This window comes from Antechinus flavipes, chromosome 5 (genome assembly GCF_016432865.1).
Source record: "Antechinus flavipes isolate AdamAnt ecotype Samford, QLD, Australia chromosome 5, AdamAnt_v2, whole genome shotgun sequence".
NCBI classification, from domain to species: Eukaryota; Metazoa; Chordata; class Mammalia; order Dasyuromorphia; family Dasyuridae; genus Antechinus; species Antechinus flavipes.
In genome coordinates this window covers 66,469,559-66,613,737 of record NC_067402.1, presented here as the reverse complement: position 1 = coordinate 66,613,737, position 144,179 = coordinate 66,469,559, and the positions used below count along the sequence as shown (strand labels likewise).

Here is a 144,179-nt window from a genome sequence, read left to right as displayed (position 1 = left end):
GGACCACAGCCCAGTAGGCTATGTAGCAAGCCACCTGTGACCAACACATTGGACAAATTTTGACTGAGAAACCTGTTAAGCCATTAGAGGAAATCTTTGTGGTGATGACTGAGATTTTCTTCAGTAGGCAGCTGTAACTGATACAACTTTGTGGCCCAAGACCATTGAGCTATTGACAGAATCTGCAAACGTGAACCTTTCAACCTCATTCTGAAAGTCTTTTCAACCCTTACTTTATGAGAGGGAATGCCTCTGTCACATACCTCAAAAGCACTGAAGAACTGAACCCCTTTTATGTCAACACCATGATCCTATCATTGCAGGAGGTAGCAAATTTTGTGGTTTATATGCAAGGAAAGATCTATCACTTTTAGGACCCAGCTTTGATCTATATCTTTCAATGGTCAGGGCTGGTTTGGCCTTGTATGAAAAACCCTATTCCCTCCTTTGTTAGAACTGCTGTAAGACTGGCACCTAATGGTACTGGTGGTTGATTTGTTCTGGTTGACAATCCTTATTTGTCTTGGAGACTCACAGACACATATTTTATGAAACATTCTATCTTCCCTTCTGGGTCCTTTCCATCTTGAGGTGCAATCTGCCATAGGAGCCCATTATAAGTAATGGTGGCCTTTGATACTATTAGAGGGCCTTTGATGATGCTATTAGAGCTAGAAGCTAGAACAATTTATTGTGGTTGAGAATTCCTATTCCTCTGGACTTGGAGATGAAACATTCGTATCACCCTTCTCTCCAGATAAAAACCAAGCAAAACAAAACGAAAATAAAAGCAAAAAACCCAGACTACCAGAGGAGCAAAATAGGTTAGAGTTACTTTCTCCCCATCTCTCTACTGCTATTAAAGAATCTTACGTGATCCTATTGAAGATTTGGTCTTCCATGGTAAGATGAGCTCCATACAAGGAAGACTATGGCTTTGAATAAATGACCACCTATTCCTTTTTTTTTTTTTTTTTTGGCAAAAATTCAGTAAAACCATTTAAGAGAAATTAATTCATTATATAATTATCACTTCTAGGAAAAGATATGGACATTACTATTTGAAAAATAGCATTATGACTCAAATATTTTAAGTTATTATTGTGTTCTTAAGATAACTTGAGAATGTAACCACATTTCCAACCTAAAAATGATGCTAATGAAGTTTCTTTAAATGTTTTTAAGTTTTAAAAATCCTATTCCTCACACACCAAGATCCAATCATTTACCATCAATCTCCTTTGCAAGGAAAAAATCCTAAATTGCAATTGGGCTTGTTCTTAACTTTAGATTCTGAATATGTAAATAGAAAATTGGAGTTGCCATAATAAATTCTGAAAATACCAATGAAGTCAGAAAAAGTACATAGTAAGGAGCTTTGGAACTCCTAATAAATGATCTTTCCTGCACAATCTTTCCCCTATTTATTCCCCATTTTATTTTTATTTTATGTAATAAAATAAGCATTTCCATAACATAGTGTAACAAAAGGTAATTACATATAAAACTGCAAATCTATGTACAACTTGTTATTCCTTTTATTTAAGATTTTTACTTCTATTTATTCCCCCCAATTACATATCAAATATTCCTTTTAAATATACAACAAAGCTATCTTGTAATTTTCTTTTCTTCTCTTTTTTTCTTCCCTGCCCTATTTATTTTTTGATCAAGTCCTAAAACCTTTGTCATTTTACTTTCAAAAAATATCAGTCTTTTCTAGGTCCAGGGAGAAAAGAAAGCAATTTTTACTGTTTCATGTAAGACTACAAGAGAATGACAGAATCTCACACCTGGTGGTGTCATGTACTGAGGCCCCAAAGGCTACAAACCAAGGATTTTTTCCTCTTTAAAAATTCTACGCAAGTAGAATTTTCCCTTAATTTCCCTTTATACTAACAACTACCGTCTTTCCCCAAGCCTTACCCAGGACCGCATTGCTCCCCAATGATACCTCAGCAGAGCTGAGCAAAAAAAAAAGGAGGGGGGAATGTTCCTTATGAATAACGTTTTCAAAAGGTTGAAAAGCAGAAGGACCTTGGTCCTTTGAAGTCGTGCTTTCCCACCAGGAGGTCGTTTGCTAAAATTTAAGGCTGCGCGGAAAGATGGGGTGGGGGAAGGGGAAGGCAATCTGTGGCACCCCCTCGAGCCGGAGTTTCCCCCTTTTTGGAGTCATTTACTTTGGGGATCTGGTAAAGCCTGTGGACTTGCCGTGCTTTTAAATGCATAAAATAAAAACTACAGAGGAGAGCAAAAGAGGTCCGTTATGTTGACATCTAATTATTAAAATATTTTTTAAAAAGTTCATGGTCAAGGTGAAGAACCCCTGCAGTGGAGGAAGGAGGACGTGAGAGAGGCGGGTGGGGCAGGGTCAGCTCCGGAGCGGGAGGAGGCCGCGTGACCAGGAGGCCAGGCCGGGGCAGAGCGGGCTAAGCGAGGCGGGGCTGGAGGCTAGGGAAGGTAGGCGGGGTCGAGCCAGGCGCGACCACGAAGCACGCTGAGACCGGATGGGCGTGGCCGAGAGGGGGCCGGGAGGAGCCACCTACGTCATGGCACGTGGAGAACTTTTACGAGCACGTGAGCCGAGGAGCAAAAGTCCCTGGCTACCCGTTTGGGGCACCGATCCATGCTCTAGTCCGCATGGCCCCGAGCGGCTCACCATTGTGACTATCCTCTGCCGTTCCTCCTTGTGCCAGCAACTACACACACACACACACACTCTCCACCTCACGGGTCAGTCTTAGGGTTCCACCAACTTAACTTTCCACACCCGGGAGGGCATTAGATCATCCCCTCTGATTCGGCCCCTTTTCTCCGCCCAACGCGGAAAACGGAAAACGCCAGCTGGGGTGTGTGTAGTGGGGAAAAAGCAGGGCGCCACGAACACATTGCGTCTGCGCACCAAAGTTCTCTGATAGGCGGGGCGGGTCTATCAGTCTTGGCCTTCTTTGGGCGGGGCGCTGGGTGGGGGAGGGGAAGAGGAAAAGTGTGTGTGTGTGCGTGTGTGTGCGCGTGCGCGTGCGCGCGCGCGCCGTGTGAGATGTATGTGTATGCACCCGCGCGATCGCGCAGAGAGGAGGTACACAAGGGGGCGGTGTCGGGTCGCCTGCTCCGCCCCCCCGCAGTCTGACGTCCTAGAACGCGAGGCCTGCGTGACGTCACCCCGCTGGGCTGCGCACGCAGTAGGAAGGCTGTAAGTTTCCTTGTGCCCCGGCAGCTATGTCTGCAGGGGCGCGCGCGCCGAGGGTGGTTGTCTCGGTGGTTGTCCTAGTTGTCCTGGGGGGCACCGGGGAGGCGGGGCGGGGGAGCGACTCCTGGGGTCGCAGCCGGAGGTGGGAGCGGGGTGACGCGCGGGGTCACCGGGCCGGTGCCCCCGACGACTCCCAACTGCGCGGCGTCCGGGAGCTGCTAACTTTCAAGTTCCTGCTGTTCTCCCATAGAAAGGCGGGTTCCTGCCCTTGCCCCCTGGGTCACAGGCCCCGGGGACGGAGGACTGACGTTCTCCTCCTAGGTGCGCAGCCAGAGAGCTGCGGGAGCTGGTGCCTCAGTATCCGTTCATGTAAAATGGGCCAGTAGTCACTACTCTTTCAAACCCCTTCGCATACGGAGGCGCAGGAAGGACGTTTACAGAGAACTGAAAACTTTGGGGCACGAAGGGTCAAGTTGAAAGCTGGGAACTTGAGAAGACAGGGAGAGATTCTGAGGTTTCCGTGCAAGGACCACTCTGTCCTTCCCTCCCTCCCCCAATATTTACCCAAGGACTTAACTTGAATATCAGATCTAAAAGATGGAGTTGAGCTGCTTCCTTTTTCCAGTAGAGGAATCTGGCTCACGGGGATTAGTTAGCAAAGGCATGAGCGTCGCCCAACTATGAGCTCGGTATTCCCGGCCATTTGCCACACCTGTGTAAATCTGGGTGCTTTGAGGTTGGCATTGAACCTAATAGAAAAAGAAGGAAGACGTAATTGGTATCAACAGATGTTCTGGCTGTTGTGAAGTCAACAAAATGACTTTGACACCAACATAATCTTGCCTGTGGAAAAAGCCTCCACATGTCTACTGAAATAGAACTGATATTTCAACGAGCAAAATAAAGCTTGTCCAATACAGAGATGCCCAGTGAAAGTCAGAATAAGTTGTCTGAGTTGGCTTCTGGTTAACAGCATTATATTTGAATACTTGACTCTGGTCACCTCTTTAACAAAGATTAAATATGTCACTAATGTAGTGACAGATCTTGTCAAACTGTCAGAGAAAGAGTTTTAAAGAATTAACATACGATGTCTAATTTGCTTTTTCTTTGAAGTAGCTTTTCTAGTTCTTTATGCTTAAGTGGCTTAAGCTCCTGAGATAGGATAGGAGCTACTACAAAAAAGTTCCCTCTCCCTCCCTTCCTCTGCATGAAAATTTCATTAAGAGGGAGACAAATTATAAATACAAAGCAAGCTATAGGATAAGTACAAAATACTTAACTGAGGGAAGGCACTAGAATTAATAGAGTTTGGGGAAGGATTCCTATAGAAGGGAGACTTTTAGTTTGGACTAGTGCCATGAAGGAAGATGAGGAAAATACTACCATGGTTATACAATATATTATGAAAGGAGGCTCACTCCCACAAAATAAAAAAGTAGTGCTGAAATCATTTCCACAAATTATGTTTGTTTCAGTACTCTGGGTGAAGTGGAGAAATAGCTTGCTACTTGGCTTTTTTTTTTTTTTTTTTTTTTTTAAACACCTGAACATATACATGAAGCCATCAGCACATGCTAACACCTATACTTTTCCAAATACAGCTGCAATGTGCCAGGAAAAAGCCCTGTAAGATGGTAACTCCTTGCTTTTATTTGTATAAACTTGGAATAGATGGGGTTAATATTATCCTCATTTTATACAACTAAGTGAGAACCTGAGTACTTGTCCAAGGCTGTACATTCAGTGATTGAGCTAATAATAGAGTCTGGGAATTTTAGTTAATAGTCCAGTCCATTTTTCTGCTACATATATGATGCTCCTGTGGAGTAGAATTTGTTTCATTATGTTCACTGGAATTGTGTCTCCAGGACATAATTACTCTTTAAACATTTATTAGACACTTATTGTTTATCTGTTTATTGGCTCTACAGCATGGTCTGGGGATGCCCATTTAAAAAAGGAGCTTACAATTTAATGGAGGAAGACTGAAAAGCAGGGCTGGCTAGACCAGGTTCACAAAATCAAACCAAGCAGAGCAACTGATACAAAATTAACACAGTTGGCTGGAAACTTCTGAGTCTTCTCTGGAGGGAAGATTCAGGCTGGAACATACATAGTAGGCACTTTGGTGGGTGCTTGCTCCTTGTGCTACCCTCAAGGTGAGAGAGACCACCGTTTCCTGGGGCGTGTTTTAGGAATTTGACCTCCTAGCCCTCTTTGTATTATGTTGATATGTAACAGAACTGCTTTTTGCTTTTATTATCTTTTGTCAGTCAGTGCTTGACTTTTTGAATAAGAGCGTGCTTATATGTGTTTTGAGGGCATATCCATTTGTATGTTTATTTGTTTTATTAGATTTTGTGTCCCTGTACATGTTTGTCCTCTGTGTGTGTTCAGGAAAGTGAGGAACAGGCTGATTTTCTGTCCTTAATTGCCCTCAGTGTCTGTCTCAAGCAGATGTGCAGCTGGGCCTGAGGCTGTTACTCTGAAGAGAACTTTTTTCCTTTACTTTTTTTTTTCCTTTGTTGCCTTGGTGGATTTTGAATCTAGGCTTGACATTCCTGGGCCGAAGCCCAGGTAGGGGGTGGGAAGAGAAGATGCAGGCCCTGGACTGGAGCGCTTCGTCCTTCTTTGAACAGCAAGAAAGCCCAAGAGAATAAAAACTAAAGCAGGCCAAATTTTTGTTTTGAGCTGGCTTTCCAAGGAAAAGCTCTTAGCATTTCTATTCTGCTCTTTAACTTTGCTCTTGAAGTTATTTTGAAGGATTAACTCTCATAGCCTAGAAAGGGGAGAGGGTCATAGTAGCATAGGTGACTATTAAAGGGAATTGAATGAAAAAGATTTAATGAGACATTTTCCCCCAGGGCTTTTAACACAGAAAGTTTGGGGAAAATATCTTTTAGTTGAGGTTTTTATAAAAGAATCTTTATTAATTTTGACTATTATATCTGAAGTATTATTTCTTTTTGGTGTCAACAGTTTGCCAAATGATTCTACTTCCAATAATTAAATGTAGTGTCTCAGAATTTTAGTGTTGAAAGGTACCTCAATAGCTCTTTGTTGCCAAGACCTGTTAATTTTACTTTGTAACATCTCTTGATTACATCCTCTTTTTAAATCTGTCACTGTCATCATCAGCGTAGGCCTTCATTACTTCATGTTTGGACTGTTGCAGTAGCTGCTGGTAGGTCGGCTTGCCTCAATTCTTTCTCCAATCCAATCCATCTTCATTCAGCCACTAAAGTGATTATTCTAAAACATAGGAACAGTCATGTCCTTACTCAATAAACTTCTCAATAAGCTTCCTCTTGCTTCCAGAAGCAAATATAAAAAAGCTCTGTTAGTATTCATATCCCTTCCTAATCTATTTTCCCCCCCAAAATTCCAATCTTTTCAGTCTTCTTATTATTTTGCTTACTCTTTGGATCCAATGACTCTGGCCTCTTGACTGTTCCAGGAACAAGACATTCTAATCTTTTTGGTTACAGGCATTTTCTCTGGCTGCCCTCTGTGGCTGGTATATTGTCCTTCCTCTGTTCCAACTACTGACCTCCTTGGTTTCCTATAAGTCCCACTAAAATCTCCTTTTTTACTGGAATCCTCTAACCCCTCTTAATTCTGATGCTTTCCCTATGCTAATTATTTCCTATATATCCTGTATATAACTTCTTTGTACAGAATTGTTTTCATGTTGCATCCCTCCATTAGATTATAAGCTCCTTGAGGACAGGAAACAATGAATGTTTTTTGATTGATTGACAGTTCCCCCTATTAGATTGAATGAATTCCTTTCTACAGTTTCACTACTTCTTTTCTGCTTTGGATATTAGCTTGTAAAACATACACATTCATGCTTTTGTCTTTTAAATACATCACAACTAAGTTTGATGCATCATATTTGAAGTACTTCTTTCAGGTGATCATCTATATGTTGAACATTGAGTAGAAATGTTTTATTAAAAGGGTACCCAAATAATAAATAAGTATTTTTTTAGGTAGAGTAATATATTATGGACTGATATTTCTTTTGTCTGGAGATGTGTTAGGACCTAGGGAGTTAAGCTGCAAGCAAAAAAGAAATTTCCTACTTGCAAAGGATTTTTATATTTTACAACCTTGATACAGCTATTCCCAAATTTACTATCTTCTAGCATAACCATATCAAATTTGGAAACTTGGTAGATGTTATTGTATTTTTGGATTTTTATTTTTATTTTAAAAATAGGTTGGGTAGAGATGAGGGTTATTTTTTTCAAGGCCAAAGATTTGGCTGTATTTTTTTGATTTAACGTTTAGGCATCAAATGACAGTATATAATATGAATAAATAGTGGCTAGAATAAGCTTAATTTTGTGATTTTTTTTTTTCCTCTCCAGTAAGAACAAAAGTAGATAGGATACTTTGAGTTGCTTAATGATGAACATTGGGAATAGTGACAAGACAATGGGGTAAGGGATTTTAGTAAATAGTGAAACATTAAAATAGCAAACTTTGGAATCAAGATGGAGTATGGAGGCCAGTGAAGTCATATTGTAAGATGTAGCCTGAGAGAATTGAAAGGAGAAAGGTGACTTCAAGGCTAGGAAGACCTGGATTCAAATTCTTTCCCCAATTTATACTGCCAATGTAACTGGACAAATTATTTAATTCTCAATGTTAAGGCTATTAGTCAAAAGTCCAGTGGAACGTAACACCATATACCAAGATAAGATCAAAATGGATCCATGACCTAGGCATAAAGAACGAGATTATAAATAAATTTGAGGAACATAAGATAGTTTATCTCTCAGACTTGTGGAGGAGAAAGAAATTTGTGACCAAAGATGAACTAGAGACTATTACTGATCACAAAATAGAAAATTTTGATTATATCAAATTAAAAAGCCTTTGTACAAACAAAACTAATGCAAACAAGATTAGAAGGGAAGCAACAAACTGGGAAAACATCTTCACAGTTAAAGGTTCTGATAAAGGCCTCATTTCCAAAATATATAGAGAACTGATTCTAATTTATAAGAAATCAAGCCATTCTCCAATTGATAAATGGTCAAAGGATATGAACAGACAATTTTCAGATAATGAAATTGAAACTATTACCACTCATATGAAAGAGTGTTCCAAATCATTATTGATCAGAGAAATGCAAATTAAGACAACTCTGAGATACCACTACACACCTGTGAGATTGGCTAAGATAACAGGAAAAAATAATGATGAATGTTGGAGGGGATGCGGGAAAACTGGGACACTGATGCATTGTTGGTGGAACTGTGAACGAATCCAACCATTTTGGAGAGCAATCTGGAATTATGCCCAAAAAGTTATCAAACTGTGCATACCCTTTGATCCAGCAGTGTTTCTATTGGGCTTATATCCCAAAGAAATACTAAAGAAGGGAAAGGGACCTGTATGTGCCAAAATGTTTGTGGCAGCCCTGTTTGTAGTGGCTAGAAACTGGACATTGAATGGATGCCCATCAATTGGAGAATGGTTGGGTAAATTGTGGTATCTGAATGTTATGGAATATTATTGTTCTGTAAGAAATGACCAGCAGGATGAATACAGAGAGGCTTGGAGAGACTTACATGAACTGATGCTAAGTGAAATGAGCAGAACCAGGAGATTATTATACACTTCGACAATGATATTGTATGAGGATGTATTCTGATGAAAGTGGATTTCTTTGACAAAGAGACCTAATTGAGTTTCAGTTGATAAATGATGGACAGAAGCAGCTACACCCAAAGAAAGTACACTGGGAAACAAATGTGAACTATTTGCATTTTTGTTTTTCTTCCTGGGTTATTTTTACCTTCTGAATCCAATTCTCCCTGTGCAACAAGAGAACTGTTCGGTTCTGCAAACATATATTGTATCTAGGATATACTGCAACATATCTAACATATATAGGACTACTTGCCATCTAGAGGAGGGGGTGGAGGGAGGGAGGGGAAAAATCGGAACAGAAGCGAGTGCAAGAGATAATGTTGTAAAAAAAAAATTACCCTTGCATGGATTCTGTCAATATAAAGTTATTATTAAATAAAATAAAATAAAAATTAAAAAAAAAGTCTAGTGGAAATAAGGGCCCCCTAAATTGTACATAATCTCTGTAGATTTAGAAAGTTGCATGTTAATATTATCTGTGTCTTTAGTATTTTTATTTATTTTGTTAAAAATCTTTCTCTTATTTTGTAATCTGGTTTGGGCAGCACTAAGGAGCGTTGCCTCAACTTTGAGGGCAATTGTGTGTTTGACATCTTTGTTCTGGACAACTTTCTAAGACTAAATTGCAAAGTAGATGCTAATTTGCATTGGCAGAGGGAGTTTGCTCACTTGGGATTTCCCTACTCCAGTAAAATTACAAGACCAGTTCCCATCCCTAACCCTATTGTATTTTATTTTTAACATATTTTAGTGCCCAAGGAAATTCTGTTTTTTTAGGGATATTATATTCAACAAAGGGAAGGCAGACAGCTTCCCAACAAATAGTTTCATTTAAAATACATTAAAATCCTAAAAATTAGAATCCAGTTATATTTCAGTTGGCTATAGCTTTTGTTTTTTAAAAAACATCTTTTATTCCATTTGGTGCAATTCAAAAATGATTGAAAAGAATTAAATATTCATATAATTTTACCAAATTAGTAAATCTTGGTGGAGACTAAAACTTTAATGAGCAAAACTAACATAACTTTCACCCCAAATCAGTGCTCAAAAGAAAAAAAATTGGGGGAGAATGAAGGATTGTTTTGTAACTTAATTCTACCATGATATTATAATTTTCTTTAAAGAATTTTTTTTCCTATAGTAATATTTGTCTTGTTCTGATGATTTTTAGACCTTTATTTGGGGTCTTTGAATACTGAGACTTATAGAATGTTAAAGTGGCTTGTAGAGGTTGGCCTACTGTATAAAGAATTAATAATTTGGACACTTTTCTAACAAGGGTTTGTTTCTCTGGTATCTCATGTTGTGGTAAATTCCTAAAGCCTTTAGTTTTGATGGAAAATGGTTTATTTAGCTCAGTCCTTATATGGAGAATAATTGTCAATCAAAGTTCTGTTTGGATGCTGCTGCTTGGCATAGAATTCACCCTGGATTCACAAGGGTATGCTGGCACAAGCTCTGAAAGGACATTTTGAGCTAGAAAGGCTTCTATGACCTTGAACAAGCTCTCTTAAGCCTTGCTCTCTTCCCCACCTGGCACTCATATACCAGCTTACTTCTGAAGGCACCACAGCTCTTGCCATGTCCTCTGCTGCTGACTCTTCCTTCTCCCGGGGACTCCTCGGTCCAGTGGGAGGAATTGGTGTACTTCCTGGCTTCTGAAGCAACTTTCAGATCTCTTTCCTTTGCCCTCAGCACTCGACAGCCTCTCCTAATAGTTTGTACCATCTGCTATTGCCTTATTACCAACTACTGGCCATCCCATCAGGACATTCTCCTACCTGGCTGACCATTGTCTTTTTCGCTTCTATTTATGTCGTCATCCTTGGTGATGTCAATATTGAATTGATGATCCCTAATATCCCCCTTGCCTACCCCCTCCCTGCCTTTTAATTTTCTGTGAATGTTTTGAATGTTTTCTTGTGGGTCCGCTGTGTGCTAGGCCCTCTGTGAAATGGACACTAGGGAGACCCAGTGCTTGGGCAGGAAAGAAAATATTAATGCTTTTCTTCTGAGATTAGGGACCATCCACTGCGTAAATCTTGAATGCACTCTTCCTTCCTGCAATAGAATGTGTGCTTCTTGAGAGGCTTTTTTTTGAGTACCCAGCACTGAGCACAGTGCTAGCACATAGGAAGCGCTTTCTGATTGACAGAGGAAGTTCTTGCCCAGATTTTGGGTAGTGAGGCTTTGACTGCTTCGCTGCCACCTCTGCAATCTTGGGCATGCCGATTCCCTTTTCTGAGCATCGGGTTCCCCAGTTGTAAAATGAGGGGCTTGGAGCACATGCTTGCCAAAGTCTCTTTCAGCTCTAAAGTTCTAAGAATCTTTATTCAACCAGGGTAGTGGACCATATGATCGCCAAAATCCTTTCCAGTTCCAAGAGCATAAAAACTTTTTGGGGGGTTTATTGGGGTTAAGTGACTTGCCCAGAGTCGCACAGCTAGTGTTGTATCTCTACAATTCTGGCTCAGGGCTCTATTCACTGTGCCAATGAGCTGCCCTCCTAAAGTGTAAAAACTTTTAATGCCACAGTTTTGTAGTCATTTGGCTATCTTTACTATTAAATATTATCTGAGGCCTAAAAATTATAATTTTTCATACATCCATTTTTACCTTGAGAAACTACACACGCGAGTGGATAGTGCCTTTGATTCCCTTCCTCTCCATATCCTCTCCTGCTTCCTTCTCATCTGTTAATAGTTCCCCCCCTCTTGTCTGGCTCCTGGCATCTGAGTCAAGACCACTTTCATCCTCTTCTTCCTCAGCATAGTTGCTAGTCTTTAAAACATCATGATTTTTCAGTTTGTCCTTCTCTGTACTTGCTCCTCCTATTCCATAATACCTCAGCCATCCATGTGGCTTTGCCTTCTAGATTCTGATTCAGGAAAAAGCGCTCTCAGACTTATCACTACTATTTCCTTTTCCCTCCTTGTTTTTTGTGAATCCATCCTTTGACCTCAGCATGACTTCTGACTCTCGAGTTCTTTCTTTTCCTAATTTTTCACCCTTGTTCTGATTTCTGATTTTCCTTCCCTCCCTTCACAATTTTGACCCCAGAGTTTGTCATTTCACTAAATATACTGCCCTTCACTTGGAATCCCTTTGTCTTTTGTCTGTTCTTGTTACTTTGCTAAAACTGGACCACGAGGTCGCCCACCTTTTTCTTCCATCTTCCTCTCTGGTCTACTTTAGCTTTTAAGTGCTGCTGGGGGAACTGACAGCTGCGCTGACCCGTCTGCTACAAATTCATGGCATTTAATTTCAGCTGGGCTCTAACTGCTGCGCAACGATGGCTGTGTTCCTTTCTTGTTGACTTTTTGTCACACTCTGCACAGCAGCTGTTTTAAACTTTGTTTAAGGTCCAACTACAATTCTCTCCCCCCCCCATTCTACTTTACTGAGAAGATTGAGGGAATTCATCATTTTTCTTCTTCTATACACCAATGTATCTTCCCCCTACCTTATAGTGCTAAAGTTATGGAACAGGAGCAGACCATCTGTATTTATTCAGTCCTCAAGTCTACAGTGACAGAAACCCTCAATAAACTCAATGATGCTCTTAATTGCTAAATCCAGAGTGTTTTCTTAATTCTTATCCTGCCTTTTTTGTTGTTGCAGCATTTGATACTGCTGAAATTGCTTGCTTGTTTGTGTGTTTTGTACTCTGGGTTTCCCCTCATTAGAGGCCTTCAAGCAAACTCTGGTTGATCATTTGTTGGGTATGTTGTAGAAGGGATTTTTATTTGGATATAGATTGGCGCAGATGGCTCCTGAAGACCCTTACATGACCTTGATTGTCACTTCTGTGATTCCCTTGGCTTTTTGGACACCGATCTCTTCAGATTCTCCTTGTTTTAGTGCTCCCTTGCTAATCTGGCTTCTTTCAGATTCTGCCTCCCAAATACAGGTACCTTTCGAGGGTTTATCTTTGACCTTTTCTCTCTTCCCTTGAAATTTCATTGAAACTGTGATTTTATTTATTGCTTCAGTGGGGATGGCTCCAGAATCTCTCTGTTCATCCTTACTATTTCCATTGAGCCTACATTTCCTATTTCCTGCTAGATAAAATGTATATCATACTAGAACTTCTAAATCATCATGTCTAAAATTGAACTCATCATTTCCCTCAAAACTTCCTCTACTCCTAACTTCTATTTCCACTGACAACTTCTTTCTAGTTTGTCTACACTTGAAAATTTGGAGGTGACTTTGACTCTACCCACTTATTTGCTTCCCAGTCTGTTGATTGTACTTCATTTGTTTTGCATGTCACTCCTGCATCTCCATTAACATTGCTGTAACTCCATTTATGTCTTTATTATCCTTTACTTAGCTAATTGACTCTCCCTTCTGTAATAACATTTTTTTTTTTTTTACCTTTCTCCTGAAATAATCACATTATTCCTCAGTTCAGAGATAATTAGTGACTTTCTGTTGGCTATTGTATAAAACATAGGTTCCAAAAACTTCCTAGTATTTGGAGTCTTCCATAATCCTGCCTTTATAGGTTTGTTTCATTCTGATCTGCTGCAGTTTTCAAGAATCTTAATTAAATTGCCCTGCAATCTCCTGTGTCTCCTACCACCACCTCTTCCTACTTTCTGTTGTTGTTCATTTGCTTTAGTGACGTCCAGCTTTCGGGTCCCTCTTGGAGTTTTCTTGACAGAGATATTAACGTAATCTGCCATTTCCTTCTTTGTCTTGTTTTATAGGTGGGGAAACCGAGGCAAACAGGGTGAAGTGACTTACCCAGGGTCACACAACTAACAAGTGTCAGGAAGATGACACTTTTTTTCTTACTTTCCAACCCAGAACTCTGCACAGGGCCATGTGGGTGCCCTATTCTGCTACTGCTGTCATATAATCTGGTCTGGAGGGCATTTGCTCTTCCATTTCTGCTTATTGACAGCCTTCATTTCTTTCAGGGACCAACTCAAGTGCTGCCTTATTCTTGATGTCTCCTTTAACTTCCCTTTCTTTTTTCTTCTTGCCTCCCCCACTAAGCCTTCCACAAAAAAGATTTTAAAATAACATGGACTTTTTGGGGGCTATAATCTATTTTGTGTCATTCTAATTTATTAATGTGTCTAAGTCTCTTGGGGACAGAATGTACTGTTGTTGTTGTTGTTTTTTAATCTACATCCCCATTATCTTTTGCATGTCATGCATGCAGTAGGAGTAGGTACTTAATAAACGTTAATATTTGTTAAATTGAATATAAGCCCAATAATAGGCAATGTGACCAGATGACTAGTTTAGTTCAGATTGTTACCAGGAGGGTGGCCTCCAGGCGATGCATTATTTTGACCATAGCACCTAATGAAGATCATATCAAGTATAAAGGAGAGCGTGTTTAAACATAAAACAATGTTGTTGTTGTTTTTTTCATATAGACCACTGGATGGAATAATTTATCACCAGCATTTTTACTCTATTCTTTTAGTTCTTAGGCATGAAATTCATGCTCAAACTAAATGGGCATCAGTATGGAATACAAAGCATGATCAAACATATTAATAAAGAATTTAGCCATCTTTGGAGTATTGAATAATAAGATCTTATTTGAAGAATCACATTTTTAAAAGATTTTCACATCTGTTTATGTATGATAAGTATAATAACCATTACAGATGAAAAAACTAAGATTTAGATTAACTGATTTGCTGGAAGTTGTATAGGAAGTTATTGGCCTGTTGCAAATTTGATAACAAAGAAAAAGAAAATTCAGAATATAAGACCAAGAACTGTAAGTCACCTTTTAAGTAATCTAGTTCAACCCTCTGAGTCAGCAATGGAAGAAAAAAAGGCCCAAAGTGATTTGTCCATGGTCACATCGAGAATAAATAGTTTGTGTTTTGCCATTCCTCTTTCTCTAGTAGTTCAATCTGATTTTATTCAGGCCAGTTACTTTAGGTTTCTTAATTTATATTGATGGTTCTGGGGTCTCATTGGTGTGGGTGTTTCATTCACTGATGCTGATTGTAATGCCTTCTTATCTTGTGTCATTCCTGTGAAGTATCAGTTCTTTTTTCCAATTTAAATCTGAGTTTATTCTCCAATTTTGATTTATTTATTTAATGGGGTGTTTTGAAGTTTTTCCAGGGAAATATGAACACAACCTGTGTACCTGTCCCCCTTGGCTTTTAATGAGTACATTTTGCAAATTGAAAATGAGAAACTTTTCTCCTAGATAGATCTAGATTTTAGATCTAGTTTACTTCCATTACTTTGTATTTAGAAAGACTCCTCTTTTCCACCTCCTAAATGATTCACAGTAATTTTACAACATTGTGATAATGTTCTTATGGTCATTTAAGATAGTTCTTTATAGGTGTTTTTAACTCAGTTTTAGAGATTAGGAAACTGAAGAATTAAGATATTTAATCTCTTGAGTGTCAGAGTCAAAACAAATTAGATTTTCTGATTCTTAGTAGTACTCTGGGCTCCAGGTAGTATTTTAAGAGTGATTTTTTTTTTTTTTTAAATGTCTGACCACGTAGCATTAACATTTAAAGATAAAAACTTTTTTTTTTTTTTTTTTTTGGCATTTGGAGAAAATGAATTATTTGAAAATGGAAGTATTGGTAGAGAACTTATTAATTTAGATTTATAATTACTTCATTAATTACTCCCTTGAATAATTTGGAACACCAACACATTTTTTTTACCCTTTTCCTTTTCATTTTCTGGTCTTTTGGTTGTTAGGTATAAAATTCATGCTCAATTAAATAAATCCATTTTGCCATTATTAAGACCAGGAACTGCCTTACTTTTGTACTTGTTTACAGGTTCTTTACCTGTTACCTGTCCCTCCCTTTCTTTACTCTCTTTTCTTTCTTCTTTTTCTTATCTCCTTAGTTTGCAACTATGATTTAATTGCTCTACAGTTTCCTGGCGAGAAAATGCCAGTGTAGGTTAGTTGCTAATCTTTATTTTTGTCACACAGAGTTACCTGGAGAACTCTGGTGAAGTAATTTGACTAACTTCATATAATCAGTACATATTGTAGTCTGGATTTGACTCTGGAGGTTGTGTTCTACCCACAGTACCATGCTGCTTGGCTTATGATAGACATGTAATAAATTCTTATTGATTAATGAAGGAACCCCTAAACTCAGAACCTTGGAGCATGCTAATTTTTCCCTAACTTTTTCTTATTTGACTTGTTGCTAAGTCCTTGTGATTCCATCTCCATAATATCTCTGTATCTTTTTCTTCTTCTTTTCTCTTATTGCCCTTACTTTATCACTTCCTACCTTGCCTGTGGTAAAAAGCCTTCTGTTTCATTTGCCTGTTTGTGATTTCCCTCTTCTCTCCTCCGACATCCTACAACTTACCATTTGCACTGCTGCCAACTCAAAGGAATCTTTCTAATGTATAGGTTTGACCGTGTTCTCTCTCTACTCAAAAACCCTCAATAATTTATTGTTGATGATTGGCTACATTAAAAACTTCTCAAAATGGTACTCAAGGATCATCATAATTTGGGCGTAAGCTTCCTAAGGAATTCCGGCCTCATTGTAGTATATATTCTGTTTCATGAATTCAGCCTCCTCCTGACTTTGTTTATGGAATTTCTCATGTTTGAATCAGGTTCTTCCTTCCTTCATTCCCCATCATCCATTGACATCCTTCCTTTCCTTCAATGCTGAGGTGTCATCTTTCTTCCCTGAAGCTTTTTCTGATGTCACTACCTTACTCCTTAAGCCTCTAATGTCTTTCTGTTTGATTTTTCTTATAGGATTTATTGTGTTCTTAATTGTAAGAGTATTGTTGTTCAACTCACTCTTCTTTTTTTCTAGAGCCTAGCATTTTGCAGGGCACTTTGCTTGTTGGTTGATTGATTGTCATTTTAACCAACTAGATGATGAATTTTTTGGAGGCAATGTTTGTATCTTCTTTATCTCTCTGTATCTTCAGCACCAAACTGCGTCTTAACATTTAGTAGGCTTATTAAACTATTTATTTGATTGGATTGTCTGTTATGGGATGGCTTTTTTAGTGACTCCCAAGGTTTAGCTACCTGTGTGAGCCTGAGCAATCATCTAAATCTGTTTGCCTTAATCTGCTGAGAAAAGAAATGGCAAAGTTTCTTTGCCAAGAAAATCCCATGGATGCTACGGGATCACAAAGAGTGGGACATGACTGAATGACAACAACAGTGCTCAAGGGATGGAGCAAAATGACACTAGTTCCTGCTATCAAGCAGGAAGGGATTGTGATTAGATTTAAAAGAAGAGAATTTCAAGCTTCCATAAAGCTGAATTATCATTTCCAACTGGCATTATGTACAGTAAGACAGTAATTTAGTTCCAGAAAAATGATAGGGACCGTGCAACATCCTAACATCCTCTTAAAAAGGACATCTTCTCTCTTTTAATATAGTACTTTAAACAAAGTTACTATCTTTAAAAAAAATGTACTTTTATGCCATTTTGCTAAATTGTGTATTTTTGCTTTGTGGGGGAGAAATTCCATTTAATCACTAAAATCCTGATTTGGGAAAAGAGTATTATGAGATGTTATTTGAGATTGGAAAGAAATGCTAATATAGTTATGCCAGAGATTTAAATGCTGTTAGCATTTTTCAATGCTTGTCAGAATAATGGAATTTGAAGCAATTAATTCAACTGTAGTGTAATGTAAAAATATTTTTCCTTACCTCCATGAAGAAAAATGCCAGTTTCCAGAGCAACCTTTATTTTTATTGTATTTGTGTCAAGCACATTAACATTAGAGATTATGCTAATACAGTGTACTTTTGACTTTGTTTTTCATATGAGGCTTCAAAAATATGACTAGTGACTGTCATGTGTTTTTTATCTATAGGTCTGATGGTCTGATGATTATACAGTATATTATACTTACCGAGCATTCTTTATATGTGACCTAGGCAGCGTCAAGGATTTTTATATGTAGTTAAAAAGATAATGTGTCATTTATAGAAATACTTTAATGCTTTAAACATTCAGGTGAAGGCAGTGTTACTTTTATATTCCTATTTTTCTTTTTTCTGGGAGGATTTTATGTCATGTCATGGATATGTCAGAATTAGTCTATTAGTCTCTTGGTCTGGTGTTAGATTATTGAACTAAAAATTTGGGTTTTGTTTTTGTTGGGCATGCTCCTTGAAATTATACATATGACCAATCCATATACTATATATATTTTAGTGTAACTTGAAAAAAATGTAATGATTATAACATGTATGGAATCAGTTCTATAAATAACAATGTAAAAATAAGTTTTAATATAAGTAATTTATGTGAGACTGTAACTTTCTTTCTGTAGTTAAATTACCAGCCTCAGGATGTTTTTTAGAATGAAATAAAGAAATACTTGTTTATGAACTGCTTACTGAAGAAATGTAAAAGAAAGATATTTTCCAGTTGTATCTTAGAAATAATTGTTGGGTTGTTTTTTTGATTTTCTGAATTTGCTTTTGAAATAAATTTAGAGAAGTCTCCTTATTTATAATAATCAAGTCTGACCTTAGAGAAGAACTGGGAATATTTTTTTTCTTTGAAGAATTGGGGGACTATAACTATGAAACATTGTAAGCCATCAGATTTGATTGTTTTGTTGTATAATTTCATTGACCTGATTTTTCCCCATTCTTATAGGCTTTGAAAGTGGATTCTAGAGGAAGGAATGATAGGTTCAGAAGCAAAAGTGTTATGAAAAGAAAATATATAAAAATTTCAAAACAAATTCAGAAGGCAGTTTTTAGCAGCTTTGTAGGCCATAATAGATAAATTGGGATTTGTATAGTTTTCCACGTAAATGAAAATTTAAATTTAATAGCACAATTTATATTTGTGTATGAAATCACCTTATGACAATTTTTACAAGTGTAAGAAGTTGGTATGTTTTGTATCCTCGACCCATGTTTCCATTTTCAATAAGTATCTTTTGTTTAACACATTTTGTCTTTTATGTGGGTGTCACCCAGTGGTGAAGCTATATTTATGTATCCTCTAAAGCACTTTTAGGTGATAAGTGCCCTTTACAGGAAATATTTTTACTCTATTTTGTTATAGGCCCAAATGTCTCTCTTATTGTCATGATGTATGTCACAAAACTCAATGTATCAAATGTGAGTAATGTTTTATTCTCAAAATATGTATGTATTTATATTGATGGTTTTAAATAGAGACAGGATTTTTTTTTATGAGTAATAATGCTCTGGTGCTAGAGTCATTGGCATATGGATTATATTCTAGATAGGATCATTGATTAGAGCTGGAAGGTATTTCAGAGGTCATCCAGACCATCCTCCTCATTTTATAGTTGAGGACAGGTTGAGTAATTTGCCCAGTCACAAAAGGCAGTCCCATGCCCTCATTCCAGATGGAATCCTCCCACCATAGGAGCCACACTGATCTCCATTGCTGTCTACCTTCTTACTTATCTGTGTTTCGCTGACTGTAGCCCATTTTTAAAGCAAAACTTTATCCTTTGATGGACACAAAACCCACCTTTTCTTTCAGAATTAATGGATTTTAATGTCCTTGTCATATTATGAAAATCAAAATCCAAGAAATTAAAGATGGCCTCTGTGAAGCTACTTACTCCATAATTACAGATTGAACCTCTTCTTACCCTTTCACTGCATGCAACTCCTATTTGACTTTCCTTAATCATGCTGTTGTGATCAAAGAGCAAAGTACAAATTCAATTTTGAACGGACAGATACCTAAGTGCATTTTGCTAGGACAAAATGAAATTGTCTCTTTCTGGTTTCAAATAGCTTATGATACATTGTACACATCAAGAAGGGAATATAAACAAGGTCATTTCAGGAAGGAAAGAATACTCATGTTTAGGAGTGTTGTATTAGGAAAGGCTGCTCAGAGTCTTTTTTTTTTTTTTTTAATAACTTTTTATTGACAGAACCCATGCCAGGGTAATTTTTTACAGCATTATCCCTTGCACTCACTTCTGTTCCGATTTTTCCCCTCTCTCCCTCTACCCCCTCCCCCAGATGGCAAGCAGTCCTTTACATGTTAAATATGTCACAGTATATCCTAGATACAATATATGTGTGCAGAAACGAACAGTTCTCTTGTTTCACAGGGAGAATTGGATTCAGAAGGTATAAATAACCCAGGAAGAAAAACATAAATACAAGCAGTTTATATTCATTTCCCAGTGTCCTTTATTTGGGTGTAGCTGCTTCTGTCCATCTTTGATCAATTGAAACTGAGTTAAATTTTTTCTTTGTCGAAGAAATCCACTTCCATCAGAATACATCCTCATACAGTATCGTTGTTGAAGTGTGCAATGATCTCCTGGTTCTGCTCGTTTCATTTAGCATCAGTTCATGTAAGTCTCTCCAGTCCTCTCTGTATTCATCCTGCTGGTCATTTCTTACAGAACAATAATATTCCATAACGTTCATATACCACAATTTACCCAACCATTCTCCAATTGATGGGCATCCTTTCATTTTCCAGCTTCTAGCCTACAAACAGGGTTGCCACAAACATTTTGGCACATACAGGTCCCTTTCCCTTCTTTAGTATCTCTTTGGGGTATAAGCCCAGAAGTAACACTGCTGGATCAAAGGGTATGAACAGTTTGATAACTTTTTGAGCATAGTTCCAAATTGCTCTCCAAAATGGCTGGATGTGTTCACAATTCCACCAACAATGTATCAGTGTCCCTGTTTTCCCACATTCCCTCCAACATTCCACATTATCTTTCCCTGTCACTCTAGCCAATCTGACAGGTGTGTAGTGGTATCTCAGAGTTGTCTTAATTTGCATTTCTCTGATTAATAATGATTTGGAGCATATTTTCATATGGCTATGAATAGTTTTAATTTCTTTATCTGAGAATTATCTGTTCATATCCTTTGACCATTTATCAATTGGAGAATGGCTTGATTTCTTATAAATTAGAGTCAATTCTCTATATATTTAGGAAATGAGGCCTTTATCAGAACCTTTGACTGTAAAAATGTTTTCCCAGTTTATTGTTTCCCTTCTAATCTTGTCTGCATTTGTTTTGTTTGTACAAAAACTTTTCAATTTGATATAATCAAAATTTTCTATTTTATGATCAGTAATGATCTCTAGTTATTCTTTGGTCATAAATTCCTTCTTCTTCCACAGGTCTGAGAGGTAAAGTATCCTATGCTCTTCCAATCTATTTATAATCTCATTCTTTATGCCACGGTCATGAACCCATTTTGACCTTATCTTGGTGTACGGTGTTAAGTGTGGGTCAATGCCTAGTTTCTGCCATACTAATTTCCAATTTTCCCAGCAATTTTTGTCAAACAGTGAGTTCTTATCCCAAAAACTGGGGTCTTTGGTTTGTCAAACACTAGATTATTAAAGTTATTGGATGTTTTGTCCTTTGAACCTAACCTATTCCATTGATTCTATTTCTTAGCCAATACCAGATGGTTTTAGTAACCGCTGCTCTATAAAAATGATTTTAGATCTGGTACAGCTAGGCCACCTTCATTTGATTTTTTTTTTTCATTAATTCCCTTGAAATTCTTGACCTTTTGCTTTTCCATATGAACTTTGCTATTATTTTTTCTAGGTCATCAAAATAGTTTTTTGGGAGTCTGATTGGTATAGTGCTAAATAAATAGATTAGTTTAGGTAGTATTGTCATTTTTATTATATTTGCTCGCCCTATCCAAGAGCATTTAATAGTTTTCCAGTTGGTTAGATCTGACTTAATTTGTGTGGAAAGTGTTTTGTAGTTTTGCTCATAAAGTTTCTGATTTTCCCTTGGCAGATAGATTCCTAAATATTTTATATAATAAGTAGTTATTTTAAATGGAATTTCTCTTTGTAACTAACTGTTGGGTTTTATTAGTGATATATAAGAGGGCTGATGACTTATGTGGGTTTATTTTGTATCCTGCAACTTTGCTAAAGGTGTGGATTGTTTCTAATAACTTTTTAGTAGAGTCTCTGGGGTTCTCTAAGTATACCATCATATCATCAGCAAAGAGTGATAATTTGGTTTCCTCATTGCCTATTCTTATTCCTTTAATCTCTTTCTCCACTCTTATTGCCAAAGCTAGCATTTCTAATATAATATTAAATATTATTTAATATTATATTAGTGACAGTAACAGTGATAGTGGGCAACCTTGTTTCACTCCTGACCTTATTGGGAATGGTTGCGGTTTGTCCCCGTTACATATGATGCTTACTGCTGGTTTTAAATAGATGCTACTGATTATTTTAAGGAAAAGTCCATTTATTCCTATACTCTCAAGAGTTTTTAATAGGAATGGATGTTGGATTTTATCAAATGCTTTTTTTTACATCTATTGAGATGATCATATGGTTTTTGTTAATTTGGTTATTAATATGGCCAGTTATACTGATAGTTTTCCTAATATTGAACCAGCCCTGCATTCCTGGTATAAATCCTACTTGATCGTGGTGTATTATCCTGGGAATGATTTTCTGTAGTCTTTTTGCTAATATCTTATTTAAGATTTTAGCATCAATATTTATTAGGGAGATTGGTCTATAATTTTCTTTCTCTGTTTTCAACCTCCCTGGTTTAGGTATCAGTATCATGTCTGTGTCATAAAAGAATTTGGTAGGACTCCTTCATTCCTTATTTTTTCAAATAGTTTATAAAGCATTGGGGCTAATTGTTCTTTGAATGTCTGGTAGAACTCACATGTAAATCCATCTGGTCCTGGGGATTTTTATTTTAGGGAGTTGATTAATAGCTTGTTCTATTTCTTTTTCTGAAATGGGACTATTTAAACAATTTACTTCCTCTTCTGATAATCTGGGAAGCCTATATTTTTGGAGGTAGTCATCCATTTTGCTTAGGTTATCAAATTTATTGGCATAAAGTTGGGCAAAGTAACCCCTTATTATTTCTTTAATTTCCTCTTCATTGGTGGAAAGTTCTCCCCTTTCATTTTTAAGACTACTAATTTGATTTTCCTCTCTCCTTTTTCTAATCAGATTTACCAAAGGTTTGTCAATTTTATTGGTTTTTTCATAAAACCAACTTTTAGTTTTATTTATTAATTCAATAGTTTTTTACTTTCCATGTTATTATTTTCTCCTTTTAATTTTAGAGTTTCAAGTTTAGTAATTGATTGGGGGTTTTTAATTTGGTCTTTTTCTAGCTTTTTAAGTGGCTGCTCAGAGTCTTAAAAGACCCTGTGAACATTAAATGTCCCAGAATAATTAGCCAAACCATAGTATTGGAAGACTGTCACTTCCTTTAGTCATAGGGCTGAGCTTCTGTTAGGACCAAGTATATTTTACTGATTTGGATGATGGACTCCATCTTCCTCCTTCCTGGGTTTTTGACACTGCCTGCTCTCATTCTAGAGCCCATCAGGGAGGAGCCCCAGTTGGGGTCCTTCTTGGTTCTCTGACAAGCCGACTATGAGATGTTCACATAGAGGATGACGCTGACATGTGCATTAGTGGAGCTAGCTCAACATTTGGGAATGCTGACCCCACCAAACTGGGGGGTCTACAGAACTGGGTGGGGATCCTGGGCAGTCTGTCAGTGTCATTCCAGAAAATGGAACCACTTCCATTTGAATTATCTTTGGAAGATTCTGAAGATCACCTGGCAGAGTAAGATACTGAACAGCTGCAGAGAGCACAAGGACACTCCAGGTCTCCCTGAAGAACTTTAGGGAGGGACTGGCACAGGACCATCCAACAGGGCCCTCATCAAGGAAGGCACTGTGTCTGAGAGGAGAGCAGGATCCCAGCAGTCTGAAGGAAAAGTAGGATGCTCCAGTCTAGAGACATCTCCATTCTACATTTTCAAGTGGACTGTGTGCCCAACTTGTGGCAGAGATTTCTGTGCTTGTATGTTATTGGTCAGCTATAGGTGGGCATACAGCCTGGTTTTGTCTTCCTAGAAAAGAGTCTTGTTTAGATATTGGCTAAAGCAGATAGCCTCTTGGGTCATTTCCAATTTTGATTCTGTATTCACCTCCTTTGGATACCCAAATACATAGAAAAAACCCCCACCTACGCAATGCCTCTACTTCCTTAGGTACTGTTCATTTTCTCCACCTCTTGAGCCTAGTTCTTAATCCTACAGCTAGGATTAAACTATTTCCTCCAAAGTTTCCAGCAATCTCTTAATGACTACATTTTTTTGCTTTTTGTCAGTCCTCATTCTGTTTTTGTTGTTTTTAATTTTAAACCTCTCTGCAACTTTTGACATCAACAACTCTCACACTGCCTTGTGTATTCCTTCTTCCATTGGCTTCAGTAACACTGGTCTCTCCTTCTGCTTTGGTGCCTTTTGCTAAATCAACATCAATTTTCTCTGTCCCAGTCCTGAAAATTAATCAGTGTTTTGTGTTGATAAAAGATGGTCTTCTCACTTTCTTCCCTTTGATTTCATTTATGTCTAGCTCTAATTTTTTCTCCTTGTTCCAGGTTCCAAATCACTATCTCCCTTCTTCACATACCAATTTGGATACTTTCTCAGCATCTCATTTTAAACCTGTCCAAAACACAGAATTTGTCATTTCTCCTAATCTGACCTCTCTTAAAATTGGATACTTCTGTTGAAAGCATCACTAGCTTTCCAACTTTATAAGCTTAGACTTATCCTCAACAATTTCCTTTCCTTTATTCTCATATCCAGTTAGTTTCTAAGTGCTATTGATTCTTTCACCACAATATTTCTGTGTCCCCTTCTTTTTTTGACAATGATTTCAAATATTACACACACACACACACAAACATATATACATATAATATGGATACGGATATGTATTTTATACATATGTACATAGAGCATTTGATGGTATAGTAGATAGAGCACTGGGCCTGGCGTCAGGAAATGGAGTTCATATCTGGCCTAAGACACTTAATAGCTATGTGACTGCTCAAATCACTTACCCTTTGTTTCTTAATTTCCTCAGCTATAAAATGAGAATAACATAATAGCACCTACCTTTTAGGATTGTTGTGAGGATCAAATGAGATAATAATTGTAAAAGCACTTAGCGCAATGCCAAACACATTAGTTGGTGCTATATAAATGCTTACTTTTCCTTCTCAGCTCCATCCATTTTCAGACACTGTGCTCTTCCACATAAATGTTTATTGACTTTAATTGTTGAATTTATAGATAATATTTCAGTTCAAAACTAGCATTACTTGCTAGTTTTATGTAACTTGCAAGATCCTGGCTGATGTAGAACTATTCTTATTAGGATATGAGATCCAAGACCATCTCCAAAGGTTTTGGAAACCAAAGTAAATTATATTCTGGTTCTTCTTCTCTATCTTTTTATATAGGTGCATCAAGTTAAAGTGAATATCATAGGCATTTGATTACACAGCTATTACTGAAAATTGGTATGATGAGAGACTCATGACTAGAGTATTATTTCAAAAGACTATAGTTGACTCAAAAGAAATAGGATTGGTGGTGCAATGTGAAGTTTCCTTACTTTGTAGCTGAGAAAACACACAGGCCTAGAGAAGAAACATCACAGGCTTAAATAAGATTACACTTGAAGAGCAGATGATCAAGTGATCCTTTTTGTAATGTTACTCCATTACCAAGGACCTGGACCTTTAAAGACCTGGAAATCTGAACAGTAGTTGTCCTAATTTAGAAACACCTGTGGGCTGACTAACTTTGCTTCACCTTCTCTTTAGGTAAATATTAGAGATGCTTTTCTTTATGCAAATATAGAATTGTCAGGTAGGTTACTGAGTCCTCCAAGTATCTCTCCTGCCTCCTTTTCTTGAGCCCAGGCTAAGGGAATTAGCATGCATAAAAACATCATAAATGATGTTTAAGTGTGGAGACAGTGTGGGACACTAGAAAAAAATACTGACTTGGAGGAATCAGAGGACCACATTCAACTTCTTAAATGCTTACTTGCCTCTGTAGCTTTGGGCAAGACATTTAATTTTTGTAACCCCTATCCTTCTCAGCTTTAAATTAAGGCAGTTTGGACTTGATGGTTTTTCCAAGCTCTAAATCTTATCCCCTGATTTGAACAGCATTAATACTGCAGTTTGAGTTTGTGGGTTGATACGGGAACTTGTTTTTTGTAATATTGTTTCTATAGAAAAATATTTTAAGTTTCCTATGTGGACTTAAAAGTGAGCTTTTGAAACAGCCTCTTTGTAAATTAGGGAATAAGCATAGTATTAATGTTTATTCTTATCTATGCTAAATCATTCTTTTATAACTGCTTTCAAGATCCTCAATACTGAATTTTCTTCAGTCTTTTAAAATAATTTAATGGTCATTAAATAATTTATGATAATTATCATTTCAGATGAATTATTTTTCTTTTCAAAGTACATTCATTTTAAATGTAACTATTCCTTCTGTAAAGTTATGCTCAAAATCTGATAAATTATATCACTATGAAAAATGAAACCCAACTTCAAAATGATTGTAAATAGAAAGTGAGATATTGTATTAATATCACTGCTTAAATTTAAACAGAATGCAAAAAAGTAAATACCAAAAGGAATTAGAAGCCTAGCTTTAAATAGTTTTGATAAATGTGGTCTTTAGTAATTATTACAATCGTAAAGTTGTATAATTTTTAGAATTGCAAGGAACCTTGGAGATATAATCTAACCTACTCATTTTATACTTTAAAAACCTGTCTTTAGGTAAGCATGATAAAATTACTCATGTCTACCTTTATAATTATTTTGTACTTTTATTATCTATAATCCCCTAAACCTTAGTAAATCTGACTAGATCAAGTGATATATGTAAAATATTTTTCAAATTTTAAAGCACCAAATAAATGTTAGTGATTATCTTTTTTCATGATTTAATAGATTATTTTATTAAGGAAAGAAATAGAGAGACATTTATAGTAGCTTAAATGTGACATACATCTGACTATAAAGTAGGAGAAAAAGAAGGGGAATAAGGGACTCTTGAGTCCAACTTTTGCTTTACCTGTTCCCAAATTGGTATGCCAAAGTTTTTAATAGAATTAGAATTTTGAGAATGAATTTAAAGATGGATTTTAAGAACCAGTGATGTAGAGGAGAGTAGAAGTTCCTTTAATGGGAACTAAATTAAGTTAATATCCAGTTTTCTGGCACTGTTTAGAAAATGTGGAAATATCATCTACATAGTTGGACTTTTAATAAGAGATTTCTTTGTTTTCCAAAGAAGAGATTTTGGATTTCAGATTTTTCTGATAAATCAGTAGATAAATATTATTAAGTAGATAGATAAATAAAAATAAATAAATCAGTTGTTCATAAGGAAACCTCAGATTTATATATAATCCTTTCTCCTGCTTTTAAGCCCTTAAATTTTGATAGATAGGTTAGTGTTATAAAATTGCATTTTCTATGATGGTTAATGGTAGTTTCAGTATTCTAGGCATTAATTTGCTTTGTTGAATAATTGCCCCTCCAAAATAGACACTTATGGTTCTGTTATTCAAGCTGTAAGGCATATGAGCATGGTAATCAGCATTTAGCCTTTTTTTGTGTGTATATTAATTTAGTAGGTTATTTTGTATTTGAACTTCTAATTTTAAAGGCTACATTAATTTTGTTAATCCCCCCTTCTTCCTCTATCCCCCATTTTGTTAATGTATACCCTCAAAAGTATAATTTTTTTCCTTTATCTGAGTCCCATAAATTTTGGTATGCTATCTTATCATTATCATTCTCTTTTCATGTAATTTCTATATGTTTCTTTGATTTATCCTTTGTTTCACTCATTATTCATTAATAAATCTCCATTTAGATTTCTCCTTTGTTTTTGCTGCCTTATTAATTGCTATTTTTATTGCATTATGATCTGTAAAGGATATGGTTAGTATTTCCACTTTAGCACCTTTTTTTGAAGGTGGAAGGGAAAGGAAAATACTATATGGTGCTAAGATGTATGTATGGTTTTTAATATTCCATTTAGTGCCATAATTTTTTCAGCTCTAAATTTTTTAACAGTGCATTTCAGTATTTTCCTCTTTGTTTAGTTTATTGTTGGTCTTGTTTTGTTCTGAAAGAAAAAGGACTATGCTTTTAAATTTTTTTTCCATTACCTACCTATCTGTGCTTCTACCTTCCATGTGTTTTTATAAAAATTCTAAGTTAATAAATCCCAGAATTCAAACAGTTGCTCAGATGCTGCCTCCTATATGAGCCCTTTCATGCTCCATTTAGCTATTAACACTGTATTTTTCTTGAAATTACTTTGAATTTGCTTATGTACATGTTATGTTTATTACAATATCACAATAGAAATCTGTGATGAATAGAAACTGAAGCAAAAAAAGTTCTGAGCACGTTCAATTTATAAGCAAAGCTAGGAGTTGTCAATAAATTGGGTCAGTGCTTCCTCAATAGCTAAAGACATTCATGGAAGAATACAGAATGTTCTTAGAGTCTAAAAACCAATATTCATGAGATTAATACACATTCATCATATTGATGCATATTCATTATTTGCTCTCTTCATCACAAGACCATTGGAACTGGCCTGAATCACCTTGGTATTGAAGAGAGCCATGGCCATGTATAATGATCTCCTAGTTCTACTCACTTGACTTAGCATCAGTTCATGTAAATCTCCCCAGGCCTCTCTGAAGTCATCCTGCTGGTCATTTTTTTACAGAACAATAATATTCCATACGTTCATAAACCATAACTTACTCAACCATCCCCCAGCTGATGGGCATCTGCTTAGTTTCCAATTCCTTCTACAAAACAGGCTGTCACAAACATTTTTGCACATGTGGATCCTTTTCCTTTTTTATGATCTCTTTGGGATACAAGCTCAGTACACTGCTGGATCAAAGGGAATGCACAGTTTGATAGCCCTTTGGGCATATTCCAAACTGCTCTCCAGAATGGTTGGAGCAGTTCACAACTCCACCAACAATGTATCATTGTCCCAATTTTCCCACATCCCCTCCAACATTCATCATTATCTTTTCCTCTCATCTTAGCCAATCTGAGAGGTGTGTGGTGGTACTTCAGAATTGTCTTAATTTGTATTTCTCTGATCAGTAGTGATTTAGAGTATTTTTCATATGACTGGAAATGATTTTAATTTGTTCATTTGAAAATTGTCTGTTCATATCCTTTGATCATTTATCATTTGGAGAATGGCTTTGTATTCTTATAAATTTGAGTCAGTTCTCTATATGTTTTAGAAATGAGGCCCTTATCAGAACAGTTCGATATAAATTTTTTTTTCCCAGTTTACTATTTCCCTTTTTAACTTAATGCAATTAAAATTATCCGTTCTGCATTCTATAATTCTAGTTCTTCTTTAGCCATAAATTCCTTCCTTCTCCACAGATCTGAGACTATCCTTTATTTTTCTAGTTTGCTTATAATATCACTCTTTTATATCTGAATCATGAACCCATTTCAACCTTTTCTTGGTATAGGGTCTTAAGTGTGGGTCAGTGCCTAGTTTCTGCCATACTAATTTCCAATTTTCCCAGCAATTTTTGTCAAATGGTGAGTTCTTATCCCAGAAGCTGGGGTCTTTGGGTTTGTCAAACACTAGATTACTATAATCATTGACTATTGTGTTTTGTGAACCTAACTTATTCCACGGATTATCAATGATTCCACTCCATGTCTTAGCCAGTACCAAATGTTTTTGATGATTACTACTTTAGAGGATAGTTTTATGTTTGGTACAGCTAGGCCATCTTCATTGGCATTTTTTTCCCATTCCTTTTAAATTCTTAACCTTTTGTTCTTCCAGATGATCTTTGTTATTATTTTTTTAGTTGTATAAAATAATTTCTTGGGAATTTGGTTGGTATGGCACTGAATAAGTAGATTAATTTGTGTAGAATTGTCACTTATTTTTTATTATTTTTAATTTTATTATTATTTGTTAATTTTTTTAAAAAATTATTTTATTTTTATATTAGTTTGGCCTTGATATTCTTCCACTTGATTAGATCTGATTTTATTTGTGTGCGAAATGTTTTGTAATTATGTTCATATAGTTTCTGACTTTGTCTTGGCAGGTAGACTCCCAAATATTTTATATTATCTAGAGTAATTTTAAATGGAATTTCTCTTTGTGTCTCTTGCTGTTGGACTTTGTTAGAACAAACAGCAATATTGATGATTTCTGTGGATTTGTTTTGTATCCTGCAACTTTGCTAAAGTTGTGAATTGTTTCTAGTAGTTTTTTAATTGATTCACTAGGATTCTCTAAGTATACCCATTATATCATCTATAAATAGTGATAGTCATTACCTACTTTAATTCCTTTAATCTCTTTTTCTTCTCTTATCGCTAAAGCTAACATTTTAAATACAGTGTTGAATTGTAATGGCGATAGTGGACAACTTTGTTTTACCCCTGATCTTATTGGGAATGGTTTTGGTTTGCCCCCATTACATATGATGCTTGTTGATGGTTTTAAATAGATGTTCCTGATCATTTTAAGGAAAACGCCATTTATTCTTACACTCTCTAGTGTTTTTAATAGGAATGGGTGTTGGATTTTGTCAGATGCTTTTTCTGCAACTATTAAGATAATTACATGATTTTTGTTAGTTTGGTTATTGATATAGTGAATTTTGCTAATAGTTTTCCTAATATTGAACCAGTTCTGCATTTTTGATATAAATCCTGCTTGGTCATGGTGTTTTATCCTGATGATAACTTTCTGTAATCTCTCTCATAATATTTTATTTAAGATTTTTGCATCAATTTTCATTAGGGAAATTGGTCTATAATTTTCTTTCTCTGTTTTGATCTTAGCTGGTTTAAGTATCAGCACTATATCTGTATCATAAAAGGAATTTGGAAGGACTCTTTCTTCCCCTATTTTTCCAGATAGTCTGCATAGTTTTGCAATTAATTGTTCTTTATATGTTTGGTAAAATTCACATGTAAATCCATTTGGCCCTGGGCATTTTTCCTTAGGGAGTTGATTAATAGTTTTTTAATTTTTTTCTAAAATGGAAGTATTTAAATAGTCTATTTCCTCCTCAGCTAATCTGTGCATTTTACATTTTTGTAGATCTTCATCCATTTCATTTAGATTATCAGATTTGCTGGCATACAGTTGCACAAAATAACTCCTAATTATTTTTGATACAAACAATTTGATTTTCTTTTTTATTTTTTCTAATCAAATTAACTAAAGGTTTATGTATTTTTTTTTCCATAAAAGCAACTTTTAGTTTTATTAGTGCAGTAGTTTTCTTTTTTTTTTTTTTTTATTATTATAGCTTTTTATTTACAAGATATATGCATGGGTAATTTTTCAGCATTGACAATTGCACAATCTTTTGTTCCATTTTTCCCCCCTTCCCCTCCCCCCTCCCCTAGATGGCAGGTTGACCAATACATGTTAAATGTGTTAAAGTATATGTTAAATAAAAATATATGTATACATGTCCATACAGTTATTTTTCTGTACAAAAAGAATCGAACTTTGAAATAGTGTACAATTAACCTGTGAAGGAAATCAAAAATGCAGGTGGACAAAAATAGAGGGATTGGGAATTCTATATAGTGGTTCACAGTCATCTCCCAGAGTTCTTTCACTGGGTGTAGCTGGTTCAATTCATTACTGCTCTATTGGAACTGATTTGGTTCATCACATTGTTGAAGAGGGCCATGTCCATCAGTATTGATCATCAAATAGTATTGTTGTTGAAGTATATAATGATCTCCTGGTCCTGCTCATTTCACTCAGCATCAGTTCATGTAAGTCTCTCCAGGCCTTTCTGAAATCATCGTATTGGTCATTTCTTACAGAACAATAATATTCCATAACATTCATATACCACACTTTATTCAGCCATCCTCCAATTGATGGGCATCCACTCAGTTTCCAGGTTCTGGACACTACAAAGAAGGCTTCCACAAACATTCTGGCACATACAGGTCCCTTTCCCTTCTTTAAGATCTCTTTGGGATATAAGCCCAGTAGTAATGCTGCTGGGTCAAAGAGTATGCACAGTTTGATAAGCATAGTTCCAAATCACTCTCCAGAATGACTGAATGTATTCACAATTCCACCAACAAAATGTATCAGTGTCTCAGTTTTCCCACATCCTCTCTAACATTCCGCATTATCTTTTCCTGTCATTCTAGCCAATCTGACAGGTGTGTAGTGGTATCTCAGAGTTGTCTTAATTTGTATTTCTCTGATTAATAATGACTTGGAGCATCTTTTCATATGTGTAGAAATAGTTTCAATTTCTTCATCTGAAAATTGTTCATATCCTTTGACCATTTATCAATTGGAGAATGGCTTGATTTCTTATAAATTAGAGTCAATTCTCTCTATATTTTGGAAATGAGGCCTTTATCAGAACTTTTGACTATAAGAATGATTTCCCAGTTTATTGCTTCCATTCTAATCTTGTCTGCATTAGTTTTGTTTGTACAAAAACTTTTCAATTTGATATAATCAAAATTTTCTATTTTATGATCAATAATGATCTCTAGTTCTTCTTTGGTCATTAATTCCTTCTTCTTCCACAGGTCTGAGAGGTAAACTATTTTATGTTCTTCTAATTTATTTATAATCTCATTCTTTATGCCAAGGTCATGAACCCATTTTGACCTTATCTTGGTCAAATGTTAAGTGTTCTCTTTATTGATGGAAAGTTCCCCCCTTTCCATCAATGTCTTAAGTCAATGTTAAGTGTGTTAAGTGTGTTAAGTGTGAGTCAATGCCTAGTTTCTGCCATACTAATTTCCAATTTTCCCAGCAGTTTTTGTCAGACAACGAGTTCTTATCCCAAAAGCTGGGATCATTGGGTTTATCAAACACTAGATTATTAAAGTTATTGACTATTTTGTCCTTTGAATCTAACCTATTCCACTGATCAACTAGTCTATTTCTTACCAATATCAAATGGTTTTGGTAACCATTGCTTTATAATATAATTTAGATCTGGTACAGCTAGGCCACCTTCATTTAATTTTTTTTTTTTTCATTAGTTCCTTTGAAATTCTTGACCTTTTGTTTTTCCATATAAACTTTGTTGTTATTTTTTCTAGGTCATTAAAATAGTTTTTTGGGAGTCTGATTGGTATAGTGCTAAATAAATAGATTAGTTTAGGTAGTATTGTCATCTTTATTATATTTGCTCACCCTATCCAAGAGCATTTAATATTTTTCCAGTTGGTTAGATCTGACTTTATTTGTGTGGAAAGTATTTTGTAGTTTTGCTCATAAAGTTCCTGATTTTCCCTTGGCAGATAGGTTCCTAAATATTTTATAAGTTCAGTAATTTTCTTTCAATTTTATTAATCTCCACTTTTATTTGCAGAATTTCAAATTTGGCATTTAATTGGTAATTAATATAACTAATTTTAATTTATCCTTTTTCTAGCTTTTTTAGTTGCATGCCCAATTCATTGATCTTCTCTTTCTCCTTTTTATGTAAGTAAGAGTCTAGAGATATAAAACTTCTAAGAACTGCTTTGGCTGCATCGCATAAATTTTAGTATGTTGTCTCATTATTGTCATTCTCTTGGATGAAATTACCGATTATGTCTATGATTTACTGTTTCATCCATTCATTCTTTAAAATTAGATTATTTAATTTCCAATTAATATTTGGTCTATTTTTCCCTGGTCCTTTATTATAGGTAATTTTTATTGTATTGTGATCTGAAAAAAAATGTATTTGCTATTTCTGCCTTTCTGTATTTGATTTTGAGGTTTTTATGCCCTAATACATAGTCAGTTTTTGTGTAGGTTCCATGTACCACTGAGAAAAAAGTATATTTCTTTCTGTCAACATTCAATTTGTTCCAAAGATCTATCATACCTAACTATTCTAAGTGTCTGTTTACCTCCTTAACTTCTTGCTTATTTATTTTCTGACTCGAATTATCTAATTCTGAGAGAGCAAAGCTGAAATTCCACAATAGTATAGTTTTGCTACTATTTCTTCTTGCAATTCTCTTAACTTCTCTAGGACTTTGGATGCTATATCTCTTGGTGCATATATATTTAGTATTGATATTACTCCATTATCTATGATATCTTTTAGCAAAATATATTTTCCTTCCTTATCTCTTTTAATTAGCTCTGTCTGTGCTTTTGCTTGATGTGAGATCAGGATCTCTTCCCTTGCTTTTTTTACTCCAGTTGAAACATAATAGATTCTGCTCTAACCTTTTACCTTTACTCTCTATATATCACTATGCTTTAAGTGGGTTTTTTTAATAAACAACATATTGTAGGATTCTGGCTTTTAATCCAATCTGCTATCCATTTCTGTTTTATGGGAGAGTTTATCCCTTTCACCTTCACAAATAAAATTACTAACTGGAAAATAGATCTAGGAGAGACAATCTAAGGATTATTGGACTACCTGAAAATGGACTTTCTGAAAACCATGATAAAAAAAAAAAAAAAGAGCCTAAACAACATCTTTCAAGAAATCATGAAGGAAAACTAACCTGATGTCCTAGAACCAGAGGATAAAATAAACATTGAAACCGATCACTTCCTGAAAGAGACCCCAAAATGAAAACTCCAAGGAATATTGTAACTAAATTTCAGAATTAACAGATCAAGGAGAAAATACTGCAAGCAGGCCAGAAAGAAACAATTCAGATATCAAGGAGCCATCATCAGGATTACCTAGAACCTTGCAACTTCTACCAAAAGGGAAAGGAACTTATTTTCCCCAAGTTATATTTTTCTCTTTCCCTTTTTTCCTCGTTACCAGTATTTTGCTTCTGACCACCACCTCCCTTAATCTGCCCTCCCCTTTTACAGTCCCTTCCCTCTTTCTTATTCCTTTCCTCTTCTACTTCTGTTGTCCCTTCTATTAGCCTCCCCCTTATATTTCCCCTTTCCTCTCCTACTTCTCTATAGGATGAGACAAGTTTCTATATTAAACTAAATAAATTCATATCACTACTTGGGGTTTTATCTAGAGACAATTTGTCTTTGTTGTCCTCAGGGTTTGAGGTCTCAATTAAACTGATATTCTCTCTTTGAGCCAAATCTGATGAAATTAACATTCACACCATGCTCATCCTTCTCCCTTCTTTTCTTCAAGTATAATAGGTCTTTTTTTGCCTCTTCATGTGATGGAATTTACCTTATTTTACCTCCTCTTCCTTCTTTTTTCAGTATAATCCCTTTTCCATCTGTAGCCTCTTTTTTATATCATCACAGTAAAGTAAAATTATACTTATACCCTCCAAGTGTACCCCTAACAAATATACATGTATAAATTTAAGAGTAAAACTTGTCATCTTCCCATATAGGTGTATAAATATTAAAATATTTACCTTTAAAAAACAGGGTTGGGTTTTTTTCTTTCCTTTTTACCTTTTTGTGCTTCTCTTGAGTTCTGTATTTGAAGATCATATTTTTTGTTCGTTTTCTGGTCTTTTTCATCAAAAATAAATAAAAACTCCCATTTCATTGAATGTCCATCTTCTTCCCTGAACAAAAATATTCAGTTTAGTGGAATAGTTTATTCTTGGCTGCAGTTCAAGTTCCTTTCCCTTTTGGTAGAAGTTGCAAGGTTCTAGGTAATCCTGATGATGGCTTCTTGATATCTGAATTGTTTCTTTCTGGCCTGCTTGCAATATTTTCTCCTTGATCTGTTAATTCTGAAATTTAGTTACAATATTCCTTGGAGTTTTCATTTTGGGGTCTCTTTCAGGAAGTGATCGGTTTCAATGTTTATTTTATCCTCTGGTTCTAGGACATCAGGTTAGTTTTCCTTCATGATTTCTTGAAAGATGTTGTTTAGGCTCTTTTTTTTTTTTTTATCATGGTTTTCAGAAAGTCCATTTTCAGGTAGTCCAATGATCCTTAGATTGTCTCTCCTAGATCTATTTTCCAGGTCACTTGTTTTTCCAGTGAGGTATTTTACATTTTCTTCAATTTTTTTTTTCATTTTTTTGGTTTTGTTTGGCTCATTCTTGATGTCTCATTGAGTCATTCACTTCCATTGTTCACTTCTCATTTTTAGTGAATTATTTTCTTTATCTCCTTTTGTATTTGGCCAATTGAAATTTTAAATGAGTTATTTTGTTCATTTTTTTCCCATTTCACAAATTCTGTTTTTCAGTAAGTTGGTTTCTTTTTCCATTTCATCAAATCTATTTTTTAAGGAGTTATATTGTTTTTTAAAATTTCGCTACATCTATTTTTAAAGTTTTCTTCAGATACTTTTTGTTTCCTTTTCCAAACTCTTCTGCAAAGTTCTCATTTCCTTTCTCCATTTTTCTTCTAACTCTTTTGTAAGACCCCTTTTGCATTCCCCTAAAAGATCCTTGTGAATTTGGGGCAGCTAGGTAGCACAATGGATAGAGCACTAGCTCTGAATTCAGGAGGACCTGAATTAAATCTAGTCTCAGACACTTCACATTTCCTAGTGTGACCGTGGGCAAGTCACTTAATCCCAATTGCCTCAGGGAAGAAAAAAATCATGAATTTGGAAAAGTTTACTATGTGCTTAGAAAAAAAAGCATACTGTCTGCTGCCTACTGCCTTATTCTCATTTTTGTAATCTATTTTGCTTACTCCTTTATCTTTCTAGGTCTTTTAAAAATATCTGTAAAATAATGGTTTTAGACTAGGAAGAATACCAAGCTCTCTTCTAGTTCCAAAATTCTATGCTGCTATGATCTTGGTACTGTTATCCTAAATACTACATTCAGAGCCAGGAGTTGTGCATGTCTAATCCCTCCTACTGAGAAAACTAAGTCTGTTAGTACTGTTGGTAAGCTCTTTCTTTTCCTATTCATACTTATATCATTCTCTTCACTTTAAAAAAAAAGTTTATCAAAATTTAACCAATACTAAAAAAAAAAAAATTTCCATATGCAAGTAAAACAGAAAGGTAGATTATATGTCAAACTACATAACTATTACATATAGCTTCTTTTTGAAAAATTACATAATAATAAATATAACATGCAGCTTTCAAAGCTGCTCTGCTTGTCTATGTTTGTTTTTTTTTTTTTCTGAACCTCTTGTTCCCTTTTGTGAATTTTTTTTTAATATTTTATTTTATTTTATTTAATGATAACTATATTGACAGAATCCATGCCAGGGTAATTTTTTTTTACAACATTATCCCTTGCACTCGCTTCTGTTCCGATTTTTCCCCTTCCTCCCTCCATCCCCTCCCCTAGATGGCAAGCAGTCCTATATATATATTAGATATGTTGCAGTATATCCTAGATACAATATATGTTTGCAGAACCGAACAGTTCTCTTGTTGCACAGGGAGAATTGGATTCAGAAGGTAAAAATAACCCGGGAAGAAAAACAAAAATGCAAATACCTTTTGTGAATTTTAAAATAGGCTTGCATTTCTTTTCTTTTTCTTTTTTTTTTTTTTTGGGAGGGGGGGGGAGATATTGCTTGTTTTCCATTTCCTAAAACTCTCCTTCCTCAAATACAAAAAGGAAAGAACTATTCTTCTAACAAGCATATTCAAACAAAATGAATCCACATGTTCTCCGTGTCCCAAAATATTTATCTTATTCTGTGTGTCATGCTTCAGCATTGGTCTTCCAGATTACCAGTTGATCATTGTATCTGTCACAGTTCTTAAGTCATTCCGTGTGTGTGTGTGTGTGTGTGTGTGTGTGTGTGTGTTTACAGTGTTGTTATTATTATTTAAATTGTTCTCTTGCTTCTGCTCACTGCATCAGGTTTTACAAGTTATTTCCTTGAATTGTAGACAAGTTGCTTACATTTTGTTGCTGCAAATAAGTTTTGATGATTTTTTTAAATGAACTAGGAGTATTATTTCACGGAACTGTAGAAATGGAGGGTGAGCCTCCATGTAAAGCTGAGCTTCAGGAATAGACATCAGATTTGGATGCAGGAGGGAAAGGGATAATAAAAAGAATGCCTGAAGAGTTAAGTGAACAGGATGACATTTGGCATCCAGCAGGATAGAAGGAAATTTATTATTATGTAATTTTCCAAAAGAAAGCTCTATATAATAGTTATCTCGTTTGACATGTAATCCTCCTTTATATTTTACTTTACATATGACATGTTCCTTTTTTGGTGTTAAATTTTGAATAGAAAAAAATTAACATTACCAGGTTTTAGTCTCAGTTGTGTTATACATTAACTTTGGACAGGTTATATAATATCTCAATTTCAGTTCTTACTATAATTGATTATAATTGATTATTATAAGCCTTAGAAAAAGTAAAAGAAAACAAGAACTCTCAGTACTTGATGACACTAGATCCATAATAGAAAGGGTTGGAAGGCTAATGGAATTTAGGTCACACCAAAGGCTAAGGGGAGAAATTTAATAAAGAGTTATTTCCTAAGCTTGGACTATAAGATGAGGACAGGAACCATGTCTGAGTTGATATTTGGATCATCCACAGCTTCCAATAAATTTATAAATATATATAAATTTTGAGTTCAAAATTCTCTCCCTCACTTCCCTCTCCCTTGAGGGAAAGAAGGTAAGCAATTTGATATGAACTATATATACATATGTAGTCATGCAAAACAGTTTCTTATTAGTCATATTGGGAAAGAATAGATATCCCCAATCCAAAAAATCACAAGAAAAATGAAGAAAAGTTTTAAAAGTATGCCTTGATCTATATTTAGACTCCATTAGTTCTTTTTCTGGAAGTGAATAGCATCTTTCATCATAAGCCCTTGGATCATTGTATTGCTGAAAATAGCTAAGTCATTTTTAGTTTAATCACCATACAGCACTGTTATTAGTGTATAGCATGTTCTGCTGGTTCTGCTCACTTAATTTTGCATCAATTAATGTAAGTTTTTTCCAACTTTCTCTGAAGCCATTCTGCTTGTCATTTCTCATAGCAGAACAATATATTATAATCATATGCAACTTGTTTAGCTATTCCCTAATTGATTAATATCCCTTGAATTTCCAATTCTTTGCCCCCCAAAAAACCTGCTATAAATATTTTTGTACAAGTAGGTCCTTCTCCCATCTCTATTCCCTTTAAAAAAAAAATTGGGATAGTGATATTGTTGGATCAAAATTTACACAGTTGGATAACCTTTTGGGTATAGTTCCAAAATGCTCTTTAGAATGGTCGAATCAATTCACAATTCCACCAGCATTGCAATAATATCCCAATTTTCCACATCCCATCCAACATTTATAATTTTCTTTTTCATATTAGCCAATGTGATAAGTATGAGATGGTATCTCAGAGTTGTTTTAATTTGCATTTATCTCTAATAAGTAGTGATTTAGAGCATGACAATAGATAGCTTTTATTTCTTCATCTGAAAACTAGCCTGTTCTTATCATTTAACCTTATATCAATTGGGGAATGAATTGTATTTTTTTTAATGGAGAATTTCTTTTGATCCTTTTAATACTTTTTTTAATACATTGAAATTCTCAAACTATCACTCTTTATAAAAATTTTATTTTAATGTATTTATTTAAAACTTAAATCTAAAGTAAGGAAAAAAAAGAAATAAAAAGAATACAATTGTCATGTGTCCAACAGAACATTAAGAGAGAATTCAAAATATGTAACAATTTCAATTTCAATAAATTTTTATAACACATTATAGAAGACATTGTATTCTTAATTGTCCATCTTTTCCTTGCTTCCTTCTGAGTTTTCTTTTGTTCTCTACTGTGTACTTTTTACTTTATTCTTTTTTCCCTTTCCTCCTCCTCCACCTCCCCAATCAGGCTACAGTTAAACATGGATAAATGTATATGTGTATGTACATAGATATATGTATATACATACATGCATACATATATACACCTAAATACACACCTCTACATACACACATACATGCATGTATACAATACATGTTAACATGACTGACATAAAATGTATATTTCTCTCTTGATTAAATCTTTTTTAATGTTGACTTTGAGTCAATGATTACTCCCAATTTTTTTCTAATCAATTCTACTTCTGATCATTGTTATCATGTTGTATATATGTCTTATTTCCTATCTGCTAACCTTTTTACATTACTTATACCTATTTACTTGTGTTGCTATTATTTAACTTCCCTGCCTCCTTCCCTCTCATGAATCTTTCCCTTATCTTTTCTTCCACCCCTTCCTTCCTTTTTTTTTTACCTTTTTTTCCAAAATCTAAATACCCTTCTGTACCCTACTTTCTCCTGTACTCCCTTTTCCCTCCCTCTTTATTTTTTTCTCATTAATCCATGTACTTTAGCCCCCTTCTCATTAATCAAAATATCCTTCTGTATCCTACCATATCCTATTCCCTCCCTCATTTCTTAGTAGATTTTGAAGTGCTGCTATATCCTTTTTAGAGTGTGTGTGTGTGTGTGTGTGTGTGTGTGTATTTCTTCCCCTTCTTTTATCCATTCGTAATGTTAGTAGGATTTCAGAACTACCAGCCCTCCTCCCCCATCTGATTCTTCTGTGTCAGTTTTTACTCTTGCTCCTTATTCATGTGGCATGATTACTATTTTTAACTTTTCTTATAAGGTTTATAAGTGACATCATACTCAACTCTAACCCAGTCTTTCTTTTGGAGTACTCAATTACTAATGATAACGTTAAATACATGGTTTACATTTCTCTGCATAAAACATAAGCAATTTGCCCTTATTGAGTTGCTTAAAATCAGTCTTTAATGTTGGCTTTTATATGTCAAATTTTCTATTAAGTTCAGGTTTGTTTGCAACAAAATTCTAAAAATCTGACAGTTCATTGAATGTCAATTTTTTTGCATTAAATATTATACCTAATTTTGTTGAATACAATGTTTTTGGCCACAGGCCCAGTTCTTTTGATTGTTTATAATATTCCAAGACCTACAGTGTTTTCTTGTAGCCATTGATAAATCTTCTGCTATTCTAATTCTAGCTCTAGCATATTTGAATCTGTTGTTGCCTGTACAATTTTCTCTTTGATCTGGGAGTTTCAGAATTTAGCAATGATGTTGCTTTTGTTTTCCTTGTAGGATCTCTTCAGGTGGTGATTGATGAAGGTGATAGTTTTGATTCCTTGTTGCCTATCCTAATTCCTTCAATTTCTTTTTCTTCACTTATTGATATAGCTTACATTTCTGGTACAGTATTGAATAATAGTGGTGATAATGTGCATCCTTGCTTCATCCCTGATCATATTGGGAAAGCTTACCTTATCCCCATTATAGATAATGTTTGGTGATGGTTTTAAAAGGATATTATTTATCATTTAAGAAAGTTCCATTTATCCCCGTGCTTTCTTGGGTTTTTAATAGGAATTAGTGTTGTATTTTGTCAAAAGCCTTTTCTGCATTTATTGTGATAATTGTATGATTTCTATTGTTTTTATGATTGATATATGTGGTGAGCTTTTTCTTCTCAAAACACAGCCAGGTGATAAAAGTTCAGATCTTTTATTATCTCCAATATAGCCCGGTTAGCTTAGAGGCCTATCTCTCTGCTTGGTTCCAAGAGCTCCCTCCGAATGTCGCCAAATCCAAAGGTTTGTCCTTCAGCCTCTGCCTCTGCTTTCTTCAGCCTTTAGCCAGCTCCAGTCTTGATGTCATTTTGGTGAAATCTCCCAAAGTCTCTGTGTCTGCACCAGAGTGCTCCTCTCCAGTCCAGCTGAACTCTCTTCTGCCACCAGCCAGCCAAGTGGAATATATTCTCTCTTGCCTCGGAGAGAGGGCTTCTGGCGTAATTCCGCTGAAATCTCCCCGAGAGCCTCTGTCTGTTTCTTTTATACAAGAGGGAGGAATTGTGGGAAACAAGAGAGAGGGATTATGGGTTTTCTCCCATAGTGCTCTCTGGCCCAAAGAGCTTCAAGGGAGGTGTGAACTCACAAAGTTACAAAGTTTACTTTGTGAAGCTGGCATACCTGTGAACTCCAATGAGTAAAGGTGCAAACACAAGCACTGTACTAATTAGTTCTACTTAGTACCTTGTTTCAGGTTCTGCCCAAAACATCTTCTTGTAAGATTAGATCAACTCTAATGAGTTAGCAGTTTGTAAGGATTCCAACAGATATAGTCAATTATGTGATCAGTTTTTCTAACATTGAACCAGTCTTGCTTTCCTGGTATAAATCCCATGGGTTAGTAGTGTATGGTTTTTGATATATTGCTATAATCTCCTTGCAAGCATTTTATTTGAATTTTTTGCATCAATATTCTTTTTTAAAATAGTATTTTAGTTTCCCAAATATATATGAAGATAGTTTTCAACATTCATATCTGTAAGACTTTGTGTGCCGAATTTTTCTTTTTCCCCTTCTTTCCCCCCTCTCCAAGATAGTGAGCAATACCATGCACCAACAGTAAACATGCACCAATATTCTTTAGGGAAATTGGCCTGAAGTTTTCTTTCATGTTTAGGGACCAATACTCTTTTTGAGTTGTAAAAGGAATTTGGAAGAACTTCTTCTTTGCCTATTTTTCTAAATAGTTTATATAGCATGGGAATTAATTGTATGGCTCAGCAATCTTAAGGTCAAACTATAGCATAGCTGAACTTTGATATTTTGAAACTGTTGAAAATTTCTACCTTTTGAAATTGATTTATAGGTTTTGGCTACAAGTAAGAATCAAAACTTATGAAATACTGAGAAAAGAAGTTTAGTTTGTCACATATGACCTATTTTGAGAGTGTGTGTGTGTGTGTGTGTGTGTGTGTGTAAACTAACAAATTTTGATAAAATGAAAATAAACTCATTTTGTACCATGAAGCCAATATTTCCAATTGCCTAGAAGCCATATATGACTTATTTACTAGTCTGTTGAATTCATGTCAAAATTATGAGCTGATGATAACCTTATTTGATAGATTATTAGTGAGGTTTAAAAACCTTTCTAATATAAAAATAAATGTGTTTCATTTTATATCATTTATTTTAATGGGTGTCTTATTCTCCTCACTTTCCCTCTTTCACTTAATATTGCAGTGGTACCTAGATTTGTAATCTCTACTCCCTGTACCACTCCTTGTTCTTACCATTCTGTTTGCCACAAACCTGCCTCACAATGGGTCACTGTGAAGGTGCCCAAATTTGCCCTGGATCTTTGAACTTAGAGTTCAGATGGGAAAAGATGCCTCTTTATGTTTTTTGTGAGGCACATCCTGATCTCTCCCTTATATTAAGATATAAAATCTTAAAGAATTTATTTTATGTGTCACTAACTTGGTCCCTAACCTAGGCCTGTTTCTTTCATGCATTCTTTTTCTTTTTCTTTTTTTAATAAGTATTTTTGAGCTGGTTTTCTCACTTCAGTCTGTAGATTGTTCTCCATTTCCCAATATCACCCTCCGTGCCAAGTGGCACTCAGTAAATAATTTGATTCTCAAGGAAGGACTCCCTCTAGCCAAGGCCTAGAGATGAAGTAGTTAATTAACTAGAAGAATCGTGACCTCAGGTAGAAGAAATTACAAAATGAAAAAGAATAAGAGGAAGTGTCCGAAAGAGACTTTAACAGAGTAATTTGAAGTTGTGTTTGCAGCTACTTTAGTCATGTGCTTCACACCATAGTCAATGTTAGACTGCAGGAGACCAAGATAATCAGTAAATATTTATTAAGCATACAGTGTGCCAGGCACAATGATTAGTGCTGGGACTACAAAAAAGCAAAAGACAGTCCTTGTCCTCAAAGGGCTCCCTCTTATGAGGGAGACAACAATTAAACAGTATGTACAAAAGGAAGTCATATATAGGATAGGCAGGATAAATAGGAAATAACCAAGAGAAGGCAGGCCCTGGGATTAAAATAAGAGATGGACTACTTAAAAGAGGGGAAAGTAGAAAAAGATCATAAGTTGAATTAATTAGATGGTGCATTTCTTCCCATCTGATCCATTGTAGTGACTGTGAAAAGTTAACCGTGACAAAGAGTAACAGATCCTGAGCCCAGAGTGTCTTCAGTTTGAAGTATGCCCAATCCAAGTGAGTAAATATTTATAGCCTCCAATCCAGTTCTCTCTCCACAGACTGGAGAATTAACTGTTTTAATCACTCTTTTGCTTACACAGTTTATCAAAACTGATGTATGATATTACTGACCCCTTCACTCTATGGACCTTATATTACCTTATATGACATAAACTCTGTTCAACAAAATCTGCAACATTTATCTGCCCTGATCATATCTTGAGTATTGTATTCAATTAATTATGAGTTCCACATTCTAGCAAGGACAGTGATAAAATTGAATGTTTTGGGAGAGGAATATCACCAATAATAAGAGACTGGAAAACTTGCTACATAAGGATTAGCTGAAGGATCTGGTTATGTTTGGGGTCTAAAGAAGAGACATAAGGGGAACATCTTTGGATAGTTGAAGGCCTAATAAACAAAAGAGCCAATTAAACTTGTTTTGCTTGAGGCCAGGTGAACAGAAGTAGGAGCAATGGATACAAGCTTCAGGGACACATATTTCAGATTGGAATGAATAACCTTAGCATTCCAGATTCACTTTTTTGAGAAACCAACCTTCAGAAGTAAAGGTTCCAAGAATACCTACAACAGGCAGGGATCGTGGGGGACCAAGACTGAGTAATACCCTTATTCTCCCAGCCAAGTTGTCACAGATCACCACATTAGGGAAGCTTCTGGGAAACTCCCTCCTGTACAGCTGCCCTTCTTGGCATAGGAGCTTGCCTGTCTGGTCCTTTTATCAGAGAGGGCCTGACTGTCCCAAAGGCTGCAGGGTTCTCTCCATTCCACCATGTGGCCCAACAGTATTAATGATGTTTTAACTTTGAAGTAAAGGAAGGGAAATTTTATTCTTGTCTGCCAAAGAGCACTTAGCAAGGAGTGTGGCACCCACCGAGCTCTTTGTATGTATCAACTTATAGAACTTAGGTTCTCTACCTCGAGATGTGCACAGTTTAAATGTCACTGTAATCTGGAAAGGAAAAAGAACTAGAGGATGTGTCTCCTGTCCTTGACCTTTCATTTGTCTGGGAAGATAAGACATGTAATTCAAAAAAGAATAATCTTAAACTGCAATACAAGAATTCAATAGTTCAAGTTATTAAACATTTGTCAGGAGCCAAGTGTGTATCCTACACTGTAGGTGAAAAACCTTGGGCTTGGCAGGATGAAGTGATATAAGCAAGTTTACCTAGGCAGTCAATTGCAATGCTAGAATTCAAATTCGGGCCCTCTTGCCTCCAACCACTCTCTTTCCAGCTAACAGACTGGGGCCACAAATTGGAAAGGCAGTCCCTGGCTCAGGCACTTTACAACCTATTGGGAAAGACTCCACCCCAAGGGGAGTCCTCCCCCAGAGGCAGGGATATGTCCAGCATGAAGATGCCATCTCTGGAATGCAAGGGAAGTACCACTTTAGCTGGAAACTCCCGATGTCCAGCACTCCATAAAGGAAACCTTTGGAAATAGTTTAGTACCCCACGAACACATGAATGATTATCTTACAATTTGGCAACGGCACAACATAAAAAATACCTGAACTCTTAGATAAGTGTCATACCTCAGTTACTTTTTAAAAATTCCTTTAAAAGTTACTTAATTTTTTAGAAAGCAGCATGAAGTACCTGAGAAAGTCTTGGTGCTGAAAGCAGAGCTAAGCTCTGATTCTTGTTTCCTGACTCCTGCTAGTCAAGGGCCCACCGAAAGCCACCCTTTCCCTGAGCCTTAGTTTGCTTATCTGTGAAGTAGTATGTTTGTGCCGGCAGCTTTGCAGAGTGAGAGAGAGTTCTTCAATCCTAAGGCACTTAAAAATGGCGGTTGTAATGGTCATGAAGCTCTTTTTTCTCAGATAGCTTTGATAGTTGTTATAGCTGCTGGGGATCTTGGGGGATCTTGAGGTCTTTGCATTTGCTGTGGGAAGGCTTTTCTGGGTGGGGTATGTGCCCCTCCTAGTTGTTTCCTCCCCTGTTATCAGTCCCTACAGGGATGCCTTCTGCACCTCTGGGATGTAGCAGACTTTTTCAGGTGCATATACAGACACAATGGGAACAGGTGGGGAAAGCGGCTTGATTTCCTAGAACCGGACTGTTTTCAAGATCTGAGTGGGCTCTTATTCTGCCCCATGGCAGTTTTATTGTATAATATGGCATAAAGGGAAGCTGAGGAATAGCAGTCTAGAAGCTTTGTATGCTTCCTGCAAACATCTTTAGCATTGGGAAAGCAGGGATTCCTTCCTTAGGACTAATGGCCACCACCTTCTTTTTTGCTCCCACAGCTCAGTTTCCTTGAGACTTACGCTGTCTGAAAGGAAGAAGGTTGAAATAAGGATTGTGAATTAGGAAGAATGGCCAACGCTGGCTTATAGTAAGTATGACCTACTTTTTATAAAGTCCACATAATTTAGACTTAATGCATAAAATTCCATTCCAATCACTTTCCTTCTTTTACATTAAATAATCAATGATAGCAACTCATTACTGAGACTTTATATATAACAAACCATCATGTCTGGATGATAGAGGGGAAAAATTGCGAAGGATATCATTTTCTGTTTCATACCTCTATGGAATTATAACTGGGATGTTGTTGTACAGCCCAGAGGCTCCGTGGTCACTGTTTTGCCATGTTCCAGTGGTCAGGCTTTTGATCATCAGGCCAGATGGGTGGAAGTATGGTGTTCTTGCTTAGCTTAGCTTGCTTAGCAATATTAGCCATTGCGGGTTAAAGATTTGATGCAGGTAATAAGGTAAATGGACAGTTCCAGATAATTTAGCTGTTCCTGTTTTCTCCCCCCAAACTTGTTAACTTTTAGGCTCCTTAGGACTACTGTAGGAACAACCTGATGGGACTCTGAATGAGGCAGAAAACATTTGAAAGATATCCTCTACTGGCATTCTTATTTATTTTGGTAGTAGAAATACAGAATAGGCTGCACTTGGTGGCCTTTTTGTATTTTGTTGTTGGAGCGGGGTGTGGGGCTGTCTTGTCAGGCAAGCTCAAGAGAACAAGATGGTGCTTAATAAAAGACATTCATTTTTTGCATTTAGAAAAAAGTATACTTTCTTTATTATGTGACAAAATGAGTATACTTATTTTGGCTTCAAAGTCCTTTACCACTTGCTTACTTTTCAGCTATTTGTATTTATATTTTGTTCTTTATTATTTTCTTAAATTCTGAATTTATTTTTCTTGTTGTACCTTGTAGATCTTAAATTCTCTAGTTAATTGAAAGTATTTACAGGGAGTTGGTTATATAAAATTTACATATGCCATAATATTGGCCCAAACCTTTAAAATACCTATTTTTCATCTCTTACTCCAATAGCTCCAGAAATGATTCTGGTACTATGTAGTATTCTAGGTTTTTGCCTTCTTGAGAAATACATTGATACCAGTACTTTTAGCCAACCAAAGAAGCCAAAGTCCTTTCAGAATTAATATTTTTAAATGATTTTTTGTAATTTGGGATTTGTTTACTATGTTGCTAATTATTAATGGATTGATGTTGGCTTGTAAGGAGCATTCTACTGGAGTACTGAGGGGAATAGTCTTTAGCCCTGAGCTGTTTAACTTTTTGCCAATAACTTGTTGCCAGACTTTTAGATGACAGGAAACTAAGAGGGACTGCTAACACACATGGGATAACAGAATCAAACTTTAAAAATCTCAATAGGATTAAATGATGGAACAAAGCAAATTTAATTGGAAAAATTTAATTGGAGAAAAATATATAAAGTTCTACTCTTGGTTTCAAAAACCCAACTTCACAAATGTAGGATAGAATACATTGGCAGGACCAACAAAGACCTGGAGGTTTTACTGGCCTGCAAACTCCATTGAGCCATATGTTATCACATAGGGCAGGCAATTTCCTTCCCCTTTTTCCCCCTCCACTCTTAAGAGTAATGCCCAGAACAAAGGAAGATGGGCTCTGCTCAACTCTGGCCTTGTCCAGCTTCGTTAGGCCCCACTTTTACAAAGGCCTGGATAAGCCAGAGCATGTGCAGAGTGGGGCAGCCTGAGGACAGCAAGGACCCAGAGGCCAGGCCGCCTGGTACTGCTACCGCCCATGCCGCAGGACTGGCGCTTGGGGGCCTTCTGGAGGAAGAGGGTTCTCATCCCTCTTGTCCTGAGCCCCAGCCAGCAGGAGGAGGAGGGGTGTGGGGTGCTGGATCCGGCTGGGGGGAAGTGGGCTCCATCTGGGATGTGCAGGGGAGGGGGTTCTTAACCAGAGGCTGCAAGGCCAGCTGTATGAAGAAATAAAAGCACTCTTGGTCAGACTCCAGGAGGACCCTGTTACCTTGGACAGTCCAGCATCCAAGAGTTTTGGCTCTTGGCATCTGGTTTTCTGATATAGCAACTCTGACTTTCCTTGATCCGATCTTTTTCTTTTTGGTTGGTAAGGGCCATCTCTATTTTGAGATTGAGCCTTGGTAGCTACTTGTTATTTTATTTGAGGTTAATCAGTTTTTGAAGTAGCTTAAGGAGTCCTCAATGCTTTCTGAACATTGTTTGCTATTTTGTTTTTTTTTTTCCTTAATCACTTTTATCTTTATTTCTTAGCCCCTCTTACCTTTTCCCTTTTGTATGTATATGTATGTGAAATTAATTTCTTATACAATTATCTGTTGATGGATGCTGAGAAATGTTCCCTTCCCCTCAATGACAGGTTTCCTAGTAGCAACTTGCTTGATGGATATCCTTCCCAGGGGTCTATAAGGAAGAATACAATCTATTCTCCACTCCTTTCTCCAAATCGACACTCAGAAGCCTTGTAACTTGATCCAGCTGCAGTCAGCCTACTTGGATTTCCTTTAGCTTCTGAGGATTGATTTTTTTTTTTCATGCACAGAAAGCAGCTGAACTTTTTTTTTCTGAAGAATTTCAGCTTTAAGGTGATTCTATATGGAGCAGATAAAATGGGGAGAATATAATTTTAGTTAGATAACATAGAATTTATTGTGGAAGGAATGTTTTCCCTACAGACTGAATAAGAACAAGATGTTTGACCACCATCTAGGGTGGAGATTTATTTATTTGGTCAGCTTCAGATGAACCATATTCCGTACCTCTGATGAGTATGCCAGCATCTGTTCTTTTTCCCTTGTATCTGAACAATTCTCTTCAGATTTCATGTGTTTTTGGCTTTTTGGAGTAACTCAATGATACAGGGATACATGGCAGTGAGAGAGACCAAAGTCTTTTTTCTTGAAGGATAATTTTACCACATCATTATGAATTTATAGACTTATACACACCCCTTATAATTTTTTTCCATTCACTCTTTTCTTGTAATTGATTTGCATAGTCACATAGTTTGGCAGCAATGGGTTCCATTTTTCATAGGATTTTTTGGCATGAAAGGGTTACTGTTCACATTTCCTGTGTAATTCCCTCTGATCTTGCTGAACTGTAATTATTTTCTTGATGTTAAACATTCCCAGGCTCCTATAACCTTCTAGCCTGCTTGCAGTGGCCAAGTTTGTCCCAGGTGATCATGTGGGCGAACCTCCTGTTTTTAAGGCTAGAAATCTCTCCTTCCTGTATAAGATACATTAAAAACTGATTCTCATGCATTGCAGTTCCAGAAAAAAAATCTCTTAAAGGAGAAAAATACATAAGTTAACAGTTTTTTAAAGTTGGGTTTAGCAGCCAAACAGTTCTCAAATCAGTTCCATGGATTTTAGAATTTGCTGAATCCTGGTTGAATGAATTCCTGGTTGAATAAATCCCAGTGATGAAATAAAGATTAACTTTTTTTCCTTTTATAAATTCATTTGAACAAATGGAGTATGAATCTAAAAGGGCAGATTTTGACTGTAGGATCTCATTTTTTTTTCTTTTGCTCACATAATTGGCAAATCATTTTAAACTGCTTTATGAAATTGTTTATATAAAATTCCAAGTTTTCTAATTCATTTATATTCTCTGCAGAAGATGAATAGCTATATTGCAGAAGAAAATTTTTCTTTTTTTCTCCTTCTGAGGAAAGTATAGTATAATTTTATTTCATTAATTAAACATTTTAATAAACATTTATGATACAAAATCAAGATTGAAAGATTTTTTTCATAGATTTTTGAAGTAAATTCCATCATTGAAATGAGAATTTTTCAAGATGAAAAAATTTTTTGATTGAATAAATGAAAAGCATTTAACTACTTACTATTTGCCAATCACTGTTCTAAGATCTGGAATATAAATATGAAAAACAAAGCTAATTCTTGACCTCAGGAAGTTTATATATTTTGAAAAAAAAAATCCCCACTCCACCCCCAATTATTATTTACTTAATTTTATCATTCTTTTTCTTTTAAATTTTGTGTTTCAAATTCTCTCTTTCCCTTCTATCCTCTCCTATCTACTGGGAAGGCAAGCAATGTGAAATGATACAAAATCTTTTAATATTAGCCATTTTTTTTAAAAGGCAAGAAAAAAAAACAAAGTAATACTTCAGTTTGCATCATTCATCAGTTCTTTCTCTGGACATAGATAGTATTTTTTCATCATAAATCCTTTGAAATTGCCTTGGATCATTGTATTGATCAGAATTGTCAAGTCTTTTACAGTTGATCATCACTATAATATTGCTATTACTGGCACAATGATTTCCCAATTTGTCTCATCTCACTTTGCATCAGTTCATATGGGTATTGCCATATTTTTCTGAAACTACCCATGGCATCATTTCCCACAACACAGTAGTATTTCATCACTATCATATGCTGCAACTTGTTTGGCCTTTCCCCAGATGAAGAGCATCCCCTTGACTTCCAATTCTTTGCTACCACCACAAAAAGAGCTGCTCTAAGTATTTTTATACAGATAGGTCATTTTTCTTCTTCTTCTTTTTTTTTCATATCACTTGGAAATACCAACCTAGTAATGATATTGCTGGATCAAAAGGAATGCACAATTTTATAATCCTTTGGGTTTAGTTCCAAAATGTTCTCCAGAATAGATAGACCAGCTTGCCATTCCATCAGCAGTCCATTATTATACCTATCTTTCCCTTATCCCTTCGAGCATTTGTCATTTCTGTTAGATATGAGGTGGTGTTGCAAAATTGTTTTAATTTCCATTTCTCCAATGAATAGGGATTCAGAGCATTTTTTCTTTCCTTTTTTCCTTTATCCAGTCAACTTTTTAAAATAATATTTTATTTTTCCAAATACCTGTAAAAATAGTTTTCATCATTCACTTTTGCAAGATTCTGCTTTTCAAATCTTCTCTCTGTCCCTCTCCCACCTCCCCACTTCCCAAGATAGCAAGCAATCAGATATAGGCTGTATATAAATAATCCCTTTAAACATATTTCTATATTTATAATGTTGTGCAAGAAAAATCAGATTGAAAGGGAAAAAAAACAAGAAAGAAAAAGCAAAATAAAGAAAGAAAGAAAAAAGAAGATGAGAGCGACTATGCTCTAATTCATACTCAGCCTCTCTAGTTCTCTATCTGGATGTGGTTGGCATTTTCTATTCCAAATCTATTGGAATTGTCTGGGCTCACTGCTTGCTGAGAAGACCTAAGTCTATCATAGTTGATCGTCACATAATCTTGCTGTTACTGTGTTCAGTGATCTCCTGATTCTGCTCACTTCACTCAGCATTGGTTCATATAAGTCTTTTCAGGCCTTTCTGAAATCACCTCATTTCTTATAGCACAACAATATTCCATAACATTCATATACCATAACTTAGCCATTCTCCATCTGATGAGCATCCACTCAGTTTCCAGTTTTTTGCCACTTCAAAGAGAGCCACTACAAATCTTTTTGCACATGAATACAAATATTCCAAAGAGATCGTTTAAGATCTCTTTGGAATAAGGGACCCATTTGTGACACTGCTGGATCATCAGAGGGTATGCACAGTTTTATAGTCCTTTGAGCAGTGTTCCAAATTGTAGAACATTTTTTCATAAGACTGAATAGCTTAGATTTCTTCAGAAAACTGCTTGTTTTTAACATTTGACCATGTATTAATTAGAGAATGGCTCTTATTTTATGAATTTGACCCAGGTTTATATATTTGAGTATATAAATTTGAGAAATAAGAACTTTTTCTTTTTTAATAATAGCTTTTATTTTCAAAATACATGCAAAGATAGTTTTCAACATTCACCCTTGCAAAATCTTGGGTTCCAAATTTTTCTGCCTTTCACACCCCTCCCCTAGATAGTAAGCAATGTAATACATGTTAAACATGTGCATTTCCTCTATATATATTTCCCCATGTATCATACTGCACAAGAAAAATCAAATCAAAAAGGGGAAAAAATGAGAAAGAAAAAAAAAGCAAGCAAACACCAACAAAAAAGGTGAAAAAATTACGTTGTGATCCCCATTTAATCGCCATAGTTCTCTTTCAGGATGCAGATGGCTCTCGCCATCACAAGTCTATTGAAAATGGGGAAAAAAAAAAAAAAAAAAACAAAAAACTTTATCATAGACATTTGATAAAAGATTTTTTTCTATTTAGCAAAATTTTGTTTCCCTGATTATCTCTTAATGACATATATTTTTGCTTTTGCTTTGTCTGAGATCATGATTGTTACCTTTGCTTTTTTATTTCAGCTGAAGCCTAATAGATTCTGCCTCAGTTTTTTATTTTAACTCTGTGCCTGTGTCTCTTGTAAACAAAATATTGTTGTATTCCGGTTCCTACTCATTCTGCCATCTGATTTTAATTTATGGGCTAACTCTTCCCATTCACATTTACAATTATGATTATTGTGTTTTCCCCTCCATCCTATTTTCTTTTTTTTTTTTTTTCTCTCTCTCTCTAATTTGCTTCCCTTTATTGCTTCCCCTGCCACCCTTATCGGGTAAGTTGAATTTCTATTATATAAAATGAACTAATTCCAATGAGAATGAGATTCAACCCTGTTTGTAATGGCTAGAAGTTGGAAAATGAATGGATGCTCATCAATTAGAGAATGGTTGAGTAAATTGTGGTATATGAATGTTATGGAATATTATTGTTCTGTAAGAAATGACCAGCAGGATGAATACAGAGAGGACTGGCGAGACTTACATGAACTGATGCTAAGTGAAATGAGCAGAACCAGGAGATCATTATATACTTCAACAATGATACCGTATGAGGATGTATTCTGATGGAAGTGGATTTCTTCGACAAAGAGAAACTCTAACTCAGTTCCAATTGATCAGTGATAGACAGAAGCAGCTACACCCAAAGAAAGAACACTGGGAAATGAATATAAACTGCTTGTATTTTTGTTTTTCTTCCCGAGTTATTTATACCTTCTGAACCCAATTCTTCCTGTGCAACAAGAGAACTGTTTGGTTCTGCACACATATATTGTATCCAGGATATACTGTAACCTCTTTAATATGTATAGGACTGCTTGCCATCTGGGGGAGGGGGTGGAGAGAGGGAGGGGAAAAATCGGAACAGAAGTGAGTGCGAGGGATAATGCTGTAAAAAAATTACCCTAGCATGGGTTCTGTCAATAAAAAGTTATTTAAAAAAAAAAAAAAGAAGAATGAGATTCAAACATTGCCCACCAAATACTCCCATACCCAACTTTCATAATATTTTATTTTTTCAAATACATGTTGTTAGTTTTCAGTCATTCATCTTTGTAAGACCTTGTATCCCACACTTTCCTCCCTCCCCTTACCTCTCTCTTTGCCAAGATAGCAAGCAATCTGATATAGATTAAGTATGTGCAGTTCCTTAAAACACTTCTAAATTTGTCATATTGTGCAAGATCAAAAGGGAAAAAGCAGGAGAAACAAAAAAGGTGCAAATATTATGCTTTGCTCCACACTCCTCCATAGTTCTCTCTTTGGATGCAATTGGTATTTTCCATTCCAAATCCATTGGAACTTCCTGGAATCACCTCATTGTTGAGAAAAGCCAAGTCCATCACAGTTGATCATTATATAATCTTATTGCCACTGTGTACTATGTTCTCCTAGTTCTACTCATTTCACTCAGCATCAGTTTTCATTGGGAATGCTTAAAATTTCCTTATATGTCCATTTTTTCCCCCTAAAGGTTTATACTCAGTTTTGCTGGCTAAATTGTAATTGTAGCTCCTTTGCCTTCCAGAATATCCTATGCCAAGCCTCTGATCCTTTATGTAGAAGTTGTTAGGTCTTTTGTGATGTTAACTTTAGCTTCCCAATATTTGAATTGTTTCTTTCTGGCTATTTGAAGTATTTTCTCTTTGACCTGGGAGCTCTGAAATTTGGCTATAATATTCTTGAGAGTTTTCATTTTTAGTATATCTTTCAGAAATATTTGCTGGATTTTTTCAATTTTTGTCTAAACTTTTGGAGCTTTTTTTTTTTTTTTTGGCAGTTTTCCTTGATAATTTCTTAATATATGATGTATAGGCTCTTTTTTAATCATAACCTTTAGGAAAGCTAATAATTCTTAAATTCTTTCTCCTGTATCTATTTTTCAGGTCAATTATTTTTCCAATGAGATAATTAACATTTTTCTCATTTTTTTCCCTATCTTTTTGATTTTCTTTTATAATTTCTTGATGTCTCAGGGAATCATTGGCTTCTATTTGCCCAATTCAAAATTTTAAGGAAATATTTTCTTCAGTGAGGTTTTGTAACTTTTTATTTGGCTGATTCTGCTTTTTTTTTTTTTTTTCCCCTGCTAAGGCAATTGTGATTAAATGACTTTTCCAGGGTCACACTGGTAGGAAGTGACTTCAAGGCTGGTGTTCTATCATTGCATCACCTAGCTGCCCTCTAATTCTGCTTTTTTAAAGGAGTCTTTTTTTTTTTTTCCAGTGAATTTTTATGCCTCTTTTACCAGTAGCCCAATTCTTTTTTTTTTTTAAAGATATTTTCTTCAGTAGTTTTTTTGTGTGTGCTTCTTTTAATAAGTTATTAATTCTTATTCTCTCTCTCTCTCTCTCTCTCTCTCTCTCTCTCTCTCTCTCTCTCTCTCATCCCTGTCATTTCTTTTCCCAATTCCTCCCCACTCTTATCTCTTTATCTCACTTTTATAGGAATTATTATTGAGCTTATGTCCAATTAGTATTTTTTCTTTGAGGCTTTGGAGTTGTTTTCACATTTTTGTCTTTAGAGTTTTTGTTTTTATTTCCTTGTCACCACAGTAGCTATTTATGGTTAAATTCTTTTTTATGTTTGCTCATTTTTTCTCAGCCTATTTCTTTTCTTTTCTTTTCTTTTTTAAAGGCGATTGGGGTTAAGTGACTTGTCCAGGGAGAGATAACTAGGAAATATTAAGTGTCTGAGGTTAGGTCTTTTTAACTCCAGGGTTGGTGTTCTATCTAGTTTCTCCTAGCCTATTTCTTGACTTTGAATTTTATGTCAAAAAGGCTCCCTTCGGGGTGGGGAAGCACTACTTCAAGCTTTGGGATAATAAAACTGTTTTCAGAGCTAGTGGTGCTTCCAAGGTGATCTGGGGAGGGTGTGGTCCCTCCTTTCCTGGTCTGGGCTCTGGTCTTTGCCTAGGAAGTACCCCTCCTTCACTGTAATTGCACTCCTTTTGGCCTTGGAACTTTGCCCAAGGCCCCTGCTCCCCTCCCTGGGCTGTGACCCAGAACTGCCCATAGGCCACAGAGGGCCCAGTGTAAGCTGTACCCATTGCCAGCAGAAAGTCCCTGCAGCCCTTTTCTGACTGGCTGCTCTTGGTGCTCTGGCTGCTACCATGTGTGGGGGCTCTGGAGGGGCCTCAATCTCAGGGATGCAGACATATTTGCCAATCTCCTAAGTTTTCTTGGGCTGGAGAAATCCCTTAGCCTAATTTTTTATTGTCTCTTCCACTGCAAAATTTGATTTTAGGCATTATTTTAAAATTCTTTGAAGGAAATATTGAAAGTTCAGCTAGTTTGCCTCTGCATTGCTCTGTTAGCTTCACTCCCAATGTAGAAAACTCCTTAATGATCATCCACTCTCACCTGAAGTACGGGAGAGATTTCATCTACAGCAGTCCCAATCACTGATCATCTGCTAAATGGCCTCTCCCCAAAATAGCTCATTCTGTTTGACCACAAGTTCTGATTTTTAGATTATTCTTACTTAATGAAATAAAAAATTTACTTCCTTATAACTTTTACCTGCTGCTACTAGTGCTGGCCCTAGAGGTGGGCAGAAAAAAATTTAATTTCCTCTTCCATGTAATAGTTCTTCAAACATTTGAGGATAATGATTATATTCCTTTTAAGCCTTTAAATTTTCAACCTAATTTTAAAAAAAAATCTAGGACTATTTCATTTTTGTCTTTGACTCTCCAGCTCTTAGCATATACCTTGCACATAATAGATGCTTAATAAGCATTTGTTGACTTAATTAATTGAATCATTTATTGCCATGATTTGGACCTATCCACACACAATCATTCATCATGCACTAAGGAGATCCCCAAAGATACTAAATAGTATACTTTTGTTTAGTCCCAGGTCTATTATCTAAATATACTTATTAAAAGTAGTTTTAATGATAGCACAATTTTGCATATTCTTGGGAGGAAAGAGCAGAATTTCTAATCATTCTATTTTACTTTCATGTAGACGGGGATCATAGTAATTAGTTTGACTGAAAGTAGAAAATACTACCACATTATTTGTAGGCTATTGGTTTGGGAGAGTGTGCACAGAAAAATAAAAGGGCAAGTCATCTATCTCCCTTATAGCAAGCTATATCAAGGCCTGGGCAGATCTGAATGGAGGTGGCCTGATAGAAGGTTCTACCATACATCCAAACAGATGTTTAGGTCTCTCAATGAAAATCAGGTACCTAAACCTCTTTAAAAGGAACAAAAACTTCTGCGTCAAAAGAATATCCAGTATATGATCTATCAGCTTACCCTTTTGAGGCAGTGAGGCTTGAAGTCAAATCAGTTAGTCATTAAGTATTGGTGAATTATTTGCCATATACCATGTACTGTGCTAGCTGGTAGGATTACCAAGGTAAAAGTGAAAGAGTCTCCTCTTCAAGGAGACAACATGGGTGGGTATAAAGAAAATGAGGGCATTAGTACTGAAAATTTACTTGTCATTTGTTAACCCCAGACTATTAGTCATTTTGTTGAATGTATGTTGTGTGAATTAATATAAAGAGAAATATCTTGGGCTTTTTTTTGTTTTAAGGGAGAAAGGGGGATAAGTTATTTACTTAAGAATTTAAATAATAATATTAGTTATATAATTTTACCTATGTATAAGTCCATGAGAAGAGGTAGGACTAATTTAGCACTTCAGAGGAGAGGGAGAGACTTTGGAGCTTCAGGGTAAGAGTAGTGAGAGAATATTTCACAGACAAAGGCCTGATAATAACTAGAGTTTTGGATAAAGAATAGTGACGAGGGTAGGTTAGTGTAATATTTGTTTTGTTTTGGGTTTTCATTTATCTCCTGTTTCTTACAATGCTGCTGGAATATTCCAGTAAAGAGATCCCACATGGGTATTTTCTTTCACTGGTGTAATATACTGGTTAGCTTTCTGGAGGTCTTGAGACCAGCCTTCGTTTCAGCTGAGTAACTACCATGAGAATAGTCAGTGATAAAGTCCAAAAGTCTTTATTGTCTCCTTCACAGTCTGTCTCCTTGCTTGGGGCCCGGCTAGCTTTCTGGAGGCCCGTCAGATGGGCCTTGATCTCAGTGGGGAAAACAGGAGGACAAGCTAGCCACCACGAGGCTGATGAAGATGGAATGTCTCTCTGAGTCCTAGAGCTTGAGCTCTAGCCCCCAGTCCTCTGTCTTCTCCAAATCTGTTTCCGAGTATTCTTCTAGGTCTGACTCTGACCTTTTAAATACTCTATTACAATTAAATTCATTCATGATACTAAGTATTAGCCAATCATTATATCACTAAGGAACGATGGTTCCTTACATTTGTTGTAAGATTAAATCAATCATACTGAACTAGAGAATTATTAATCACATGCTAAACTAGATAGCCATTGTCTTATCAATTCCATTGAGTTAACACCTTGTTGTAAGAATCTTTGCCTCAAGTATATTTCTCTAGAGTTCTGGCCCATTACACACTGGGGCCTTTTTTTTGTTTCAGTAGAATCTTACAAATAGTTCCCCTTCTGATATGGAGCATCCCTTTTTTACTGCCAGGATTGTTTTGATAAAACTCTGATAAGACTTCTTGTTGAGAGGAATTTGATCAAAGCTAGACAAGACTAGCGATGTGACTTCAACTTGGAAGTGCCACCCAATCTAATCTCAAAAGATTATACTTTGCCAAGGTCAGTGCTGAGCCTTAGCCAACTCTGGTAAGTGAACTTATGTTATAGAACCATGCTTTATCCTTTGCCAGGATGTACTATGGAAAATCATTATAGAGGAAGTGATTAACTTCATAACTAATTGGATAATAGATTTTCTTAAAATTTAAATATATGGCATTGTCATTAGCACGTGCAGATCTTTTACTCATGCATTTTTTTATATATACAAATGCAAAGAGAACAAGGGATGGCATCTAATGAAGATGACGCACTTTTAGTTTTTGTTGTTGTAAAAAGCAAATACTGTTCATTACATCATTACTTTTTAGTGCAAGATCATTTGCCTCTAAGTTTTTTGTAGAAGTGGAACTTTCAAAACTCCAAGTACATAGTGGTGATGTTGGAACATTCTCTGTTACCATGGTGAATCAAGTTCAAGCATCCAGTGAAGAAGGGATGTGTTTATAAAATCCCATTCAACTCTAGGACATGGCTTTAAAAATTAGATTGTAAACCTAATAGTAAATGGTTACTTCTATAATTTAACACAAGCAGTTAATAGCATGAGTATTTGCTAATGCAATGCTGGAGAAACTGAGCAAGATAGAGATTAGAGGGTATTTAATAGCTTATTAAATGGAGAGATATACTGGGATCAAATGGATACATGGTTTGGTCCCAGGGCTGAATGAGACTATTGTCTCCAAGAATCCAGCAAAAAATGAGAGTTCTCAAAGACATATATACATATGGATCAGACGCAGGGGATAGACTGAGGCAGGTTTGGATAATAAAAAAAAGCAATAAAAGGCATATTTTTTAAAAGTTTTTCTTATATGCATCAATCTACAGGCAGATATAGTAGTTCCACCTGAATGTTTCAGTGAAGCCTTAAAAACAATTGCCTTTAGCTCTTGGCAGTCATTTCTTTTGAAAGACCTTTTCATTGTAGGATAAGCTTTCTTGAGATTTGCTTCTATGATCAGAAATCGATTAGCATCCGACTATGACTCATTATTCTTATTAGTGATGGATTCTTTTCCACCATGACTTAATATGGGAACATTTTAATCACTTGGAAAACAACTAGCTCTTTTTGAGGGTTTTGGGTTTGCCTGAATTTAGAGAACAGTTTGGCTTTCAGCTACTTTGAGCCTGGTAAAACAATCACAAACTTAGTGAAAATTAGTGTCATCAACAGTATTTAGCTCAATGCAATAAGACTTCTCCATCCTTTTTGCTCATGTTAATGGATATCCACTCTTCTATAAGTATTTAAACTGTTAATAGTCTGGGAAGGTCATTTTTTTTTTCTCTTTCCTATTTGTATCCCAGAAACATAGGCATATTAAAAATACTCATAACTTTTCTTTAAATATTCTCAGTTAAGTTGGAAGCATTTTCATTTTTCTTACTACTCATTATCTGTCAAGAAGTGGTCATTTGCCACAAAGTATATTTTAATCCCTTATCTCTAGGGTGAATCTAAACTTTCTATGTATTTTTATGTTTTGTTTTGTTTTAAATTCCAGTAGATTATGTGCATTTGTTTAGAAGTGTAATTTTCAACAAATTGGTATATCACTTTGTTCAATTAAACTTTAAAATTTTTATTGCATAATTAATGATTTGCATAAGCAGTCCTGCACAAAGATTTCTCTAGTATCATTCTTGGGGCAGTAGCAAATCTGTTCCCTATTCTGCATTGTCCTATGGATTAGAATATAATGAAAGGTCTGTCCCAGTTTTTAGTAATCTGGTGTAATTCTTGAGTATGGCTTGAGCCAGTTCTCTTGCTCCTTGGAAATGGACATAGCCACATTGTTATCTTAACCTTGTCTGTGTATGGGTTAGAACCATTTGACTTGAGAATCTAAAAAGATCAGAGTATTTGGGGCTTCTGTAACCCTGGGTTATTTTTACTTTCTAAATCCAGTTCTTCCTGTGCAACAAGAGAACTGTTCGGTTCTGCACATATATTGTATCTAGGACATATATATTTAACATATATAGGACTGCTTGCCATCTGGGGGAGGGGGTGGAGAGAGGAAGGGGAAAAGTCAGAATAGAAGTGAGTGCAAGGGATAATGTAAAAAAATTACCCAGGTATGGGTTCTGTCAATAAAAAGTTACAATTATTAAAAAAAGAAGAAGAAGAAGAAGAAAAAGAATACACCCTCTTTGACTTCTCAGGAAGAAAGGTGAGAACACCAAAGGGAAATGGGGAGCCAAACCAGACATTGTCAGCAGGCTCCCTCTGGGCTGAAGGGTCTTATACCTTACCCAGAGTTCCCCCACTATCTGCGGCCCTCCACATCTCCCGCTTTCTTTTGTTTTAGTTGAAGCAGATATACATAAATCCATCAGCATGGGAGGTATTACACAAGCAAGTAGTAATATAACACAGACTAATAGTGATGTAACAAACAATATGAATCAACATTAAGAATTATACATATCCGTGAGTCCTAGAAGGAAGATATATAAATAACAATCATACATATGCCTCCTTCAGCAGCCAAGAGGTAGTCCAAAACCAATCTATTGTCCATCACTTCTCTTGTCAGGGAATCCAATGATGCCTGCACTTTTTGAAGTCCTGCAGCAGTCTTATTAACAATTTTTGATGTTCATGAGTTGCCATACATATTGGGTTAACAGCCATGCTCTTTCAGAGGCACATGTTATCAGAGATGGAACCACCAGATGTTTCCTAGGTCTTCTCTTTCGTTTCAAGGGTCTTTTCTTTTTCCGTCGCTCTCTGATGGACAAGGAGGATATGGCTCATTGTCTTGACAAACACTATAATTCTTTGTGTAAAAATGAGGTTAAGCTATTCTATAGAAATAGATAATTTTTGATAAGCTGAAAATCCTGACCCTGAAATGATCTATTGTTTCTTTTTTACATTGGGCTATCACATTTAGCAGTTAATTTAAGGGAACTTTGCATTACAACTAGAAAGCTGTTCTGTCAGTTTAGCTGTTAGCATACAGTCATACAGTACAGTATGAGTGTTTGTATGCTTTCTGCCTGGAAATTGTTTAGTTCTACAGCATGAGTAGAAGAGCATCTACACTAGGCAGAAACTGGGTGAAAAAACACAATGATTGAAAGGGTTCCCATTTCTGTATTACTTTAAAAGTAGCTCCAATAGAATAATCCCTGATTTATAAAGGAGCCCATTGGTTTACCCAAATGAAATTCTTTGCCCAAGGCTATCCAACCAGACAGTGTCAACAGATTTGAACACCAGTTTCCTAACTCAAAGACCAGCACTTCTTAAGCTGCATCCTGCTGCCTCCCCTGAAGCTATCATGAGGAGTTCTTTGGCTCCAGTCCAGGGGCTGAAGGTGCTGCAACTGTTTTAGTTGCAGCCTGTGTATGGGGATCCTGAAAATGGTCCTTAATGCTGTCTCTTACTAAAACACAGAAAGGTTTGAGTAGATAAATTAATCCTTATGGGCCCTCAAGCTACAAACAAATATCTTTAGGATTTCTGCTCAATAAGGGCAGCTGGCAAAAGAAAGTTATAGGAGACAGGAGGCAATTCAACAACAGGATAGAAATAAATGGTGAACAGCTGTAGCCAGACAGGAGACATGGAGCCTAGAGATTAAAATGCAGAATGTGGGAGTCCATGTCTTCCAGTGAACTAGAGGCTCTGTAGAATGAATTATTAAAGATAGGAAGAAGGTGGGAAATAAGGACTTCCATGGACATTTCCCCAAGGATTAGGTCATGCTAAATGAAAGCCATCTGTGGAAAACAGTGGCTAAGGTATCCTAAGAAAGTAACCTCGGTGATTAAGCATATTGGTGCATACCTGGCTGACTGCTGGGGAGGAGGTGACACGCTATGAATTTAGGACAAAGATGCATGTCGCAAGTGTTAATAAGGCATTATATAATTGTTGCCTCCAAAAATAAACAGGTATAAGGCTGATTTATGTTCCTGCTTAGTTGGAGGCCAGATGTGTGATGACCTCAGCCATCTAGAACATGGCCACAAAGCTACAAATTAGGGGAAGAGTCTGAGGGGTCAAGAAAATGCTGTTACATACTCCATACATGTATAACCTAGTGACATGGAACCACATTCAAGTGCTAGTCCAGTAGCTTAAAATTTTTTATAAAATTAAGCTGATGGTAGTCATAGGCCATTAATATAGGGGCAGACAGCCTTCCACATCTCAATAGTCCTTGAAGTTACCACTTTATTACATCATAGTACAATTATTACTGCTCATGATGATGCCTCTAGATCATCAAGACAAAGTTGAAATTATGTTCAGTGTACTGTTTAATAAGGCATAGCCTATGCACTATGTTTTAGAGAGAACTCCCTCAAGAAAGTCTAAAATAAAATATGTCATTTGTTTGGAAATAACACTTATTTGTAATATGTTGTACTTGATAAGACCTGGCAGATGAAACATTCTTATCATTATATTGGGTGTAAGAACATAAAAATCATCTGCCTGTGGGGTTTTTTTTTCTTCTAATCATTGTTCAATTTGTTTCCCTCAAATCCTTGTACATTCCTAGTTTCTCAGTTACTATTGATGATGTTGGTGGTGATTACCCATCCATCTAACTCCCCTGAAGTAAAGTTTAATTCGTATGTCCCTTTTTCTTTTTCTCCCTTCTGTTGCCCCTCATTCCTTTGTATTCCTTTGAACATAGCTTCCATGTTGCATTCATCTTCTCCCACTTCCAATTTAGTTTAATCACAATGCAAAAAATAAATACCTTAAAAAAGGAAGGAGAGAAAGAACTTAGAATTTCTTGAAATCAAGGTGTCAGACAAAGAACTGAGAGGGTGTGCATGTATTTGTACGTATGTGTTGGCTGTGGTTGTGGTCATGGTGAACATGAACCATACTTTTACTTGGACTTGACAAGGGAAGTATGAGAAAGATTATAATAATAAAAAGTGATCCAGGGATGATGCTGGAACTTAGTAGGGGAGGATCTGCATGTATAGGAGGATTAGAATAAGGAATTATTTCAAAGAAAGCAAATCACAATTAATCTGATTACAAAAAAATTAAGAAAAAAGAGAACATTTGAATTCTCACTGGAAGGTGATATGTTGGAGGAAAGGAGGACAATGAAATAAGTAAAATAAGCTGCACTTTTCTATTGCCTGTTTATTTTCTTTTAAAAATTCAATAAAAATAATATAATCTGATTTGATGGGAATGGGGGGGAAAGGTTTTAAGTTAAATTTTTTAATGCTAATTAACTAAATTTGGAGTAGAATTTATGTGTCAACTGATGATAAAAAGCTAGCATATTCATGATTTCAGAGAATATTATACTGAAAAAATAATTTCAAAAAAGACTAAGGGAAATTACATTTTGCTTAAAAGCATTATGGATGATATAATTGTATTGTGTTGGAGGTTTGGAAGACATATTAGAGGTAGAGGAAATAATCATACGGTAACATTTGTTTTCTCTACTATTTAGTAGCAAATGTTTACTAAATTGACATTTTTGTGGTAAGTCAGTATAACCCCAGTAGAAAAACAAGGCAGCCCACATGCAACATTTACATATCACAAACCAAGTTTATTGGAATGATATTTTGGCGTATAATCTGGCCTCACATAACTTAATAGTCACAGAACTAGTAATAAGCCATGTAACCTCAATTGTCTCCAAAAAAAAAAAGTGCTATCTATAATTTGGAAGAATTTTCCATTGATAATGGTTATTAATTTTTTTTTTTAGGAAAAAATTGGTAAAAAGAGACTTCATGAGATATTTATTTGTTTACTATCTCCAGTACTTTTCATCCTTAGTTAACAATGTTTTAGGACTAGTCTAAACTAAAATGCAAATGTGATAGTTTATGATAGGAAACATGGATTCATCTTAGACTTGAGCAGGATTGTTAAAAGAGGGTGGTAGGAAGAGATTTTATTTGTATCCTTCCAAAGTATTGTGTCTGGTCTTTGTGACCTTAGATATATGCTTCCTGAACCCTCTGGCCTTTCTAGCAGCATTCCAAACTTTAAACCCTATTAAATGTCAATATTTCAAACAGGTCTTAATTCAGTATTGGAATGGGTATTTTTAGTATGGATGCTCTCATTTCTTTGAGGTAGATCAACAAGCAGATAGAAGGACCAGTTGAGTATATATTAAGTATATATATATATATACCAAATAGGATTAACATAAGTGTTACAAAGAAAAACTTTAGAAGATATTTCCTTTTCTAAGGAAGTTTCCTATGATAGTTCTGTGCAACTTCCTTTAAAATATCTGTTAAAATTATAGTTAATTATGTCTTCAGATGTGCCTTTAAAATTTGTTATGTAGCCGTCATAAGGTGAGACATAAATTAGGATTTGACTGAGAATTATAAAATAATTCTTTAATTAGTCCTTGTTTTGTTACTTCAAAGCTTTGTAATGGAAACATCTTTTAACTAATACAGGTCACAATGCATCCTTTTTTTCCTCTCACTGTATCATTTTTGACTGTGTCCTACCACTAGTGTGTCACAGAACCTACCCAACACTTTCCTTTAGTTCTTATAGTATTTTATGGATACGAGTTTAACATTTGGTCTTTTATCCTTCATTCTCTCTCTTTTTTTTATTTAGTTTTTGTAAATCTTTCTTTAAAAAAAAGTTTCTCTCTGTCTTATGTTTTTTACGCCATTATCCTTTTTTTTTTTTTTTTTCAATATGCTACTCATTCCAAAGAAACTTTCATATTGATGTAGAAAAACCAAGAAAACATGTCCACATTGCTTGGTATATGTAACATACAACATCTGTATTCAAAAACCAGTATTGGTCATTGAATTTATTCTGAGCTCAATATGTTTTTTAAAGTCTCTTTTAGAGACTCTAGATTATTTAATTTATTTAGATTATTGAAATCATTGTATATAGTCTTCTTTCTCTCCTTTGTATCAGTGCATATAAATCTTAGGTTTCTCTGAATTCTTCATATTTATCATATTTTTATAATATATTACATTCTTGTACCATAATTTGTTAAGCCATTCTCCAATCAATAGGTATCTACTTGATTTCCAGTTTTTTGTTATAGCAAAAAGGGATGTGCTGAATATTTTGATATTATAAAGGATCTGTTTTTCTAGCTTTGATTTCCTTGAGGTAAATGCCCTTTAGTGATGTCATCCCCTTTTTTAGTTCTAATCCATTTCACTTCCATGTCCTTGCTAATATCTTTTATCCTACTTCTTGTGTGCAAGTCTCATTGATAATGGCTGTATCTTATACCCACAATGCATAATTCATTTGCCCTTTGTGCCACTCACAAACTGGTAATCCAAGTACTATTGATGTTTTTTGAAAGTCTTCTCTCCACATTTAAAAACCAATTCAGCACACAATAATTCTGTTTGTATGCCCCTTCTCAGTAAGATATCTATTATATGAAGTGAGACATACCTGTTGGAATCTTTACAAACTGTTAAGTCATTAGAGTTGATAGAGACAATAATTATCTAATTTAGCATGGTTCAGTATGATTGATCTAATCCTATAAGGAGATGTTATGGGACAGAAGAAAACAAGGTACTAAGTAGAACTGATAGACAATAATGCTTGTGTTCACACCTTTAGAGAGCTCATATAAGCAAGAAGTATTTAAGTACTCATTGGAGTTCACAAGTATGGGAGATTCACAAAGTAAACTATGTAACTTTGTGAATTCACACCTCCCTTGAAGCTCTTAGGGCCACAGAGCACTCTGGGAGATTGAGAGCCAGAAGCCCTCTCTCGGAGGCAAGACAGATTCGACTTGGAGCTGAATTGGAGGCTGAAGAAAGCAGAGGCAGAAGCAAAGGACAATCTGCAAGAGCTCTTGTAACCAAGCAGAGAGATAGGCCTCAACTAACCGGGCTATTTTGGAAGGAGAAAATAAACGTTTGCATTTTTACCAGCTGGCTGCATTTTGGGTGATTATTATTCTTAACTGAAACTAAGGCTGCCTCCAGAAAACCTCCCAGAGAAACCTGAACTCTCAGAGATTACCATTATTATATTTTAAAAGAAGAAAATCACCACATTTTGGCACCCTGAACGTGGGACTGACAGACCCCTCAGTGGATTTCAGTGGAAAAGCCTTCGATCCTGATCCAGTGGAAAAGGCTGTGATCCTGATCCAGTGGAAAAGTCTCTTCAACCCAGAAATTAGGGTGAGTACAACAAAGAAATTTTGTTAAAAGAGTTAAAGTAGAATTTCAGCTAAGATGGGATAGCTATTTAGAAAACAGCCTTCTGTTTCTGTTCAAGGAAAATGCTTAGAGAGCATTGTCAAAGATATGGAAAGCCAAGGTTAAATTTTAATTTTACAGCAGATCACTGAACTTTTAGAAACTGTAAAGAACATATGCCCTTGTTTCTCTCTGGAAAAAGAATTAGATCTAGACAGATGGGAATTAGTAGGAGAGGATCTTTGTCAATTCTATAATAAAAATGGACTTAACTCAATTTCCAAAGATATACTTAATACAATAATTTAATACAATTGGCTATAAGAAGTTATTTAAGTGTTAGAATGAAGAAAAAGAAAGTGCAGGAGGGAGAAGTGCCAACTTTACTAGGTGAAAAGGAGGACGAATCAGATGAGAATGGAGTTAATTACAATTCTGAGTGTGATACTAAACAGCAGGAGGAATTAGATCATTCCACATCTTATGACCCTCCCCCCACAATTAACCCTTCATGGATGGAGGAAAAAGGGAGAGGAAGAAAGGCAGAAACACAGTCAGCTTCTCCTGTAAAGCAGAATATGACAAGATTAGAAGAGGCATTAATTAAAGCAAAAAATGAAGGAGAAGATATATCTGATTTTATAACTGCATATCCTGTGATTGAAAAACTTGACTCTTCAGGTCAAAAAGAGAGAAAATACACTTCTTTTAATTTGGAAAAAATTAGAGATTTGAAAAAGAGTTGCACTCTTTATGGGGCTACATCCTCTTAATGGATGTTTTTTTAATTTAAAGGAACTAGAAACTTGATATTTGACCAATTAAAGAAACAGATGCTTAGCCCAGAAAGCTATTTATATATTACTTAAATATGTTACTAAATAATTTGTCTTATGAAATCTTAACCCTGAACGATTGGAAATCCATAGCAAGGACATGCTTAGAACCGGGACAAAACTTATTGTGGCTTTCGGAGTGTCATGAATTATGTAGGATTCAAGCCCAATGCAACAGGCAAACAGGAGCTATTGGACAAATCACTTTTGACCAACTAGATGGTGAAGGTCAATATAGAGAGAATTCAAAACAGATTTATTATCCCATGCCAGTGTATGAGCAAATTTCTAAGGCTGCAATAAAAGCTTGGAATTCTCTCCCTAGACAGAAAGATGGAAATAAAGCTTTCTCAGCTGGGCTCACTGAAGCTCTATTTATGCTCCTTTGAGAGAGAGGGATTGTGGGATGTGAGAGAGAGGGATTATGGGTTTTCTCCCATAGTGCTCTCTGGCCCTAAGAGCTTCAAGGGAGGTGTGAATTCACAAAGTTACATAGTTTACTTTGTGAATCTCCCATACTTGTGAACTCCAATGAGTACTTAAATACTTCTTGCTTATATGAGCTCTCTAAAGGTGTGAACACAAGCATTGTTGTCTATCAGTTCTACTTAGTACTTTGTTTTCTTCTGGCCCATAACATCTCCTTGTAGGATCAGCTCAATCATACTGAACCATGCTAAATTAGATAATTATTGTCTCTATCAACTCTAATGACTTAACAGTTTGTAAAGATTCCAACACATACCAGAATGTTTTATGCAATTTATGGTTCTTTTTTTGAGGTTGGGTATGTCCATGTATTGCTACTTAGCATCCTGTTGTCATAGAGACAGATAGGAAGAGTACTTAGAAGTTGCAAAGTCCAGCTCCTTGATTTTATAGATGAGGAAATTGAGACCCACCGATGTTACATGACTCGTTCCAGATGATACACTCAGTGACGAGTTTGGAAGATAAGCAACCTAAAAGAGTTTGTTCCTTTGTGGTACCTTCACAACATCCAAGGCAGAATTTACACATGTTTGCTGCTATGTAAATAATTATGATTAAGGTTTCTCATAATCAGATACTGTGGGCAAACTGTCAACAATAATGGGAACAGAGATATTTTCCCTGTTTTTTCTTGCCTGATCACAGGAAGGTAGGCAGCTGCTAAGGTGTAAGTTTTGGTGTTGGCTCATGAAAATATAATTTGAAGATACAAAGTATCTCAAAAAGTCTTAGTGCAGTTTTAAGCTTTAATAACTTAAAACTTTACGTATAGTTTATGTACATTTTCATAGTTATATGTATGTGTTTAAGAGTTAATTATTAACCCCATAAAAAAGGGATAGAGTATCAACTTTGTTATTTCTTCCCTGAATAAGATATGTGCCCAAATATATTATTTTACCCCATGAATTAGAAAAGTCAAGTGGGATAAAAGCCCCCAAAAAGATTTCTAAATTTAATTTATGAAACACAAAGATGTTTTCTACTATTCAGTGGCTACTTTTCATTTCTTTGAATAATGAAATGCCGAAAATCCTTGAATAAGAAAAACCTGTTCACAAAATCAGTCTCAGTTGGAAGAAATCTTGGAAGTCATCTAGCTCAAGAAACTCTTCAACAACATTACTGGGGATACAAATGGAAAAGTCAAACACTTTCTTCCCTTAAGAAAACTATATTCAAATTTTGAGAGAAAACACTTAGGAGGGTTTATCCATAAGGATGAAGAAAAAACTTGGTGGTTCTTAAAGTACATACAGCAACAGGGCAGATGGCAATGCATCTTACTGGAAAGATCATTGTTAGTAACTGTGAAGTATGGATCATGCCAGTCTGGAATGGAGATCTTGAAGATTCTGGGCCCACCATTATTGGGTTTCTTTACATCTTCTAATTGTTCTAGTTCTGCCCTCTGAGGTTATGTTAAGTAAGATATTTTCCTTTTCTATGATACCCCTTTAAATTCTTGATATCTCTTTCTGGGCTAAGCATCTGTTTCTTCAACTGGTCAAATATCAAGGTTTCTAGTTCCATTTCAGTACTGGAGACTCTCTTTTTTATGAATGTCTTCCTTAAAACCCTGTAGTTAGAACTGACCTCAGAACAAGGAACTGCCATAGATGGATCACATGGAATTATCAGAGAATATTACATGGAGGAATATATGTTATGTCAGCCAGGGGCTAGGATCCCTTAATTCTGAGATATGCAGCAGGATGAATACAGAGAGGCTTGGAGAGACTTACATGAACTGATGCTAAGTGAAATGAGCAGAACCAGAAGATCATTATACACTTCGACAATGATATTGTATGAGGATGGATTCTGATTGAAGTGGATTTTTTTGACAAAGAGACCTAACTCAGTTTCAATTGATAAATCACGGACAGAAGCAGCTACACCCAAAGAAAGAACACTGGGAAATAAATGTGAACTATTTGCATTTTTGTTTTTCTTCCCGGGTTATTTATACCTTCTGAATCCAATTCTCCCTGTGCAACAAGAGAACTATTCGGTTCTGCAAACATATATTGTATCTAGGATATACTGCAACATATCTAACATATATAGGACTGCTTGCCATCTAGAGGAGGGGGTGGAGGGAGGGAGGGGAAAAATCGGAACAGAAGCGAGTGCAAGAGATAATGTTGTAAAAAAAAATTACCCTTGCATGGATTCTGACAATATAAAGTTATTATAAAATAAAATAAAATATAAAAAAAAATTCTGAGGTATGTAGTAGCACAGATTCATGAAAGCTCCTCAATAAAAACCAATCTGAGCACGAAATCTGTCGATTCTTAGTTTCAAGAAACAGCCCCAAATGGATTCAACACTGTAGAGACTCACTTAGCATGAAGGCAGGCTAGTGATGACAGAGGAGACAGGGATGCCAGCACAGAAGTTGTGTAAATACAGGGGAATGCTGAGTAGGGTGAGTCACACACACAGAACACTACAAGCTATGAAACAATAACGTTTTGTCTCAGATGTTTCTTGTAATCCCCTAAAACTTTGACTCAATCCCCTAGACCCTAACAGCTTCTCTTAGAGCAGCCGAAAGGCCTTTTTTTATTCTTTTTGGAAGCTTTGGTGCTGACTGCTGGCACCAACTGGGTGGTGGCCTTCACTGTTTGCCTGCTAGGGGCTCTTGAACAAGGGTTTATTGCAGCCTTCCTTCCTTTTCTCTTTAGGGCAGGTTAGCTGACTCAACTGCCATTAAATAGCACTTAGCAACTTCCTGCCAAATGCCCAGTGAAAATAGAAGCAGCCTACAGCTGTTAAGGAGTTATCTAGCTGAAATGTAATTAGCAACTACTTCAAATCTCTTATTCTTTATTGGCTCCTAATAATCAGTTTTTATGAGTCTCCTGCATTTTTTCCAAAAAAATACATTTTTGTCTTACTTGTACTTTTTAAAAATCTAGCTCAGCCCTCCTGTTGGAGGTGGTAGATTCCTACTAGGAATTCCTCTTGGTAGTAGATTCCTGTTTTCCTTTGGAATCAGTTCCCATAAATGCCTAAAAAGTTGCATGGTAAGTACTTTGTCTCTTTGCTCTTTTTAGAAAGCTAGTTTTGTGTCACCTGGTCCACTGTGTACGACGAAAGATATACAGAAGATCAAGAAATGGCTTATTGCCACAATTCCTCTAATGCCCCCTTGCCAAGATTACTTTTCAGAATGCTGTTTTTGCTGAAGGTTCTATTAGGAATTCCTTTAGGGGATCCAGATGATGTTGGGGTGGAGCTGAGAAGAAAGGTCAGATCATCATTAACGGGCTCAGGGCCTACTCCTATTTTGCCTTGAAGTAGTGCTATGACCTTGGTCAAAATACTTCACTTTGTGAAGTCTAAGTTCTTTCATGTACCTGATGAAAGTTCAGGCTAAATGGTTTCTAACACTCCTTTTGTCTCTCAAATTGTAGGAGTTACCACTTGTCCTGACTCAGTGTGTGCATGAGCGCACCAAATGTGGATTAAGGACTCGCTGTGTGTGCGCAGACTCTGCCCTTGGGGTCATAGGTTATTGCCTCTTGTTAGTGACCTGAAGTTAGAAGGAGCCCTGCCCCATCTCATTTCCTTTTCATACCCCACATCTATATCATGTAACTTATGATTGGGTGATAGAATGAATAGAAATGTCCCTTTATCGCCGGATAAAATATAAACACTCATTTTCTGTTTCAAAACAATTTGTTAGACTGTACCTATATCCTTGCCCAGGACGTTTTTCTTTTATTTTACCTCTTCCCACAGCTTTCCAAGCTGAGATGGACAGAGATAGATAGGTTTTGCTATGTGATTTCTTCAGCTTTTGAACTTTGCCAGATTAGTAGTTTGATGTGGTCTATACCTTGGGTATTATTTTTATCTGGTCTGACTCCCAGACACGTACCATCAATCTGAGATGTCTTTGGTACTTCCTTTTTTATAGCTTGCCTTCTATTTCAGGCCATTTATGCCACCTAACACTGACAGATCGTAGTTGAAAAGAACACCCAGTCTCTGCCAGACAGCTAGTCTCCGAAGTAGATCCCTAGAGGTGTGTGATCGCCCAGTTAGAGGCTAGGAGGGTAGTTTAAGCCAGTTGTGGGCCTCGTCTCCAAAACAAACACACCGCTCTCTTCACCTATTTTTGTTCCAGCTCTCCCTCTTCACTTCCTCACTGACCCTGGAGGTATGTAAGCTATGAACCTCTTCCCTTATTCACCCTACATTGAAGGTAGTTATAATCCGAATTCACGCCAGGCCACCTTCCCCCATTCCCACCTCTATTGCTCCTACTTGAAAGTCGATGAATTAAATTTACCTTTACATCCACATAATGACATCCCACGCACACACACCATTGCTCTTACTATGGCATATCTACATTGATTGTAATTGTAGCATATCTTAGTTTTGTTTATACAGTTTATTCCTAATTTAATCTTTTCAGGACCTATCAGTTCCTTGAATTTCCCAGTTTTCTAGTGTAATAGTTTCTCACCTTTATTTGTATTCTCCAAAACATACAGTCTGCTAAGACTCCAACTGAGAAATCTTTGGGAATCTCTTTTTGCACTATTTTCCACTTTCCTACCTTTATTTCACATCAGACCACTTACATCATGTCACTGGCAGATCCATTGTCAAGTTAGGTCATTCCTCACCAAATCAGATAGCTCTTTAGAATAATCCAGTAGCAACCTGGGATGGTTCAGACCTGCTGCTAGTCAGGATTACTTCTTGAGGTAGGATTTGAATCAGTTATTTTGTGAATTGGAATCAGCAGCCATGATTCGAAACTTATGATTATCATTATTCTATCATCAAATTCATGGTGGCTGCCACCACGGTCAAATATATCTGTGATTAGACTAGCCAGGGTGAAGTAGCTGGACAGAATTCACTGTTAACTTCACTGTAAATTGTGGTCAAAACATTTAGTTACAATGGGATTTCATTGTAGGGATCCCTATTTTCAAATAAACCCAGGAATATTTTTCATTAAATTAGGTTGCTTTAAAATGTACATTAAACTTTGTAGCTCTAACATAGCCCCAGATCTTTGGTTTAAAATTCAGAGGGCATGCAATGCAACCTTTTTCTCACCATAAGCATTCTTTTTGGATGTTCAATAATAGATTCACAGTGTAGGTATCCAGCAGGCTGACAGGCTGGCTGCTCACAGGAGGTACTTAAATATACACAATTGCAGTTCCAGAACCTTATTGCTTCATTTATCACAGGAAGGGCCAAGTGTTCTGCAATATTTTGTAAGAGAAACCATAGCACTTACCTGAATTCTCCTCAGAATGAGCTAAGATATTATGCCAATTTCATTGTAGGTGTTGAAGTTAAGGTGCTAAATGGCATTTCATAGTTAGATTTATTTTTCATTCTGAATTCTGTGGAAGTTCAAAGCATGATCTTATCCTTTTGTATCTCTCCTCATCCCCATTCTAAAACCATGAAGGAGAAAATTTAAGTTGAAAAAATATCACGTGACTTATGCTATTTCATTTACTCTATAAAGAATTGTGGCATCAACAATAAACCTATTAGAATTATAGGAGTAAAGTTCCTGAAGTTGGAAGGCACCAGCTGCATAAACAAGTAGAGGAATTTTGTCATATAAATTCAACATAAATATTCTCTTTTATGGTACCAAGGAAGGATTTTTTTTCCCCCAACATATACACATAGGATCTCACTTTTAAGTACATGTTGAGGTCTATTTTGAATTTTTATTTCTGAGCCTATATTGATATAAATAGGTACTGGCATAATATCAGTGTTAAAAGATCTTTAAGATACGTTAATATAAACCTATGAATCAGAAATACAGATAAACTCAAGATCCTTTTAGCCATTCAGATAGGATACATAGCCATTCTGTCTTATTACATATCTAAGTCTAGATGAATAGCCAGCTGTATTCTGAAAACATATTTTCAGTGGGAAAATGTCATTCTTATTTCCTAATAATAGTTCATTCTGCTAACAACTGGCAGAGTTGGGCTAGAGGCCAATAACTGATAAATGCAAGGCAGCTACTTGGTTTGTTTCCAAAATCCTGCTACAGTATTTGTTTATTTAACTCTTGTCCTCCATACTTGTGGCCTATTATTACCCAAGGACTGCCTATTCTTGCACATGTAGCCATGTTTATTTAACTAAATATATTTAGCTCTTAATAAGGGAATGAAAAATAGGCTGTAATGCTCATAAACTCTGGCAGGTTTAAATATTTTCTACCCTTCTATTCTGTCAGTCTTCTGTCATGTGTAGTACAAGTAAAATATAGTGATCTGTACCTGGCAATTGAGTTTTTTTTTTAAATCATATGAATTAGGACATCTTTTAGTAGTTCTTTTTAGCCTTGTAAGCAATGTAAGAAGATGAAAGCATTTTCAGAAATATTTGCTCATGTGTTTAAATGCCAGTAGCATATTTTTATTAAAAATTTAGAGAAACAGGGAAAGGGCAGTGGAGTGAATAGAGAGGAAATCATATTTAGACTGTAAGCTTTTTTTTTTTTTAACTGACTACTGAAGTCATAGAAATATAGTTTCTCCCACTGTAAAATGAAGGGATAGGCCCTGATAGCTCTAAAACTGTGATCCTATAGATGATCAGTGGGAAAATTTTATAGTAGATAGATGACAGAGTGTAGGAAGTTCTGCTATGAAAAGTGTAAAATGTTTCTTTTTGTGTGTCTGTGTGTGGGTTTAGAGGTTTTAAATAAAATATTGTTTTTAAAAATGAAAACATTAATTTTTAAAATTTTTGAGTTTCAAATTCTGTCTCTCCCTCTCCACTCTCCCCTTCCCAAGACAATTGGCAATAGGTTATATATATGCAGTCATAGATCTCAGGTTAAGAAGCCCTGATCCAGACCAAACCTCTCATTTTTAGGTGAGGAAACAAGATCCAGAGAGGAAGGCACCTTGCCAGAGGTCATACAGATCAGTGGTGGAGTTGGGATTTGTACCCAGGCCCTGTCATTCTTGTGTTCCTTTGGCTTTCCACAGTGTACTTTCCTCATCAGTAACATGGGCTTATTTTTCAACCCACTTTTCAGGGCTCTTTAAAAGATCATATGTGCAATATGTGTGCAGCAGTATACAAATGCAGGCTTCTATTTATTATTTTTGCTCGAGGTCACAGAATTAGCTATGACCTACCAACTCTCTCAGCAATGCAGGTAGTTTTTAAAAGGCCTGTGAGTCTCCAGACCTTTCTGTCCCTAGCATCACACAGATGGCTGAACTGGACATTACAGGGTCAGCTGTACTGATTTTTTTTTTCTGATGAAGGTCTTGGCTACTGGTGGTTTCCATGGCTGCACCAGCCACAGTTATAATCTTAGCACTACCTTTGCTCACACTTCCCTTTTTCTTCAGTGCCCTTTCAGGCCATAAGGACTGAGGAGTAAGGAGAATATATCCTTTATATACCATTATATAATGTTTTAACATTACCATTGCCCCTCTTACTTGCTTGAAGAGAAAAAACAAGAGAATTTGTACTCAAGTGAAATTTGATAATATAAGGGCAACTGTTCAGGGTGAGGATGAAGATGAGAGAGAATGATTAGGAAAAGGAATGAAGGTAGAAGCCAGAGAAATACTTTTCAGGTGTTGTTTGTGGGATATGGTTATTTTCTGAAGTATAAAGTTTTCAGCACCCTCAGGAAGCCAGATTCTGGACTCAAGTTCAGATGTTCTGAATTCTGATGTGCAAGGGAGCTAAGCTAGCGCGGGGTGGGGGTGGAAGCATAGAACTCCTTTCTTGTAGGATTTGGAAAGTCACTTTTAACCACCCTGTCTCTGAATTGGATACAGCCATATTTTAGTTACAGCTCCTGGGTGTGGCATGATGATTTTGATGTGCAGAGTAAAATAGCTAACCCTTCTTGTTATTTTTATAAGCTCACAAAGCCTGACAGCTAGTATTTAAGTCCCGTTGTGTGTCCTCTCAATCACATTACTTCTTTTACACAGTGAAATGTTCTCTTGCTTCCACTTGTGGATCTTGCAGCAGGGTAATGTAAATGTCTCGAGTGATTAGTTTTTTTGTAGTTTAAAAACTCAACTTTAAAAAATAGGTATGTAAAAACTGCAGACTTTACCTAATAGGTACATTTTCTGCAATGTAACCATGAGATCCATGCAAAAGTAATTAAAAAAGTATTTAATTAGAAAATGTTTTGAATGTCACAATAATCAAAGTGATAATTTCTGGCTGTGGGTTCATAATATATACTTAAGGATATTCATTGCATTGGATTCCATTTGCCAAATTGTATTTTATAAATGAATTTACTTAATCATAAATTTCATTTCTGTAACATGAGGGTATAATCTTTTTACCAGAAAATTCTTGAGCAAACTAAATTTCATTATTAGCTAGCTATTTGAAATGACATTTATTTTCATTCTGTACTTGTTACATTTTCTATTTGCAGCGTGTTTTACAATTATTCCTTACTTAGTCTTCACATGACTCTGAGGCAGGTTAGAACAGTAGAGCAGTTACATTCACACTAGATGGGTACAATAAATTGGTCATTAGGGCACTTTTAAATAAGATGTTGGACACTTACAGATATGCTTTATCTACTACTGATAGTGAACTGGGAATCACACCTCTCTGATTCTCCCCAGAGCCAAGTCCAAGGAAGAAATATTAGAAGGGAACACCTTTGCTTATGTATAGCTTTGCCAAACAAAGGCAGGTTGATCTGACTGTTTGATTTATTTTAAATCCAGACTTAGAATATGTCTGATTGGGCCACAGTTTGTTCATTCATGCAGCTTTGGTGTATAACATATTTGTTGGATTTCATTCCTGGATTTTCCTTCTCCCCAAAGTTACCCTCCTTCTGAATTGAGGGAGTCAAACCAGTGAGCTCCTTTGGTTGTCTGTAGAGCAGCCTTAAGTTCCAGTCTTAGATTTTGGTCACATTTGTAGGAGATGAGATTCCGGAGCCACTGTCAATGAGTTGTGAAAGACTAGGAAGAACCAATGGGTATCATGGGCCTGGAGAAGGACAGATGTTCCAGTCAAAAAAAAAAAAAAATTAGGAAGAAGGTAGTTTTGAGAAGCCAGTAAGCTTGACTTTGATGAATGGCAAAATTCCAGAACATATTATTCAAAGAATGATTAGCAAACATATAGAAAAATGAGATGGTGATAACAAAGAATAGCATGGGACCATCACTTATTATTTCCTTTTTTGATGTGGTTTCTATGATGGAAGATCATGGGAATGATCTTTGTTTACTTAGATTTTAACAAAATCTTAGAAAGTTTTTTTTCCTTGAGGAAAAGATGGGAAACTGTGGTCTTGGTTTTTGTTGTTAAGGTTCACTTGTTTTTCAAACACATCCAAGTGTTCTTCAAACTCTTTTGATCAAATATCCATATCAGAAAAATGTTTTATGCACATGATTAGTATGTGTATATTTCATTATTTATAAATTATGTATGTAATACTGCAATTATAAAGTACATTATAAAACAGAAAAATAGACATTAAAAAGACAAACTAAATATTAAACTATTTTCTTAATATTACAAAAATGTTTTGCTCACTATAAACATCATTTTTAAAAATGAAATTATTGTGATTGAATATGGTTCATTATTTTTTAATATCTTAGTTGAAACATTTTTGAGATGCAATAATTTGAAGGTTTTATTCTGAATTAATTTATTTTCAATACTGTTTTAATGATTGTCATAATTGAAAAGATACATAAAACAAAATGGAAAATTGCATTATTGGTTTTGTTTGCCAAATCATGATATTAATTGTTCAATACTATCTAGTAATTGTGGAATGATGTTGATTGAAACCTGGCTAGTAAATTCCTATCTTCTCTAATGTCATTTAGTTGTTTTTTTACATTCTTGTGTTGGTTCTGTCACTCCAGAATTTGTTTTGAGACATTACTTTACCATTATTTAGAGGAGAATTTGGGAGAACTCAAGTGAGTCTCTACCTTTACATCACCAACTTTGAAATAAAGTTAAAAGTTAAGAAATAAATGAAGAAATGAGTAAACAACAAACAACAACAACAACAATAACAAAAACTGATTATAAAAAGTTATTATGGTAATAGGGAAAATCAAAACACAAATTCAGAAATCAACGATATCAAAATAGCTACATACAAAATATCAAAGAAAAATATGTATTGGTCTTAGGGCCATCATTCCTGAAAACAGAATCTCTAGAAGTACTCAAAAGGAGTTTTGAAAATCAAAAAAGCAAGATAGAGGAAAAATTAGGAGGAAAATGAGAATGATACAAAAAAAAAAATCATAGGGAAAAAAAACCATCCTTGATAAGGGTGGCACAAAAAATAGTGAAGAAAAAAACAGGCCAAATGGTAAAAAAAAAAGCACAAAAACTTATTAAAGAAAATAATTCCTTAATTAGAATTGGGTAAGTGAAAGTTAATGACTCCATGAGATATCAACATAACAATAAAACAAAATTTTTAAAAAATGAAACAAATTGATGAAAATCTGAAATATCTCATTAGAAAACAACTGACCTGAAAAATAGATTGAGAAGAGGTAATTTAAGAATTAGCAGCTTCTCCAAAAGCCATGATTTTTTTTAAAAGAGCATCATATTTCAAAAATTATAAAATAAAACTTTCCTGATATCCTAAAATCAGTGTATAAAATAGAAATTAAAGGAATTTACCATAACATCCTTAAAGAGATCACAGAATGAAATTCCTAGAAATATGACAGCCAAATTCCAAAGTTGTAAAGTCAAGGAGAAAATACTGTGAGCAGCTAGAAAGAAGCAATTCACATACTGTGGAGCCACAGTAAAGATCACACAAGATTTAGCAGCTTCTACTTTAAAGGATGGGAAAATTTGGAATCTGGAGAGCAAAGAAGCTAGGATTACAACCAAAAATAATGTATCCAGCAAACCTGAATATAATTCTTTGGGGGAGAAGGGGGTAAGAATGAATATTTAATGAAATAGAGGACTTTCAATCATTCCTGATGAAAATATCAGAGCTGAATAGAAAATATGATTTTCAAATACAAGATTAAGTATTAAAAAGGTAAACAGGAAGGTAAAATCATAAGAGATTCAATAAGATTAAATTATTTGGTTTTCTACATGGGAAGATACTAATAACCACTTAAGAATTTTCTCCTTATTAGAGCAATGAGAAGGAGTATAGGACAGCAGATGCAAGTGAGAATTCATTATGATAGGATGATATCCTCTTCCTCCCCCCAAAAAAATTAGTGGTGAAAAATAGGGATGTAATGGGAGGAGAGGGAAGGGAGAGCTAGAATGGGAAAATTTTTCTCATGTAAAAGAGGAGCAAAAGAGCAGCAAAAGAGCTTTTATAGTAGAGGGGAAAATGGGGGGAGTGAAGAGCAATGCTTGAAGTTTATTATCATGGCAAGTTTCTCAAAGAGGGAATGACACTCAGTTGGGTATAGAAATCTACCTTGCCCTGTAGCAAAATAGGAGGGAAGAAGGACTGGAGGAGGAGCTTATAGAAGAGAGCAGAGGTTGGGGGAAAGAGGTGGTTAGAACCAAAAGCAACAACAAACAATACCCTGTTTTAACATGTAATTGAAAACAATATATTTTTTAAAAGAAATCTAGAACAGAGATCAGTGTCAACCTGGAAAAAGGATGAGCAAATCATCCCAGGTTCCTGAACTTAACCCTGTGACTTCTAACAGTTTTATATGTGTGCTTCCTTAAGAAACAGAAGACATACTTTTTAAATCTGGAGGTGATAAAATACTAAAAACAGAGAACTTAGCACAATAAATGATAGGGTCAAAAAAGCACTTGGCAAAGCCTAAATGTTGGATCAAATATAGTATGATAAAATTTAGTAGCTACATCTAAAGTCTTAAATTAACACACAGTTTCCCAAGTGTATTCCAGTAGGGCAGATAGTATTGGCTCTAAAGTGAGGCGAACCTGAGTTCAAATCACACTCAGACACTGAACCCCAGTTGCATCACTGCGAGCCAGAGACAGAGGGAAGGCATGGCAGAGTAATAATCAGTAGACCATGTATGGAGTTTTATCTTTAGTCTGGCTGCCACAATTTAAGGACATTGATAAGTGGAGAGCATTCTGAAAAGTGTGAAAGTGAAAAAGAAAAACCCTTGAGAGTATGTTATGTAGATGTTATTGGAAGAAACCAAGATTCTTCAGCCCTCATGAGGAAAGATGTAGGGGAAACATAATGAGTGCTTCAAGAATTTGTAAGATTTTTCAAGTGGTAGAGGGATTGCATTGCTGAACTGTACACCAGCAGCCAGTGCTAGGAACGGTTATTAAGAAAGGCATACTTAAGCAGACAAAAGGAGAAACTTCCCAACAGTTAGAGATAACTACAATTAGTACTGTTGTGCATTCACCCTCAGTGGAGACCTCGAAGCCCAGACTAGATTGGAAGACCATCATCAGGCATCTACTAGAGAAAATTATTGTTCATGTGGTGGTCAGATTTGATTATCCCTAAGCATCCTAATAACCCTAAGATTCCCTTATTTTGACATGGAAGAGAAAGGGATTTGTTTACCTATTTATTATTTCACAGTAAAAAATGTGCTTTTGACTTTAATAAAAATGCTGCCTTTTTTACACTGTTAGGCTTGGAAAATGATATTTATATTTTTAGGAAGAATACTTAAGATGACCTTTTGTCTTAAAGCTATATAACGTTCTTTTGACTAGTATAATTACATCACTTTTTATTAAAAAAAATAATGTATAACACAAGATTTGCAGTTTAAAGTAATCCTAACATTTCCTTTGTGAAGTAAATTTTAAGCATCTAAGTAATATAGAGAGATTTCTTTTATATCAGCTAAGGGTAAAGATCTTTTTCATTAAGACATCCATATATTAAGTAGTTGGCTGATCATACTTAATAGATGTTCTTCATCAATATTCCCTTCTCTCCCTTCTTCTTCTTCTCTCTCTCTCTCTCTCTCTTTCTGTCTGTCTATCTATGATAATGCTGTTATTTAATGACTAGTAGGCAGAGACAATATGATCTCAAGCAAGTTTAGTATCAGAAATACTTAACAATGCATAGCAAGTTGTAAGGCAGAATTTCATTCTTCAAGCACCAAATCTGCATGCTCTAATGCCTTTTTTAGAATGTGCATGATTCCTACTGTAAGTGCGATCATTTGTTTTTCATCACAGGTTACCTTACTATGAAAAAAATAATGAGAATGGATAGATGGTTGATGTGTTCTCCTTAACTCCAAAATGGTTTTGTAGCAAGTAATCTGGATTCAGAGACTACCTGACATGAATTCATTATCAGCACTTGTTATTTCCTTATCCAACCAAACCTGAAACTGTTCTTCCATTTTGTTCAACTGGGATACCAAGTAAAAAGTTCTATTCTAAATTTGTATTCCAACTTATTTCTGAGAAGCCGTTGATTGGGTGTTGACTTTATATTTAGTCTGATGACATTAAAGAACCCATTAAATTACATCATATGTGTGTATTTTAGAACAAAAAAAAGTCCCTGTTTTAGAACTATTCTTGGAAAATAAGACGATTCATTTGGACTTGTGTCTTGATTGAGGTAAGGGAGAGATATCTTATATATTATTGGTAGTTTTTGGTTTGTGTTTCACAGACTGGGCAAATGGCATACATTTATAAAAGCCATTAATTTCTAGACTTTAATAAAAACAAGAATTCTAAGCCTGAAGGAACTTAAATAAAAAGAGGAGAGGCTGGCAAATCCTTTAAGTGAATATCAATAGATATGATCTCTTATGAAGAAATGTAATACTTTAATCTTTTAGCCAGGAAGTATTTTGTTTTGTTTTGGGAGTATCATTTGTACATTGGTAAGCTGTACATTTAAATTTAATTTTTGTTAGCTTATAAATACTTTTGAAACTGGAATGCAAGTTAATTCAGTTTTAGCAGATGATTCAAGTATTGCCATGCCTAAGGACCCATCATGAAATATACATCATGAAATATTAAAAACTGAGATAAAGAAATTAAAGCTACTATAGTCATATAAAAATAATCTAAATCACTATTCATTAGAAAAATGAAAACAACTCTGAGGTACTACCTCATATCTATCACATTAGTGAATATGACAGAAAGTGAAAGTGATAAATGTTGGAGGGGATGTGGAAAAACTGGGACACTAATGCTGATTTAACCATTCTGGAGAATAATTTGGAATTACGCCCCAAGGACTATAAAACTGTGCTTACTCTTTAATCTAGCAATACCACTATTGGGCCAAAGAGATCATAAAAGAGGGGAAAGGACCAACGTGTACAAAAATATTTTTAGCAGCTCTTTTTGTAGTGGCAAAGAACTGGGCAATGGCTGAACAAGTTGTGGTATATGGATGTAATGGAATATTATTGTGGTATAAGAAATGATGAGCAGGCTGATTTTAGAAAAAACTTGGAAAGACTCCCATGAACTGATTCTGAGTGAAATGAGCAGAACCAGGAGATCACTGTACACAGTTACAGCAACATTATTATGCCCAACTGATAGACTTAGCTATTTAGCAATACAATGATCCAAGATAATACCAAGATTTGCCATGGCAAATGTCATCCACATCCAGAGAAAGAACTACAGACCCTGAATGCAGATTAAAGCATACTATTTTCACTTTAAAAATCTTTTTTTCTTTCTTTTGGTTTTTCCCTTTTATTTTGATTCTTCTTTCACTACAAGACTATTAATGGAAATATGCTAAACATTATTTTACATGTATAGCTTCTATTGGATTGTTTGCTCTTATGGGGAGGAGGGAAAATTGTCACAATGCACATTTCTACACAGAATAAGCATGTATGTGGAAAAGAATACATGCTATCTGAGAAATCAACAACTTTGAAAATTTTCACAGTCCACAGTGCAAACACTAGAATAGATAGTATAGTATACATTAACTATAACCATATTTTAAAAAATGATAAAAAACTATGAAAATTTTCACTCTCTGCTCTTCACTAAAGAAATATGAGACTTGAAAAGAAGATTCTATCCTTATCTCTTCACTTTGGCAGTCCAATCTCTGGATGTGTGACCCAGATCCCAAAGCATCTTTTTTTTGTTTGTTTTTTTGTTTGTTTGTATTTTGCTAAATAGGCCTTTCAGCTTCTATTTGCTTGGGATGATTCTAAAAATAAATTTCTAAAGCAATCAATAAGCTTTTGAACTTTCAATAATGATATGCTCAATATTATAACAAATTATAAATCTTTATTTAATATATTAATCAAAAACTTCTTCTGATGTTGTTTCACACACACACTTTTGAGAGTGTACAGTAATACCAGATTTGTGAAGTATTCAAAATGCTGTAGGGTTTTACCATTTGTGCTGTCATATCAGATAATTTTTTAAATTTTTTATTTAATTTTCTTTATTTCATTTTAAATTCTTAACTCTCTCTCTCTTCCCCCACTCCACACTACAGAAGGCCACCATTTGATGAAGATTTATAAATATATATAAAACTATACTATACATACTTCTATTTATCAGTTGTTTCTCTGGAAGTAACTGGCATCTACCTTCATAAGTCTTTTGTAGTAGATTTGAGTATTTATAGTACTCAAAATGGTTGTTCACAATTATTCTTTGAACAATATTGCTCTTAGTGTATAGAAGATAATCTTGAGTCTACTCATTTCACTTTTTATTATTTTTTGCAAGTCTTTCTGTATTTTTCTAAAATCAACAAATTCATCATTTCTTATAGTGCAGTAGTATTTCATCATAGCCATATACCACAGCTTATTTAGCCATTCTGCAATTGATGAGCATCCCCTCAATTTCCAGTCCCTTACTACCACAGAGAGAGCTACTATAAATATTTTAGAATATATAAGTTCTTTTCCCTTTTCCTGAAGCACCTAGGGAAACAGATTTAATAATTGTATTGCTAGATCAAAGTGTATGCACAGTTTTTATAATTATTTGGTGATAATTCTAGATTGTGCTTCAAAATAATTGGGTACAAGATAGTTTTAAGTAAATAGCATTTTCTTTCTCAATACTACTATTTTAAAAATGGCACCATGTTCATGTTAATATTGGAAAATTTCTCACTTAAGTCCGAGAACACCTGTTGTTTTGTGATATTTAATAGAAGAATATTTTAGACCCATTTTTACAAGCTGCTTTTAATGCGTGAGACCTGTTTTTGTTACCTATTTGAATTTATTGTGAATAGAGAAACATCAGTTGGAGAATGAAGAGGGAGGGATTTCAAACCCCCACCCTTTAAAAAAAAAAACACCAAAAAAATGCCCTTTTGTTAATGCAAGTACCCTCTTATTATTCATTGATATTATTTGGTGGAACTTTGGTATCAAAATATCTATTCCTGTGTGCATCCTAGAATGGGGGTGGGGAGGAGGGGAACAATTGAAGTTGAAGAGGAATCAATGAATAGTGCTTTAACCTGAGAAATAAAGATACTTGTAATTTTTAATAGAAAATGAATATAAACTAAAGAGGTCTTTCATATACATACACACACACACAAATACCCCTCTTCCCTCCATACATATGTTGATATATGTAGATATACACACATAGGAACTCACTTTATAAAGTCTTAATATGAAACTCTTAAAAGTACATTTCTGAAAGGGAAATGCTGCCTTGTGCTTTCAAGTGTTATCTAGGAAGCAAAGATCAATGAAATCAATGCTTACTACCCCAACATAAAAATCAATAAAAAAGAAGTAAAAAATTAATTCCAACATTATTGATTTTGTAATATCAATATATCAGATTATATACTAAAATGAGAAAATGGGTTTTCCTTAAGAGTTTTCATTGATCTTTTAACTTCAGCTTTCTTGTATGTTTATTAAGATGGCATGAAATTTAAAAAGAAATGTTTAATATGGAGTCCCTAAATCCAAATACAGTATGGGAAATCCCATAGTGAACTTGACCTTCTATACTCTTTATCTCATACCTATAAACAATCCAGCTTCAACTCAGTTCTTCTCCATCTTTATGAGAACAACTTTCTTGTCTTCTTGTTTCTAAGGGATTATATGTGTATGACTAATATCTTTATGAGTTTATTAGTTCTAAGAGGACTGGGAACCTCTCTTACCTAACTTTATATCCCTCCATTGGCTCTTACAGAACTGGAATTGTAGAATTAGCATAGTCTATTCCAGTAGGCCCTTAAAAATGTCTATTGATTAAAAAATTCAGTTTTATGCAGGTTCAGTTTTCATAGGGCATAATCTCGTAAAGCCACAACTTTATGGTGGATCATTTCTAGAAAGCTGACTAGGACAGACTTTTCTAATTTGGCATTAGAAATCCACTTAGGGAACTCCTGCTGATCCCTTGGGTTGCCCTGTAGGAGACTCAAACCTTTGCCCTGGAGTCCGAACCTACTTCATTTTCCCAGAGGGTCCTCTGGTACAGAATTCCCTAAAGGCAGAAAGACTTCATTGATCAGGATATTTTTTTCCCCTAGTCCTGTACACCCTGAGATACTCGTGTTAACATATCTTTGTAAACAAAAGCAGTATGCCTCCTCTTACCTCCTCTTCTCTGGTGTGCCCACCTGAAAGATTGACGAGGATTTAGGACAAACCAAGGGAGAAAAACCTGTTCATCTTCTTCAAGATAATGCTGATAGTCTGGGGTCTAAGGGAGCTCTTTTGAATGAAGAAGCAACCTTTTTTTTTTTTTTTTTTTTTTTTTTTTTTGGTCTCTCAGAACTCCCAAGGCATGCTGTTTGTGGAGTAGAAAGGGCTGGTCAGCTTTTTTCAGTAATGTTAGTGAATCTCATTCACTGTTATCTCTCTGACATATTAGGGTACCATTATCCTGTTTCTGACAGTGTGCTGCAAGAAGACCAAAAGTAATTCTGTGTGCACTCTGCCTTCTTCTAGATCATTTTTTTTTTCCAGTGCTTCACATGCTGCTGGTCAGAGGAATGCACTTAGATGTAAATTGACTGACCCACTGCCTGCAGGTAATCTTTGATGAGTTAAAGCTTCCATATTGGAATTGAAGGAGCATGAATATTCTTAAACTTTAAACTTGAATAAATGAACTTTATTTAGATTAGAGTAGTTGAATTGGTAAAATTTTAATTTTGTAGATGAACTGTTACAGAAAGATATAGCCTCAAAATCACTTATATTTGCACAGGTTAAAGTGTTACCCCTGATGCATCCTAGCTTTGTAAATGTGGACAACTTTTTGTAGACCAACAGTGTACTAAGAGCTTGTATTTTTTTTCTTTGAAGTACATGTAAAAAGCCAAATTCTTTTAATGGTGTTGGGTTTTTTTTATATGTCAAATAGCTTAGCATTGGTATATGCCTTGTTAAGTGGGCTTTTTCAGATGAAACTTGTACTTTTTTCACAATTACCTTTAATATTATTCAAACATCATTGTTCCTATTCTTTCCTGTCCTTTTTTTTTTCTTTTCTGTAATTTTCTGTTCCCTAGTTATTTTTTTTTTCTCCACCAGTTATATACATTCTTTCCCACATCATTACTTTCCATAGTCCCTCTTTTCCCATTGATAGATACCTCTAAGGAAAATAATGAAGCTAGACTAAATGTGTGCACCTTTCATCCTGCTCTCCAGTTTCCAGAGCACTAGAATGTGTGCATTTGTGTGTGTGAACACACTTATGTGCCAGGTCAGTGAGCTTTACCCATTATCTTCTGTCATCCCCTGGTGTTGCTGAGTAGAGAGGAAATTCTGCCAACAGGAAATCTTTCAGCCATTTTATCATCCAAACACCTAAGGCAGTTTGAATCTTGAAAAGTTGAATCTGAGAAAGAAAGCAAGGAAATGCTTTTTATTTTTCTTAAAATCAATAAATAATCTAAATAAGCATTCCTTTCCAAAGAATCAACAGGAGAGAAATTGTTCCCAGCTTATTAACAACTGATGCTTAACTTTAAAAAAAAAAAAGTCAGGTTTTCCTAAAAAGTGAAACCTTTTAGCCACAGAAGCAACTGAAGTCTCCCAGCTTTAATGTCTCTGCCCACTTGCTTCTTAAGCAAAGCTATATAGCCAGTACAATAAGCAGCAAATGCAAAATGCTTCCTCATGGGCTTATTATTATGTTCAGTTTTCCAGTTAAGCTTTAGACGAGTGAAAATTTAGGTTTAAGTGACTACTTTTGTTCTAGTTGTCCTCTGATGAATTGTTTTTCTCCATATTTGAAGGTGCAGTCATCTTATTTGAGAAGCTTTGTTCATTAACAAAAGGAACCAAAATAAATTCAGCTAGGGTCATAGTGTTTAATTTAATAGTATTACGATAATAAGAACCATAATTAGTTTCAGATTTGCCTTCTTTCCCAGAGGACATGATTTTTAGTTTTTGATGGCTACTTAAGGCATGAGAATGACAGCAAAATTAATGTCATAACCTTTACAGCCTGTTTATGGTTTTCTATGTTGTACCCTAAAGGATTTTGTGGATAATGTAACATCTAAAATAAACCACTTAGTATGGACAAGTAGAAATTAGGTTAATTGGGTTCGCTTAATCCTCAGCTGGTAGAGCCTTGATCAAGACACTCATTTCATACTTAGAAAAAGTCACCATTTTTCCTTTATGAAATTATCTTTTATGTGGTGCATCTACTTCCACCAAGTCCTACCTTGGTGCCTCACCAGCATGTGGAAGTGACCCTGATTTTGAAATCTATGACAGATTTTCATAGATACTAGCAGACTAGGGTATGGGCCCCTTGTCTGTCATCTGCTGACTAGCTTAATTAGTGAGCAAAAGCTCATAATCAGAAAGTTAATAACCTGGTGAAAGACTTGGTGAAAAAGCTTATTAAAGCCACTCTACTGAGATCTGTATTGGTGCCCACGTCACTGAAGCCCTTTACATTTCATTTGGTCCTTTAGAATGACCATCTTTTAAAAACTAATTCATGAAAGATCTAGAAGTTCCCCATATTATTTTACCCAGTTTGTCATGTAATTTTCATATTTTCCAACACCAGTAATAGATTGTGTTGTGTGATATTGATACAAACTTCCTTTTCCCTGTTCCGTTCCAGCGTGGTCCCTTGTAGCTAAGCTCTTGCCCATTACTTTTCCTATCTCATCTCTGGCCTCTCTGAGGTCGTTTTCTTGAGTCATCATTGTTCCAGAAGTCCTTGACATCTTGGAGCCTGAGGTTTTTCCTTGTCATGGTAGTGAGACTGTCAGATGTGGGATCATACTTTCAATTAGAAAACAAAAAAGAAGCTTAATTGACTTACAACCTTAAAAGCTTTTGGACAATTGATTTTTAGAAATTTTGTCAACACAATTTCTTCGGAATGGGGACATTCTTTTTTTTTTTTTTTAAACCGGAGGCAGAGTTAAGTGACTTGCCCAAGGTCACACAGCTAGGAAGTGTTAAGTGTCTGAGGCCAGATTTGAACCCAGGTCCTCCTGAGTTCAGGAATGGTGCTCTATCCACTGCGCCACCTAGCTGCTCCCATGGGGACATTCTAAATGAGAAAACTCCCATCAGATTAGAAAGTGTTTCTGGGACCCAGGGTCACACATTATGTTATAGAGGCTAGATTTGAACTCAGGTTTTCTAAGCTCTGAGGTCAGCTCTTTCTTCACTTCCGTGCTGCCTTTCCATGCCCATGGTGGCTGCTCAGAATGTTGCTGAGACAAAGCAGGCGGGATCATAGCAACAGGGCCAGAGAGGCCCTGGGAGGCCCGCTGAGCCGGCTGCCTTACTCTCCAGGGAACAAACTGACCCTGGGCGGCAAGGGGCCAAACAGTGCCACAGGCAGGGTGCTGTGTAGGACTTCTGTTTGTGTCCATTATCCATCATATGACAGGAACCTGCAGTAAAGAGTGAAGATGTATATAGCAAATGAGTTTGTGTGAACTGAACTGCTCTGGGAAAGATCACCAGGCTTATTCTGGGGAGGTTGTTCAGGGTCTTTGAAGGGAAGATGAAGAATGTAAAAAGCATGGAAGAATTTAATCCTGAAGAAAAGGAACACTAAAGGAATAGGGATTGTAGATTTCCTTTTCTATATAAAATGATAAATGACAATCTTCAATTTTTTTTTATTTTTTTAAATATATATTTATTTATTTAATTGCAAGGCATATGCATGGGTAATTTTCCCAACACTGATCCTTGCAAAATCTTCTTTTCCAAGTTTTCTCCTCTTTCCCCCCATCCCCTTCCCTAGTTGGCAGGTAGCCTAATACATGTTAAATATGTTGAAATACAAGTTAAATCCAATATATGCATACATATTTATACAGTTATCTTGCTGCACAAGAAAAATCAAATCAAGAAGAAAGAAAAAGAAAAACTGAGAAAGAAAACAAAATGCAAGCAAATAACAGAGAGAGTGAGAATGCTATGTTGTGAACCACACTCTGTTCCCACGGTTCTCTCTCAGGTGTAAATGGCTTTCTTCATCACTGCACAAGTGGAACTGGTTTGAATCCTCTTATTGTTGAAGAGAGCTATGTCCATCAGAATTGGTTATAGTATAGTCTTGTTGTTGACCATCTTCAAATTTTGAGTTTAGGATAGGAAGTGAGGGGAATCTAGGAGAGCAGTGGCTTGACTCACTGGAAGTGGATCAAAATGGGAAGGCAACTGGAGACAGACAAAGATCTCCTTCAGCATTGGGATTTAAAGTGAGAAAACCCCAACTGCAGTAACATTCTGGCAGCAGCTAGCGAGTACAGAGTTCAAGATGGTCTTCAGGTCACTCTCTTCTGGTACGCCTAAATATGTCTCTACAGGAAGTGTACACATAGACGGAAATAAGCAAGAGTCAGAGAAATAGGTTGAGCCACTATTGATAAAGTCAGTCTATTTTAGCAGCCAGACTTGACCAAACTGAATCAAATGATGAATTCTCTCAGGACTTGCATCATGTTTCAGGCAGGGCCTGTCAGCCCCCTGATTTCTTCAGTTAGTCTTCTGCAGTTCTTATCTTCCCTACATAATCTACCCAATGTGTTGGTGGCCTTCCTCTGGTCCTGAGAATAACAGGGCAACTTGAATGAGTCAGGCCGTCTGTCTGCTCAGTCCTCATTTTTGTTATGTGAATGAACCATCTTTTTGGATGGGATCAAATATTTCCTTGATGTCTTTCATATTATTTTTCATTATGTGAAAAAGATTTGCAGACTCTGAAAACATTACTGGGTAATTATCAATAGATTTTAAAGGGGCTAATTAATTGATCCTCATAACATTTTATCATTGCCTAACATTGAACTTATTGCCTACAGAAGAGCTATATATATATATTGGAACCCTCAGGACTGATTAACTTATTCCAATAATTTTAAACTTTGTATTCTTTGGCTTGTAAGAACAGAAACAAATGACTTTTTTAAAAGTTTGGGTCAGCGCCACACATATTCCACATTATATTTTCGGTGGAGTCAGGAAGATCCATCTTTGAATCCTGTTTGAGATACTTACAGTGTGACCCTCACAAGTAGATTAACCTTTTTGCCTCAGTTTTCTCAACTGTAAAATAAGGGTAATAAAACTACTTCTGGGTTATGTTGAGGCTCAAATGAGATAATACAGGAAAAGTGTTTTGCAAACCTTGAATTGCTCTATAAATGTCCTCCTCCTCCTCCTCCGGTATTGTTCATGGGCCCTTTCAACTCTGTAGACCTTTGTGCTCTCTAGATCAGAAAATGGGCCCCAAATCTGTTAGAATAGTGGAGACAGAAGAAGGTTACTAACTGGGGAGTCCATAACCCACAAAGCTAAGCCAGCTACTTCAGCTATGTACCTTGTTTGCAAATGGTTTATCTTTGTATATGATATACAGACAAAACAATAATCCAAAAGGAATCCTTTGGAGATATGCATAAAATGTTCCCCTTTATGGAATCAACTGAAATGTGATTAGGCCTTTTAACCAAGAAACACCATTTTAAAGCTTTTTGATTTCTGAATAATGTTGAAAATCATACTATTTAGAAACAGTTCTCCAGGCTCCCCTTGGTCTTGCTTAAGTGCACTACTGCTGATACATGTACAAAGAACACAGCATGAAGCAGCTAAGTCCTTGAACTACATTTTTTTAAAGCTACAAAACTCCATGATTCTAATCTCTTACTAAGAAGATGGATCTTATTGCTTACCTAAGATGGTATAGACTTAATTCTTGACAAATCAATTGGGAAATTTCAGGGTTATTTGCCTACCTTTAGAAGTCCTCCATTAATTCCTTTCCCCCACTTTTAACAGCAAAATGTTGCCCTTGTGCAAGTTGAAATGTTCCTACAGATCTCTTTAACCACAGCGATTCCTGACTGGGAACCAAATCTACAAAATCAACATGAAACAAACAGTGGACATCTTGAACACTATCAAAATGAATAAATTGGGTAGATAAGGAGATAAAATTAAGTTGCAAGTATAAATCAAAGCGTGAAAACCATCCTTTTGATTGAAAACAAAAATTCCTCCCCTTGATTTCAGAATGAGAAGCTATGTAGCATGGGAGGGAGAGGGCTACCCGAGAGTCAGGAAGACTCCACTCAAGTCTCACCCCATACACCCCATACAGGCAAGCCAGTGGGTTCTCCCCTGCCCTATCACCCTGCTGTCTATCGACTTCACCTGGCTTCTCGTGGCATGTTTGCTTTGGTACTTTTTTGCCCCGATGCTACTGTGTTCTACAAATCTATGGGTAAATGATGAACAGCCAGCTCCATTTGGGGGGAAAAAGTTTTGCTCCCTTAGAACATTCATTGGTTTCTTTTACTTTTTTTCTACCCTCAATCATTATTATTATTAGTCCCTGTGTTAAAATGTATATGCAATAAACATGAAGTACTACTTTAGGTAAAAAAAAATAATAATAATCTTTAAAAGACTAACCAAAAATGTTCTTTTTAATAGCCCATTGTCATGGTAATTACTTTAATGCCTCAGAAAATCTGTATATTTGTCTGTGGAGGCTGGCCCCATTACCGCAGAGTATAAACATTTTACATGTATTGTGTGCCACACCCTGGGCCAGGTGCTGAGGATACATGGGAAGACAGAGAGGTCCTGTCTTCGGAGAGCGCACATTCTCTCCTTCCTCGGCCGTCAGGCTGTCTCCCCGATGGCTGCCCACCTCCCCCGTCCCCCAACAGCCGCCTCCTGGGGAGAACCTCCTGGGACCTTGGAGCAGGCCTTCCTTCAGTCCTGTCGCCCGGCTTCTCAGCATGGCTTTTCTCAGAATCTTTAGGCCTCGGACTCACCCAGAAGAGAGGAGTATGAGAACAGAAGGCACTCTTCTTCATCTTTGGGTATATAAAGCGTTTTGTGTTGTCTCCTTGTGAGGAAGTAGAGCTGAATCCCCCGCACCAGCGCCCAGAGCAGGGCTCGAACCCGGGACCGACCCAGACTAGCACGCTTTCTGTTTCACCATCTTGCTGATCACACCTGATGATTTTCGGCCCACAGGACAGAATCTTCCTTGTGCTTTATTTGAGGGTCACAGAAATCATTGTGACTGGTTTTGAATCTTGGAAAATTCACAAGAGGAGGGGCTTGATTGGTCAGCCACAGTACAACGATGCCTTGTGTCAACTGGAGTGGCCATATGGTGGATGTAGTAGCATGGCGGCCGCTCCATGGTCCCAATCTTTAATCTCTCCTTGTCTAGTGGATCTTTGCCTGATGCCCTAAAAAAAAGTGTGTCTTCCTTATGCTTAAAACAAGCCCTCATCAGAATCTTCTTTCCATGCTAGCTATTGTCCTGCCCCTTTGCTTTCTTTCTCAGTTCAGCTCTTGGAAAAGCTGTCTGTATTTATTGCCTCTGCTTCCTCTCTTGTTCTAAATTCTAAAGTCTCTGCAATATTCCTCCAATCTCATCAATCAACTGAAATTGCTGTCCCCCAAATTAACACTGACTCTAGGTATGAAATCTAATGGCCCACTTTCAATTCTTGTCCCTTTTTCGTCTTTCTCCAGTGTTTAATATTGTCTGTTACTCTTTCCTTACATATGTGTACGTCTATTTATTTACATGTTGTCTTCTTTGGGACCTGTACAGTTTAGTCTTTGTACTAATATCCCCACTACCTGGTATAATGCCAAGCACATAGTAGGCACTTAACAAATGCTTGTTGGTCAGTTGATTGGTAATGTCCACAACAGTTGTTGTCAAAAGAGTATTATAGCTCAAACAGTCATTGAGTTTTATTGAAATTCTGTGTGCTCTGTACTATGATACCAACTGTAGGATATATAGTATAAGGCATAGTTCTTGCCTTGATGTAATTTACCATCTGGTCATAGATGAGACTTAAGATACATGAAACAATTAGAAAGCAATAAAAACAATACATGACTAAATACTTTATAAAATTTTTATTCAATTGAAAATGCTACAATTAAATAGATAAGTGGCTACCATACTTTTTGTTATCTTAAAATTACTTAAAATGATACACCATTTTCCCAGAAATCATATATACAGGTACCTCAGCTATCCAGAAAAGGGATCTTCGAATCAGCTATTATGCAAAAAAGGACTGAGAAGCCAAAATAAGGTCACAAAATTTGTGTACTAAAATTTCATGCAGCTTGTTCATTGAAGAGCACTTCTCCTTAAACCATGTTACTCCCCTCCTTAAACTATACAGTGTCTACCCTTTTGCCTACTAAGTAAAGATCAGACTATTTATTGTTCTACAGTTTGGTACATTCCTATCTCTCTGGCTTTATCTCATGCTATTCTTCTCCACAAAGTCTGTGGTGTTCCATGCCTTCCTTCTGCTGGGAATGAAAATGATAAAACACTGAAGCAGTTAAATCTAAGCATATTAATTTATTAGCAAGGCTAGCAGTTGTATAACAAATCAGATCTGAGACCCTTCAGTGGGTATAAGGACACCATTTGGCAGGTAGCAAAGCATTCTTATAGTCAATAAGGAGGAACCATCAGCTTACAAAATCTTGAGTAACATGAGGAATGCTCTCTATTGGTTGGTCAGAGTTTGACAAATTTTGTAGTTATTTCCAGAACATCTTGGAACATTCTTTGGTCAGCCCCATTATCCCACTTTCTCAGATTATCTCAACATTTTAATTTCCCCATAATTACATGATCATTATGTAAAGGCTTAACTCACAAAATGGAAAGAATCAAATAAAATGGAGTTATTTTGAATTCCACAATTCTTTCTTTTGATTCTTAAGAAATCTATTCCCCATGGATCACTTATCCAACATGAATTGCGTACGGTTCATTGTATATTCAAAATCAGTATTTTGAACCATCATTAGACATTTAGGAATTAATTTTGAGCAAGTTTTGGTGTAATAAGTAATCCAGTATCTAACACTAAGTCCAAAGACAATTATGCATTCCCAAGATCAATTGAGGAAAGAGAAATATCAGTTTATTAAAATAAAATCAATAGACATATCTCCTCTTGATAACAGAGAATGATTTTACTTTTATGGGAGGGTAACCAAACACCTTTTTTAAAAAGATGAAATTCCCCTTTTAGACCTTTTGCAAATAAAATAAAGTAAGGAGAAGTATATCAGGTGACTTTAAGTGTGTTTAAGTTTTAATTTCTTTGTTCACATGTTCAGCCTGATCTGAACTCTATATTTATATATCCCCAAGGTAACCAAGAAAACTCAGTAAATATAAATACCATGAAACAGAAATTTGAAGTAGAATAATAAGTCATTAAAAATAACACAATCTCCTTGTAACCCACTCCCATTGTCTAATTCACACATTTCATCTTGCATCCAGATAGCCTATGCAGCATAGTCCCTGGAAACATCTTCCCTTGGAAATTCCAGAATAAGTCTCATTCTTAGAGCATTTTTAAAAGGGTTTTTTCTTAGAAAATCTGCTTAAATCTTTGCAAGTGACTTGAAACCAGAGAAGCCAGTCTTTCTACAATTCTAAGTTACCCACAGAAATTCCCAGGCAACCCTGCTAAAATCTATCAGTGACAAGACTTAATACAACTTTCTAAATTTGGTTTTCCAGTAATTAGCTCACATGCCAGTCCAGTCCATAAAGCCAGTCCAGACCTTTTGGTTTGTAATAACAGAGCTAGAAGATGTTATATTAATGCAATTTTACATGTAAAAATCTTTTACCTGATTTTGAGAACTACAAGTTCTACTAAAACATCTTCAGCCTTTTATATTCTATTAGAAATATTTGGATATCAGTTTTAAAATAGTCTGATCCTATTGCATGTCTTATCTTTCCTTGAGGTCTCTGAATTATCAACATTATTCTCTGTAATTTCAATCCTAGGAAACCTTCAGCTTTACATTTGCATCCCCCTGCCGAGGTATATGGCAGCTTTAGGGGGTGGGATTTGCCCTTTCAAAGATAGATATTAGTATGTACACCCAAATAATTTTATGTTGCAAATTTTTAATTCTAAGAGTTTTTATTTGGTAAATTTTATATCTTGATAGAATAGTCTGATATTTCTAACAAACATTTCTATAAAAGTTTTCCAAATCTTATCTCAAAACCCTTCCTCAGATTTCTCTTTTCAAAAATCCAAAATTTTTATTCACTTTTTCTTTATTTTACTGAATTTTTCCTTTATAATTTAGTTTTTATTACACAGAAGAATTTTATTACAATACTGTTACCTTTGGGGGTTCTTAAAGGCTTATAAAATGTAAAGTTCATCCTAGTTTTTCACAAGGTAACTTTATTTCAAGTTCATTTAAATAGCCACCTTCTATTAAATCATCCTCAATAATTTTCAAGTTATTCACCAAGACTACTTTTTTTTTCCTTTTTTCCTGAAGCAATTGGGATTAAGTGACTTGTCCAGGATCACACAGCTAGGAAGTGTTAAGTGTCTGAGGCTAGATTTGAACTCAGGTCCTCCTGACTTCAGGGTTGGTACTCTATCTACTGCCTCTCAGTGACTACATTCAAACTATATTCAGTTCCCCTTTTCTTCAAAAAGTTTTTCTAATTTCAACTTGGCAATTTATGGTAGAGAATTCATATTTCAATCAAAAATTTAGTTTCTAGTTCATAATGCTATAAGTTTCTACAGACTCCTTATCTGAATTTTTTGTCTGCCTTTCTAACTTGACCAGAGTTAGAAAGGAAGAGGGAGAGATTTCCTTTTTGATGTCTTTGAAGGATCCTTAGAAACATATCCTTTGACTGATCAGGCCACAGGAAGAAGTTAATGATACAATAAGATAAAACAGACACATAAATGTACTTGCCAGCAAAGTTTTTCCTTGAAGTTTAATCACAAAGTTAGTGCATGCAGTTTTCTAAGGCAATCTCAAAGCTTTTCATATGACAAACAGGATTGAGCCCTTTAAGGAGGAGAGGGAATGACCTTTTAAGAAAGGGCATCCCAGCAAGCCAATAGTTCATTTGATATGGTCATTCTCAATTTCTGTAATATATCATAATCCAAAGAGCCAAATTCAAGTCGAAATAATTTATTAGTTGACAAATTGAGCTTTCCATTTTAGATCAAATTTGATATAATTTAATAGTGCACTTTTTAGTTATACATGATTTAACTGAGAGCTTTCCCTGATTCTGGGACATGAGAAATTACTTTTAAGTGAGTTCTTTTTTAGTACACTTCTATCAGACTTCTACCCATCCTTTCCCTATAGAAGAACCCTCTACTTATATAAGGGATAGATTACACTATCTATGGAAGGGAAGGATTCTCCTACCTATACAAGGAACAACATCCCATTTTCTCCTAAAAGTCCTTCTCTTAGCTTTTATTCCCTTAAGAGACTTTCCTCACCAATATGGAGACCAATAGCAATGTGGAAGACTTACCTTAGCTTGGAAGAATGGAGGTGGACGTTGAGAAAGGGTCTAGCTTCTGGGGCAGAAGTCCTTCAGTGCACCCTAGTAAGCTGTTCATCTTGGAGATTTGGGTCCCTTCTCAGCCTCATGGCTGGCTTGTCAAGCTGTTGGGAATGGACTTGAAAAAGACTGAGGTAATTAAATCCAAACTACCAGTTTATTAGCAAGCCTAGCAATTGCATAACAACTCAGGTCCAAGGCTCCCAGTAGGACAAGGATTCCATTTGGCAGTTAACAAAGCATTTCTATTGTCAGTAATAAGGGACCAATCAATTTATATACTCAGGAGTCACATGGGAATGCTCTCATCTGATTGGTCAGAGTTTGACATATTTTATAGTTATATTCTAGAACATTTTGTGGTCAGCCCCCATTATCCCCATTTCTTAGATTTGTCTCAGCATCTTAATTTCCCCGTAATTACATGATTTATAGCTAACCAAGGCCTAGATCACAAAGTGGAAGACAATTACAGAATGGAAAGAACCCAACAAAATGGAGTTAGTTTTGGATCCCACAGTTCCCTGTGTTTTTCCCGTACCTGTGATTCCTCCCCCTTATCTCCTCTTCTACCTTGTTCTTTAGAGGCCAATTCAAATGCCATTACTAGGAAGCCTTCCTTGGTCCTATCAGTAATAATCTCCTCCCCATCTTGAACCATGCAATTATCTGTGCTTACATTTGTTAGATATTATTTTGTATTGTAGTTATTTTTTACCTCTCATATCTTATTACTATAATCTCCAGGATAGCAATAACTATCTTATCTAAATTTTTCATTTCCTAGAATGGCTACATAACAGTAACTACAAGAGCAATAACTATTAATATTTTTGTAGTGCTTATTATGTACTAGACACAGTGCTAAGCACTTCAAAATATTATTTCCACTCGATTCTCACAACAACTCTGAAAGATAAGCCCTATTATCATTTCCATTTTAGAGATTGAGAAACTGAGACAGAAATTAAATGATTTATCTATGATCAATGCAGCTAGTAAATGTTTGAGGCTGGATTTGAACTCAGATCTTCCTGACTTACAGCCCAGTATTTTGCCTACTATGTCATCTAGCTGTTTTATGAATGGTATGCACCTATTAAATTTTTTTTTCAAATAATTGTTGGGTTGGATTAATTCATAGCCTAAATACAGCTATTTGACATGTAATGCTAATATGCTTAGTTATGAAATTTCTCAGTCCATTAGAACTATCAAATTAGAGAATGAGGCTGTGTCGGAAGCCATCATGCTGACAATCTGACACTTTGAGCTGAGAAAAATTATAAAAAGCAGATAAAGAACTCTTCCAAACATAGCAATCTGGACTTTAGTATACATACCTCAGTGAGTTCTGAACACATCACTGAATTATAGCACAATATAATCATTAACACTCATGAGATGATATTTAGCCATCTGGAAGAAGTTAGGTTAGAAAGATATTAGAATTTAGAAAGGAATAGTTAACATTTTTAAAGTTTGAGTGTTTAAAGGAGGAAGCTTGTTATCTGATGAACATACTAACCTGTTGTTCTGCATGCAGATGAAGTAGTGGTGTTATTTTTTTTCTCTTTCATAGGTTTTTGTGAAATTTCTACCAATACTTGTTAGGATTCCTAGTGAATGTATAAAAAAAAAAAGTTATTCTTGAAATTTTAAAAATAAAGCAAATATGATTCTAAGCTAGGAATTCTCTCTCAACTGAAGTTTTCTAGAAGCATCAGCAGATCTTTAAAATGTATGACATTTACTCAAAGATATGGTGTCAGCAGAAGATAATGCACTTGTTTCAATCTAACTTCAGCTTTTAGAAATTCCATTGGCATTGAGCCTTATATAAAAATGGCCCTTTCTGAAGACTTTTAAATTTAGAATATTGAACTAATAATGAGTGCATTTGAATTAAATGCCAGTAAGTGTCTCTAGAATGATGTGTATTTGAGATAATAAATTCAGAAAGGAAATTCCAAATAATTGAGCTGCACAGTTTGACACTAATTATTAACAAAAAAAAAAATATGTTTTGATAAGTGCTTCCCAGGTCTTTCTTCTCTCTAAATACAGTCAAATTCAGATCAATATTGATATATTTGAAAAATTTCAGAGCTAGGACCTCAGCCAGTCAGTAAATATTAGGTAAGCACCTACTATGCACTTTGCAAAGCACTGAGGCTACAAAGAAAAATGAAAGACATTTCTTATTCTCATGGGAGTGATAATCTTATGAGAGACAACATGCAACTGTTTATAAGCAAATTGTGCACAGGATAAGTTGCAAAGAATTAACAGAGTAACTTGGAAATGGGTACTTTATGAATTGTCTCCTTTGGAATAAAGGTCTTCTTTTTAGGATAAGATAGGTCATCCAAAATTATATGTACAAGTTAGATTAATCAGATAAAAGGAAATTAAGTTCTGAGAAAATCAGCTAGATTCTCAATTGTCATCTTAATTATTAGGTACATAATATCAAATTATGAAGAGGCAGATTTCAGCTTGACGTAAGGAAAAACTTCTTAGCACTCAATGACCAAAGATTGAAAGTTACCCAGATAAGTTGTGGATTCCCTCTCACAGGAGCTCTTTAAACAAAGGCTGACTGTTTACTTGTTGGCAGAAGGGTTTCTTGAACAGGTGCAGATTATAAGAAATAACTTCTGAAGGTCTTTCTTAAGTCTTCTTGGGTTATCCATGGTTTATCTACCAGAATCTTTTTTTTTTTTTATGCAGAGGTAATTGGGGTTAAGTGACTTGCCCAGGTTCACACAACTAGGAAGTGTTAGTGTCTGAGACCAGATTTGAACTCAGGTCCTCCTACTTCAGGGCTGATGCTCCATCCACTGCACTACTTCGCTGCCCATCTACTAGAATCTCAAAATATTCGTTGTAGTATATTCTGAGGGAAATGTCTGGGACTTAATTTGAAAATTTTAAAGTATTCCATAAATATTAGCTATTTAGAGTAAGTATTTGAATGGACCTGTCACTTGCTAACTGGTTGCTCATTAATCCTGCTTTCACATAATTATTGCCATTCAAAATTTTTGACCATTTGCTTTTGTTAGTATAAAGTATTGAAGGAATGCTCACAAGTTCCTATTGGATAATTGGTATCTAAAGCCATCGTAGCTTTATAGAAAGCTGTTTTAGAGTATACTCTTTGTTGAATGTTAGGGAACTGACAGTGTTCAATATTCAATACATATACAGAATGCTAATTGGTTTTAGCAAGTTAATCTTTTTTTTTAAATGAGGTTTTGAAATAAATGTACAAATGCTGATTTTCATCTTAATAATTAATAACTAATTCTCTAGAACAAGGGCAGAAATTGCAAGAAGCCATTTTGAAATGAAACTGATAACATCTTTCTTGATTTATTAGTTATTCATAAATGCCATTTGGACCATTTGGAACAAAGTCTGCTAAATCAAAATATCTCCACATAGTTCCCATGCTTTCTTATCTACAACCTTCTGAGTTTTGGATAACATTTTCTTTATAGCAATTGAAGATCAAGTATAATATGGCGTTTGCTATCTAGAGAATTTGTAAGGCATTATGTCTTGCTTATTTATGAGATACTTAAGGTGACATAACATTGTCAAGTCCTTTTTAATGCTTAAGGTGTACTACATACAGAAGACTAAGTAGTCTCAGAATTGGAAGGGGCCTTTGGGGATCATTTAATTCAAACTTTCACTTCATTCAGGAATCCCACCATATCATTCCTTCAATGGAATGTGTTTGGAGTCAGAGAAAAGAAGTTTATATTCTACCATTCTTTCCCACTACCTACCTGTGTGACCTTGAACATGGCACTTAAATTCCCTGGGCCTCAGCTTCTTCATCTATAAAATTGTAGTAGTTAGTAGTTAGACTAGACGATATTCTCATTTTCTTCTAATCTAAATTTAAAATCTAATGAGCTTAATTTCTAGGAAGCTTTTTTTCCCCTTTCTATTGAACCAAATTTTGCCTCACTATAGATTTTCTGCATTTTGACTTGGCATCTGGAATTGCACAGAATACAGTTTGTTCCTCTTCTATATAAATTATTTTATTTGTCTGTTTATTAAAGATGTGTTCCACAACGCTGCCTAACATCTTTGGCAAGAATACATGTTAAACAAAGTTATCTCTATCCTCAGGCCTGGCTCGTTTTCTCTGCTATTTTTACCTGAGAGATTTTTAGTCTGAAAAGATCCTTCAACATCATATCTTCGCTCCTCCTCACCCCCCCCCCCCCAAACAATAGAATCTTAACATTTCAGTTAGTGACTCAGTCGGTTTTAAGACTCTTTTCCAAGATGACATTTGTCTTGTTTTGTAGCAAAAACCAAGATTCAAATTGAAGATTTTTATTCTTCTTTAGCACCAAGTGTGTTCTCATTGAGGAAACCTTTGAAAATTCATATGCTCTTCTCACAAATATTTTATAGAGTCTTTGTTTTTATTTGCACTATGGAAGGGGTGAAAATATTGTTCATGATCTTTTCCATTCTTTTGAAATGTTCCCTTTTTATGAGAGATTTTGAGACTCAAAGCTTGAGTAATTAATTGTACAGTTCCACATGACAATCCTTCAAATATTTTAAGATAATTATCAGCACCCATCTTCCTCATCTCAAGTTTGTTCTCTTATCCTTAAATGACATTCCCAGATTCATCGCCTTTCTGGTCGACTTCCTTGGACACACTGTTATTTATCAGCATCCCTCCCAATACATAGTAACCAAAGCATAGGGCTCCAGGTATGGTTTTATTTCCTTCTTTGTTCTGGAAGATAAACTAATATTAATTTGATTTGCCTAACAGCAAAGTTCCATCTGTTCTCAGTTTCTGTGTATCCTGTCAGGGAAAGTAGTCCCTTCATTCTTGGAAAGACAGAAAAAAGTAGTAAAATTAATAAGTTTTTTGAAAAAAATCTAAAAATTTATGTGGTGGACAGTCCACATGGACATCTTCTCTCTGCAAAGAGTTGAGATGAGTGTCTTCTCATTTCTCTTCTTTGAAGCCATGCTGTTTAAATGTAATTTTTCAACATTCAATTTTTTTTTTCTTTGTGTTTATGTATATTGTTTTCTTGGCCATACTTCACTCTGCATCAAATTACATGAGTCTTTTTAGGTTTCTCTACACTCATCATATTTGTTATTCTTCACAATATAGCAATATTTGTTACATGAATGTGGTGTAGCTTTAGTTATTTCCCCATAAATGAACATCTTTGTTTTCAGTTCTTTGCTATCACAAAAAAAATGCTGTTATGAATACTTCAATGTGTATGAGATCTTTCTTCTTATCAATGACCTTCTTTAGATATAGAGTTGGTTGGTATCCTTGGCTTTATGTAGCCACACTGGCTCTCTCAGATAAGATGACCTTCTTCCAGATATGGGAGCAATTTATTAAGCAGGATTCTAGCAAGAATATTGCCAGCAATGACTAAGAGAGTGGTCTTCCTATGATTATTAACAGCACAGTTTATTCCCTTTATCTTTATAGAGACTAACGGTGGGATGGACATTTTAGTCATTTTATTTGTGTAATTCTAAATTGTTTTCCAAAATAATTAAAATTATATGTAATAATGCACTCATGTGTCTTTTCCTGTAACCCCTCCTTCATTGACTTTCTATTTTTTGTCTTTGTCAGATTGCTGCCAGTTTTCACTAGTATAAGGTAAAACCTTAGGTTGGTTTTGTTTTGCATTCCTTTTCTTGTTAATGATTTGGAGTATTCTTTGATAAGGTTTTTAGTAGTTTTGTAATTCTTCTTTTGAGAACTATTTGTTCGTATCTTTTGACTTACTGGGGCTTTCTTCAACTAAGGATCACTTTCAGGGACATTTCTCCGCTCCTCTTCCAGGAGTTAGTTTTGGTCTTTTCTAGTCTATAACTGCTTATTGTATGTGTGTTTTAAAGATTGAATGTTTTGAGTATATTGACACAAAACACCAAATTTTTTTTTATTGGAAGAAAAAAAATAAAAGTACTACACCTATTTCTGTGTAGTCACTATATTAATATGTATGAGAATATATGCTATATAATGAAAAATTGTATCAGGTTCTATTGCATGGGTATTTATTGCTTTGTCTCCAAACTTAAAATATCTGTGGTATTTTGCCCATTGTGCCTTAGAATTAGAGTCAGCAGTGAGATTCCAGTAGAAACAATATATGTTCAGTTTACATTCTCAACAGGTGCTGGGTTAGAAGTATTATTTTAATATGCAGAGAATTGATTAAGAGATACTCAAATCACATCTTTTATTTCATGTTCTCACTTTTCAAATCCTCTAATTAAAATTCTGTATGTCATGATATTTTGTTTTGAATGGCAGTGGGTTGGTACCATACTTTTTTGACTTGGATGGATGGATTAACATATAAAGCATTTATTAAATGGTTACTATATGTTAGGCCTTGTTTCAGCCACCTAGGATACAAATGTAATTAAGTGATCTGCCCTCAAGATTCTTACATTTTAATGGGGGGAAAGAGAGCACATTACAGGGAGCTGGAATATGGAGAGGTGATAGCATAGCATATAGCTGGAAGCACAGATGGAAGTATAGTGGGGGTCTGGTTGTAAGCAAGATAAGCTTTAAGTTGACCTGTTAGGATCCAGTGTGGATCTAGGGGAACAGTCAATTTTCAGGTGGAAAAGAGATAGAAAATGGTGGTAGTGGAAATCCTGTATCCTGGCGATTAGACCCATAAAAATAATAGTTAGCTATCCAAGTAGGAATTGATTTGTAGCCATTGTGAAATGAAGTTGTGATCTCACTCCAGGCTCTTGTGATTAGTGCCTTGTAATTAGAAAAAAGAAAAGTACTAAGAATAATAAGCTTGATTTAAGTTTGCAGAAACTGATTTTCTTTTTACTTCTTAAAGTATTTTATTCCACTTCATATTTAGGGACATTGGCAGGGTAGCATAAAGAAGCTGGACTGGCTTCTGCCTGTGCAGTACTTGTCCTAGGAATAAATGAAAGATCTCTATTTCCAGCATCATCAAACTGTCAGTTTCCTCAAGCAACAAATTCACTCAATTTTCATTTTTAATCAACTATGTTTAAATTTGGCATATTAACCCAAATTAAAAGTAAGCATGTAAGAATGATTTCTAAAGAACACTGTGTTAGCTCTTGCTGTAATTGATGGCATGAACAGGCTGCATTCTTTAATTTTTCCTCCTTTTTGATAGATTTTCTTACTAATGCACTTTGCAGTGATCCAAGTAAGGCAAGTCAGGTTATAATTATCTGGAACTTTTTGTATGGTGCTTAGGAACAAAGGGCTGCCTACATGCTGACAAAGGATTGTATTTTTTTTTTAATGTAAAACATTTCCATATTAATCATTTTGTACAAGAAGATGTGAAAAAATGAAAGGAAGTGAAAATAGCATGCTTCAGTCAGTATTCAATCAACATCGGTTCTTTCTTTGGCGGTGGATAACACGCTTCATCATTAGTCCTTTGGGATTGTCTTGGGTCACTGTATTGCCAAAAATAGCTAAATTATTCACAATTCTTTATTAAACAGTATTATTACTGTGTACAACATTCTCCTGGTTCTGTTCACTTCACTATGCATTAGTTCATACAAGTCTTTCCAGATTTTTCTGAAATTGTCCTGCTTGTCATTCCTTACAGTATAATAATATTCTGTTATAATCATATTATCATGGTTTGTTTAGCCATTCTCCAGTTGATGGTTATCATGAAAAGAGCTGCTATAATTATTTTTGTACAAATAGGCACTTTCCCCTTTTTTTGGATGTCTTTGGGATATATAGACTTAGTAGTGGTATTGCTAGATCAAAGGCTATGCAGTTTCAGAACCCCTTTGGGCATAGTTCCAAATTGCTCTCCAAAATGGTTGAATCAGTTCACAATTCTATCTATAGTGCATCAATGTCCCAGTTTTCCCACTTTCCCTCTAACATATAACATTTTTCTTTTTTGTCACATTACCTTCTCTGATAGTGTGAGGTAGTACCTCAGAGTTGTTTTAATTTGTATTTCTCTGATGAATAGTGATTTAGAGCATTTTTTCATATAACTATAATAGTTTTGATTTTTTAATATTAATAATATTGATTATTATTATAAATAATAGTTAGGCCAAACTATTTTGAATAATTATGGGTTTCATTGAAAGGCCCTGCAATATGTTGGGCTTGGTGCAATCAGTAAATCAGACATTTGCAGAAAAGAGCATATGGAGGACCTCTCCCTTTATGGGTAATCTCTTTTCAATTTGTATTCTGCACTGTATTACAGTGGTGAACATCTTTGGCTAGTATCAATCTCCTTGTTTTATCTCACTTGATTTTAATAATTAGAGTATCACTGAATAAGATTTTTCATATTTTATCTTTCAAGGAATCTTCTATGATTTTGACATGTGCATGGATTGTTTTTGGAAAAATTTCATAATCCTTTTAATAATCTGAAGCGTCTCCCTGAAACAAAGATCCAACTTTAACAGAAGTATTCTTCTGGTGTTGATATATGTCTGCAAGTCATAGAACTCTCCAGTCTGTGAAGAAGTTGAGGACCATTCATATCTCAGTGAAAGGGCACATGGTGGGTGTGAGTTAACTAGAACACATTACAGATAAGTAGCTATGTAAGAGAAATCATAAAAAGAATACTTTCAAAAAAAGATATGTATAACCATGACCAGGAAAAAAGCATGTGTTAAGTCACAAGCCAGAATTAGTAATAACTAATTTATAGCTTCTCTACTTTGTTGGTATGTCTTCAACTTACTTTCTTTTAACAATATTTTTATTGTTGTATTTTGTTATTATGTCATATTAGTTTCTCTTGTTATTTCGTCATCTAGTAAGACTTTTGTAATAATAAAGATTAAAATAGAAAGAAAAAATTAGTAGTGTCCCTACAATATTTTGAAAACTTAAGAAAGTTCACAGTAAGTTGGGCCGATTCCCAATGCTGAATATAATACAGTGCATGTTTGAGAATCACACAAGGTAGTAAGTATGAATGAATTCTATTCTATCTCCTTGGGAAGAATACATCAATCAAATCATAGATGCACTGGGGTATGTGTGTTCTAGATTGTCTACCCCAACTCTACCATATCTTCAGTTGATAGATCTCATTTTCAATGGCAAAATAAACTTTTAATCTGATCCCTGAAATTTTGTTATTGTTAAAGAAGGAGCATAAAAGAGAGATTAAGACTAGAAATCTGGTCATATAGATAGATTTAAGGATAATTAGTAGACAGCTAATGTACTTTATTGGTATTCTAAGTTGTCTAGGGGGAAGCTTCTGGCAGCATAGTGTACCCTTGTTGAGGATTTTTGGGAGGATGTAGACAAGAGTGGACAAGTCAGAATGGATTATGCTTTTCTTCATTGTAGAATACCCCCATAATTGAGATTATAGGACCATATAAGAACCAAAGTATTTTTAATACTAAAAGATTAAAAGAAAACTCTACATTGCAGGATTATGTGTTGGTCTAGTTTTTTTTTTTTTTTTTTGTTTTTGTTTTTGTTTTGTTTTGTTTTGTTTTGTTTTAATTAACTTGCTTAGTTTGGATGTCAGGGTAAAGAGGTAAATTAATAGAAAAATCCCTGTAGAGAATGTAGCAGTAAAAACATTCCTTATACTTTATCCAATCAGATATTAACAGGGGTCCCATTAATGTGATAGCCAATATTGTCATTTGATCATAAGACATGTGATACGCATGCTAGTAGCTGAGGTTTTCGAATTTAAAAGGGTACTGAAAATTGTATGCAGCACTCACTCTCACTCTGCAGGATACTGAATAAGGCATAGTAAAGTAACACTGCCAGCAGGCTATGAGTCCTGAGGGAAACCCAACAGCAGCAGCTGCTTGTGTGAGAAACAAGTTTCTAGTGGTCACAACAGAAGGTGGGAAGTAGTCATTGGCACCAGGCCTACAGTTCTACCCAAAGACTAGACACCCCCATTCTGGCGAGAACTCTATGTCCCTGTAGTCAGTTTGCTTACCTAAGAAATTCTTATGGAGATGGAAAAAGGAATAACTGTGAATTTCCAAGTTCATGTTACTGCAGGGTCTACTCCCAAAGAAACTTTACGATAGAATAGACCGGACTGGGAATTTTCATCCTTATAAGGGGAGATAATAATCTACTAACACTATGGCTTATCCAAGGGCCCAAAGAAGTGAGAACCACATGCTTAGCAGCAAGAGAAGTCTTGTGTGGGGAAACATCAACCCTTTCCATTTAGTTAAGTCTTCTCCTAAAATAATGAGCAGGTGAAGTGTCTGTCTATTACTTGACATTTATATTTCATATAAATGGATGTTCCAAATAACTGAAGTTGAACAGTTTAAGACTATAATTAAGACTGTAATTAATGGCAATTTTTGAGAAATGTATTATATAATTCCTCCGTTTTTGCAGGGAATGTATTGAACAAACCTTTTTTTAAAAAATTAGTATCATCATTATTATACTGTAATTTAGTAGTATTATCATCAAAAGTTGAGTTGTGTAAAATTTTCTTCCTTTACAATAAATCATACTAGACAAGTTTTTTCAGTTAACATATTTTTGTCACTTCCCATTTTCAATTATTATTGATAGCATTGTCATTTTATGTATGTATGCATGCAGGTGTGTATGTCTGTATATATATACTTGTAGCAGCTCACTTTACCTTTCCTCCTAATCTTCCCACTGTAATTTGCTTGATCAAAAATATCAGTTAGCCATTTTGTTTTATTTGTATGTAAAGTGAGCATCAATTGGTTGACATTGTCTATGAAGAAAAGTGCATGGGCTGTGCTCCAGTAACTGAAGTTTCTGAGAATTTGACCTCCAAATAAGTGGGGTCTTATACACACTTGAAACTGATATTATGCTGAACACATAGATTATTTATATATATTACAGAGATAAATCAGTATTTCAGAAGGTGTCATTATAAACATTATTGGTATGCAAAAGTGCCAGTTTATCAAGAAGTCAACTTAATTAAAATGTTGGATATCAGAGATACTCTATGTTAAAGATAAAAGAGAAAAATATTTACCCGGTTATATATTGAAAACTAAGTGTACTGCTCAATGGTCTATTCATTTATGATTCTTCTTCCATTTGTTAAAAATTTATGCCCCCCCAAATTTGTTTTATAAATATAGGAGAAAATAAATATTGCATTAAAATTTGTTTACATTTTAAATTATTTTCGAATGGTTGTGATGTTTCTAATGTTTGTTTTTTTCTTCTTTTTTTTTTTTTTAGGAAAGCTATTCTCAGGGACAAAAGTCACAATGGAGAATTCTTTACTGGTACCTACAAAAGATCAAGGTAATTTAAAACATGTGAGATACAATGGTGATTATAAATCATTAAATTATATGTAATATATCACTGTATTATGTATTACATATGTCAATATACTATTATACCTTAAATTTATTAATATAATATCATTTCCCAATTACTCTTCAATCACCCACTCAGACTAGTGTCTTATGAAGAGAATATTTAAACTGAATTGAATTTTTCAAAATAACTTTTAAAATTTTTTGTGATTTTCAACATGAGAAACACTAACAAATCTGAATATTTCTATATATAAAGAGGAACAGAATACAAAGATTACAAATGAAATCACAGATCTCTATAATATACAGTTTTGTTTTTAAAAATATAAATTTAGCATATTTGCTTAAAGACTGTTTTGCTTCTCTGTATTTTCCTCTGAACTTCTTTTTCTTCTGTGCTTTAAAAAAATGCCTTCAATTACTATTCTTTTTCCTATTTTCCCCATTTTTGGCATGACTATCTTTAATAATTATCCTTTCTTATCAAAATATCCCCCAAATTAAAACCATACAAAATGAAATCCTTCCTGGTAACAAATCAGCATAATCAAACTAAAAATATGTGTCATTCTGTACCTTGAGTTGAGCACTTCTTTATCATTGCCCCTCTGGAATATGTTTTGATAATTGCATTGATTACAAGTTATTTTTCTTTATCATTTTGTAGTCTTTGTATAACTTGCTCTATTCCCTTTACTCTGTGTCAGCTTATATTAGTTTTCTCAGATTTTTCTCAATCATTTCACTATTTCTTATGGCACAGTAATATTCTGTTTCAATTGATGGAAGTTATGGAGAGTGCCCAATTCTTTGCCATGTCACAAAGTACTGCTAATTTAAATATTTTTGTGCATGTAGGTCTATCTCTTCTTCAATCTTTTTGGGGTAGAGATTAGAGCAGGTATAGTTGAAAGAGTACTTTGTAGAATAAAGCAGAATGTGCTTTATTCTTACTCATTATGGTACAAAGATAGATTGTTCCAAGGTGGAATAGAACAACTCTTGGCCAGGATTCAGGAGACATGGGTTCCAGTCCTATTTTGAGCACTAACTATGTCTACACTCAGTCATATTTATCACTTTGTGTAAATGAAGAAATTGAACTAGTGCTTAGGAGAGGAAGATAATTACATGAAGACTTGCCAATAATTTTACTTTTTTTCTATATGAATCTCTTGAACAAAGGATTAAAACTGGCTTAGAATATGGAGAATAAGATCTGAATTTGAGTTAAAAGAGAAGTATCAAATTCACAGAGAAAACTTTAAGTCCAGCTAAGTCCAGTTAAAATGTAAATGGAAGATATTTAACAAAATAAATAAAAATATAATACCACTTAGATAGTTAATTTGTAGTTTTCTAAGTCAATATGCTACCTGCAGGAATCTGTTTCTATTTGACTTTAACATCACTAGTTTAAATGTAAGAATGAAGAGCTCTCAACTAGGGATAAAGTATATATATAATAAAGCTGATAGAATAAATTTGCACAAAATTTATAACATCATTGCCAATTTTAATAGAACAGAGTAGCATGGAAAGAAAAATATCAGTAGAGAGAATTAATAACACATGAGAGATAACTTCTAAGAAAATAGTAATAAAATACATAGCCTTAGATGTCTAATCACAAATATATAAATTATACTGTATGTCCTGATGTGAGGAGACAAATTTGACTTTATAGATATCACTTAGACTTGATGGGATGGGATGTAAGCCTAAAATGTGTTTTATTATTCAAAAGAAATCAACATATAAAAGTAACAATGGATTAATATTATGTATCAAGAAGACATATTTATGTATGGAAACTTAGTGGCCCAAAGTAAGGAGCATGATGAGGGGAACATTGCATAAAGGTTACTAGAGGGAGAAACAGAGGTAGATAAGTTTTCTGTGAAGATGTTAAAGCCCACCTACACTGATGGAGAATTAGATGAAGAATCTGGGGCAGGGCGTACTAATCTGGCATTGAAGCATAATATAGTAATAATAGGGGATTTAAATTATTCAATTATCTGCTAACACTTTCAGGCTGCCCAAAACCAACCTGGTAAATTCTTAATTTGATTTATTGATAATTTCATTTCTCCCAAAATAGAATAAGTGATGAGGGGACTAATTGTTCTTTTCAATCTGGTTCAGATCAACAAAGAGAAATTGGTCATGAAGTAGACATGATGGAAATCTTAGGGTAAAGTTATTATTCAGTGTAGAATATGAATACAGAAGAAGATAGTCAGGAGGGACACTCTGGTCCCCCCGATGTAGGAGAACAGATTACAAAGGTTTTAGGATAGGCCAGATTCCATAACCTAAAAATTCTCCAAAGAGAGAGAGAGAGAAATACTTGAGAGAAAAAATACTGATATGCAACATAAAAGACTCATCAACCAGTTTAAATTTTTAAAGAATAAGTTGTAGGAGATAGAACAAGGGAGATCACAGGACATAAAAACAAAAGGCTAAGATGAACTAAGGCAAACGTTTTATTTGTAGCTCTGTTGAAAGACAGAAGAACCATAAGGAAAGAAGTAGGAAAGATGGATTAGGAAGGAATCAGGGAGTGAAAGGATTGAACTGGAAAGGATCAAATTAAATTGGATGAGAGGCTGTTGAAACCCAAGATAAATAAGAAGATTCTAAGAGAACACCTACCTACCATTGTTGTGATTGTCATCAGTTCCAAATGAACTATCCCAAGGAATTGAAAGAGTTGGCAAGTATAATTGGGCAATAACTGTCAGTTATTCTAAAAGTTCATGAAAAGGGGGAAGGTATCAAAGTTCATGGAAAAAGTCAAATGTTACCCTGATTTTCAAAGAAGTGAAGAGAGTAGAGTTTATAAATGAAAACTAGTGAAGATGACTTTTAAATCTGACAAATTCCAGAACATATAATTAAAGGGATGACCTGTGAATGGGTTTGGAACTAGAAGAGACTTACGATCCTGTAATCCAGTCCCTTTATTGAGAGAAGTGGAAGCAGGCACTCAAAGGCCTGCAGGCCCCAGAGCCAAATTTGAGCCCAGACCCTCTGACTCAAAGGATGATATCGGTTCCCTTTACAACAGAAACCACTGAGAAGCACTACCAGCGCAGGTCACGCCAAGCCAGCTCCATTCCCTGTCTTTCCTTAAATCAGAGAAGTGTCCTCCAATTCTAGGCAAACATGTGACAGAACCTCCCATCCTGTCCCTGGGGGTAGGGGAAGAGAGGTTGGCCAGGGGATGGTGCAGTTAGTGTGGACAGGACATGGCCAGCAACCCTTGCAGAGAAGGTGCCCAGGAGAAGGCTTCGGAGATCTGTCCCTCTGGTAATATTTGCATATTCTTTCTGCTGTTAGATTGTAAGCTCCTTGTGGGCATGGGTTTTTTCTGGGTTTTTTTTGGTTTTTTTTGGTTTGTTTGTTTTTTCATCCCCGGTACTTAGCACAGTGTCAGGTACAAAATCAGTGCTTAATAAATATCTATTGATTTATTGATCTGAAATGTATCCTAAGTATGCTATTAGATAGGATGAAAATCCTTGAGATAATAGCACTGTGATAATGATCTACAGTGCTATTAATTAATAGCGTTACTAAATTTAAAACTATACCAAGACTTTTGGGTTATCCTGAGTATAGATCAAAGTCTTGGAAAAGGCATATTAGACATTAAGATCTGATGTCCTTAGCGTCATGGGACATCTGATGGTGCCAAATACTTTGGTGGTGAGAATTTTATTTTCTGGGTCTTTAGTAGTCATGGCTGCTAAGAAGGAAGGAGTTACAGCCCTGGCAGAAGTAACCAATTGATCATATCTCCATAGAGAGAGAGAGAGAATCTTTAATGTTTTCAAAGCATTGAAGGCTTTGTTTTATTTTTTGTGTGAAAGGGAGATGGGGGGGGGTTATTCTTTAAGAATCACTAATTTATTCTTTCATATATTTTCATATAAAATCCATATAAAAATACTATTCTTCATGGACTAATAAATGTCAATCTTGGATTTTGATCCCACTGAAGGCCATTAAATCCCATTATATAAAGAGCAAGATTTTCACATGAATTTCACGGATAAATTGGCCATTTTTAGTGGGTTCTCCTTAACACCTTAATGATTAAAATGGTGGACATTTTCTAGTATTATAACTGGTGAAATACTTTTGCACATTTTTGGCTTGTTTTGGTGCTCACAGAATGCCAAATGATAAATATGCCCCCTTTAAAAAAAAAAAAAAAATACTCCCAAAGTTAAAATGACAAGAATGAGTAGAGGTCTATAATTCATCAGGAAAAATTTATATCAATTCCATTTTTAAAATTGAAAACATAGAGGTGTTGAAAACATTCCTGATGATCACTTAAAGTTTTGGGTGTTTAAATTGTTTGAACCACTCTATTTTTTGTAACTTTTTAAAAAGATACTCCTCGGACATAGAAGCTGAATATATGTATCAATGTCAGTGGAGCCATTTGGCAACAGAAACTTCAATTAACCATGTAAATATATTTCATAACATCACATCTCCCTTTGTCAGAACCCCCTGCTGCCTTTATATCATTAACATAAGTGCAGGTGCAAATATCATTGATGTACTTTGATAGAAAGCAGTTGGAGACATTTCACTGTGGGACACAACACTTTCAGATTGTGTACATCTGTTCAAATAATGTATCCAACCTCAGTGACATGAATGCAGGGATAAAAACATCTGCCCCTGAGACCATTTGCCATACAACAGATGCTTACATCTTTATTTATGCAGATGGTTTGTGTGATGAGTTGAGCAGTGATGAAAGCAAAAAGGTTTGACAGCGATATTTAGAATACTGCTGTGTCCAAAAATATAACTTAGTTGTCTTTTTTGTTTGTAAAAGTCTAATACCAGTAGGAACAGAAATCCATAAATCTACTTATGTTTTTAATACAGTAAAACATATTGTTCTTGACTTTAAATAAATTGGCATCACAGTCCTAAACACTTAACGCAGACATTTTAGAATGGAAATTCTAGTATGTTATGTGATAGCTTACAAACAGCATGCAAGTGATATGGAAAATATATTTCAGAATCAATTTTGAATGCATTTAAGTCATACTTAAGACAATGCTCAAGAATAGGATTAATTTAGAAATGTTTTATGTTTTACTATGATGATACTTTGAAATATTGGGCAAAAATAGAAATGGCATTTGAACAAAACTGGGGTGAAATACTCTGAGTATGAATTCAGTTTTTTAAAAATGAAATTTCATCACAACTTTTTGAAAGATTGAACATTTCTGAGGTTTATCAGACTTTTCATGGTTTAGTCTGTATTTTAGCACTAACTGGTAATATTCTAGCTGGCTGATAAGAAATTTGTTGTTATAATTTAACATTTTTATTAATACTTTAGATTTTCAAAGTTCTATCCTGTTCATTAATTGATGATCATTAGTAACTGAAATGGCATGTTTTGTTTTGTTTTTACAAATGTAAAAAAATAAAAAACAATACAGCAATTCAGGTATATGGACTTTATGTCCTATTCTCATTCATAGAGATAGATTTTGGCATAAATAATAGAATTTAGTGTATTATAGCAGGAAAGAATCTAACCCTCTTAGAGAGGAAAAAAAGCTGAGAAATAACTTGGTGATTTGCCCAAGATCATGCATTTCTTGTAGTCAGAGATCTGTCTCTGGAGAAGTTGATAGACAGGTATTGCCATTTTTACACGTTTGTAAATGTGGAAAGTGCTAGGAAACATGAAAATTATTTAAAATTTAAGTCATTAAATTCTCACTATCGAGAGAGAGTGAGTGAGTGTGAGTGTGAGTGTGTGTGTGTGTTTACCCCTCTGATCACTTTGGTATTTTTTATGGGTATTTTCAGTGTTTTATTCTTTAGTGAGTCTTCCAAAATGTATCCACTACCCAAAGTTCTTATTACTCATTCACTATTATATAATTTGTCTACTACTAATGATGAGCTTGAGGTTATTATTGGTTGGACCCTAGTAGGCTAAAATAGTTCCTGCATATCCTATCTCTCACCCAAATTACTGTCTAAAAGAGTCATAAGCAATCATTTTGAAATCAATATTCAAATTATTATTATTTTACCAAAGAAGTACCTTCATAAGAACAAGGATTTTGATCTTATAAAACTTAAACATAGACATCATTCATGATGACATTGCAAGTGATATATTATTCTACATTGTTTATGATTATTATCAATCACAGAGATTTCAAAGATATCTTCTTTTATCATTTAAAATCTCTCAAGAAGATATAAAGTGACAAGAATGACTCAGAACATAATTAAGGGCCCTAAGGATTTAAGTTATTCTCATTTCTGTTTAAGAAGCCATAAAGCAGGTGTCTTTATCTTTTCTTCATTCACTGAGAATGAAACACTCTTGTTCTTGAGTGTCTTTATTCCACTGTGTTATTTGTGTTAACTACTGTTGCAGTAGTGATTATAAAAGGCTCCCCCTGATTCACCATTTTATGTGAATGGTGTTTAGAGAGGACCTCACCCCAGAAAGGACTCTTGAGAACACTGGTACTGAGGAGTGAATTATATAGCTCCGAGGAAATCCCAGCCAGTGTGTGCAGCCCCTTGAGCAAGTCACTCAGGAGCCACTGAGGCTACAGATGCTAATTCACAGAAATTATGAAAGTCATCCAAGAAAACCAGTGGAAAAACCATAGTGTTTTCCCCTGGTTTGCCTTTTCTGATAACCTCTATTGGCCTCTTGTTTCTGCCTAAGAGAAGAGGAAAGTTCCTATCCTCCAAGAGATTGAAGAGTTAATTCTTACACATTCTGGAACATATATGTGAGATTAGATGTTCCTCTCTGCCAGACTTTACAGCATCATAAGAAGGGGAATGAATTTGAAGGAAAAGTTAGCAAGGCTGAGTTCAAAGATAGAGGAACCCAAAATGTGCTCTGCAGCTTTGAGACCAAATAATGATTTTATTTGTTCTAGCTGTGATGGTTCCAGAAAGGAAACCTGTGTTCAACCGTGTGAAATCAATTTAGGCAATTTTTACAAAAAGAAAAAACACTGTCCCAGACCAAATGCACAAAATGGTCAGTACTGGGTACTTAACTTTGCTTTTTCTTTGTCATTTACTTTATTGCCTCAACATTGGTAAGGTTTTCCTAAGTGTTAGACAGATGGGATTTTCTAAGGAAACCTACATACAGGAATGCACATTTACAAAGCAGGTGGGTTAGAGGTTGATTATTTCCATATTTTTATACTTACAGGACATGGAAATGTCTTATTTTACAAAAGCATTCAAAGCTTCCCCTAGCAAGTTTGTGCACACAGACCATTAAATATGATTGAGAAGCCCAAGCAAGAAAGTTTTAAAGATTATAATGTCAAATAACTGTGAACTGAAGGGAAATCAGATTTCTCCAAATTTATGTCAATTAAAAAAATACTCTACGATTTTTTTAAAGTTAATTTTCCTCACAGCTTTTCACAGTCATCATCATCTATGTTAAGTCACTCCTGTATTTGAAATGGTTATTCACCAATAAGAATATATTCCAGATATTAGACTCTATATTGTCTTTTCTGTTTTTTAAACTTTTTAATCTGTACTAGATTGTGCTCAGAATCCTGGTATTTTAACTATGGCAAGAACTTCAGTTTTTTTTGTGTGTTTGTGTGTGTGTTTTTAAATTTGGGTAGATTTCTGTTGACTGTGCCGTAACACTGAAACCCAAGTATTTCTGTTTACATCATTAATTTGATTTTCATCTTTCTCAAATTCCTACTTTTGCCTGTGATATTTGATACTGAGTTTTTTCCAGTGCTATTTAGGAGTAAAAGGTGATAGCACAGACCAAGATGGAATAACTCATTTTAATGTGCAAAATGAAAGGTAATGTTTTAGATTACCCTTCCCCAGTTTCTTGTCTTGGAGCTTTGTACAATTGCCTGAAGCACTTCTGCAGGTGGTGCTTTTGAGCCTACAAAACCTACTGAGAAAGAACGAAGCCAGCGAGCCCTGCTGCCTCAGCAAATACCAGAAACTTGTGCTGGAATGAGAGCATCACAGGCATTTGTATTAAGTATAATGACTTGATAAAACCAACCAGCCAGCCATCATCGACAGAGATTGATGTATGTTGACTCTCAACTGTTTAAGTCTTCTCAGTTTCCCATGTGATTGGAGTTCTGGATGTGACTATTTACAACTGATAGAATAGGGTTAGAGTGGATTTATTTTTGAAAAATTTTGTCTTGGTGTATATCAGTTGTTTCTTCTGTAGGTCCTTTGTTCCTATCAGCTCTGTCAGTAGGTGATTGGGGTGTTGTAGGAGATAGCAGGGTGGGATGGGAGGAGCGTTGGAGCTGATTTTGAATCCCTAGTGGCGGGCAAATCACCTGATATCTCCTGCCAGCAAAGCCCCTGTTAGCTTTGCTGGCCTCTGGCTCTGCCCCTGTGATGCAGATGGTTCTCCAAGAAGCACAGTCTTCCTTTCAAGTGAGTGGGTGTCATAAGAAATTTCTGCAATGCCTTGAATGTGCTATAGCTGACTTTTGTTAAAGAGGGAAATTGCTTCCTTTGTCTTTAATAGTTCAACTCGTGGCATTTAGAGCTGGAAAGCACCTTATAGCCCGCCTGGCCTAATATCTTCATTTTACAGATGAAGCCTGTTGAGGTGATGGATAAGCTGATGGGCCATAATTTGACCTCAGCTTCTGATTCCAGCCCATGGTTTTTTCAAGTAACCTCTGCTGCTTAATTAGAAACCATTTACTTACAGGTAATTTTGAACAAGAGCAAGTGAAATAAGGAAAAAATTTCCCCAGAAACTAAGAATTTTAAAATGCAGTAACTTTAAAAATAGGGAGCTGGGGGCGGAGAGGTTGGGCAGAGTGAGGGAGGTGGCTCAGGAAATTAGAAACTTCAGATTATTTAATGTACTTTAAAATACAGTAAAACAATAATAGTTTATAGTTCTCAACCTTTTTTATTTCAATCATTACTTGTAGGGCCCCAAAAGACCAATTCGGTTATTTGAATGAAAAGAAACCACATTTTATTGGATTAGTCTTTTTTCCCCTTACTATTAATATCTTATGTAATTGGCTCTGAAAGCCTTCTCTAAAGGATGCAGGAATCCTTTTTGATAATGTAACTATCTAATTTGTTTGGTTTTGTGGGATATTTGATGATTCATTGCCCAACATTTCCCCCACATATTTTGACCTAGTTTAAATTTCTCTAAATAATTTTCTTAGAAGTACACTGGAGACTTTGTGCAATGCCAGTTGCAGCAAGGATTGCTTTAGCTTCCTCTACATACTAACGGCACTCCCTGGGTTGAACGAGTCTCAGGACAAGTCCGAAGGCTACCTTATTGGGAAGGTGCTACGTGGGAACGGACCACTGCTCAGCCCTGACTCCTCTCCCTTCGGGCCCTCAGGATGGTAGAAGATATCACCAGTGCCCTCTCCATCGTAGTCTCCAGCCAGTGTCCTGGCAGAGGAATTTGCATGGCCTCTTGAACCTTGGCTCTTTCCCCTTGGGTAGAGCAGACAACTGGCTTCCGTGAAGGGACCACAACCTGCAGTTGTTTCACAATGGCTTCCTTCTTTGTTTGGCACATGACCCATAGTTGCCATCCCTCCTCAGCTTGACGCAGGGCCATTATCCCAGGAAGGCCACTGCTGAAACTGCCAGGCTTGATCACCTGGATCAGTGGTGGGCAGCCTGCCAGGGTGGCTGGAGAGCTGCTCTGGGAGACTGAAGGACAGAGATCCAGGCTCCCACTTCTGATGATTGCTAGCAGAGTTACCACAGACAAACCATCTAAATGCTCAGTGCCCTAGGCAGAAAACCAACCAGTTTTTAGGGGCTCTTGCCTGTCTCAATATCACTGCCATTATTCAAGACTACTTTTATTTTGCATTTAATTTCTGGCACAGATCTGTGGGTAGACTCATGATGCATCTGAGTAGCTCATGCTATCCATGTTATCAGGTTCATTATCATGAAGGGGAGATGATGTTGTCTAGAGTGCCAGGAGAGGTTGTGAGGACGTGGGCAAGGCCCTTAGGTAGCTCTTTGTGCCCACCCTGAACTGAAGGGGTTGGGATGCTCCTGGTGGGAATAGAAAGGGGATATGGGTGCCTGCCTTGTTTGCAGAGCAGCAGATTTGTCACAAAGGAGAATGAGAGGTAGGAGGGGATGGAGAGGTTCCACAAAGACTTGAGCTCTACCCACTCTGAGGATAGCTCCTGAGCCACAGGAGACAAAAGAAAGGTTGGGTCTCTCATCAGCTATTTCACCAGACCCTGTGCATGGTCATCTGGCAGCTGCTCGTTGGCAGATAGGCGCAAATGGAGTTTCCTTGGGCAGCCCCCATACCTGTTTGTAGGATTGGAAAATAGTGTTACGTCAGGCTCCCTAGGAGACAAGGCACTTCTTTAGCTTGGATTTTTGGGGTTTTTAACTGTAGTCAGTTTTAATCAAAGGCCATCTTAGGAAATAGCTTAAATCCAAGTTTGAATTTAATTAGAAGCAGGCAAGTGAGAAGGAGAGCAGGAATGGCAGTAAAAATTTAAATGAACAAAATTTTAGCCTTTGGCTCCTGAGAAAAGTAATAGCTCTATGGTGCCTTCATTTTTTGGTCTGGGGAACCATTGTAAAGGCAGGGGTAATTCTTCTGGCCCCCTTCAGCTCAGTCTTTAGACTAACCACAGCCTCTAGAATAATAGGCAGAGGATGTGGGCTCAAAAACTGAGGGAAGGGGCAGCTTGGCTCAGCAGGCCCACCTTGGTACTGTCTGCTAAGAAGGGAAAGGAGTGAACTCTCTGGACTCCGCATAGGATTGCTTATGCAGAGAGTGGGAACTTGCTAAGTATTTGTTGGATTTTCTTGGCTTTCAATGGCTTGTACACTTTTCATGAACAGTGGACAGAGAGCTGGGCCTGGAGGCAGGAAGACTCAAATTTGAATTCTGTTTCAACCCCTTCTTAGCTACGTGACTCTGGGCAAGTTATATAAACTTTCCGAGCCTCAGTTTCCTTATCAGTAAAATGAGAATAATAATAGCACCTACTTTACAGAGTTATGCTGATGTTAACATATTGTATTTGCACATCTCTTTAAAGTGCTAAATAAATGTCAATTATTATAATTCACGTGTAATAACTAGTGTTAGAAAACAATTTCATCCCACTCCCTTTCTATCTTCCATTTCTAATTAGGAAAGAGGTAGGTCTATAAATACTTTCCAATAAAAATATATCTTGTATTCAGTGAACAGAACTAGAATAGTCAAAGAAAAATCTATATATCTATATCTATCTATGCTTATATCTATGAATCTCAGGAGCCAGGGGCAACTGTCATTTACAAATCATGTTTATATAATCAACCAAATAATTTATTGACTTTACAGAACCTATACTCATTTATATTGACTTTGAAAGGAAAAGGAGAAGCTTTGTAAAATCTTTTTTCCCTCACTTGTCTCCATTTTTCTTAGATGTAAATTGAGGGATGTGGACAAGACTCTAATAGGGTCAGTACTTTACAACTGGAAGGGACCTCAAAGGTCATGTAACCTAGTCCTCTTTGTTGCTGGGAATTGAAGCCCAGGCTGCTAATATGAGGTACAGTGATGAGCTCTAGAATTCTTCCTGTTGTAGTAGCAGTCCACAGCTGGGTGGGTAGGAGGGGTAGTTACCTTCTACAGTTTTTTGTTTTCTGTTTTCCCTCTAAATTTCAGAAGTGGTTTTGCATTTTAGAATTGGAAAGCAATTTGTAATTTGCAATTCTACATCATTGTACAGTGTTTCTCTGTTTTGGTTCAGAAAAAAACAAAAAAAAACAAAAGAACATTTTGCTTCAAAAACTCTTCTCAAAATCACCCAATGTGATTCTTAGTTTTTTTTTTTTTTTAATGTCACCTTTCATTATATTAAAAACTTTTTGACAGTTTAAAAAAACTCAATTTAGAAATTAGTGTTGCTTTAACCATTTGATTTCATTGTTAAATTTAATAGTTATTTTTATTTTCCTTGTGAAAGATAAGTTATTAGGCTTTGAGAGGCAGATATTATGTCAGTTTTCAGGCTCTTGAAAAAGGACAGCATTTTTAAAGTCCCATGAAAAAAATTATGTTTACATGATTTACATGTTTATCAGTTTACAATTCTGTTAAAAAAGAAAAAAAATCTTTTATAATTATTCTTACTACATTGCAGAAGTTAGGGGCATAGTGACCCCTGGGATCTGGAAAATCCATGTAAAATTTTTTGACTCTCCCTTTGTGCCAGAGAAGAAATCTAAATTATTATGGTATTAAGAGATAAAATATGTTGATATTATATAATACTATACATATATTTTATACATTTTTGAGTTTCTAAGCTTTTTCTGTGTTATCTGCTAGCCTTCTGGTGTAGATTCTGAAAAACTTCCCAAATTACCATTTAATATCTTATGCTGATCCCTGATATATTAAAACTATGATGGGGAAGGTCACACTGTGGAAGAGAGAGCTGTACTAAGCACACACTCTGTATTAAGTACAAGGGATATAGAAATACAAGTGAAGATAATGCCTGTCTTCAAGGAGCTGGGGAGACATGAAAGGTGTAGCTGGGAGGTGGGGGGTGATTCTTCCGGTTTTGAAAGAACAACATTGAGGAGTGACTTCATAAAGGAGGGGTTACACCTCTTGTTTCTAGGATCAGTGACAGAATTGATTTGATTATAATTTTAAGGGCTGGATAGAGAAAGGCTTATATGGGGCTGGGACAGTGTGGCAATTCTTGTTAAGATTTATGTTATAATAAATGAAGCCAACAACTCTTCAAAAGAGTAACAGATTGTGGGATTCCTAAGGCTTTGGATTTAGTAGATTAAGAATCCATTCTCCTTGAACTCCACAGCATTTGACACTACTGAATGCCTTCTCCAAGAGACTTTGATCTCTTCTTTTGGTTTCTGAAAATAATGTGTCACTTACTTGAAAAACTTGTAATCTGTTTAAATGAAGAGCTCCAGTGGGTCTTGAACCAATTTGTTAAAAATTCAGAACTTGATAGTTTACTTTAGGGCTAACAAAGCTTTTTCCACATATTCTATGTTTGGCCCTCACAAGCAGGTGCTGTTATTCTTTATTGTACTGGTAAAGAACCAAAGGCTAAGGGAGACCTCAAAGTCATATGCTACTTTAAAAATATGTGTGTGTGTATACACACATGCATTTTCATATATATATATGTATACACACACACACAGAGAGAGACATATATGTGAGTGTCTGAGCAAAGGTTCAAATGGAAGATTTCTTGACTCCTCAAAAACTGCCTTCATTGATCATTAGTCAAATTTCAACAAAAATCTTTTCATGATGGGTTAATGAGTCTCCATGTTTTTATGAGGTATCTTAAAATCAAGTAAAAAAAATTAGAATCAGACTTCCAAATAGCTGTATCATAAAACATACAAACATTATTTTCAAAAATAATGAAGCTTATTCAAACACATGTCTTATTATTAAAATTATAACTGAGGAAAAAAGTATTGTCATTAATAAGTAGAATATATTCAAAATATTTTATCTATCCTCATCCTTTTTTACTTTTTGTTTTTATGTGTTTTCTAATGTACATAATAGTAAAGAAGTAGCTGTGTCTCATTTCTGAGGCAGCTGGGGAGTTAGCGGCCAGCACATCAGGCTTGGAGTCAGAACGCGCACGTCTGAATGCTGCTTCAGACACTTGGGCAAGTCACTGAGCTACTCTGAGCCTCGGAGATATCTCCTCAGAGGGTAATTAGGAAGATTAAATGAGATATTTGTAAGGGACTGTGTATATCTTAAAGTGCTATATAAATATTTGTTAATAAGTGAATATCAATATAAACAAGCTTATATTTTTTGCTGTTGGGATGTGCAGTCAAAAAACTTTAGAAACAGCTACACAGATATTAGCTGATAAAATAAATGAGTTTGTAAATACTTGTATTACAGTAGTGTTATTTTCCCCATTCCTTCCTCTCTTCTTTTAAAATGTAGCTATTAACAAAAGTTTGGAGCACAACATCTGTTTAGTTCAGACTGATCCCTCCCATCTATCATCTTGTTTTTATAAGGCATCTGCCAAGATAGTCTCATGACCAGAAACATGTTGAATGCTCATTTGGAAGTCCTGCATCTTAATGATCAGTCCATGAGGTAAACTCTTGGCTAGAAATATAAGACCTAAATTTATCCAAAACTCAGATAATTGCCAAATAATTTTTCTGAAAAGAAAAAAACAAATTAAAGAAGAACCAGTTTATGAAGTACAAATAATGGTAACCCTGAGGAAAGTGATAGAGAAGAATAGAAAAGTCAGATATGATTTAATATACTCCCTAGATTTGAGGAGAGGAGATTTCAAAGCATTCAGAGAGGTGATAGGTAAGATCCCATGGACTGTGGTAAATTCTAAAATAAGGGGTAATTCCTGCTCTCATAGAGATTAACATTCTCTTAGGAGATATAACGGGTGCACATAAAAATATACAAAAATTTTTTTAAAAAGATAATTCCCTTTTCCACTGGAAATACTTTGAGTATAATCTTATAAAAAGGAAGTAGAGAAATTTTTTAAAATTTTTGACTAGGCCTTCCAAATTTTATCAACATGTACTTTAATTCTTAATATCTTGAGTGCAAATGTGGACATAAGAGAAAATAGTGAAAATATTTTGGTAACCATGAGTCAGGAATAAGAAAAATGAGAGACCACAGGTCTGTTGTACTTAAGGTTTACATTAGAAAAACATTTGTTTAGCAATAGCAAAAAAACTATCAAACATTCTCCTCCAACTGATTGTTTCCTATAAAAATCACATATAGATTTCTTGAAAGTTGTAACAACAAATATAATTTTGTTCCACTTTCTGCTTATTACTGATCAAAGCAAAAGAGGTGAGACACTAATAACATTTGCCACTGTGATGGAAAATAATCAACACATGATCCCATTGAAATAGAGATTCTCTGTCCTCCAAATACTCTTATTTGCAGATGACATTGGGTTGATAACATCAACTTCCAGAATGCTGCCCTCCTAAATGCAATCCACAGTCACTCAAAAGTTTATTTCTACAGGAGAAATTTAGTTAATGAAGTATGGCAGTTGTCCAATCTCTGATAAGAGGTGGAAGGATAAAAATAAAGCCAGTTCATCAATATATGTTTCTTAGGTGCTACAGGTTGTTGGTACGGTGGGTTCACAATTGAATGATGAGAGGATAGCCAGATATATTACTTTTGGAAAATTGTGTAATGCTTTTAACAATCCCAAATTTGGAACTAAAAGAAAGGCCCATTTAATTAACACCAGTATGTTCCACCAGGTATGTATGACTACAAGTCCTGAAATATTAGTTTCCAAAGAACCAAAGTCACCATGCAGATGGCAAATGGTAGCCCCAAGTAGGCTATAATATATTATAAATGAAAAATTATGTAGAAGAAGTGGTATAGAGCATTGGCATCAAACTCAAAAAGAAATGGATTTCTGCAGGCTGCATATTAACTTAGAACTACAAGTTAACTTTATATTTTACTGTATTTTTTATTTATTTCACTAAACAAGTATATATGGCCTACAGTCAGGAACTCCTCTTCCTGAGTTCAAATCTGGCTTCAGATACTTACTAGCTTTGTGAATCTGCGCAAGTCCCATAATCCTGTTTGCCTCACAGTTTCCTCATCTGTAAAAAGAGTTGGAGAAGGAATTAGCAGTATCTTTGCCAAGAAAATTCCAAAAGGGGTCATGAAGAGTCTGGTAGTACAGAAAAATTATTAAACAATAACAACAAACATTTATTTTTCATTGACATTATAACCGGGGGGAATTGTTTAAGAAGTGGATGACCATTGCTCAGTAATATACATATAAACTATATACTTGAAATAAATTTAAGGCCTAAAAAATTGGGGGTGGAGAGAAGAAAGAAGGACCAGAAAAGATGAACCAATAACATAGTGAGAAGAAAAAGATAACCAGTGGAAAACTGGAGTGTCCTAGTTGAAGCCACACAAGCATTTTATATAAGTCTCTTGTGGAAAATCCATAAGGTATTACTGACAGGCAAGCACAAATGGATTGACCATACTATTGTAACAGGTCCATTGAAGGAACAAAGTTCTATGCCAAGGCAGACGATGTTTAGATTGAAAAGATGAGAAGAGAAGTATCTAATAGAGAGTTGATATACAAATAAATATGGCAGCATTTACAAAGTTATAGTTTCCTTTAATGAACTGAAGTTACCAAGTCTAGTGGAAGCATGTTATAGGACGCTGTTTTTACGAATCCTGAAGATCAAAATTTACAGATCATGAAGAATGGGAGAAGTGCCCCAAGACTCTTTGACAAAAGGCAAATATTGGTCCAATTTTCAGTAAAAAGAAAGGAGTCTGAAAAATATATAGTGTAGTGAACTTGATTTTGATTCTTAGAAAACTTCTAAAACTTCTAGGATTATCCTTTATAAAATAAATGATTTTGAAATTCTAGAAAAGATAATAATGCTGACAAAGCCCTACCATGTTTTTATCGAAAACAGATGGTGCTAGACTGTCCTTCTTTACCTTTTTGGTAGAATTATTACACTGATAGAACAGGGAATTGCTGTAGGTAATAATTTTGCCAGATTTCAGCAAAGTATTTGACAAAGATTTTCATGCTATTTTTGTGAACAGATTGGGAGAATATGTACAACTGGATAATAGTACAGTTAAATGTTTTTAGGTTGGTTAAAAAATAATATCTCCAAAAATAGTCCTTAATAGCTTGGAAAGAAGTTTCCATTGAAGGGCCCAATGAAACTGTAATTGCAATTCAACATTGTTGGTTTATTTATTTTTTAAGGTGGAGCATAAAGGCAGAAATGGGATAAGCATGCCATTTCTACCTTTTATGTAATTTAAAAGACCAATTCAAATACTGGGGTAAGGGTCCAATAATGTCTTACACTAAAATGTTGGACTAATTATAACAAGAAATTGGGTTTAAAAAGTTAACTTCAGGAGAAAATGTGGATAAGTAGCAATTTATCTGAAAAGAATCTGTAGGTTTTAGTAGACTTCTGATTCATTAAAGAACCAACAATATGCTATGGCAGTTCAAAAAGCTTATGTGATTTTAGGTTACATTCAGAGAAACAGAGGATAAAGAACTAAAGAGGCGAGAATCCAACTGCAATTAGCCTTGATAAGGAAACATCTGAAATACCTTTTCAGTTCTGGACACCACATTTTTAGAAACAGTGTTGTTCCTTTAGGGAATAAAGCACAGGAAGATGAAAGGCCTTGAGAAGATGTGGTATGAGGATTTCTCAAAAGAACTAGGGGTGTTTAGAAGAGAAAAGCCTTGGGGAAGGGTGACTGTGATAGTCATCTTCAGACATATGAAGAACTTTCACTGGGAAGAGGTTTGGATTTATTTGTTCTGCTTAGAAGACTTATCCCTAAGATAACAACTTCCTGACAAATAGAACTTTTCAAAATTAGAGCAGGGCTACTCCAGAAAGTTTTTCTAGAAACCTCTTTCTGCAGGGTTTTCAAGAAAAAATGACCATTGTCAATTATATGGTAGAAGAGAACTTTGTTAAAATTGGACAGGTTGAGAAGGTGGGTCCTTGGAGAGTTTTCTGAGGTCTTTCTTTTTGTCAACTTAGTTTTTCCCATGATACAGCACAAAATGTTTACATTTTCTTGATTTCCTAACAGCAGTGTGCCTAATTATAGCAGTAGCAGTCTATTTGTAGCAGTCACTATAAGGGAAAAATCTGGGATTCTTAAAACAAGTTGAAAAATCAGAGCCTATTTCAGTTTTTCTTGACACTTTGGTGTACAGGTCATTTTATCTGGTTTACCCTTCTGAGATTATTCAGGTCATGAATCAACTTGGTCACACAAAGCTTGGCTTTTTGTATCTGGAACCAATGATTCAAGTATTTTTTTTTTTTTAATTATAAGAGCCTTCCTTTCTAAAATTCTGTTTTGTCTCAAATGGGTCTTACAGGGCCATTTCTCTCATGTGTCCCAGATATTTGATTTCTAGAAATCCCAAATGGTATTTACTAAGGTCTACTACGAGATCAGTGTTACCTATTGTACCTAGCAAGCTGAGATCATCCCGATGATCTAGTATTCCAGCTAAATATAGCAGTGTCATCTATATAGAGACTGTGACAAATGTCCCTAGCCTATTTAAGACTCCATTTATCAAACTGTATAAGTGAATGCCTCAATCAAAAAGAAAGATGTTGAACTTGTACACTTTGTCCAGAGTTAGAAATGCAGATTGAATTCTTTATCTAAGACCATTTCTTTCATGTAAAGATTTTTGGCAAGAAATTGCCTCCTTATTCTGGTTTCCACTCGGGGAATTACTCCTATGATGGGTCCACAACCAATCTTTGTCTCCCTTTCTTCTCTTCATTTGGGTTAAGGAAGAGACCTATTAGAATAACAATATCTCATATTAGGTAAGACTTTACAGTTTGTAAATCTGTTTGCTAACCAATTCACAGTTTGGTCATGAGGAAAGTATTCCATTTTATATATGAAAAAAGAGAAGCCCAAAGAGACTAAGTAATGTACCCAAATTTAGATTAATAGTAAGTAGGAAAGATACAATTCAGACCTAGATCATCTGACTCTGATGTTTTTGTTTTGTTTTCCTGTATTTCCTGCTGCCTTTAAAGTGGAATAAGATGAAATAACTAGTCACTAGGTACTCCCATAAATCTTAGAGTATGATTACTTTAGTCCAGTGGTTCTCAAAGTGTAGTCCAAAGAATTGTTGGGATCTCTGAAACCCTTTCAGAGGATCTATAAATTCAAAATTATTTTTTATTTCTAATATAGTAAATAGCTATAAATATAACCCATGTGAACAAAAACTCTTTGAACAGATCCTCGATAGTTTTTTTTTTTTTTAAACAACATGAAGATACTGAGAACACAAGTTTGAGAACCACTGCTTTAGTCACATAAGTTAGAGAATGTTTTCTGTCTTTGCATGTTTGGTAGATTATAACATTTTAAAATGGCAGTGTGGTTGAGGAAAGTCACTTCAGCTTTTAAATGCTAGTGATTCAATTGCAAAAGCACACAAACAGTTTGAAAGGTGTCAAGAGAAATTCACAAGTCACATGGGGAAATAGAAACAAGGCTGGCTTTCAAGTTGGAATTCTTCCACTGTGCAAACAAATTGTGTTGCCACTGTGCCAAATGGGATGGCCTTGAAGGGAGCGAGGGATGAATGTTCACAGTGACAATCTATTTTATTCTGCTCTGAATTGGCGGCTATAGCATCTTCTGGACCAGACTTTATATATCTTTGATCTGCATAGGAAAGTGCAGCTCAGAGATGACAGGACTTGGTAGGTCATGAGGATTGTTTGTAAAAGGTCTGGGCAAGGAAGTGAGTACTTGCATAGGATGTCTTTGTAAAGCCAATTGTTTAAGGAGGGAAGCAAAATGTATTAACTTACATTAGTTAGCACACCAGGTGCTAAGTAAGCACTGTACCCTAACTCCCAGTCCTAGTTTGAGCATTGAAACCGTGACCCAAAGAAATACTATTTAGAGAAATTTTGTGAAAGTGATGATTTGACACTTCTTTGAATCTCTTTATACCATCTCATTGAATTTTATTTTTCTTTAAGTTACTTTTAATATGCTTATTTGAATTGTCAACATTTGGATAAATATCACACAATAACATTTTGTTTTTGCATTTTGATTATCATTGCAGATGAACCTAAAATCTCTCCCTGGACAACACAGACTGGGAAAAATTTACAGAATAAAATTCAGTTTAGGACTATTGCCCCCAAAATTACACCCAAAGTCCTAACATCCCCACTGCTGCCCTATCAGTCACCATCACTCTCTGATCAAGTTCATCCCACATCCTCAAATTCTAGACCTCTGCTAATGCCACCACAAAACTATGCCCTGATGCAAGTTGCCGGTCAGGAGGGAACCTTTTCTCTTGTTGCTTTGCCCCATGTTACCCCAGCAGTGGCGAGCCAACCCATCCAGAAGCCTAAAATGTCATTGCCCAAAAACCTTAAATTACCTATTCCTCGGTACCAACCTATAAGAAATAAGAAGGTACCAGAAGTGGAAACTGTTCCAAACTCTTCTGTGAGTGTAATTAGGAAGGTTCCAGGCAATATACAAACATGTGCTCAGCCTTTACCTTCAATAGCCAACCATTCTGAACTTCATACTAACATTGATTCTTCTGAGCATGTGATATTAATAGATCAGGTACCAGCCGAAATCACAGTGACTGCTTTGCTTGATGAAAGCGGCTGTGTAGAATCTGGACCTCCACTGATAAATAAACCTGAGGCAGGTGACACTGTTATTATTCCAAAACCATGGGTACCAGAGGAAACTTCAGCTGAGCCGGGTAATTCAGTGAAAGCCAATGTAGACACAAAGACAGTAGCCAGAAAGTCCTCTTCCATTGGTGGTGAGAAAATCAAGGAGAGAGTAGCTGATTCTGCAAAAGCCATTACTGTGCTGTCCCCGGCGATTTTTGGCAATGCAGTTCAGCTGATTCCTACAGCACCTAAAGGTAAACTTCCCATCTTACCTTACTCAAGAATGAAGACAGCAATGTTTTGTAAAGCTAAGTCAAATGCCAGCATTGTAGGGCCTGCTTCTCCTTGGCACAGGTCTGACTGTGACAAAGTTGCCTCATTTGCCAAAACCTTCAGTGTGTCCACCAAAACATCTGATAAGCTCTTTGCTGTTTCACTTACACAAGTGTCCAAGCCAGGGGTCCGTGAAGATGCCTTTTGCTCCACCACCAAGGTGGAAGTTGACAGCAAAAAGAAATTGAATGGTGGAACAGCAAAGAGAAGAGGAAGAAAACGCAAAATCCCAGATGAAATTTTGGCTTTTCAGACCAAGAAGAGGAAGTGTATTGTTGACACATGTAGAGATGGTAAAGAAAGAGTAAAAATTGACCCCCAGGAACTCAGAGACAGAAAAACTGGGGCTGTGAAAAAGTATCGGAACATTATGCCCAAGCCTGTCATTGTCATGCAAGCAGTGGCTCCCCTAGCTTCCCCTGCACCTGTTCTACAGACCAAATCCCCCGGCTGCTCAGACCGAGACGTTTTGTCAAATAGTTCACTTTCAAATAAGTATCTCGGCTCTAAGCAGAATGATAGTGCTTCTACTAAACCAGGTACCGTATGCAAGAATGGCTTTTCTGCCATAAAAAAGCCTTGGCACAGATGCCACATCTGCAACCACCACTTTCAGTTTAAACACCATCTTCAGGATCATATGAACACTCATACAAACAGACGGCCCTACAGTTGCCGGATCTGTCGCAAAGCATATGTGCATTCTGGAAGTCTCAGCACCCACATGAAGCTTCATCACAGTGAGAGTCGTCTCAAGAAGCTCATGTGTTGTGAATTTTGTGCAAAAGTGTTTGGTCACATTAGGGTCTACTTTGGCCATTTGAAAGAAGTACATCGGGTTGTGATCAACACTGAACCCTCCATCAATGAACTGCTGCAGGGCAAAGGGCCAAAGAATCGAGGAGCAGAAGAATCAGTGGAAAGGTGAGTGTTGATGGCAGCGGCACATGGGAGAGAAATTCAGTTTTGATTTGGGGGCTGGAGTAAGATTTAATATTGTTTATATCTATTTCGGGTCTTCAGAAACATCTCTGTGCTTTTATAAACTACTTCATAACTCCCTATAAAATTTGTTATAATTGTTTGTGGGGGGTGAGTTGTATCTAAATCCTTGTAAATCAAACAAAAGTCCCATTTGGGGGCATTATTCAAAGAGAATATAGCCATGAGCTATGAGAGCTGGAAGGGACTCATTTTACAGATGAGGAACAAGACTCAGGTTGAATGACTTGCCCAGGATTACAGAGCTGTAGTGACAGAGCTGAAAGTTGAACTGGCTGTCTGTACCCCAGGCCATACGTATTCTTTCGGGATTCCCTGCCCTGACTTGCCTGTCTCTGTAACAGACTGTAAGGACAGCATGAGTCACTCCCCTTGAAGGAGAGGTCTTAAGGGAAGCCCTGATGGCCCCACCGGAGGCGATCCACCTCCATTCCTCCATTTGCCTTGTCCACACTCCCCTGTCTGGGCGGGTGTTTGGGGCACCAGACTGTGGCTCAGGCTTTACTAGGGCTGACTCTCATGCACCTTCTGCTTTTTCTGTTTTCAGAGAAAACAAGTCCATCCTCGAGGAGACCCTCCTTCCAGGAGCAGCCAGTGAGGTCAAGTTGGACATCAGGTGTGGCCGCTGTCAGGTCACCGCTCAGTCTTTTTCTGAGATGAAATTCCATTTGTTGTATGTGCACGGAGAGGACTTCCCAGGGAAATTGAAGGAAGGGACCTTCCCAGGCAGCAAGGGCGCTCCGGACGAGGTGGTGAAGCGGGCGGCCCACTTCTGGAAGCAGCACAGCGAGAGGAGGGGCCTGGGGAGGAGGGACACCTTGGAGGAGGAGGTGTACGCCTTCCCCATCCAGCTCAAAAGGGAAATCTTCCTCCTCCATCAGAAAAACCTAGACGTATTAACAAAGAGCGAGGAGGCTGCGCTGGGAACCAGCGAACCAGGGAAGGCTCTGCCAAGCCCGGACGGCGCCACGCCGTACAAGATTCAGGTCTGGTCTAACTTGGGATTTAACTGTCTTCTTTGTAAGCAGACGCTGGAACGGAAAGAAGAACTCTTCCTTCATTGGGAGCAGCAGCACAACTGCGAAGACCCTTCGGTACTTTGGGCTCTTTTAAGTGCATTATCTTCACAGGGAGTAATTGAACTTTCTAATGAGGCTGAAAAATGAAATACCTGGGCGGGGAAACAGGACAGGAAATTTTGCTCTACCCTTCCCCACAGAGTTTAATGCTGTACTTGTTTCTCTTAATTACACATTTGGGCCATGCAAAAAAAAATTTTTTTCATGAATAAAGGCAAACTTTATACAATTTGTTTTCTTATGAACTACACAAGAAACTCAGCACAGAATTTCTGGATTTGAATGAGAATTTGTTGTAAAATGTCACTAATTAGCTGAAAAAAACATTGACTCCTTTTCAAAATAAATAGAAAGACTAGAATGTGGATACAAAAATCAAGATTATAAGATCTGCTTAAAATATACTGTGCAGGATGAACATTATACATTAATACCATTTTTGTGTACTAGAACACAAATGCCTTCTATTGATACAACATTGACAAATCTGATAACTTCTTAGACTGAAAACTTAATTTTGGTCTCAAAAGTAGTACCAAGTTTTATGGTAATGAATGTTGATATATATTAAATCCTTGGGCTTTATTTGAATATGCTTTAGGAGAATGTATTTAATAAGATTGTTATTTGCCCTCATTTAAATTCCACATATCCAGTCCCTCGATTTTTTTTTCTTTATTGCTGCCTCTACCATCTATTTTCTGAAATATTCATTGCCTTAAAGAGTCTTTGCTGGCATGTCTTACAAGTAGAGTTTTCTCTTCAAAATAATCAAGATTCTTTTAATACTCCAGCTAATAAAAAAAAAACCCACATTTTTCTGGGTAAGAAATTATTTTCAAGAAGGCAGAGCTAAAATATTTATAGCCTGAAAAGTAACATAGATTGTTCCAGCCAGAAATCTGGGTGTCTTAGCTGCTTTCCCTTGTTCCTCAGGCAAGCTTCTTTTTGAATGGTGGCTTGGAAGAATGTCTCTGTGTTATTAATTTAACAAGCCCAGGTTTTTTGTTTTTTTCCAATTCATGAGTAAAACTCCTTTTTTTAACATCTAGAAAACTTAAAAGATGAACATTTCAGATTCTGGTAGCCTAGCAGAATCTGAAATGTTCATCTTTTAAATTTCAGCTCATTCTGGATACAGAAATAATCTTATAGCTATGGAATGTTTGGAAGATAGTGTTCAAAACAAAGTTCATCCTCTTCCCTGCTTCCTCTTTGCCAAAACTGCATCAGCTCTTGACTTCTGTGTCTATTAGCAACACCAGCATTCTTCTGCTCACCCCAGTGCAAAACCTGAATTGCTTTTTCTTCCTCCTCACCCTCATATAACAAAATCCTGTTGATTCTATTCCTGAAATGGCTTTTTTTACCCATCCCTCTCTTTAAATTTCTATTGCCACCATCCAGGGTTAGGCCCTCATTAACTTACTTAAACAACTGCAGGAGTCTTTAACTGTTCATCCTACCTCTGCACCTTTCCCTATCACACACATGGCCACCAAATTAATTTCCTAAAACAGCTGTGATCATCCACTGATGCTCATAATTCTTTGGTGGTTGCTTGCTAGCTAGAAATGACATCCAATTTCTTAATTTAGTGTATGAAGTTTGATCCAATATGGTCTCAACTATTTTCTTGTTCTATAGCCTACACTTAATATAAGGTAGGTCACTTAACTGGACCACCTATCATTTTCCCCACACAGCCCAGAATTTGTCTCCATCCCATGATTCTGTTCATGATGCGGCCCATGGTTGGCTTCATCTTTCCTCCTCCTTCCACAGCTCCACTAGTTGGGTTCCTATTGCTTCCAAGCCAAAGAGAATCTTTCTTTTCTCTGAACCAGCACAGCAATTTTGTTTGTATATTTCTCATCTTTCCTCTAAGGCTGTTAGCTCATCGGGGCAAGAGTCATGTTTTAGACAACTCCGTATTCCCCCATAGTGCTTAACAAAGCCTCTTGCACAAAGGCACTCAAATAAATATTGTGGAATGATAGAAATTCCTTCTCTCAGTCTTTGAAATGATTTTCAGATTAGTATGAACCTGTGTGATTCAGGGTAGATGCAAAGTGTACAATATTCACTTGCTCCCAATACATCTTCAGTTCTTCTGGGTTTTAATCCCTTAATTCCTCACATTTATAATTTAGAGAATGCTTTCATCTACTCTTTTCCATTTTCTTTTCCCAGTAACCCTAAGGAGATAAGCAAGAAAGATATTTTTATCCCCTCTTGTTTTTTAGCCTTTGTTAAAAAGGCTGGAAGAGAAGTATTTGGAGAGAAACCTTGTCTATATCCTCCCAGCACTATCAAGAAAATAACAAGGATGAACTTTATACCTATCACTTCTACCAGAACCGGTACTTGATGTTTTCAGGATCAATCCTCTGGCCATTTGCTGATAAACAGAGAGAACTGAACCCTGTTAGTTAAAGATAGTCTTATTTGGGATTAATGACCTCAGGAATTATAGGGGAATTTAATAACTCAGTAGTGAACATAGAAACGGAGTATACTGAGAATTACCCAGTATGTGAACTATCAGGGGAAGTTACAGCCTCAGTATACAATTAATAATCTCTTAAAAATGACTTCCATATGAAAATTTAATACTTAATGGTAATTCTAAAAATATAAGACATAATTTTTCCTGAAAAGAGAAAGACAACAGATTATCAATCAACATCTGTTTTAGGTCTAAAAATTTTCCATGCAGTCATTGGGAAGAAGTGGAAGAGCTAAAATCCAACTTTCTACTCTTCTGAATAGCCAGAGAGGAAAATGCTGAGTAAAATCAAATGGAAGACTCTTCTTCCCACCCAAAAAAATAGAAAGAAAGAAACCACCTCCCTTGAATTCTTAACTAGCACTATGAATTAGATTCGATTGCATGCCCTCCTGCTCCTTCCCCCAAGGATAAAGCAACATCATATCTTCTATCTCACAAATTCTACTAACTATGAACATCAATTACTTTTTCAAAAAAGCCAATTTTCAGACAAGGAGGTCTGACTTACATTTTCTTATATACTACAAGTAGAAAGCTGCTTCCTCAATTCAGTCCACAGGACATATATATTTTTTTTAAACTAGGCAGTCTTGCCCAATTAATTAAAAAAAAAAAATCTGTTACCTCAATCTGTTGACCTCCTGGGGACAATTCTTTCCTGAGCCCTATTTCTTCAGATTTTCAGTTTGATTGGAACCAAGTTATATAAGCTAGTGTTATTCTGCTTTGTCATCCCTTGACAACATCCACATTTTTATTCTAAACAGCTAAAACATAATTTTGGATCCTTTGTTATTTACAGGGATGTCTAGTAAATGTTTTAACAATAGGCTGTCTGGTAAAATACACATATAGTGTGTGTGTATATATATATATACAGTACGTAAGCGTAAACTGCATTATTAACATTTTCTGGATTGTTTCTTAAGTCTAGGCAATCAACCAAATAATACATCAAGCCCTAATTTGTAACATTTGTTCTTTTTTGAGTTAAAAATGAAAATTTTAAGATCCCCATAGATTTAAATCTGACTAATGAGCCAAGTTAAACTGGCTCCAGCAAGCTTCTAGTTGTTGACTACAATATCACCAAGGAATTCTATGTAGGAAGACTGTGTTAACATGATTATTTCTAAGAGATATAACCAGGATTTGGACTGAGGCATTCTTACTAACTAGGTTCAATGCCACTACATGTTTATAAGAAAGAACAAGTACATTTGCTAAGCTAAGTTATTACATTACTTCTTTGGCTAATATTCTGATGAAGTCAAGCATTTGGATGAAGCGGTTAGGACCAAATAGATATTTTTAAAAAGAAAAATTAAAATCCTAGGAGAAAAAAAGTAAAAATCTCACATAAGTACAGCATTTTCCCCAAAGGAAAGACTAGTAGTACACAGACAGCCCAAATACTGCCCTGGTATTTCTGAAATATTAAGGGTACCAAAGGCATTAGGCCAATCTTCTACAAATGATTTTTTGGAAGTTAAGAATTCTTGGGATCTCGTACTGGAGGTAATAGAATCTTAAAACCATTATAGACTAAATTTATAAAATATCTCAGGGAGAGAATGAGACCAGAAAAATGGGGACAATAATATTTACACTTCTAGTCACTGAATATCAATCTATATGCTGCTTGCATCAAACTGCAGAGCATTCTCAGGCTTCTGTGAGATTCTTGATTATTCAAAAGAGATGGCTGACAACCTGCATGGGAAAAATTGAATGGATGGAAAAAGCCAAACAACAACCCAGAATTCTGTTGAGCTAGAATTGGTCTCCAATTTGCATTCCTTTTGTCTGGTTTGTTGTTCAGTTGAGTTTAGTACAGCAAACAGCATTTCCAAAAGGCTTAATTCAGTTTTAAGCTAATTGTGCTGAGATTTTTTTAAAAGAATACCTTGTATTTGGGACAGAACGAGCTGTGCCCAGAATCAGATTGGAGGGGGAAAGGGCACAATTGCATTTTGAAAGTTGTATGGTACTTTTAATAAGCCTAAGTGGCTCCTGGAGGTGTTACATAGTAAAAAAAAAAAAAAAAATCTTAATATCACAAATTTGCAGTGACCCAGAGGGCAATGGAGAGATGGTAGAGGCCATAAGAGGGTGTTTAGCAAGTTTCCAACAATAAACTATGCTCAAGAGGTGGTAAAGGGATATAAATTAATGAATTGGAAAGGCATTTATTAAGTATTTAGTATATTCCAAGTATTATGCTACATAACAAGAATGCAAATAGAAAAAGGAAGCAGACTTCACTCAAGAAGCTTATTCTCAATGGGTTAGACATCACTTATTGGAAGGTTTCCCTTCAGGATGGAAGGACCTAAGGCTCTACAGAAGTCCTTAGAGTTCATTAGAGGATCCAACTGATAAGTTAGGCAGCTTAAAAGAAACCAGCTCCATCACCATTGGGAAGCAGGGAGGAAATCTAAGGTTATAATTGAGGAAAGGTATGATCAGAAGAGAAGAGAAAGTGGTTGGACATTGGGACCAATGGAAAATAGGTAACCTGAGTGCTTCACTGGCAGTTAGGAAATGCAAAAATTAGCTAGAGGAAGGCCTCCAGCCCATTCAGTGAATTATCTGTGAGGGCTCAGCATAGACAGAATGGATACTGGCTCAGGATGAGATGGTACAAATGGGCTTTGATTTTCACCAACAGAGGGAATACCAATATAATTGAGATCGAAATAATTTTAAACGGTGTGACAGTTTAATGGAGAATTTGGGCTTTCCGTTGGATCTGATCGATAGAGATGTAGTGCCCCAGGCTAAATGCCCCAAATGTCATTTTTGAGCTAGGGCTTGTTTATGAATGGACAGCGTTTAGAATGTCGTTTGTATATGGCTGCAGGGCCAGCTCTGGCATCAGGAGGACCAGAGTTCTACTACTGTGTCAGACAACATGTGAGCTATGTGATTAGAAACATGCTATTTAACCTCTCGGGCCCCGACAACTTAGGACCATTGGTTACATCATCAGTGAAACTCCTCTCCCAGTTACCGAGGATCCCTTCCTTCATTGCCAGACGTGATGGGCTTTTTCAGACTTTATCCTTCTTAACCTTGGCTCCTTGCTGTTTCTTGCACATGAACTTCATCTCTCAAAATGTTCTTTCAAATGTTTTACTTATTTAATTTTTAATTTATGGAAACCCCTGGCCATCCTCCATGCCTGGAATTCTCTTCCTGCTCTCTCTGCTTTCCCTGGCATCTTGCAAGGCTCGACTCAAATGCCACGGCCTGTCCCAATCTCCCTCCCCTTTGTCACACACCTTGTGCGTACATAGCCGTTCTCATGTTTCTTCCCCTTTAGATCTCGAGCTCCCCCGAGAGTGGGAATTTTTTTTGGCCTTTCTCCGTATCCCCAAGTACTTAGCACAAAGCCTGGTACACAGTAGGCACTTAATAAATACTTTGTTCACTCCTAGACAGGTCAAGGCATTCTATCTCAGTGGAGGCAGCTTTCCACATCACAAGTTCCTTATGTTGAAGAAATTCCAAGGCTTAGGCAAAAACATTTTTTAAACGTTAGAATTGTTTTCATTCGGTATCATTTCTGTTCCATCTTCTTTTTTCCCTGGACCTTTTCCTCTAGCGAGCTTTACTGTTCTTCGGTAAAGCTGTGCCTCATATGGAAAGTTGTTCCTTCATCAACACACCATAAATAATCAAAGCTGGCTGGGTTCCATTGCCTTCCTGGCTACAAACCTCCTCCTCTTCTCCAGCTGTAATGCTCCAGTTTCCTAAGGTCTGACTGCTGACAGAAAGTGCTTCTCTTTCTTTATTTATTAGAATCCAGATCTGGGCCGTTTTGCTCCATTCAAACTGCTGTCATGCCTTGTTAAGTTACATATTTAATATAATATCCTTTTCTACCGAGCTCACTCTGTGACACTTTTCTGTCATGGTCGGGACAAACAGGGATTTAGCAGGACACGTTTTCAGCCCTAACTTAGCATTTGAGAATCACCCACTTATCTAAGCTCCTTATATTCTCACTTATATTTTTAAGTACATCCACCTACACAGGCATTTGAGCGAAACATTTATTGCAGCTCAGCTCTGGCGAGGGTCACAGTTTACTCTACAATTAAACTGTAAACACATATTTTCCCAGACATGCTGTGAACGTCTGTTTAGCATGAGGTTCTAAGCTCATCTGCTCTATGCATCAAGCTCAACCCTTGATTTTTATGTGGACAAGAATCGTCCTTTCACGTTTGGGGAGCTGTCTTGTGCAAATGATCCCAAAGATTGTTCTTGTCTTTAAATAGAAATGTTTTTGGCCATTCCAGATGTAAGGGTCACATTTTCCATAGCTCGGAGGTGTGAAAATGTTTTTATCAGACCTCACACTTGTAACATAAAGTCTAGCAGAGTAGCTACAGCACTGACCTTGGAGTCAAGGATATGAATTCAAATCCCACTTCTAATGCTTATTATGCGAGTCCCACAACCTTCCAGTGGTTCTGTAACATAGAAGTGAGATTGATGTTTTGCACTAAAGAAAGATGTTTCATCGTCAGACAAATTCCCTGCATGATGGAATCTCTGGTCCAGATGAGGAGGTTGGACAGCTCTCTAAAGACATCTCTGTTGAATTGACAATTGACCTCACACTAGAAAAATTGCTAGCTGATGGAAATTAGGAGATTGTAGTCAAAGGGAGACATAAGTTAATAATTTACATTTCAATGTAGTCTTAAGGATAAATAACTTCACTGTTGTGCCATAGAATTTTTGTCTCTTAATCTTCCCAACAGCCCCGCCATTCAATGTTTCAAGCTAGAAAGAATTGTAGAGAACATTTATCCAAATTCTTCATTTTCCAAATGAAAAAATCTAAGCCCAGAAAGCCAAAACAGTTGCCCCCGACCCACGATTGTAGACAGCAGACCCAGCACCTCTGACTCCAAACTGAGAAGTCCTAGGTTGGTAAGGGTAGGAAAGAAGTGAAGCATTCTCCAAAGACTAGATTACCAATTGTTAGCATGATGGCTGATCTTTCCCAGACACGACATCATTTCTACATTGTGGCCCAAAAGAATGGCTTGCCAAAATTGCTTTTTGTTTTATTTAATGCTTCTGCCAATGGGGTCATAATTCATTGTAGCTAGGTTCTCAACTCTCTCTTCCAGAGAATGACTGGCTCCAAATCCCCCTCAAGGTTCTAGGAGTATTCCCATGTGAGTAGGGTAATTCTTCTCTAAAGGTAACTACTCAAGCTCCTACCTAATCCCATTCTTCCTAATATTAATCACTAGCAATTAGCACCCCAATTCCATTTAACCAGTCAGCAGCAATTATTTTTTTTACAAATAGCTATCTACTGGGAATCTTTAACAAGGAAGAAATACTAACATTTCCCCCCAATGCCTGAAAACGCATTCTCATATCACCTCAGTCTCTGGGGAGAATAGACTCTAATATGGGCTTCTTTGAAGTTCTCTTCCAAATGTAAGAATAGATGGATGAATTGCTTCTTTTGCTCTCTCTTGTCTGCCTTTGATCTGCAATGGGTCCGATAGTTCATTCAGGACTTTATCCTCATAGCTACCTTCAGATTCCAGCCTGGAGTGCAGTTCCCAGGCTTCCAGGAACATACCATTCCTGCCTTTCCTAGCTACAAGACCGGGTTTTGAATCTGCTTTAGCACAGATACATGGTCGGCATCATCAACCCCAACTTGCCCTTATTCAAGGTGCTCAATTTTGAAATGAACAATGAGACCACACACATTTAGTAGTACCATGTAGTTCTGAGCTCAGGAGAATTCTCAGGGATCCCCTTGTCCAGCCTCCTCCCGACACATGATTCTGCACTTGAGCACCCCTGGCCTCTGCTTGACAGCTACATCTCTGACTCTGAATAATTTTTTCACTTACATTGAAGAGAAATCTTCCCAGGTCTGATCTAACCAGGGATGAAAAGTAAAAGAATAGAATGCTTTGTGTGGGCCAGATCAATCAAACCAAGCAGCCCACTGCCCCAACAAAATTACTCTTAAAAAAAGTCACATTTCAGGAAGGCTAAATTTCTTTGAATTGCATGTAGTACTTCCTTCAGTGAGAATGAGGAGAACTATTTAACTGGAAGGAAAGTGATATCTAAATGAGGAACATTTATCCTAAGCCTGTCCTGTTGTTGATGGGAACATATCTCTTTTGTGATACCAAAAGGATAGTAGGGAAACTGTGTCCCATTTTTCCTGCTTTAGAATTTTGTCACCTACAGTAAATTTTACATATTATTCCTAGGAATAGTGATCCTCCAAACCAAGAGAAGCCAGTGTTTAGGCCTCTAGCCCTTCCCAGCCTTCTCTAGGGAAGGAAGAATGCTTGGATCCAAAGCCATGCTGATTCACTTAGAAGAATCTCCCATCTCCTCTTGGTCTCTTCCTTCAGGGCCATGATCTTTGATGCTATCTATTCTGATCTCATTCAAGCTAAAGTACTATGGATTTCTTTCCACATCTTACTGGAGCTTCCAAAAATCACTGCTCTTAATCTAAATACTGACTCTTATGATGGGAATTTTTGGCCAACATGGGAATGTTTTGGGGGACAGAAAAGCTTTTCCGTGCCCTTCAGTTCACACATCTATAAGTGATTATCTCTTCTATTTTGAAAGAAGGCTGACTCAATCACCATTTAACAATTGACCAGACCTTGCATCCTACCACAGCCAAGCAAACCAGCAAGGGCTGAAAAAACCTCAGTGTACTCAGCTAGGGCTGCCAGGACCGAGTCTAAAGCTTGAGTATCTTGAATTCTCTCTCATTACAATGATGAAGATGAGATGGGAGAGGGTCTGCAGTGTAATTCACTGACCAATTCACAGTCCTCCATCTACTTATTACAATGGTGATAGTTACTATCTGCCTTTTTTTTTTTTGGATGATTTGGGCACAGTGATTCTCTGGACTTCTATTCATAGAGCTGAAAGGGGCTTCAAAGTTCATTGGATCCAGATCCCCACTTTTATTTTTTCACATGAGGAAACTGAGAAAAACAATTTCTCATTGTCATGCTAGTAGCCAGAAGCAGAATTATGAGTCGGACCCAGAGCTGCATCTTCTGCATTCAGGACTCATTTTTCTTTCACCACACTGGCATCTTCTCTCTTTCTCTGACTTTTGGCAAGTCCACTGCCTATCTTGTTAACAAGAACTAGACATCAGGAAAAGAACGTCTAACTTCTAAGTCATCTCCATTAGGTCATAAAACACCTATTTTAAGTAGCTCCGACTCTTTGCTAGGGGAGAAGAGGCTATTGGCTTTTCTCAATGCTTGAGGAGCATCAACATCCAGGGTTTTACCAGAGGCCCCTGGGAACATTTCCTAGCTTAAATTCATGTTGACTGGGGAGGTAAAGGGAAGCGGGATTAGATCTGTAAGTAATCTTTTTAACTTTAGAGATTCTGTGGCCTTTATCTCTCATCAACAAAGTTGTTGGATTTCATGGTGCACACAAGTCCCATTATTTTGTGACTCCCAAAGTTGACTCACTGGATGAGACTAGGTTATTTAGACCCAGCCCATTATTTCTCCTCAGGTCACTTCTCCAAAGGATGAACTTGAATTAGACTTAAGGATGTACCTTCTTCACAGATGTAGCTAACTGGTACCCAATAACTATTTCTGGAGAGGGAACATTGGAGGAAAGTCAAGAGAAAATTCTGCTTTTCAGACAGTTGTCACTTGGGCTATAGTCTTCAAGAAAAGTAAAGTCTAGGTAATTGATATGCTCATGTCTGAGGTCTTTATTTTTCGATTTTTAATGGTGGGCCAGGGGGAAAAATGATTCTGGCTTCACTTTTTTATAGCAGTTTAAAAGTCTGTCCCAAGTTGCCAAAAATATATTTATGGAACTACTTGCTAATCCTCTAGAGAGTGTCTCAAATCCACATAGTGCTCCTAAGTGCTTATGTTCCATGTTGAGGACTAAATATTCAACAAATCATGGCCACTTTACACATAGGTCATCCCCAAAGAGGTGAGGCCTGGTACAAAGCTTCATCTGGACTGAGGAAGACCTTTCTAGACCTCTAGCTGTGGCTTTTCTCAAGCATTACTACTACTACTAAATAATATTTCTGTTGTTCTCTCATACAAATACAGGGATAGCACCTGGCCCTGGTAAATGGGTGCCAGACTGGGGGTTGGAAAGATTTTCAATCAAGTTTTGCTTTAGATACTTTTTAGCTTGTTAAGCATGTCATTTAACTTTTGAGTCTGTTCCCTTATCTGTAAAATAGGAATAATAATAATTCTTCCCTCATAGGGTTGTTGTGAGGATCAAATAAGATAGCATATGCAAAAACACTTTGCAAACCTAAATATATGTTAAAATAAATATGTTTATTATTTATATATAATAGTATACTTATTATATATAAGTGTATATATTATAATATATGTGATATAAGAATATAATAAAATAATTATAAAGTTATATAAATATTGTAGATATTTGTTTACACAATATGAATGTTGGCTGTTATTATTAAATGAAAGCTTTGAAGAAGGGACAGGGTGGAGAATTTATTTTTCCTTAAACCCTAAAATCTATTTGCCATCTTGTGTTGTTGTTATTGTTTGTCCTTCATTTTTGAAGAAGACCAATGACATCATGATGGACTTGACTTGCCTGTGAATCGGATTTAAGTGAGGGAGAGTTGTGCAGAGCTGTCAGCCTCACTCCCTCTTCCAGAATCATCAAGGTCCAATGGCAAGACAAAGTCCAGAGCGCTGGCGATGACCTGGGATGCAGTGGAAGACTTTGCACCTTCTTCGTCTGACCAAACTCCAGGTGCGCCAGAGCACCAGCTTCCTCGGAGCACGTTGTTCTCATCCTTCCAGTTTGCTTGCAGTTCTTGCATGCTATGGGGGGATATCCCCCCTCAACCTGGCTCAGCCCATCTGCCAAGATGGCTACTGGAGCGTGACTCCTATGCGTGCTACAAGCCACAGATGAAAGCTGGGTGAGGGGACACAGTGAACAGCCTTAAAAAGGGCTGGGCACTCTTCCTCCCCGACACCCGATGCACCTGGAAGGACCCTTCCACAGGAGGCTGAAATATCTTGGTTTCTCTGTGCCCTTTGGGGTTAATGGTGCATCTCAGCTTAGGCACTCTTGGGAAAATTCCCATATTATAGAAACTATTGCTATAATGGACACTAAATGGCCTCTTGATCGACAGTCTTGAAGAAAGAATTTAGGACCTAGAAAGTAAGTAATCTGCTGGCTTCTCCAAGGGCTAACACTTTAGATAGAAAATTGAGTGGGACTACCCAAGCTTTTGTCCCTTCTGAGAACATAAAAAGAATCCCTTGGACTCCCAAAGCTGTCGGTGTAATAACTTTCCCTAAATAATTCATTCTGGAACAATCAAAGGTGGGCACAGGAAGTTACAACGTGCTAAGCTGAGCCTAAGTGTGTTTCCATGCTAAAATTCTCTTAAACTTATAATCAGGGAAAGAAACCAGTGAATTACTGTTGGGAGAAAATCGGATATGGTAGAAAATGAAAGAGCTAGTTCTCCTGATGGGAGACTGCTTGACTGTATTTCAGGAAAGGGGGCTGCCTCTTTTTCCTACAAGTAGGTGGCTGTGGGATGTTATTTGAAAGGACCTCATTAGTCTTAAGTAAAGCCAGTAGTTTCTGCCATGTTGTGATGTTTAAATTAAACCTTTCACAACTCCTACCTGCCCACAATCTGAATCACAGCCAATCGATTGCTAATACCTGCCAATTTCCCACTAAGTGCAATCTGGCATTAGTGCCTATAAATCCAGGAGCACACTCTTAATTCATCTCAATATTTTCTGTCAAGTCTATCAGTGTTGAGGAGGAAATGTTTTAAATGGACAGTTCTTTCAGTAGGTGATTAATATAAGACATACAGCAAAGATTAGTAATGGGTGAAAAAGTCTCCTTGAATCCTAAAAGTAGAGGAGTTCTTTCTTCTTGCCACACAATCTCCCTCCTTGTGGTTATTGGGTTCCCTATTCTTAGCCCCAATATAAAAGTAATCCACTGGGTTTTCCTTTCTTACCACCAACACTGCAAGATGCAGAATATCAAAAGTTGATTTAGAGGCTGGTGTTAACCGCATTTAAGACACTTCATGTAAGGATGCCCTAAAAGCAAAATATTTTTTGTCAAAAACCCTGTTCCCTTTATTTTGGGGGATGACTTAATGCATAATGCTTATTGTCTTACTCATCTCCAACTTCACTATTGAGCCCAATCCCTAGCAACATTCAGAATAATCCATGGATCCCACAGGACCACAAGTGATCAAAAATTTAGTGGAATGGGCCAGTCAATGGTCTGATTGTTTGGATGAGGATAAAAATAGTAACCCAGGGATTGTGGATTCTAGTATTTGGTGAAACACCAGACTGTAGTCTAAATAAAAGAAATAATAACACCAGCTCTTATTTAAATAATAGCTTTGAGTTTGCAAAGCACTTTTATATACTTTAGCTCTTGTTATCTTAACAATAATTAGGAAATGCTGAGAGAAGTGCTGTTTTTATAGACCTTTTAGAGAGGAGAAAACTGAGCTTTAGATTGCTCAGTGATTGATCTCAGCTAGTATCTGAAGCAGGATTTGTACTCTAGGCCCAGTGTATTTATCCATTGTCCAGTACTGCCTAGGCTGCTTCTTAACCTTAGGACATGGAATCCTAGAATGTTGAATTCTTTCTTCATTATCCAACAATGAATCCCTTGATTACTTTTTTTTTTTTTTGAGTCCAAAGGCAGTGTTTAGTGGTTCTTTTGGGGCTGTACATGGTTGACTTTGACCAACTAGGAAGAGGGAAAGAGGAGAGAGAAAAAGAAGAGAGATGGAAGGAAAGAAGAAAGGAGGGAGAGAGGTAGGGAAGGAGGGAGGAGAGGAAAGAAAGGAAGAGGGAAGGAAGGAGAAAGGGAAGAGAGGAAAGAAGGAAGGAAGGAAGGAAGGAAGGAAGGAAGGAAGGAAAAAAGGAAGGAAGAGAAGGAAGGAAAGAAGGAAGGAAGGAAGAAAGGAAGGAAGGAAGGAAGGAAGGAAGGAAAGGAGGAAGAAAAGGAGGAAAGGAAGGGAAAATTAGTTTAGGGATGTCTACTTCAGCTTGGCTGGAGTGGTGAGAATAATAAGCCTTAACAAATAGGGTTGGTCAATTACTTAATAATTATTTAGCACCTGACAGGCCA

The 144,179-nt window shown here is 36.0% G+C and overlaps 1 protein-coding gene and 1 long non-coding RNA gene across 2 annotated transcripts; one reads left to right on the top strand and one right to left on the bottom strand.

Annotated features, from left to right (window-relative positions):
- The first annotated feature begins 45,958 nt into the window (after positions 1-45,958).
- ZNF438 (zinc finger protein 438) lies at positions 45,959-131,044 on the top strand. Its single transcript, XM_051963219.1, has 4 exons — positions 45,959-46,049; positions 107,584-107,649; positions 127,460-129,296; positions 129,922-131,044. The coding sequence occupies exons 2-4, from the start codon at positions 107,613-107,615 to the stop codon at positions 130,538-130,540; spliced, it is 2,493 nt and encodes an 830-aa protein (XP_051819179.1). The 5' UTR covers positions 45,959-46,049; positions 107,584-107,612; the 3' UTR covers positions 130,541-131,044.
- LOC127539178 (uncharacterized) lies at positions 85,478-90,860 on the bottom strand. Its single transcript, XR_007947875.1, has 3 exons — positions 90,655-90,860; positions 90,044-90,151; positions 85,478-86,258 (listed from the first exon to the last, which is right to left on the bottom strand). It is a non-coding gene; the product is annotated as an uncharacterized LOC127539178 (long non-coding RNA).
- Positions 131,045-144,179: the final 13,135 nt, after the last annotated feature.

Coding starts and splice junctions, on each gene's coding strand:
- ZNF438 (XM_051963219.1), top strand. CDS start 107,613: ATGGAGAATTCTTTACTGGTACCTACAAAAGATCAAG. Junction 107,650..127,459: donor GGTACCTACAAAAGATCAAG/GTAATTTAAAAC, acceptor TTATCATTGCAG/ATGAACCTAAAATCTCTCCC. Junction 129,297..129,921: donor GCAGAAGAATCAGTGGAAAG/GTGAGTGTTGAT, acceptor TTCTGTTTTCAG/AGAAAACAAGTCCATCCTCG.